The 144179-nt window shown below is 41.5% G+C and overlaps 1 protein-coding gene across 1 annotated transcript; it reads left to right on the top strand.

Annotated features, from left to right (window-relative positions):
- Positions 1–77594: 77594 nt before the first annotated feature.
- Positions 77595–127087, top strand: gpm6ab (glycoprotein M6Ab; the record flags this gene model as incomplete). Its single annotated transcript, XM_079999276.1, has 7 exons — positions 77595–77631; positions 92632–92824; positions 94519–94675; positions 94900–95053; positions 95174–95250; positions 95859–95924; positions 126935–127087. The coding sequence occupies 7 exons, from the start codon at positions 77595–77597 to the stop codon at positions 127085–127087; spliced, it is 837 nt and encodes a 278-aa protein (XP_079855402.1).
- Between the last annotated feature and the right edge of the window lie 17092 nt (positions 127088–144179).

Raw genomic sequence — 144179 nt, 5'->3', positions numbered from 1 at the left:
TGTGATATCGGCAGCTGATAAACCCAGTAGAGTCACCTTCTCAAGAGAGGAAATAAGTCAAATCAGCAACCGGACATCAGTCAAGTGAAAAATTGACAAACCCCATTCATTTCCTCGATGAGGAATCAAACCTCTCTTGTAAAGCCAAAATCTTTATATCTGCCACATGCCCAGCCAATATATTAAGAAGAGATGTGATGACCAAATTAAAAATCGACATGATGCCTAGAGCTCCCAACACCCCAGACCCCAATACTCTACTTCACGATATCGATCCAGGACACAAGTATTTTACCGTAATCGACTAATAAAATGCTTTCTTTACTATACCAATTGAGAAAGCATCACAGTTCTGGTTTGTATTTACCCATCAGGGAAAAAGGTGGATTTGGACCAGATTGGCACAAGGATATACTGAAATTCCAACCACATTTTTCATGGCGATGAGTGCAAATCTAGAAAGGTTTGATACTGTAAAATGTAGCAAAATTTTACTTTATGTCGATGACATTTTGCTTTGCTCAAAAACTAAATCACACTGTGAAACAGATACTGTAGCTCTGTTGTAATTCCTACATGAACAAGGGCATAAGGCCAGTAAAAATAAATTACAATTATGCAGAAAGGAGGTGCAATACTTGGGCTATAATATCAGTTAGGAGGGCAGACAGCTCGATGACGGTAGATAAAAGTCAAGTCACACCTTACAGTATTTATAAAGCGCATTTCATTGTTTTTTTCCACAAATCCTTTGCCATTGTCCAAACTTATTATTGATGGGATACCAAATCTTGGTATAACTTCTCTGCACAGGAATTTTGCCACTGTGACCATATTTTTGTGTTTGGCTGGTGCTGAAAAGGTGGCGGCTTTTGGTTCTGTGACAACTCTGCTGCTGGGAGATTGTTGATAAAACAAACTTTGGGAATGGTGCTAGTGAGCAGATAACCGTTGGCTCTGCACTCTTAGTTGGAAGGAGAAATATAGATTAGACAATACAGAATACAGAATTATTTAGAGCTAAATTAAAAAATGGACAAAAAACTATGGCAGAAACAGGATTAATTTGGGTCTATTGCCTTCCATTAAAATTAATAAAGATGAGAATGACACCCATTGTCAGAGGGCTATCACCATATTAAGTCTTATTTGGACAGCCATACCAAAATCACCCATTAAAAGATTTTTCCGGAGAAACCAGACCTGAAGAAGCCACTCTGGCTGACTATATGAGAAAACTGATCACGAACAAAAGTGTTCTTCGCTGAAGAACAGCCACACAATGAGCAAAAGGGACAACCTGGCGAGTGGGTCTTCATCAAAGTGATCCAGAGGAAAAGATGGCATCAACATAGTTGGAAAGGACCGTTCCAAGGTCTAACAACGGCAACAGTGGTGCAAATCAAGGAGAGGCAAACCTGGATCAACTGACGCACTGCAAAAGAGCTAACACAGCACACCCAGATCCAGATTAGACGCACTGTAAACTATTTAAAGAGATAAACTGTACAAAGGGGGAATTCTGGGCTACAAATGGAGCTGTCCTTATATTGAACAGCTGTCTCAAACCTGGTGAAGAAACCAACAGATCCCTGAGTACCTAGTTATCTCTGAAGATGTTTACACTCATACTTTTAACAACTATCTTAACCTGGGCATGTGGGCAAGGGATAAAAGAGGTGCATTTGGTGGAAGGAGAAGATGCCACATTCCAACTAGACCTTTGCAAAGTTGCGAGCTGTACTCAGCTCCTAGAACATCAGTTATTGACGGATCAAAAGTACCTGTGTGTAGGGGGTCCTCATTGTCTGTCATGAGGACAGGTGTGGTGGCACACAGATTCTTATGAGTGGACTTATCATCCCACAAGCAAAAACACGCTGACAGATTAAAAACACGGATTAAGTATGGTCTGCAGCCATGTGGACCTGCCGCTTGTAACCCGGTGTGCATAACTATTAAAAAAGCACAACCTGACGATGGGGGGGCTCTATCACTTGGCATCAGATAGCACGGGAAGAGACACAGGGGGACCATTTAAAATCATATTGATACGAATGCCACCCACCAACACTACAGCAACACCTACCGCAACACCTGTACCACAAAAGGACCTTATTAAGACCATAAAAGTCAAAGACCTACAGGATACTATGGAATTAGAGACCGGATACTCTGATGAAAACGTATGGTTAGATTGGATAAGGTTCACCACCAGGTCGTTAGCCAAGGACGACTGCTATGCATGATGTACTGCCAAGCCTTAGTTGGGGACCATACACTTTCCAATAAATTTAGAAAATTCGACCACGGACTCCACTGCATGGTTAAGTTATATGAAAAAGCAACCATGCCTACCAACCCAAACTGTACTGATTTACATTACCTATTTCCACCAGTGACACAAACACTCAGACCACCACCATTTGAAGTGAGTGAAGGCAATTATATCTGTTTTACTAGGTTCGTCACCCCGGAACATCGAATGGAACAACTATCAGGATGTAGCCAAGTGATCAATGTAACTACTAACTCCACTATGGGTAACCTTAATTCTGTGTTGCCAGCCTCCACCTTTACAAGGCTGTGCCAAGACAGGGCTGATGTCTGGTGGCTGTGTGGGGGAAGACGGCTCAGGTCTAACTAACCAAGTAACAGATGGGGACATGTGCCTTAGTCCAGCTGGTAATGCCTTTCACCTTGATCCAGCCCCACACGGTACATGACGCTGCGCAACACCACTCTGTTAACGGACGACAAAAAAGAGAGGTAGCGTGATGTTCTGGTCGATGTGTTGTACATTCCCAACACCGCTCCAGATGGCTCGGTGACCAAGGCATTGGATGGGCTCACAACATTAGCTGAGGAACTGGCAGCGAATTCCGGCATTGACACCTCCCTCACTGGCCTCTTTGAATCATGGTTAGGCCAGTGGAAGGGGGTGATGATGTCCATAATAACCTCTGTAGCTGTCATTGCAGGTGTGCTAGTGGTCTTCGGATGCTGCATCATCCCAAGTGTCAGAGGCCTTTTCCAAAAGCTGATTGAAACTGCAGTAATCGAGAAAGAACTAATGGTGATTGAATCAACAACTCCTCTTCCTCGACAGGGACAAAGCATACAAGCTACAAGCGACCTTCATGGCCTAAGTATGCCTATTATCGTTAGCATTATGACTAGCACATTGAAAATCGTGAGAAGTGATGTGTTACGATGTTACACGCTTAAGGGAAATAGTGAATTAATGAAACATTGATACAGTGGGGCAAAAAGATGAGAGAGGCCTGTAATTTTCATCATAGGTACTCTTCGACTATGAGAGACAGAATGGGGGGAAAGAATCACATTGTAGGATTTTTAATGAATTAATTGGTAAATTCCTCTTTAAAATAAGTATTTGGTCACCTGCAAACAAGCAAGACTTCTGGCTTTCACAGACCTGTAACTTTTTCTTTAAGAGGCTCCTCTGTCCTCCACTCGTTACCTGTATTAATGGCACCTGTTTGAACTCGTTATCAGTATAAAAGACACCTGTCCACAACCTCAAACAGTCACACTCCAAACTCCACTATGGCCAAGACCAAAGAGCTGTCAAAGGACACCAGAAACTAAATTGTAGACCTGCACCAGGCTGGGAAGACTGAATCTGCAATAGGTAAGCAGCTTGTTGTGAAGAAATCAACTGTGGGAGCAATTATTAGAAAATGGAAGACATACAAGACCACTGATAATCTCCCTCGATCTGGGGCTCCACGCAAGATCTCACCGCGTGGGGTCAAAATGATCACAAAAACGGTGAGCAAACATCCCAGAACCACATGGGGGGACCTAGTGAATGACCTGCAGAGAGCTGGGACCAAAGTAACAAAGGCGACCATCAGTAACACACTACGCCGCCAGGGACTCAAATCCTGCAGTGCCAGACGTGTCCCCCTGCTTTAGCCAGTACATGTCCAGGCCCGTCTGAAGTTTGCTAGAGAGCATTTGGATGATCCGGAAGAGGACTGGGAGAATGTCATATGGTCAGATGAAACCAAAATAGAACTTTTTGGTAAAAACTCAACTTGTCGTGTTTGGAGGAGAAAGAAAGCTGAGTTGTATCCAAAGAAAACCATACCTACTGTGAAGCATGGGAGTGGAAACATCGTGCTTTGGGGCTGTTTTTCTGCAAAGGGACCAGGACGACTGATCCGTGTAAAGGAAAGAATGAATGGGGCCATGTATCGTGAGATTTTGAGTGAAAACCTCCTTCCATCAGCAAGGGCATTGAAGATGAAATGTTGCTGGGTCTTTCAGCATGATAATGATCCCAAACACACCGCCCGGGCAACGAAGGAGTGGCTTCGTAAGAAGCATTTCAAGGTCCTGGAGTGGCCTAGCCAGTCTCCAGATCTCAACCCCATAGAAAATCTTTGGAGGGAGTTGAAAGTCCGTGTTGCCCAGCGACAGCCCCAAAACATCACTGCTCTAGAGGAGATCTGCATGGAGGAATGGGCCAAAATACCAGCAACAGTGTGTGAAAACCTTGTGAAGACTTACAGAAAACGTTTTACCTCTGTCATTGCACTCAAAGGGTATATAACAAAGTATTGAGATTAACTTTTGTTGTTGACCAAATACTTATTTTCCACCATAATTTGCAAATAAATTCTTTAAAAATCAGACAATGTGATTTTCTGGATTTTTTTTTCTCATTTTGTCTCTCATAGTTGAGGTTTACCTATGATGAAAATAACAGGCCTCTCTCATCTTTTTAAGTGGGAGAACTTGCACAATTGGTGGCTGACTAAATACTTTTTTGCCCCACTGTATATTGTACATACATTCATCCAGTTAAAATTTTCATTTATATGCGTTATGTTTTGTGTGCTGCTCATGGCTTAATAAAATATTTTAGTTTTATTTTAGTATAAACGGGGGAAATTATGGGTATTTTATTAATTACTTTGCTATGTTGTGTAACCATGACCATATAAACTTGTGTGTAACAATATATCTAAATCTATGTAATTACAAAGACATTTATGCACACAAGGAAACTACATTTTAATTTGAGTATTGGTGTATTTACATTAAATCATTTTCAAAGTTCTAGGAGATGATTTGAATAATTAGTAAATTAAAACATCAAGTAGTAACAAAATTAAGCACAGATTATAGACAAAAATGATTGCTTCAATGATTGTTTTTATCATGTTAATATTAGCCCTTCAAAGGAATTAAAGTCTCAATTTGAATGCTGGTCATGTTTTCATATATATATGTATATATATATATATATATATATATATATATATATATATATATAATTTATGTTAATATTTAAACGTTATGTAACACAAAGTCACCATGAGACAATAGATAGTTGAACAAATGTTATTGATCAACACCAGTCAGGCATTTTAAAAACATTTTAAAATGTTTTTGTGTGTGAATCGCATTATTTTTCCTTACCGTCTCTAGTTGCCAAACTTATTGTTGAAGTTAGGTGGAGCCTCTGGTAATGTTTTTTCTGCTACATTACTGATGGGAATTTTATTAATTACTTTGCTATGTTGTGTAACCATGACCATATAAACTTGTGTTTAACAATATATATATAAATCTATATATTCACAGAAACATTTTTGCACACACATAATGAAGAACACAACCTCATATATCCTTGTAAATCTATGTAATCTCATATCAGCACACAGTGTTAATTCCCACAGACAGTCCAGACGCAGCTATCAGTGTTGGGGCCTCACCACGACGCAGCTGCAGAGGGCGAGAACAACATCCATTCTTTACGAATCTGTGACGCCAAACTGACTATACTGTAAATTGCTTCTGACTTTCCAAAATAAACGGTTGATTCCAGAGAGCTGCCTTAAGTACATCTCTGATCCAACCCTTGTACAACCGGCCCTTGTACAAGACAATAAATTCACTTTGAGACCAAAACCTTTTTCCTCCTCATTGTTTATGAGAAAACAGGGAATTCAGAAAAATAATAAAATAATTTTTCTCACAATTACAGAAAACAATTACAGCAAATCCATTTTCATTGATTTGCTTGTATCACGGATATACAGGACTTCCTAAAATACTTAGAACAAGATGGTCACAGTTTCTTTGTCCCTTATAACTCCAGCCAGCACAAAATAACGTTCATTATTGGAGTCAGGACATTTATTTTATTATTTTCTCCCCAAGGACGCATCCTGCCATGGCCTTTCTGGACTGATGTGATTATTGTTGTTTTCGGATTGTGGAATGAGGCAGCATTTGCCCAGCCAATGTTGCTTTCAAACAAGCTTGTGCACCTGCTCCATGTTCGGTTTGCTAGATTGCAAAACTGTGGATGAGGGAGATGGTTCTATGTTAGCTGTGTTGTCGCCATCTTATGGAGGTTAATTATGTTTTGTTCCATACTATAACATGCTGTAGCCTTTATCTTGCTATGAATCAAATCGCCGCATTCTCTCCAACAACACCTCTCCATCATCAACATGTGCAACTTTGACAACTTTGATTGATGTCATTTTGAAGAGGTGCATCCATCCTACTCCAACTTCTCTTCTTCCCATTTATGACGATTCACATGACTGCTTGGCAACGATAGCCATTGTGGCTTCGCCCTGCCTGGATCTTACTACTGAAGGTCTTGAAAAGTTCAACTACAATGATTTAGATTCATGAGTACAACTATTGGGAGGATTTTCATTACGTTTGTGTGTCCGTCATCTGTTTTTGTGTAAAACAGTCTTTTGTCTATTGTATGTAATCTGTTATGTTGGTCCAGGTTGTTTTTGTGTTTGTCTATTCTGTGTTTGTGTTTGTATCTGTTGTAAACTGTCTTTGGTTTTATTTTGATTCAATTAATGTGTAGGGGCCAATGTGATACAGAATGGTGTAACTGATTGTGATATACAGAATATCTGTTTAATGTTCTGACATCATAACCCTTCCATTCTGATCTTCTCATTTGCGTTATTTACGTTAATGAACTTGACCCCATCTCTATAGGAAATGTTGGAACCAACACAGCTGACAAGCCTCCATTCCTGATATTGCACTTGTCTAATGATGATTGTTTCCGCCCCAGATGAGGACACAGGTTTCCTCACTAATCTTGTTTTTTTTCTCTACTCACAGGCATTCCACTGTGTAATATTGTTGTGGCAAACCAAAGTTTGTAGTGGCAAAGCCACATGGTCCCATGTGATCCCCAAGGAGTGCAGTATCTCCCCCGCTGGTTTCTCTATTGCTTTGCTTTTTTGACACGTGATGATGGGAAAGCAGGGACGATCACATGGCGTATTCGATTTCAGCAGGCAACCACTTGTAGAGCAGGCCCACCCAAATGACAGAGAGCATATTTCTTTCACAATTTAAATTAACATTTTAATACAAAATAAAACATAATATGACTGAATTTTTGACAGTAAAAGATGATATTCATAAAACTAGTGTCATGTGTGACATCTGGACCATTGACAATAACCCATTTTATGCTGGTCCATGACATTGCTGTACCATCAAATCACTTAAAGAAACTTAATTATAAGCGTACAATAAATTTACACAGCATCTTAGCGAATACATAGTAGGCTATTAAGCTAGTAAGCCCCCATTGCATAAGAGAGTAAGTAGCTGCAGCCTTTTGCTGATGATAAAATTAAGTAACATTATCTTGTGAAATACCTGTTTTGGAGGTGCCTCTCACATGTTAGCTGTCCCATTTGTCTTTGGCACAGAAGGTCCAGTTACAGTAATCAATCATTAGTATATATATGAACAAATACAGTTTGCTCTGTTTCCGCTTTTATAGAAAAAGCTAAATTATCTTGTAAAATACCTGTTTCAGAGGCACCAGAAACAGACTTGATAGGTTTGCATTGTCTTGTTGGCAAAATAATGGTTATAATGGTTAAAATAATGAAATTCTGAGTGAATCAATGAATATATTGACTAATTAACTGACATTGTATCAAAAATTAATTTTTATGTAGCAGGTGTCTATATATTAAGATCTCTAGTATGGACAATGATGGTGTAGCATCCTTGGGAATAGCAGTCATAGACACCAAATACACATTAAAGTAAGATGTTTTTGAGACAAAGCTAGATTAATAGAAAAAAAAACAACTCCTCAACATAATTTAACTATACTGTCCTGCTCTGAATTACCCATTTGGGTATCACTCTGGTGGCTGGTTATCATGTTAATACAATGAAATTGAAGGCTGCATAGCAATCCTTTCATTAACACACACACATATAATAATGTAATTATGTTTTCATAGGAAGAATGCATTTTGAGGAAATTAAATGGATCTAGGGTTGTAGTAAACCAAAGAAGATCTTAATAATCTTTATTCTTTATATATTCTTTAATAAAATATCTCCTACTCTTCAACCAATCAGCAGCTAAAGGGTTTAGGGTTAGCAAAATCTGCATGACAACTCTAGATTTGTAGCTGACTCTCTCACACATGAACTGCAACTCAGTATGCAGAAACAAATAAACTTCTGCAAAGGCACCACATCACAATTAAGCTAAATGGTATTCAGATTTTCACAAGGTGAGAATGTGCAAGACATATTATATGCTCCATTACCTAAGTGAAAGACAATGCTGGACAGTGCCTCAACCTGATTTTCATGAGTCGTAGTCTCCAGTGTTCAACTGATAAAAAGGCTTCTCCCACAAACAAGTCGGCCATGAGCCTGATCTATGTATGTATGCTGTCAATTATGATTTAAAAATATTCAAGAAAAGAAATCAGCCAAAATCGGTATCAGCCGGTCAGACTTTGTAAAATCATTGAGCACTGAGATTGTCTGACAAAATGTTTTGACAAGAGAATGTCAACCAAGATTCAAGAGGTTTATTCGTCACATACATATACATACTTTCATACATATATGCACTGAAATATCAATGCAACGCACCCGGTGATTACACCCAATATGTCCTAGACTGAACACAGTAGCTACCAAAGAATTTGTACTTGACCAACTAATTTATTCCTACAACGTAATGCAGTAAGTCAAATGCTATAGAATAAAATAAAAATGTATAGAATAAAATAAAATTAAAAAAAACTCAAGGGTAATGCATGGTGGGGTTACAGAATAGATAAAGGGAATAGGCTTATATATATGGGATAGACTTATGTATATGGGAACCCACCAACCAACTTATAAACCAACTTATCAATGAAATTCAAGCCAAATTTATACATTTGTCAGTTACTTATATCCAAAATAGAGCGCGATAGATTAATCTCATGTTAATGAGAAATTTTAACAGGAATTAGACAAGAGTAAGCCAATGTTTTAACCACTACAGTTGTGTTCACTAAATTGAGGGAAATAAAGTGTCTTTCTCAGATAATAAAGGTGATACCTGTGACTATGTCTGTAGCATTGAAATAAAAGCAGCAGGTTTTGATTTTTGAATTAACAAGGTTGTCACCATCATTCTTTCTGAGGCAACTTTTGGAAAAAAAAAAGTAATAAGTTGGACATGGCAGATCTAAATTGTCATTCAACCTCCATAATAGGCAAGCATACTCTGCTGGTGGCTACAACAGCTGTTTTTTTCATCTTACCCGATGAAGAAGAGTTGAGAGAGGAGTCCCACTGCCCCTCAGTCTCTGAAAGATCACTGGCCAGAATGTCTGGCACTTCCTCTGAAAAGCAATAGTGTTGTTTGGTGCTGCATCTCTGGAAGAGCCTGCACCTGGACATGTGCCTCCACAATGTCTTTCTCTTGAGCATTGCTTCACATTTGATGCAGTGCATATAGTCACTTGGATTGACAGATGTCCCTGCTTGCTGACTGGGGATGAGTGTTCCACTACCGGTCTTTAACACTCTATTATTGTTTGCATGGTTACCTTTATTCAGAATCAGATCTAAATGTAATTTCCGTTCCTTTGATTTCAAAAGAAATGCTATAGCTTTTACTACTGCTGTTAATGACTGTGTTTCTGAATTAAATGCTTTGAGTTTGACAGTACACACAGTTGTGCTTTTTATTATAAAATCTTCTTCCATCTTTCCTCCTCTTCAGCTTCATAATGGACATCTCACTCTGAGAGGTGTCTGATCTTTCATTGCCATCATTTTTAGGAGAAGCAGTGGGCAGTGCCATTTTCCAAAAGTCCTCTGACACTTTTTTGTTTCTTTTGTTTCCACTGTGGCACCATGCCTAGTAGTGAGTGAAGTAGTAGCTGTACTAGTGAGAGTAGTAAAGCAGCACACTTACCAGGATACTATCTGCTCTCGTCAGTGATGGTAGATCCAGATCGTCTACACTTTTTGGAGCGAGAATCTCTGTGTTGTCATGTCTGTGTAGATTCTCATTGGGGAGGATGTTGTCATCCTCCTCATCAACATGCCTCAATTTCTGTGAAGGAAAAATGATGTTAGACACAGAGTAGCTGCTGTGAAACATTGGAGAATTACTAACAACATGACTTTTGTATCCTACAATGATTGCAGAACAGCCTGGAATCAAAAATATGTGTATAATGAAATAAAGGTAGATATTGACAACATGTTTGGTTAGTTGGTTGCCAGGGTGGTTAGGCTATTCGGCTGTGTGTTGGAACATTGTCATCTTAAATTTCTCTGACTGAGCTTGTATTTGATAAAATCCAACAGCTCTGCAGACAAGCAGATAGTGACGTTCAGTTGAGAAATAGATACTGATCAACCACTGACAGGTTCCTCTAAAAGGAGAACCAATAAATACAGTCATAGAATCTGGATTGGAGCCACTGTTTGGACACTGATTTGAACCATAGACAATGTTTTTATCATCATTTTGAAAAAGTCCATTGGTTCAAAAAATTAGATCATCATACCTCATATTCCAATTTAATTCAACATTTTTGTATTTAATAGCGATCAAAATCTGACACATCTTAAATGCTGTTTTTCCTTCAGACAATGGGCAAAGCATCCTTGCTTAAATGATCTGAAAAATTAAATTTTACAAAGTATGAAAGAGTGAGAAAATGCTTCTCATTAAAATAAAGTTGATCAAAATCTGATTTTCTGAATATTACATTCAATATTACATTTATTAATTATTTTGGCAATACAATTATTGCACTGATAATTTCACATACAACAAGAACTCATTTTTCTATCATCACTATACTGTATGTAAACTTACTATTAATTTTATGGAAAAGCATTTGAGCTGAATTGCAAAATTTTCATTGAATTTAAAGTAAACGATACATCTCTGTCATGTCGTGCAGAAAAAGAAAAAAAGTAACTCTTTCATAGCTTGTATTGCTGAAAACAAATTTCTTGATTCTACATCTAGGCAGAAATGTATATACAGCACGACTCACCTGTCATAGCACCTACACCTCCTTGAGCCGCACTCATTATGTCTAGTACCATACTATTCTTGAGAACCATTAAACGGATCGAAGTAAATTCTTGTTTCTAGTTTCTTTTCCAGGATAGTTGATAAATTAACAGGAACAACTTATAATGTATGATATTCAGCCACTTAAAAGCTGAAGAGGTACCTACGGGGGCTGATATAGACGTAAAAAAAAATGTTCCGCTCCACCTACAATCCTATACTCAGCTGGAACCGATGTCACGGACATATATGTTCCTGATCGTCCTACACGCACATCTTGATGGGTCTTGGTCAGATTATACATGTAAATTGGCATATCTAACATAACTGTTGTGCAAATGCCAGTCCAATTCTTTGGCAGACTTGCATACGCCATGTGTCCACATGACCAATAGATATCAGGAATTGTTTCTTATCCCATTGTATAAACTATTTGTGTTTGTTTAAATGCAGTTGTTATCCCCACTGGAATTCCAGGGTAGCAGTTAACAAATGGACTGAAAAAATAAGTGGTGAATAACCCCGGCACGTGAATGGACTCTAGTTGAGGGGGCTAGAGCAACAGTTACAGGGAGTCACCAATCTTCTCCATACATTAGTGCAATTCAATTGTCCTACAGAAAGATTATGGTGGAATACATTTATCAGTTCACCGTTTTGCTTCATCTCAACAGAACGTGTTGTACCTCCATCAATATGATTATATATTAGTTCAGTTATATTAATGTAAGTTGGAACATTTTTAGTCCTTGCTAAACATCTAGATTCTTACCATGACATTGAAATAGATGAGAGCATGAATGGTGCTTGCACTGAGTGAGGCATTTTACTACATACATAACAGGAATGATCTGCACCATACTCTTCTTTAACTGAATGATTCAAAAATCTCCACCACATATCTTGTTGAAATGAATGTCCAGTGGACTCAACATGTAACCATGGGTGGACTGTGTTCGTGACAAAACGTTCATTTCTCACTTGGGGCTCTTCTTCTGGATCTGATGTGAGAGAGTGAGGCGGAGGAGCGACTATTATTTAAGTCTTGCTGCGGATCTGTGTTCCAGGGTTGGATGATTAACAGGACGATGGCATTCATGATGAGAAAGATGAACACACAGGCGTGTCTAATCTTTTCCTGTTGATGGGGCGTCATCCTTTTCAAGTGGAAATACTGTAGTCGCATATCCTCTTCGCGGGACTGAGGTTACGAGCACATATCCCGCAAGGATCGTGATCTCAGTTCACATCCGAGGATTCTCCATTGCTGACGTTTATCTGGTCCTCTGGAAGGTTGCAGACTTTCTTGCAATGTGATGCGTGTACCCACATTGGTCGTTCTGCCACCTTAACTGCCACTGCAGTGGTGAGGAGGATCTGGAACGTTCGCAGGAATCCTGCAGAGTTCCAGCTTTTCCTCCGGAAGTCGCCACCCAGTTACCTGGTCGAAGGTGGTGTAGTGGTCCTTCGAGTGGGATGGGTAGGGTGCTTTGACATGGGCACATAGACCTAAACACTTGGGTGAGAGAAACACATTTTCATAACATTGTTTGGTCTCGGTTCATGAATGTAAAATAGGGTACGTGGAATGATTCTGTAATTTCCCAAACAGTTATGTTGAACAACCAACGACAGACTCAGCACAAAAATGTATGTATGCACCCTAGTGTAACAATAATAATATTATCACAATGTCTAATATGTCGGAGGCAATGTCCATAGAATCGCGATTAGGCTACAAAACAACCCACAGTGTGTAAATTCTGCAACCCTTTTCAGATTTTCCTGGAATGCATTTCTCGAATGTTGCCTGAACATAATCCCACAATCCAACAACATAAATCTAACAATGATAATTACTAAACTGGACAATCTGATCACTACTGGTTTACGTGATATAATTCATATGTGCCTTTTGTCGACTGAAGACAGACTTAACCGCATTGGTCTCCTGGTCAGCAATTCATGCTGGAACAGTCCTGTCGCACCATGTGATCGTCCTCATATTCTCATCATCACTAATGACAGCAATGAAAACTCAGTAGAGCTTACCTTTACTGGGATTCCATTTTGAAAAGAATGTCAATCATCACCACACAATATTTTAATCATGACAAAGCTTGAGAAGTCCATCATGAGGTTCCTGCATTGTTCTATATCCCTCCTTTTTGACAAATAGTACCTACCATATGTCAAACAAGTAAAACAATGAAAAAACTTGTGGGAAAGATACAGCTCAGAACATACTGTACCAAGCGGCTCTGTCACTCCAATAATTTCGTGCAGGATACCTTTGAGTAGAGGAAAAATCACAGTTGGTGAGCCTGCGTCCTCATCTGTGGAGGAGACAATCATCATTAGATCAGAGCAAAAATTGGGTACACCGGCTTTGTTGGCTGCATTGGCTCCAAAATTTCCTATAGAGATGGGGTCAAGTACATTCCGGGAAACAACACAAATAGGAAAATCAAAATGGGGGGCTTATGACATCACAACATTAAACAGATGTTCTGTATGTCTCATCAAACAGCTACACCACACAGTATCACACTTGCCTGTACATATTCATGCAATCAAAATAAAAACAAAAAACTGTTTACCACAGATAAAAACACAAACACAACCGGTTGTACAAAGATAGACACACACTGTTTTATACAAAAACAGATGACAAACAAACCAAACAAAAACTCTCCTTTTGTTGTACTCATGAGTAATTGAACTTTTCAAGAACTTCAGTAGCCAGATCTGGGCGAGGAAAAGCCACAAGGGCTATTGCTGTCAAGCAATCATGTGAATCTTTATAAGATTGAAGAAAAGAAGTTGGAGTAAGCAAAGTGAAAGTTGCACATATTGATGATGGAGAGGTGATGTCTAGAGAAACAAACTGGTTTGCTTCGTAGCAAGATAAAGGTTACAACAATAACAACAATAACAACAATAACCACAACAGCCAAGAGAGGCCATACCAGGGTGCGACCCTGAGCAGACAAAAAAAATTAATATATATAAATATCATGACTCAAATAATGAACGTTCTTTTGTGCCGGCTGGAGTTACAAGGGAAAAAAAACAAAACTGTAATCTTGTTCTAAGTATTTTAGGAATTCCTTTGTATCTACACAAGCAGATCAATAAACTACAATATTCTAATTAGTGTGCTGCCATTGATCAATTCAAAATTATATTACATTTCTGTAATGTGGCAGAAGAAAACATACCCGGAGGCTCCTGTCCTCAGGCTCAGCTACAACTTGAATGTTCTCCAGATTAACACTTTCATTTGCCACTTTGACAGAAAAAGCTTCTACAACCTAATTTGTAGCACGAGGACACTCAAAAGCACCACCTGTTCTCCTGGCAGAACTGACATCACATGTTCCCCTGATAGAACTGACATCACTTGTTCCCATGACAGAACTGCTACCCTCAAAATCCGCTGCAACATCAGAAAACACTGTAGCACTGTCCATATCAGGATGATAAGGAGCAGCAACACTCTGACTCACTTTGACGAATGTTTGAGAGCGCTGCTTCTCCTTCACAAGAACTGCCACAGCACTGGCAGGTGATGGCTTTGAAGACACCTCCACAACAGTTGGTGCTGCCTTCCCCTAACAAAAAGCAATAGAATGAAATGCATGGACAAAATAAAACTAAAATGAAGTACTACTATCAAAAATGTCATTGCTGCCCGTCTACTCAAACTGTCCAAAAAAATTTCCAAATAAGTGTAATATTGCACAAAAAAAAAAAAGGAAAAAACCAAACAAAGCAATTCGGCTCCTTTCCCAGTGTCCTCCTGGAGGCAGTAACTTTCTTCTGGTGTCCCACTGTGGCTTTCTCATGTGAGCAAAGCAAAATTAACTTGTTGATATAAACACAATATAAAAATCTCCACACTGGACATGGCTAGAAAGATGCAATGGAACAAGTTGATCAGTCGCATCCAAAATGAGATAGCAGGATGGACCATTCCAGTGACGTTACTGGTGTTGTGTCCACCTCTGAAATCATAGAGCAAAATGACGATTTAAGACTTTGTCTTGACAAAAGGCAAACGACACACAAAATAAACATATCAAAATTGTTTAAAAAAAATAGGTACCCTTTGAGTGAATGTCAGGGAATATCACAGTTTCCAGAGGGTCTTAACCCAACAAATTCAATATGCAACCCATTATCTTTCTACCCCTTTCAACCAGTCTCCACTCAAAAGGGTGAGGTGAAGGATGAGGCACGATGAGCTCCCGCTTCACAACCACTTTTGGAGAGACTGTTGGAAGTGACCTGCTGGGAGAAACCTTTGACTTTGGTTCTGTTGGCGGTGCCGTTGTCTCAGGTTGGCGATAAGCAGCATTTCACAGCAATGTAACAAGGATCTTCATCCCCTCAGTGTTGAAATCATTGTATTTGAACTTTTCAAGAACTTCAGTAGCAAGATCTGGGCGAGGCAAAGCCACAAGGGCTATCACTGTCAAGCAATCATGTGAATCTCCATAAAAGTAAAGATGAGAAGTTGGAGTAAGCAAAGTCAAAGTTGCACATGTTGATGATGGAGAGGCGATGTCTGAAAGAAACAAACAGGTTTGCTTCGTAGCAAGATAAAGGTTACAGCATGTAATCAACCCCATAACCCCAGCACTGAGTTTCCGAGCATAGTATGCAACAAGACGTAATTCATTCCCATAAAATTGCAACAACACAGCTAACATTAAACCATCTTATTCATCCACAGTTAAAGTAAGCCAGCAAACCCGACATGGAGCTGGTGCAAAAAACTTGTTTGAAACGCAACAAAAGGTTCTACTGTGTAATGGCCTGGCAAGCATTGCCTCGTTCCATGATCCAAAAACAACAATAACCACAACAGCCAAGAAAGGCCATGCCAGGGTACGACCCTAACGAGACAGAATTATAATAATATAAAAGTCATGACTCAAATAATGAACGTTCTTTTGTGCCGGTGGAGTTTTAAGGGAAAAAAAGAAACTGTAAACATCTTGTTCTAAGTATTTTAGGAATTCCTGTGTATATACGACACAAGCAGATCAATAAACTACAATATTCTAATAAATGTGCTGCCATTGATAAATTCAAAGACAGTCAAAATAAATTTCCGTAATGTGGCAGAAGAAAACATTGCCGGAGGCTCCACATAACTTAAACAATGAGTTAAGCAACTAGAAAGGGTAAGGAAATATGTGATTCACATACTAAAACATTTTAATATTTAGCGCTCAATACTATATTCCTATTTTAATGTATTATTTATTTATTTGTATAATTCTTACTTATACCCTTAAAGGTACAATTATTAACTGCAAACAATAAGCCTGAGATGTCAGCAGTCACCAATCTAATAGAACCCAATTGTTATCAATCTAATAGGAGCCCAACTGGCGTTGATGAATAACATTTGATCAACTATCGATTATATTATGGTCAATTTATGTTACTCAACTCCTAAAAATTACATACAATATGTGCTAAGCTATGAACTGCTAGTCTTACCTTTTGGACAGGGAGTATTCAACTATAAGTCCCATCATTCTGCAGTCTGATTAGAGAAAAGTGGAGGGGTTATTTGGCATTCCAATCAAGTTAACACCTTTTTAAAACAAATATATATGTATACTGACAATAACATAGCCAGCATTCAAATTGAGACCATATAAAACCGAGAAGGGCTATTAATAACATATTTGTAACTTAATGGAACAATCACTTTCATCTATAATCTGTGTACTATCAGTAGAGACAGATTGATAAAACAATGGCTGAGAAAACACAGAAGCAGTCCTTATGGTAATCACACAGATATCATTTCCAGCAGGACTTCAGGTGGTCAGTCATTCCACAGCTCTCAATTGGAGAAGAAATTCCAATTGCAGTCATTCAGTTTCATGTTTTCTGATGCAGTGACATCATCGAATCCAGTTCCAAAGGAGCACAGTTGATTAGGCTCCTCAACTGTGGACAACATCTTTTTTGATTGTGCATTTGCTGTACTGGGAGGGCAAACATTTGATGTTCATGGTGGAGGGAAGGATCAGCAGGAGTCAATGCTTGCATTTGATTCTCCATAACAGAAGCTTTTCCGTTGTTCAGAAAATGTCCCAAGTTATTCAGCCTGATCTTGGCTAAACTGGATCTCGTATACAAGGTTTTTACAAACCTTCACGGAAATGCAGGAGTAGGCAAGTCTCTCAGCAGGATATCAGGCTTTTGGGCTTGTGTGAAAAAACCCTAAGGTGCTTAATGTATTGTTCTCATACATTATCATAAGATGAAAGGAAAGGTATACCACTGTAAGAAGCAGTGTCATAGAGATAATCACTCCAGGGTGCTCTGACAACAGTCTCCCTGAGTGTTAACACTAGACACAGTAACACAGTAATCCTTAACTCAGCTTCTGAAGATCGTTTCAACAACGAGACTAGACAACTAGAATGTCATATTAAAATAAGAATTAATCAAGAATTATTCTGGTTCTACAATGCAATCGATAATATCTAATGCTTTTATACATTTTAACGTTGGAGCTCATTATGGAATATAGAGATGAATTCAATCAAGGTCTCTCCATTTATATACTTGCATGCATATCATCTCAAAATAATTCCAATTGAGCCTATTAAATAATCAAATTTTCAAATCAGTTAAATACAATAGTAATAATTACAATAATGTACAAGGAACTTTGAATGCTGGACATGTTATGGCCTTACTCATTTGTAGAGCAATTCTCTTTGATCTGATCTCTTTGTCAGTCCTCCAAGTCTTCCCAATGGGTCGCAGTCACATCTACACTGGTCAAAACTGCAGTCAGTGGATTCCTGCTTAAAACTGCAGAAATAAAACACTGAATACATGGGTTGGTTAATTCATCAATATATAATTACAACATTAATCGAATCACAAGATATTTTCAAGTTTAAACTTAAAATTTTTGAATGTCCGAATTTAAAAAAACATCTAAATGGCCAACGTTTTTCACATTTATGTAAGTTTTGCAATTTTTAGTAAGTGGACGTACACAATTACCTCTCTTGTATACAAAACAATTAATACTCTTTGTTAAAGTAGTTGTTAAATTTTATACTGTATATCAACATCTACCTTATTCAATGTCAAATCGAGATTACTTCTAGAGTAAGACAAAAATAAAAATTAATGATATTAAAAGTGTTGTTTGATTATACTTAAACAATCACCAGCCTTACTGAGAAAAACAAAAAGTAATCGGTAAGGATTCAAAACGTACATCACAGTTGTATATCACCAAAACACCACCAAACCAACACCACACCATCACACCAAAACCAACAATTCACTCATGCAATATCATGATTTAATGTGTAGTGTTTAATCTATACTATTTAGTTATTTATCATATCCTTTGATTTAGAATTACCAATTTATCAATGCTTTTTGCCATTGTGCCAATTTCTTACTGCTGTAACACTGCAGACTATCCCTCTGTGGGAAAGATAAAGGATTATCTTATCTCAACCAGCAGATTACTTTGACACAAGACCATAAAAGGGTAAAATAAAGTTAATTTGAAAAGAGTAACTCTTTCTAAACCAAAAACAAATTAATTTCTGCTGCTACTATGCATCATATTTGCTCTCCGCTATGTCTTGAAACATTGAAGCATTTTTTTTTTGATTTATATTGATCAATTTAGTTTCATCATTTTGGAATGCTTTTCCATAAATTCTATTAACAAAGCACAAACTATAGTTCTTAAAAAAAACAAAATACTCACCATACTCCTAACCCTACCAAAGTCACATTATTGAACCAAAGACACTTTCCAGCAACTTAAAACCTGCTTCAACTCACCACAACACTATTATCAACATCACAATTATCTCTCGAAACACATGCCAACAGTTCAAACCATGCAATATCTATCCATACTACCACAGCATAGATCTCTGTCGTACATCATTTGACTGTTAGTTAAATTATTCAGTTCTGCAGCTTCCTCTGCTGAACCAATATCCTACTAAAATGACTTTTACATGCACTCTTCTCCAAGTTTCATCCTAAACAAAGAATCCCAAATGCATCAGGGGCAGATTTTCCCACTTTCATTGTCATTGTCTTTCACATCTCAACTTCCCTAATTCTTTCAGTCTATCAATACCTTCACAGCTCTCTCGCCTTGTTATATATAAAAAAATATCCATGTATTTTTTTTCCCCCCAAATGAATCTAAAACCTTACAGTATCCTTTCTAGCAATTCTACCAGATATTTTAGATGATAATACTACTTTTACACCAAGGACTCATGTGTGAAACTAGTTTAGCATGTTATGTACAGCACACATACCACCCTTATCTTGCGTTTATACATTCGCATTTCTTTGAGATTTTTATCAGCCAGAAGGCTAAACAACGCCCAAGAAACTGATAGAATCTCTCTGAACTCATCTCATCCGTACGTGTTCCAGAGTGATCAATCGGCCAGACACCAATTTGATCACACAGGATTCATGTGAAAGTGTATTATACTGCAAATAGTCACATGTGGGCCCTTGAACTGAAACTAGTTCGAAAGTAAGTCTCATAGGTGTATTAGCAATACTTCCAAAATGAAATCTAAACAAAATAGTAAAAACAATAAACAAACAATAATTACAATTGTAATAATAACAATTATTATTATTGTATTTGATTTGATTTTATATTCACTTTTTTTTATCATCAATTTTACTCTAGTTATTAATTTTATTGTATTCTACAACACCAGAAGTTTCTCACCTTCTCTCAATGCTTCTGATCCGAAGAAACAAGAGAGAGAAACTTTCTGACTTTATCTATGAATTAATCTAATGTAATCTTGACAATAACATAAGTTTCTTGCCTATTCCCAACACTTTGCTAGGAGGGATCAACAATACTCTATAATATTATGTATTCATTCATTTGAGTTATTATTGAATTAAAAAAATATATATAGAAATATAGATAAACAAACAAAAACACACGATCCTCTTGGCCACTTCCACGGGACTCCAGACTGATTATCCACGACCCCTTCCAAGTTGCGCCGCACGCAAACAGGCCATACGTCTATGTGAGGGGGGGCTTTCTGAGTTAACAAAGAAGTTTTATTCAGAGCTATTTCTTACACAATAGCTTTTCCTTCGATCTTCTCTGACAATATCTCAGTTAGTCCTCACCTTAATTTTTTCAAGATCTCGTGTTGTCTCTACTGGATCTGCCAGTCATGTCCAGACGACTCCTTCTCGGATGTCTTCACGGTCAGTTCCTGCCTGCCATTGTGCACACAACCTGGTCGTGAAGAGGTTCAACAGAGCCAAGCAGATATCCTGCCGACTGTGGAAGAAATTCTTCTGCAATGATCGTAAGGTTAATCTTCCCGCTACAAGAAAACAAAAACTGAGAATATTCAAGATTATTTATTGTGCAGAATAAAGAGAAAGGTTCAGTACTGCTCCAAGGCAATGTTCTGACCAGTCTAATCTTATTTCTGATCAAGAAGGCTTTATACAAAAACAGAGGGTGTGGCTTGGGTCAGAAGTAATTTACAAGTTCGTGTCCCTCAACTGTCTCCCTGGATGCCAACCTCAAACAGTAAATTCACAGGAACTTGTAAATGACCAGGCAGACGTGGATTCTACATCTCCTTACAAGGTAAACAGGGCCAAATGTGATCTGGTTCTTCTATGTTAGAATTGACATTGTAGAGAGAAAGAACATTTCTCTTTACATAAAGTTGGGGGGTTCCTGGGAAAACAGAGACAATGTTTTAAAAAACTCCTCCTCTGGAGGGAGAGGCCTTTGTCCTCATTCAAAATAAATGATTGTAAGCATTTTTCTCTCACAAAACCCCACCTGACTTCTTGATTACACAGGGGACCCACCATGTAATGGTCTATTGACATGCAAACTTTGACACAGAACTTTTTTTTTTTAATCAATAGGTCAGATTCTGATTGAAAAAATATCAACCTTACAAAAGTATAATTATGAATTTGAAAAGATATATAACCCCTTTAAGAAATCAGGCTTTCAACTCCACTTAAACATATCAAAATTGGAAAGTAAAGATTATTTTTCTACCCAAGCACATTGGAAGTAAATGCAATGCAAAATACAAATACTTTTCGACTTAAATACTGGTTTATCAATTGATTTCCAGCTAAGTATGACAAATACCACACCTACTTCAAAAGAGTACACAAAATCAATTGTTATTGAATTTGATAGTTTTGACAGTCTAAAATTTTCAGTCAAACTTAAACAAACGGGAAATAAACCTACACCCACTGTACAAAAGGTAGATAAAAAATTACATTTTTAAGAAAATATTTATTATAAATTAAAAGCAGCTGTTGGCACAAGCATATCTTCTGATATGCTTTGTAACAAAGAAAAAGTGCAATGTTTTCATGCGGGGGAAGAGTAGTGTGGTGGTAAACACAGACCTTTGGCCTTTGCCTGCACCTAACTATCCATTTTCAATTAATCTGCTGATAAAAACCTACCCTATGGCGGTTGGCGGGAAAACTCACTGCAAATAGACAAAACACAAGCAAATAAGAAAGCATCATCATCAATTTGACAACACAGGCGCGCCGCAAGAGATCCAACACAATGGAAACATTCGCGCAGGAACAAACTTAAAAGCAATTCACCACAGACGTGCTTTTTTAATACTTCATTTGGGGAATATAACAGATATGATACACAAACATTTTGCATGAAATCTGCATGACAACTCTAGATTTGTAGCTGACTCTCTCCCACATGAACTGCAACTCAGTATGCAGAAAAAGATAAACTTGGCAAAGGCACCACATCACAATTAAGCTAAATGGTATTCAAATTTTCACAAGGTGAGAATGTGCAAGACATATTATATGCTCCATTATCTAAGTGAAAGACAATGCTGGACAGTGCCTCAACCTGATTCTCATTAGTCCTAGTCTCCAGTGTTCAACTGATAAAAAGGCTTCTCCCACAAACAAGTCGGCCATGGGCCTGATGTATGTATGTATGCTGTCAATTATGATTTAAAAATATTCAAGAAAATAAATCAGCCAAATTCGGGATCAGCGGGTCAAACTTTGTAAAATCATTGTTCGGAACTGGCCAAGAAAATTGCAATCGATGCACATCTTAATTTAAGCACCTTTAAGCACTTTTTTTTTTCCTTTTTAACACCTGAGATTGTCTGACAAAATGTATTGATGAGAGAATATTAACCAACCAACTTATCAATGAAATTCAACCCAAATTTATACATTTGTCAGTTACTTTTATCCAAGATTGAGCGCGATAGATTCCCATGTTAATGAGGAATTTTAACAGGAATTACACTCTCTAAAGGTAAACCAATGTTTTAACCACTACAGTTGTGTTCACTTAATTGAGGAAAATAAAGTGTCTTTCTCAGATAATAAAGGTGATACCTGTGAGTATGTCCGTAGCATTGAAATAAAAGCAGCAGGTTTTGATTTTGTGATGAACTTTTAGAAAGAGAGCACAAAAGCAGGAAGTAAACTAAAATAGCAAGAAGTTCATTGAGCATGTCAAATACCTGATTGTGTTTCATTGCTGTCTGAATCCGTGACCTCTCTTCTCTTAGCTATTGAGAATTCTGATGAAATGACAACACAATGCATCATTGAACAGTAAATCAACTTGCTATAAGGGTAAATTAAGACAGGTAACTAACAATTAACAAGCATGTTTTTGTGAAAAATACCTATTTCAAGGTCTTCACTCTCAGATTCAGTTTCTTTTCTTCTCTTAGGTGTTGAAGATTCTGCTAATAAAATATAAATGATCAACTCCTTGAAAAAATATTCGATACACCAGGAAAGACTGGGTAAGGTAACATACGCTTAATTTGTGGCATTCCAATTGGTGCAGTGACATCACTAAACTTATCGCTTGTCACCATCATTCTTTTTGAGGAACCTTTAGAAAAAAAAAAAAAAATTGGATTTGGCAGATCTAAATTGTCATTCAACCTTCATGATAGGCAAACATTCTCTGCCGGAGGCTAAAAACAGCTGTTTTATTCAACTTGCCTGATGAAGAAGAGTGGAGAGAGGAGTCCCTGTGTCCCTCAGTCTCTTAAAGATCACTGGCCACAATGTCTGGCACTTCCTCTGAAAAGCAATGGTGTTGTTTGGTGCTGCATCTCTTGAATAGCCTGCACCTGGACATGTGCCTCCACAATGTCTTTCTGTTGAGCAATGCTTCACAGTGTCCCTGCTTGCTGACCTGGATGAGTGTTCCACTACCGGTCTTTAACACTCTATTATTGTTTGCATGGAAACCTTTATTCCGAAACAGATCTAAATGTAATTTTCGTTCAATTGACTTGGCTTTTGCTATTGGTGTTTCCTGGCTGTGTTTCTGAATTAAATGCCTTGCCATTTTATGGCACTGAGTTTGACAGTACACACAGTTGTGCTTTTTATTATAAAATCTTCTTCCATCTTTCCTCCTCTTCAGCTTCATAATGGACATCTCACTTTGAGAGGTGTCTGAGCTTCCATTGCCATCATTTTTAGGAGAAGCAGTGGGCAGTGCCATTTTTCCAAAAGTCCTCTGACACTTTTTTTGTTTCTTTTGTTCCACTGTGGCACCATGCCCCTTGGATCATCATATTATAATATTGAAATAAAGGTAGATATTGAAAACATGTTTGGTTAGTTGGTTGGCTGGGTGGTTAGGCAATTTGGCTGTGTGTTGGAACATTGTCAGCTATCTAAATCTGACACATCTTGAATGCTGTTTTTCCTTCAGACCATGGGCAAAAGCATCCTTACTTAAATTATCCGAAAAAATACATGTGTGTGTGAAAATGCTTCTCATTAAAAGAAAGTTAATCAAAATCTGACAATTTGTTGTCTGCACCTATAGATTGTAAAAATATTACATATAATTTTCTTGATTAATCCAATATTTCATTAATATCCATGTTTCTGCTAAGAATGCAGGTATTTATTTATTATTTTGGCAATGTAATTATTGCACTGATAATTTCACATATAACAGGCATTCATTTCTTCATCAACACTATACTGTATGTAAACCTACTATTAATTTGATGCATTTTATGCAAAGCATTTGAGCTAAATTTGCAACATTTTGATTGAATTTAAAGTGAGGAATTCTTCAATAAAAGTTTCTCAAGTCAAAGAAGACGATCCATAGAAGTCAGGATAAAGTTAAATAATAGGGGGGTCTGTCATGCAGAAAAATAAGTCATCAATTCACTCAACACCCACCCCAGTCTTATCGGCTACAAGCGGCTCTGTCATAGGTTCTGGTGGTGGACAGGTATCCCTGCCTTGATGTGGTCCTCCTGAGGCCTCAACACCAGAGATATACATCTAATATAAACACATTTAATAATTAATTTCTCCGAAACATTGGGTTAACAAAACCTGATCATCCAGAAACAGCCAATTTCCACAAGTACTCTCTTTACAATAAAAGTAGATCATAATGTGTCACAGACCCCATGAGAAAGACAGCCATGTCTTTGTTAACAGAAAATCCTACTCATCATCATTCCCTGTGTTTGATTTTTTTAGTGAATGCTGTGTGCTTTGTTAAGCAATTTTATCCCCAATGAATCTTGTAGACACTCGCCAACTTTGAAGCCCGAAAAATCCCCTAGGAGAAGCTCGCAAAAGTACAAAGCATAAAAAGTGGCGAAAATATTACGAAAACACAGCTTTTTGGGGAAAATGAAATTCAACGCTTTGCCACGGCCACATCGTGTGACAAATTTTTTTTATAACTTTTAATGGTGAAGGTGTATTGTAGACACTCGCCAAGCTTGAAGCTGGTCAGATAAATGGCCTCAGAGGAGTTTGCGAAAGTACAAAGCATGAAAATGACCGGAAAGCGACTGAAATTACACATGTAATCCAAGATGTTACGCAAGTGTCCCGAATTTTGTGAATTTCATGGTAAAAAGTGAATAGGTTTGATGTTTTGAAAGGGCGTGTCCGGCCATTTTGTCACGTCCATGCACGGAACCCATAGAATAGCAATTGCAAAAAGACAACGCAGATCTAAAAACCTCCGAAGCATCTCACAGAGGAGATTGAAGTTGTAAAAAAATTAAATAAAATAATCAAAGAGACTATCCTGGATATTCAATCCAGAAGTATGTGGGACAACCTCATATTTTCTAGGATCCCAGAGAACAACACCGAGTCCCCAGAAAATATGGTGAAAGACTTTCTCCGCACTGCCCTGAAACTCCCGACGGACATCATGAAGCAGATCACCTTTCACCGAGTTCATCGACTGGGACACCGCGTGGGGAACCGTCCCCGCTCCATCATTGCTATGTTTAAACACTTCAAGCAGAAGGAGCTAGTTAAAAGCAAAGGACGGGAGCTGAAAGGAACAGCGCTGGGCATGAACGATCAATTCCCCCGGGAGATCAACAACTGACGGAAGGTGCTGTATCCTGTCCTGAAGGACAACTGGCAGAAGGGTAAATGCTAGCGATGGTTATTATACGGTCTGTTATACCGAGACTCCTCCACCACACCCTGGTTATTCATAACATATTTATTCTTGTAATTGTTAATTGGTTATTAAATACTCAAGATGTAGGAATAGGCATGCTATCTATGTCAGGATTTAAAATATCGCTCACTCTCATCTCACCTTCCTAATTCCCCCTCCATACTTCTCTCATCATCTCACCTCCCTAATCCCTCTCTCCTTACTTCTCCTATCACTCTGTAATGTCTTTCACTTTATGTATGTCTAATTCGGCAATGTTCTGTGTTTATCTTTGTCTACTTGTCATTTGTTTGTGTAGTTATGTATCCTGACAAACTTCCTACAATATTATGGCAGTGAAAAGGAATGTAAAGGAGGAAATCCCAGACTTATCTTTGGGAGAGCATGGAAACAGTAGTATAGCTATTGCCTTGGATGCACTGTGCCATCAACCCCTAACTAGCTTCAATGACACCCGTTAAGTTTATTGGTTGGAATGTGAGAGGCTTGGGCTCACCTGCTTAACGTAGCAAAATCACCTCACTCACCTCACCAAGATGAACCCCAGATTCTGTCTACTGCAAGAAACCCACCTCACTGCATCTGAGCACCTCAAACTCAAAGCTAAATGGGTTAATCAGATGTTTTCTGCATCATACAACTCAAAAAAAAGAGGTGTATCTATATTAATCAATAAAAGTATCCCATATCAAAATAAAACCACAATATCAGACCCAGGCGTTACATAATGATTAATGGGATTTTAGCTAACATCAAATTAAGCATAGCTAATATTTATGGCCCCAATGAGGAAGGGCCAAATTTCTTTCACAATATATTTTCAAAACTCTTAGAATTCTCTGAATCAATTATCATGTTTAGAGGTGACTTCAACACAGTACTGGATCTAAATTTAGACTGTTCTCAAGCCAAAAATATTCCCAAATACTGGCGTTCATCGGACACTATAAAACAATATGAGTGATCTTGCTGTTGGGGATTGTTGGCGGTCAAATAACCCACATTCTTGAGAATACACATATTATACATGTTGTTCACCTCCCGAAATCCCCCCTATTGTAATTTTCGATCACGGGCCCATTCGTTCTGATAAATGAAACAAAGCGGAACCCTCCCAGCAGGTGACGGTTTAACACCTCACTTTCGACAGATAAAGAATTTAACCATTTCTTTTCAAGAGCATGGACTTCCTTCATTGAACTGAATGACTCCCCAGAAATATCACCATCCTTACTTTGGGAAACAGCTAAGGCAGTTCTAAGAGGTAGTATTATTTCATTCTCCACTCGGGGCCAAAAAAGGAGCGTCCACGTCGCGGCCCTGGGAGTATTGACGAGATCGACGAGATCGTCAAGATCGACTAGATCTACAAGATACTGCTAATCCTATCACCACTACAAGCAACAGTTACAAGCCACAAGCTACGCTGAAAGCTGCAAGCTACAAGCCACAAAGCTACAGAACACAAGAGAAAACATCATGCCTGGAGATAGGCATCTCACAAAGGTCGATGTCGGAAACGAGGAACCTCCTCAAGACCAGCATTGACAGTCATATCTGTGAACATTGAAGGGTTCTCCTCTTCAAAACAAACCATCTTAGCCGACCTTTGCAGCAAACAACACTGTGATGTTCTCTGCTTGCAAGAGACTCACAGAGGGAGTGAAAATAACCGCCCCACCATACCAGGAATGGTCCTGACCACTGAGCGACCTCACCGGCAGTACGGCAGTGCTATATGTGTAAAAACAGGGTTAGCTATAGAAGATACAGATAAGTCAGACGACCATGGCATCGAAGTCTTATCTGTTGAGCTAAGCAGTGCTGTAGTAACATCTGTCTATAAGCCACCAACTGTAGACTTTATATTTTCCCAGCCAATCCCCAAAGTACACAGCAAACCACAGATCATCATTGGGGACTTCAACAGCCACAGCACCCAGTGGGGCTACCCTGAAATGAACAAAGATGGAGAAGCAGAAGAGGACTGGATGGATACTAACCAACTAAGTCTTATCCATGACCCCAAGCTACCACACTCGTTTATCAGTGCTCGCTGGAAACGTGGCTACAATCCAGACCTCATCATGGTCACAAGTAACATTGCTGGACTGTGTAAAAAGATTGTGCTGGACCCTTTTCCATCAAGCCAACACCGTCCCATTGGGATCCAAATTAATGCAGCTGTAGTCCCAACCATTGTGCCCTTTAAAAGGCGTTTCAACTACACGAAAGCATACTGGAAAGGCTTCACCAACGGGCTGGAAGAGAAAATCAAAAATATAATACCAGTGAGGTGTCTGGAAGGTTTGAGGTGAATAGGTCACTGAGCTCCCAAAGCTGAGATATAGTGCGGTCATAATATTAACTATGTTAGTATTAGATTTATTGCCTCGATGTCATACGAAGAACGAAAACAACAATGGGTCTATTGAGAGGTCCTATGGGAGAGGAATTTTGTTTATTCCTCCAGCTCGACCAGAGGAGGAAAAGTTTAGATTTATGACAGGACATAGGCTGAGCAGGCACCTATGGGTTGGAACCAGAGATGGTATGTTATCTCTGTACAGCTTTAAAAGCGAGTGCAGAGCGTCACTTGGCAGAGATTCCATCCGGCTCGGGTCTCTCCCAGGACATCCATGGCAAGTCTGGTTTGATGCTGATTTGTGTAATAAAATTATTATTTTATTCAAGTCAGTGTCAGCGGTCACTCCTTCATTCTTCAGCACATCACACCCATCAAGAAACTAAACTACAAAGTGGCTTCACGAATCAGGATCTGTTGGGCCTCATCTGCCGATGCTGCCTGCTCCAGCGAACTGCCGCTCTCAGGGTGAGTGACCTCTCACAAAATTGAGCTGTTATGTGGGCTGGAGCAGTATGTTTTTGGCAGAGAGACTACACTGAGATTATGCGGCGATGGAGATGATGTGTTGATGTGTGAAGTGAGTTTCCGTCTAAATTGGGGTTAATTAAGATGTAAAAGACGTAAATAAGGGGAATAAGAGAATAATAAGTGACGAAAAAGAGAATTAAGTTGAAATAGAGAATAGAGACAAGAGAAATAAAAGTTAGAAGTTGAAATAGAGAATAGAGACGAGAGAAATAAAAGCTAAAAGTTAAAAGTTGAAATAGAGAATAGGGATGAGAGAAATGAAAAATGAAGTTAAAAGTAAAAGTTAAAGGCTTAAAAGATGATGAGAAAGTAGAAATAAAAAGTAATTGTAGAATGGCAGAACTAGTAGCCAAAAGTTATTTAAATAACCATGCAAGATAAACGAAGACAGGGCCCGTATCTCGTTAAACAGTAAGACATGTGTACATTAAATGCTGTGTGAAAGTTGGCCGAATGAAGATATAATATAGTCAAATCTAGAAAAAAAACAAGAGGAAATAACCCTGGCCAGGGGAATTGACTCAAAATAAAATTATATGAATAAAGATGAAAAAGAAGAAAGTAAAGTGAAAAAAGAGATAAAAGTTAAAAGCCTAAAGTAAGATGAAAAGTGAAAAAGAGATAAAAGTTAAAAGCCTAAAGTAAGATGAAAAAGATAAAGTCAAATAAAAAGAGTTACAAGTTAAAGGCTAAAGATGAAAAATAAAGTTTGAGCTAAAGTAAGATGAAAAGGATAAAGTGAAATAAAAACAGTTACAAGTTAAAGGCTCAAAAGATGAAAAAATAAAGTTTGTAAAGAAAAGTGAGGAAAAACAGGGCAGAACCTGCTCTGGAGAACTAGTGAACATGCATGATGAGAGAATCTGATTAAAAAGAATTTGTTAAAAGTGTGGCCAAAGTAAAATTTTAAAAGTCTGGCCAAAGTGAAAATTTTGATGAAATTAGAAAAGTATAAATGAGTCGACGTAAAACATAAAGCTAAGCGCTGTTGAAGTCTCTGGGGATAAGATGTTCTGCTGGTCAGACATATCTTTTTCTTTTTTTCTTTTTGTGTGTGTGAGTGTGAAGGTGCCACATGTGTGAAGAGCTTTGTGTAATGTTTTGTGTATGTGTAAGTGATATATATAATATATGTGTTATTAATAGGTATACATATGTGGTGAGCAGTTGAATAATACATAAAGAGAAACATTTCTTGCCCCTTTAGTGATAAACATATATGAGCCTGTTTACGGACTTTGTAAAGTTGATAAAAATATATGAGCCTTTCTTTAAGGACTTTTGATAAATATATATGAGCCTTTTTCTTTAAGGACGTTTGATAAATATATATGAGCCTTTTTTCCAAGGACGTTTGTGCATTTGATAAAGGATATGAACCTTTACAGGACTTTATATATTTGATAACAAACTGAGCCTTCTGAAGGACTAGAGCCACAGTCTGCCTACACATACATGAACACATCCAGAAAAGAAAAGAAAATCTCCTGCTCTGAATTGGAAGTGGGATTTGTGATTTGTTTGATTGGCGTGTGGGTTTTTTCTTTTTCTTTTTGTGCTTGGGGTGTGTGTGGCGGTGATTTCTGTGAATCCTGTCTGGTTAAAAGAGCAGATGGTCTTGTTGGGGTGAAGGGAGACTCTGGTTCTTGATGCAAGAAAAGAGGTTTTGTGTTTCGACTGCTGAGAGAAAACAGTTTTGATTTACGAGTGCGCGTAACTGCATTGAGCTGGGCTGTCCCTACGGGAGCCAAAACAGGATGTTCACTCGCTGACGACCAGTCCATACTGGAAGCCTTTGCTAAACTTAAGAGGTGGAGCAAGGGGTGGTGCTTCACACAAGAGTGGAATTTAGTTAACTCCTCCTGACAAGAGGGGCTGGTGAGCCCCCCTCTCTACTCTGTACTCTCAGTAGTTAGAAGAAAGAATAAAAAGGATAAAATACAATTAAATAGATAAATAGAATAAAAATAACTAATTAAAAGTGATATCAGATTGACTAATATACTCTTTGGACTTTAAATGCATTGCATGATTAAAAGTAACCATTGCTTTATTTCAAGTGTGCGCAAAATAAAAAAGCTGATAATGTATGTCACAATGAATTGTATCACAGTGTGTATAAGAATTTAGAGTGAGCCTAAGGCATTGAACTCTTCTGTTGTTCTTTTTCTTTTTTCTTTCTTCCTCTCTTTTACTATGCTGAGTGAAAGCTGGGGAAAGACAGAAAAGATGGAATGAGTCTGAACTGAATCATCCATAGGGCAGATGACAAGACATCTGGCAGATCTTCACAGACACTGAGGCTTGCGGATGACAACGTTCTGGAATCCTGAATCCATCCAAACCAATTAAAGGCCAGTACGGTTTTATCCACAAACTCTTTCAACAGACCTCACCTGCATTTACCTATATACCTATAAATTTAGTTATAATAAATGTGTTTAGCTTGTCTTCACATATGCGTTTGTAGTAGTTCTTTTTCATACACTGCATTTGCAATTATTTAGTGAGAGACTTGGCAACGGACTGACCAATTAAGGCATTTGCCTAATTAATAGGGTATTATTGACTGATTGATTGATTGATCATGTGGAAAAGCTGCTTTGATTTAAATACTGTTCTGTGAATATTGGTTTCATTATCTGGGTATGATTTATCTATGCTGTTTTGAGAATGAACACTGATATCATTTTGATAATTGAACATAAATGAGTGTGAATGATAGTGAACAAGTGAATTGGCTTTCACAAGTGGGAAGAGATTGGTCTCCTTTGGGGTTGGCAAATTCAGCTGTTGTTGGTTGAGTGTGATTACACGGTGCTTTATAAAGACATTTTTTAAATAATTCAATTTGATTTACAATAAAAGAAAATAAGAGAGTCATTAGGATGTCAAAAATGGATACTAAAATTACAAAAGTAATCACTCCTATTGATGTAGTGCAAAAGAACAATCCCCTTATTAAAGATATTGCAAAAATATCAGGAAAATGGAGCAAGCGTTGGCCGGACATTGAACAACCATGGCCAGTTGAAGGAACTCTTAACCCGGATGTGATTAAAACAATGCAGGTGCTTGTGTCCACATATAAAGTAAATCAAAAGAAAGGCAAGAAAGGAAAGAGACGCACGGAGAAAAGACAAACAGAACTTGGCATTCTGCAACTGTTTGCAAAGGAGGGACGGACATGGTTCGAAGCTGCAAAGGAAAAAAGAGAACAAAGTAGACAAGAAATAAAGAAAAATGAAAAGGAAACAGAAAAATTGATGGAGAAGATTACCACGCCCTTCTCACATACAGCATCTTTACAGAAGCCCCCGCCTTATGAGAAGGAGGTGAAGTTCACTGATGCTCATCCCCAGCTCCCAGTGATTACACAGGAGGGCAACTATCTCTTCAAAGGTGAGGATGAACAAATAATAGAGATGGGCAAGGCTAAAACAACCATGAAGATGTACCCGAGCTCCAACAGTACAAAGAAGAAGGAACAGGATCAGGAGACTCTCAGAAAAGTCAACCAAATACAGTTGGTGGATAATAATAAGAAGAAAAAGAAACAAGCTGTGGTTATGCAGAGCCAGTCACAACTAAATCAATTACCACCACAACCACAGCAAGGACAGATTCAGGTTCTACCACCTGTGGTCTTCACTGTCTCCTTTCCACAGCCAGTTTTTGACCAACCACAAACATGGAGAGGAAGAGGCCAAGGAAATTTAGGAAGAGGAAGAGGAGGAAATTTCCAACAGTCTCAAGGAGCGTGTCATAATTGTGGACAACAAGGTCATTTTGTACGTGACTGCTACAGGTTCAGAGGAGGCTTCAGAGGAGGCTTCAGAGGAGGCTTCAGAGGAGGCTTCAGAGGAGGCTTCAGAGGACAACCACAGCCACCCAGGGGACCAGCGAACCCATACAGGGGTCCGGAACCTGGTTTCTAGGGGTGCCCAGAAGACTCGAAAGGGAGGTGTCAGCTGGTAGTATCAGGGCCGGAGCAAGATCCAAAAATAGAGGTGAAAATAAATGATAAGTCATTGGAAGTAATGGCAGATTGCGGAGCAGCTTTCACCTGTGTTCGGCCTGAAGATGCTATACATCTCCCCATGTCTGACCAATTGGTACGGACAATCGGGTTTGAGGGTGTGAAACAGCTGATTCCTCTCACAAAACCAATTGAGCTCTGCTGTAGAAATCGGAAAATCACACTACCTATTTTGGTGTCAGAACATACGCCCATTGCACTCTTGGGAAGAGATGCTATGTGCAAACTAAATTGCACAATACGGTGTACACCGGACGGCTGTCTGGTGGATGTGCCACCTGATGTCTACCACCAATTATTTAGCGCACCAGAGACCGAGACTTCTTCAGTATATTGGATTGGAAATCTTAGTCCAGAGCTATTAGAGCCAGCCAAGATGTGGGAGAAGTTCATTGTGGCAAATATGCCTGATGCTAAGCCCCCTGAGTAGCCACATCATTGCACGTTGAAATATTTCAAGAAAGCTGACCAATAGGATCCAGAAGAATGGTTGAGTAGTCAACCGAAGCATGTTCAGCTGATCTCATGCTGCATAATTGTGGGACCACAAGGAGCAGCTATGAAGATAAACATCAATGAATATCTTGAGAAAGAGTATGACATTGTGAAAAGTGTGCCACATGTGACTTTAATGGTGGCTGAAGGATTTGAGCAGAAGCAAATAGGAGAAATGATGGCAGAAGCTGAAGAAGCCATTTTTTCACCCATAAAGGAGAATCTTGCTATCTGGATAAGTGAAGAACAGAAGTTCATGAAAATCATGATTTCAGCTCAAGGACAAGGACAACCACAAGTGATACAGATGACACATGAGTCAAGTTCAGCGCTAAATTGGACTCAGACAGCATGAGAGAGGAGATGCTGCAACAAATTCCAGAATGTTTGTGGTCACGACATAGTACCGACATCGGACTTGTGAAGTCAGCCCAACCGGTGAGAGTTGAGACCAGGAACCAAACCTCCTTGGAAGAACCAATATCCACTAAAGGAGGAGGCAATCAAAGGGATTGAACCACAAATTGAAGGACTGTTAAAAGCAGGTGTAGTGGAAATATGTTTGGATCCTCAGAGCAATACACCTATATTGCCTTTAAAGAAACCAGATGAGTCCTATCGCTTGGTACATGATTTAAGAGCGATAAATGAAGTGGTGCAGGATTTTCCAGCAGATGTACCAGATCCACATACCTTGTTAGCCCAAATCCCTCCAGAGGCTACACACTTCACAGTGTTGGATTTGTGTGGAGCATTTTTCAGTGTTCCACTGAGCGAAGAAAGTCAAGGATTGTTTGGATTCACGTACAAAGGACAAACCTTCAAGTACAAGAGGCTCCCTCAAGGATTCAAACATAGCCCTCACATTTTCAATAAAGTATTGCAAGATGACTTGGCTGGGATTGATCAGATCTTGAAAAGTACTGTCATTCAGTATGTGGACGACATCGTCATCTGTTCACCGGATAAGGAAACATGCCATGAGGGTTCAATCAAACTGTTACAGCTATTGGCAGACAAAGGACACAAGGCCTCTCAGAAGAAGCTACAGTATTGTCAAGAAAAAGTTGTTTATTTGGGTCAAACAATAACCCATGGACACAGAAGCATCTCTGAGAGTCATTTGGAAGCCATTCGAATGGCACCAAAGCCTAGAACAGTCAGAGAGATGATGACATTTCTTGGCATTGCGGGATATTCTTCAGCCTGGGTAGAAGATTATGCCTGCCTAACAGGGCCTTTGAGAGCCATGATAAAAGAGACTGGGAATGCTCAACTCCATTGTAACCTCACCTGGACCCAGGAAGGTCTTATGGCATTTGAAACGATCAAACAGAGGCTGCAAGAAGCTCCAGCGCTAGCGCTGCCAGACTACTCTAAGAACTTTTTGCTGTATGTGGCTACGTCCACTGGAGGCAAATATGCATGTGCAGTTCTTTGTCAGCCAACAGGTACAGGGACAAGTCCTCAACCTGTGTCGTATTATTCTACTGCCTATTCAGAAGTAGAATCGGGGCTACCACTGTGCTACAGAGCAATGGTGGGAGTTTATCTAATGTATGAGAAAGCATCATCAATAACTATGGGTTACCCAGTGACAATTCTTACCCATCATAGTCTCAGAAATCTTTTGAACTTCGGTAAATGTACATTGACTATGTCTAGGCTAAATGACTATCATAGGCTCTTAGAGCAGGAAGATGTCACCTTAGTAAGGTGCGTCACGGTAAATCCAGCTGATAATTTACCAACACCAGGGGATGGAGAGCCACATGATTGTATTCAGGAAGTAAAGAGATATGCAAAGCTCTGATCAGACTTGCAAGCTTTCCCACTGCATGTGTCAGATGTGGAGTATTGGACTGATGGGTCCTGCTATCGAATAGGAGACACATTGAGTGCTGGTTATGCAGTAGTCAAAGCCCAGGGAACTGAATTTGTTGTTGAGAAAGCAGAAGTAATACCACAACCTGCTTCTGCACAGCTTGCTGAGCTTGTGGGCCTGACTGAAGCTTGTCTATTGGCCGAAGGCAAGCGAGTGACAATATATACAGATTCGGCATATGCACATAATGTGTGTCATTTATTTGGATCAGTATGGAAAAATCGAGGATTTAAGAAAACAGATGGTTCTCCGATACAGCATCATGCCCAAATAATGAAATTGTTGCATGCAATGATGAAACCAAAGGAAATAGCTGTAGCTAAGTGTGCAGCACACAAAATGGACACGTCAAGGGTCACACAAGGTAACAAAGCGGCTGATGAGGCTGCTAAAGCAGTTACAGGAGCAAACAAAGCAGGCAAGGTTCTTCTGGTCACTCATGAAGTGGACTTGGAAGATAAAATCACGCTCAGAGATGTGATCGCGATGCAAGAAGCGGCGTCAGCCATCGATAAACAATTATGGTTGGACCGAGGGGCCACACAAGATTCTGCTGGTCTGTGGAGAAATCATGAAGGACTGATGGTAGCACCCCCTGACCTACTAGGTCTGATGATTCAGGAAGCACATGGGTTAGCCCATGTTGCAAGGGGGGAGGTAAGGAGAAAGATCACGAAAGAGTATGGTTTTTGGGCACCGTACTTGCTTGAGCAAATTGATTATGTCATAGGCAGATGCACAATCTGTCTTAAAAATAATGTTCGGAGGGGTGTGTTGAGTCCACCCGGTCACATTCCAACTCCGACAGGTCCTATGCGTGAGTTGGTTGTGGATTTTGTTGACATGATAAGACCAATAGGAGGTAAAAGATACATGCTAGTCGTTGTGGATAGATTTTCACGGTGGCCTGAGGCATGTCCAACCAAGCGTAAAGATGCTCAGTCGGTTGCCAAGTTCTTGTGTCGGGAGGTCATAAGCAGGGGGGGACTTCCAGATCGGATATCTTTAGATAATGGGAAAGAGTTCGTGGATAGAACAGTAAAATTAATTCTGCAAAAATTGGGAATTAAACAACGTTTAGGAGCTGTTTATCATCCACAAAGCCAAGGAGTTTGTGAAAAAATGAATGGTGTGCTGAAAAATCGCATTGTTAAAATCTCTCAGCATACAGGTCTGAATTGGGTAGAGGTGTGTAGTTAGGAGCTAACACTAGTAGAGAATATCCCATTTTGAATATCTGATTCCATCATTTACTCAACACTATTGTTAACAAGGGAAATACGTGGACAAAGGGGGGAAAAGGAAAAAGTTAATCATATATTGGAATAATAAAGTATAATGCAAAAGTGAAATTATTATACTGTATTTGATGTTTGTGCAAGATACTGGCTGGTGATTCTTTCTTTCAGGACCAGTCAGAGGATGGCTGTGTCCAGAGATCCTAACAGCCTAATGGACTTGAACATTCAAACATGGACACTCGAAAATGGAGGAGGAAAATGGACGGCGGACCCTGAATGAAGACATCATGATCAGGAGTGTCGAGTGAAATATCATTAAAAGTTGATGGTGTTAAAAAACCAACAGTTCAATACATACATATGTGTCCTGAATGTTTTTATAATATTGGAGTTTGTTTACTACAATGTAACCTGTATTATTGATGAATATCCTGTACTCTACGCTAGATATTTTTAGCAAGACATATTACTTTGATTTTCTATTGTTTTCTTTGAGTTGTCTGTAGTAGGATGAAGTGAATACATTGGGACCTCAGGTATTTTCTTTTTTTGCGGTTTTTGAGGGACATTGGTGCTAGGCAGGGAAAGGTCCACTGGAAGGTCCGATGGGTCGACCAGCCTGACTTTGGACTCATTTTTGATTTATTTCTGAGGCTCTAAATGTATGCATTTATATGTAACATCCTATACAGTAGTCTAAACCCTTCGTCTTTTTCTGTTAATTGATTTGGAGTACCTTAGGTGGTTGCCTGGGGCAGAGGGACCGTGAGAGAATTTTCCTGTCTTGATTGATTGATGGATGTTCTAAAAAATGAAGCTGCCAGATGGGTTTTTCGCTCTCACACTCCACAAATTTGCTGTATTGCTATGACTAAGCATGGTCAGAAGGGTATATTATAACCAATTGTGTTTGTTATTAAGGGATTTCTATTAAGCCAATTAACATCGTATGTTCAATTACTCTTCTCTCTGTCGAGACTTTGTGTAGTCTCGAAGGGGGGAATATGAGGTGTCTGGAAGGTTTGAGGTGAATAGGTCACTGAGCTCCCAAAGCTGAGATATAGTGCGGTCATAATATTAACTATGTTAGTATCAGATTTATTGCCTCGATGTCATACGAAGAACGAAAACAACAATGGGTCTATTTAATGGGTCAACACTAACCAACAGAATTTAAAATGTAATTACATTTGTAATTCATACAAACCAAACAGGCTTTGTCAAAGGCAGACACTCGTCCAGCAATATGCATAATTTATTCAGTCTGATGAGTATTTCTAAAAGGACAAATTTAATACTATCATTGTCTCTTTGGATGCTGAAAAAGCATTTGATAGAGTTAATTGGACATATCTCTTTTCAATCCTCAACAAATTTGGCTTTGGAGAGTCCTTCATTCAATGCATCAGAATCCTCTACAACTCTTCATCTTCTTCCGTCATCACCAATGGTTACACTTTACAGCGTTTCACTCTACAACGTGGCACAAGACATGGATGTCCGCTCTCCCCTTTACTATTCGCCATCTTTATTGAACCCCTCGCGGCGGCTATCCGTCAAAACAGTTATATTGTCAACAGGAAACTCTGTTTACAAAATCAGTTTGTATGCAGACGATATCCTGTTGTACATACGGAACCCAATATCATCCCTACCGGAGGTGTTCAATCTTATATCTAAATTCTCAGTTATCTCAGAATATTTAAAAAATTGGACTAAAAATAAACTATATATTTTCAATGACCCCAGTACAACCAACAGTACATTGGTTTAATACTCTAGACTCAATGGTCAACAAATTTTATGGGGAAATACAAGAAACTGAGAATTAAACGAACAACACTACAGAAAAACAAATACTGTGGAGGCCTAGCAGCCCCAAACTTTAGATAGTACTATCGAGCAAACCATCTTCGATTTATAATTAAATGGTTACAACCAGAGCAACAATTGGCCCATGGATGGCGAGACATTGAACAATCTGAATGTCAGGAGTTATCCGGAGTTATATTATCCGATCTCCCATTCCTTCCTGAATCTATAAGGAAACTGTTTGATTTAAATTGATTTAAAAACCCATTTATCGCAACAACTCTGTCAGCCTGGTGGAAATTCTTTAAACTCAGTTGTCACACTCTATCTCCAAACAAATTCATGCCAATTTAGCACAACCCAGATTTCTTGGTTGAAAACAGACCAATAATCTTTAGTTCTTGAAAATGACAAGGAATTACTCATATGGAACACATTTTTGAAAACAATTTGCTTATATCCTTCCCAACCTTAACCCAAAGGTATAATACTGGTGGCCACAGAGTTCTTCAATTCTTTCAATTACAGCAGTCTCTAAAAGTTAAAATCAAATCGACAAACAACATTCTACAACCACCTGAAATGATTGAACATCTCACTCGTATGGGTCACTTGAAAAATCCCTTTTCCAGAATATACAACATTTTATTAAAAACAGGCGACACCTTATCTTTACCTACAATGAAATGGGAAAGAGACCTTCCTGTTTTTTTGCAACAACACCTTTTCTATGACCCGCAACTCATCCAATGTAAAATTTTGCACAGAGCCCATATCACGGAACACAAAATGTTCCAAATGGGTTTTGTGGATGAAGACATTTGCTCTCACTGTTCCCTTGATACCAGAGATGACTACTTTCATGCCTTCTCGCTCTGCCCAGCTATCCCAGCATTCTTGACCAACATCACCAAGAAGCTATCAACCCTTCTGGGTCGCAGCATTCCAGTCTCCCCGTCTATATGTCTTCTTGGTGACCTCTCCTCAGTTGGCCCACCACTGAAACACCACCAACCCATTTTGATCGCCTTAACAATAGCCAAGAAAACAATATTACTCATTTGAAAAAAGAGAGATAATCTCACCACATCCCAATGGTTGCAGTTATTAATAGATTACGTCTCAATAGAACAACTATTGGCAGTATCCCAAAACAATGTTGATTCATTTAATGAAATATGGGCTACTTTTATCACTGACATAACTCCATCATTTAATACTTGAGTCTTCCTCAGTCGGTGCAATGTCGTTGTGCTTTGGGGCATGTGGGGGTCCTCCTGGTCTGCCGGGGCTCCGCAGTTGGGTGGATGCCTGGGCGGCTCTGGGGACACCCGTGGGGCGTGGGCTTGTGTTCTTGGGGGATCCCGGGGCCCCACGGGGGAGATGGGTAGTCTGAGTGGTGGCGCCTTTACCTGAGTTGAGCTGACCTGTCTCCAGGGGTGGGGGGGTGGAGACGTGCTCCAGGGGAGTACATGCAGCTGGCGTCCGTGTGTTGGTTCCGGGCGTGGTTGTGGGTTCTGGGGCTTGGGTTGGGGGCGGGGGGTATGGGTCGCTGGGTCGGGTCTCGGGCCCTGTGGTCAGCGCGCCGCTGGGGTCGCTTGCGGGCGAACTTGACTGGCCGTGCTTGGCAGGGGGTCCCCATGTGGCCTCCTTCTTGGGGGGCGGTCTCCTGTCATCACACCGGGCTGCCAAAGTACCTGCCCTCTGACGCTCTCGGTGCACGGGCACTCATCGCTGGGGAGTCGGGCTGTGGGTGGGGGTGTAGTCCGCATGCTCGGCAGCTGGGGGCTGACCAGGGGCCTGTGGGCATAGGGGTCCTGCTGGCTCGCCTGTGGGGCGGGCGGCTTGGGTGTCGGTCTGTCACCGTGGGGCCAGGATCCGGGCCCGCGGTCTATGCCTTGTGCCGATGGCCCGCGTTCTATTTGGTTTAATGTGTGCGCCTGGCGTGCGGGGTCTCCTCATGCTCCCTGGGACCGGGTCATGCTTATTGGGGCTAGGCCTCTGGATTCTCTTGGGACCCAGGGGTCTTCTGTGGCCGCAGGGCAGGGTACCTGGGGATTTCCTGCGGCCATAGGGTGTCCACAGGGCTGCGGAGTTCAACGGGGCTTCGGAGCCCCTTCCGCTGCTTGGAGGCGCCACGACATATTACTGACCTTCTACACCAGTACCAATGAGGATAAGGCATGTACACTCACCGGCAGACATCACACACACACACACACACACACACACACACACACACACACAGATCAGCTCTGGCCGGGGTGAGTCAACCACAATCCTCTTCCTGTCCCTTTCTTCCTCTGCCAGTGAACAAACCATTACATTTACCAGATCAATCAAACAAAACGGAATTCCTCATTCATCATTGAAGCAGCTGGAGGCTCTCTTGGATGGAATACCATGTAGCCTTCAGTGTTTTATTACTTGGGATTTTTCTAATGAGACTACTGTCATACTTTAGTTCAGACTGTTTTCATTTTTCTTTTTTACAGAAATCCAACATTTGTAACTCATTTAAATATGTCCATGACAATGACAAATTGCCATAAACCAAATGCCTCTATCCTTATCCAAAATCTCTGGGCATCATCTTTCACCCGTTATGGCCTTTTCTGGAATCAAAGTCGTAAAGTGTGGCAGAGGAACATCAAACGCCGCTGCCCCGCTTTGACAGTAATGATCTAGTGATAAATAATTTCACTTTTGAAAAACAAAGAATTTCCACTTAAAATTCAGCGACGGGAGCCTCGAACATATGCCTGTGAATTTCAACGCAGACTCAATCGATTATTGACACTGTGTCTGAGAAGAATAATTAACTTTGCTTTATTAGATGCCATTAATCAACCGCAGGTAAACGATTGCCATTGGCTTCATCTTCAGTGGCTCTCTAAATGAAAGTCTGGGTGAAAATAGATCTTAACAGTGTGCAACCAGTCTCACTCACCGGTGGACATCTTACACATCTTACACACACACACACACACACACCACACCTGCTTCAAGTACACCCCAGCACCCTCCTAGCTGCATTCGTCTCCTTTCCTCCCTCATTTGCTGCCATAATAATGACAGGAAGAGGCCACATGACCAGTTGTAGTTCCAGTTTTCCTGGACCTAATTCAGTTTTTCAATACATGTTGTCGTCCAATGTTCATGTTTTTGTGTAAATGTTGTTTGTTTCTATGTTTATTTGTCTCCGTGGTGTCTCTCCCCCTCTTGGAGTAGTGATCAGTTGTTTATAGACCCAAACATGATAAATAGTTCCTCAAAGAGGGGGATTGGTGGTGGCTGTCCATAACCAAAACTGTGCTCTTGTCATTCTACAGGACATCCACAGGACAGAGTTATTGCAGCAGTTCTTGATGATTTCAGAATTAAGAAAGAGTTGCATTGCAAGTTGAGAACTTGAACTCCACTTGCAGACTAACTCTGTCCTGAATGCAATGGCATACAAATACTCTGTGTTGTATGCCCAGCATGCTGACAGGACAGGTTAAAAAAAAGTAATAATAAAAAAAAAAAATACATACACAGTGTATGGAACGTTTACGTCATCTTCTACGCAATTACGCACTGAAATACTGCTTAAATCCTGTGGTATACCCGACGCCCCCCTCCCCCACCGATCATTTTGCTTGCCGCAGAAAAGACACCTGTCCCCTCGAGAGCCGGATATTTAAAGTAATATTTCAAACGATTCGTGTTTGAAAAAGAGAGTATTGACAACCTATTTTGCACACAGGCTGAGTTTTTTTATGATGTCTCGTCATTTATGTATTCAAAGCTAAATATTTTACAAGACACAAGGACGCGTTAGCATGGGGTTGTTCATTGTTAATTTTATTGTTATTTCTCTACATTCTGCTGGTATTTCTAGATTTAACTGACTAACCAGTATGATAGTCTATAGACCAATCAATAGAAAAAGTTGTTTAACCTTAACAGCCAGCAGTAAGGTTTTTCGATGCTTTAAATTGCAGTACACTTGTTCTAGAAAATGATCAGTTTCTTAGTTATGGAACCATTTCAAAATGTTATTGTCAAATTACTGTCTTGTGCTGTTCTTATTTATCTATTGTGCCTCAACACTTTTAGAAGCCTTGTGGGAAGGCAATATAAATAGTATTTATATTGGGTTTTTGTCTGTTAATAAACAGGCTGCGGTACAGGTGATCACCAGAAAGTGCACCTGTAGCCAATTTCCATCTTGACCGGACGAAGCCACAAGCTGGTCATTCCAGCAGAGTCTCCAGATAAGAAGGTATTTTTGTTTGATTATTTATGAACAATACTTGTTGAATAAGAATATTGATGAATAAGTTGTGATTTTCAGAAAAAAAAATGACTTTCTATGTTTCTAGTTTATACTTCTTGTTGGTGACTCCCATCTACAGAGCATTGTGGATGGATTTGTGAAGATGCCAGGGGACCGAGATACTGAATGCTTTTTTGTCTCGGAGACCTGATTCAATTTGTGACTTGACGGCCAGCAGGACCATCGACGAGGCAGCAGTAGACTTTCCCAGCCTCCTGGTCAGTGTCTGCAGTCGCTGGCCAAAGGTACTCTTGATGTTTATTACATTTTTGGTAGTATTGGTACGATTAATACTTTTGCTTTGTGAGCTCTGGAGAACATATTTTACAGTTTGAAAACAAATATACTGAAATAAACACCTTTTTTTTTTTGTTTGTATAGTTGTTTGTCCTGGACTGCGTCTGACTACGGAGGTGGTGCTGCAGGATTTGCTCCGTGAGGAATACCATCATGTGGCGGCATGCATGGGTGTGTTGGAAGCATATTTTTGTTTAAGTACAGTTAAATGTATAACGGAGTCTATATTTTTAGACAAACCAATTCAATAAATATTTTTCTAATGAACAAAGTTGACATATATGTATGCATATTTCTATTTGTTATAATCGTTGTTTTTAGGTATCAAGTACTTTTCTGCAGCCAACCACTTCCCATTGAACCACCCAGAGCTGTGAAGCAGAGATGGTGTAAGTACAATTGTGCAATTTGTTGTCATGTCACGTGATGGGAATTTTATTAATAACTTTGCTATGTCGTGTAACTATGGCCATATAAACTTGTGTGTGTAACAATATATCTAAATCTATGTTATCACAAAAACATTTATGCACACACATAATGAAGAACACAACCTCATATATCCTTGTAAATCTATGTAATCACATATCAGCACACAGTGTTAATTCCCACAGACAGTCCAGACGCAGCTATCAGTGTTTAGGCCTCACCGCGACACAGCTGCAGAGGGCTAGAACAACATCCATTCTTTAAGAATCTGTGACGCCAAACTGACTATATATTGTTTCTGACTTCCCAAAATAAACTGTTGATCCCAGAGAGCTGCCTTAAGCACATCTGTGATCCAACCCTTGTATGACCGGCCGTTGTACAAGACAATAAATTCACTTTGAGACCAAAACATTTTTACACTTCACTGTTTAATAGAAAACAGGGCATTCAGCAAAATTATTTTTCTAACACATGGCAAATGGAAAAGTTTCATGTACCCTTCTTTGTAGTTGATACAGCAAGTTCTGTCCCTGTCCATGTCCATGTCCAAGTCCATGTCCAATGGCGATAATGGCGCCTGCACCGTACCACTGGAACTACCCTCCCCCCCTGCAGGTCTTATAAACCAGGAGGTGTAGTAGCAGAGCCCGCAGGATCATGAAGAATCCTCACCACCCCAACAACTGAGCCACCCTGCCCGCGAGGCGGGCGAACCCAGCGGCGCGCCGACCATGGGGCCTGAGACCCGAACCAACGACCCACACCACCCGCCCACAACACAAGCCCCAGAACCCACAACAATGCCCGGAACCAACAAATGGACGCCAGCTGCATGTACTCCCCAGGAGGACGCCTCCACCCCCCCCACACCCGGAGACAGGCCAGCTCAACTCAGGTAAAGGAGTGGGCGCCACCACTCAGACTACCCAACTCCCCCGTGGGGCCCCGGGATCCCCAAGAACACAGGCACACGCACCACAGATGTCCCCAGAGCCGCCCAGGCATCCACCCAACTGCGGAGCCCCGGCAGACCAGGAGGACCCCCACATGCCCCAAAGCACAACGACATTGCACCGACTGAGGAAGACTCAAGTATTAAATGATGGAGTTATGTCAGTGATAAAAGTAGCCCATATTTCATTAAATGAATCAACATTGTTTTGGGATACTGCCAATAGTTGTTCCATTGAGACGTAATCTATTAATAACTGCAACCATTGGGATGTGGTGAGATTATCTCTCTTTTTTCAAATGAGTAATATTGTTTTCTTGGCCATTGTTAAGGCGATCAAAATGGGTTAGTGGTGTTTCAGTGGTGGGTCGATTGAGGAGAGGTCACCGAGAAGACATATAGACGGGGAGACTGGTATGCTGCGACCCAGAAGGGTTGATAGCTTCTTGGTGATGTTGGTCAAGAATGCTGGGAAAGGTGGGCAAAGCCAGAAGGCATGAAAGTAGTCATCTCTGGTACCAAGGGAAAAGCGAGAGCAAATGTCTTCATCCACAAAACCCATTTGGAAAATTTTGTGTTCCGTGATATGGGCTCTGTGCAAAATCTTACATTGGATGAGTTGCATTTTGGAGTTGCGGGTCATAGAAAATGTGTTGTTGCCAATAAGCTTCCATACGTTGATATCGGTGGGAACAGAAAGGTCTCTTTCCTATTTCATTGTAGGTAAAGATAAGGTTTCGCCTGTTTTTAATAAAATGTATATTCTGGAAAAGGGATTTTTCAAGTGACCGATATGAGTGAGATGTTCAATCATTTCAGGTGGTTGTAGGATGTGAAATTTGGTTTTAACTTTTAGAGACTGCTGTAGTTGACGGAATTGAAGGAAGCCGTGGCCACCGTTATTATACCTTTGGGTTAAGGTTGGGAAGGATATAAGCAAATTGTTTTCAAAAATGTGTTCCAGATGAGTAATTCCTTGTCTTTTCCAAGACCTGAAGATTATTGGTCTGTTTTTCACCAAGAAATCTGGGTTGTGCTAAATTGGCATGAATTTGTTTGTGAGTTTGACCACTGAGTTTAAAGAATTCCCACCAGGCTGACAGAGTTGTTGCGATAAATGGGTTTTTAAAGCAATTATGTTTCCTTATAGATTCAGTAAGGAATGAGATCGGATAATGATAACTCCTGACATTCAGATTGTTCAATGTCTCGCCATCCATGGGCCAATTGTTGCTCTGGTTATAACCATTTAATTATAAATTGAACATGGTTTGCTGGAAAGTAGTATCTAAAGTTTGGGGCTGCTAGGCCTGCACAGTATTTGTTTTTCTGTAGTGTTGCTAGTTTAATTCTCAGTTTCTTGTATATCCAATAAAATTTGTTGACTATTGAGTCTAGAGTATTAAACCAATGTACTGTTGGTTGCACTGGGGTCATTGAAAATATATAGTTTATTTTTGGAAATATATTCATTTTCACTGCTGCTATCCTACCAATTAGTGAGATGGGTAGGTTGTTCCATCAAATGAGGGTAAACAAATCCGATAGATTGGGGGAGATATCAATACCAAGGTATCTAATATTGTGATGTTGTGATGGTAAAGTGAAGTTTCTGGGTTCAAGATTCAAGATTTTTATTTGTCACATACATATACATACTTCCATACATATATGCAGTGAAATGTAATGCAACGGTGATAGCACACAATATGTCCTAGGAAAAAATAAAAAATAAAATAAAAAGTAGAAAATTCCTTTCTAATAGACCGACTAACTGACTCCTAAAACGTATTACAGTAAGTGGAATACTTATAGAATAAGAATATATAGATTCTATATATTTTAATAAAAATATATAGAATAAAATACAATAAAAATAATTGAAATAAAATGAATTAGGTAGAAGGAATATGCCGATGTATATACAGATGTGTGCATTTGTAGTGGCATGTGAATTAAAGTGGCATGTGAATGAGAATAGTGTGAGGTAGTGTTTGCGATAATACAGCACAGTATACAACAGTACGGCGCAGCAATACGGCATCACTAACAACCCTGAACAGTGACACAGTATGCGGTACAGCATGCTACATACAGTATAGTAGGTAGTGGAGCCTAGTGCATGGCTCAGTTAGGACCCCTGGTGAGGTCAGCGTTGACAGTTCTGATGGCGTGCGGGAAAAAACTCCGTCTCAGTCTCTGTTCTCGCTGCGTGACTGCGGAGGCGCTTGCCTGACCACAGCAGCTGAAACAGTCCGTTGTTGGGGTGATGAGGATCCTTCATGATCCTACGGGCTCTGCTACTACACCTCCTGGTGTATAACTCCTGCAAGGGGGGGAGGGTAGTTCCAGTGGTACGTTCAGCTGAACGCACCACCCTCTGCAGGGCCCGCCTGTCCTGGGCAGTACAGTTCCCAAACCAGGCAGTGATGTTGCCTGACAGGATGCTCTCCACTGCTCCAGAGTAGAAGGACTTGAGGATCCTCACCGAGACCCGGAATTTCCTCAGCTGCCTGAGGTGGTAAAGACGCTGCCTCGCCTTTCTCACCAGAGTGTCTGTGTGAACAGTCCATGTTAAGTCCTCTGTGATGTGGACTCCCAGATATCTGAAGCTGCTCACCCTATCGCCAGAGGTCCCATTAATCCACAACGGCGCGTGCGTCCTCGATTGTGATCCACGCCTAAAGTCCACAATCAGCTCCTTGGTTTTGCTGACGTTCAGGTGGAGGCTGTTGTCCTGGCACCAGAGTGACAGGTCAGCCACCTCCTCGCGGTAGGCCTTCTCATCGCAGTCGGTGATCAGGCCCACGACCACGGTGTCGTCAGCAAACTTGATGATGGTGTTGGAGCTGGACCTGGCCACACAGTCATGTGTGTACAGGGAGTACAGTAGGGGGCTGAGGACGCAGCCCTGGGGGGATCCTGTATTCAGGGTGAGGGAGCTGGACATGTACTTCCCCACCTTGACCACCTGGGGGCGGCCTTAGAGGAAGTCCAGGATCCAGGTGCACAGCGGACCATTCAATCCTAGCTCCATCAACTTGACAGCCAGTCTGGTGGGAACTATGGTGTTGAAAGCTGAACTATAATCAATGAACAGCATTCTCACATAGGCCCCCTTCTGGCCATCCAGGTGCGTGAGCGTGGTGTGCAGTACCTGGGAGACCGCGTCATCCGTGGATCTGTTCTGCCGGTATGCGAACTGCAACGGGTCCAAGGTGCGGGGGAGGGAGGCGCAGATGTAATCCTTAATCAGCCTCTCGAAACACTTCATGACCACCGAGGTGAGGGCCACCGGACGGTAGTCATTCAGGCAGGTTGGAGAGGCGATCTTCGGGACAGGAAAGACGGTGGACCTCTTGAAGCAGGATGGGACCACTGATTCAGCCAGGGAGATGTTGAATATTGTGGTGAACACCGGAGCTAGCTGGTTAGCACAGGTCTTCAGTACTCGCCCAGATATGCCATCTGGGCCCGCAGCTTTCCTGGTGTTCACCCGCATCAAAGCCCTCCTGACCTCGTGCACGGACACTGAGAGTGCGCGCTCATCCCCAGCGGTGTAACTCCAATTAGCCGGCGAGCTAGCGGTGCTGCTGCCAGACTCGAACCGCGCATAAAAGGAGTTTAGTTGGTTGGCCAGGGAGGCGTCCACACTCGTGGCTGGGGAGGAGCTGCTCTTGTAGTTTGTTATTGTTCGCAGCCCCTCCCACAAGCGTCTTGTGTCCCCCCGCTCCATCTGCAGCTCCACGGTGTCTCTGTACGTCCGTTTGGCGTCCTTCACTGCCCTCCGCAGATTGTACGACGCCGCTTTGCAATTGTCCATGTTACCAGATACAAGTCCGTCGTTGTAAGCGGCCGTGCGAGCATTCAGAGCGCAGCGGATGGATTTATCAACCCATGGTTTCTGGTTTGGAAATATCCGAACTTTCACCGTGGGAACGATTTCATCCGCGAGCGTAGCCACGAAACTTACTACAACCTCGCTTACGTCACTTGAACTTGCTTGGAACATGTCCCAGTCTACGTCAGTCAGAGCGTCCTGAAGCGCAGCCTCTGATTGGTCCTTCCACCGCTTCACATCCCTCGTCATCACCAGATCCCGCGCGATCAGAGGCCTGTAAACAGGAAGCAGCATTACATTAACTAGGTCCTTGTGCTTGAAGTGTTCAAACTTAGCAATGATGGAGCGGGGATGGTTCCCCACGCGGTGTCCCAGTCGATGAACTCGGTGAAAGGTGATCTGCTTCATGGTGTCCGTCAGAGTTTCAGAGCGGTGCGGAGAAAGTCTTTCACCATATTTTCTGGGGACTCTGTGTTTTTCTCTGGGATCCTAGAAAATATGAGGTTGTCCTGCATACTTCTGGATTGAATATCCAGGATAGTCTCTTTGATTATTTAATTTAATTTTTTTACAATTTCCATCTCCGCTGTGAGATACTTCGAGGAGGTTTTTAGATCTGCGTTGTCTTTTTGCAATTGATATTTTATGGGTTCCGTGCATGGACGTGACAAAATGGCTGGACACGCCCTGATGAAAATATCAAAACATCAAACCTATTCACTTTTTACCATGAAATTCACAAAATTCGGGACACTTGCGTAACATCTTGGATTACATGTGTAATTTCAGTCGCTTTCCGGTCATATTCATGCTTTGTACTTTCGCAAACTCCTCTGAGGCCATTTATCTGACCAGCTTCAAGCTTGGCGAGTGTCTACAATACACCTTCAGCATTAAAAGTTATAAAAAAAAATTTTTTTTGTCACACGATGTGGCCGTGGCAAAGCGTTGAATTTCATTTTCCCCAAAAAGCTGTGTTTTCATAATATTTTCGCCACTTTTTATGCTTTGTACTTTTGCGAGCTTCTCCTAGGGGATTTTTCGGGCTTCAAAGTTGGCGAGTGTCTACAAGATTCATTGGGGATAAAATTGCTTAACAAAGCACACAGCATTCACTAAAAAAACCAAACACAGGGAATGATGATGAGTAGGATTTTCTGTTAACAAAGACATGGCTGTCTTTCTCATGGGGTCTGTGACACATTATGATCTACTTTTATTGTAAAGAGAGTACTTGTGGAAATTGGCTGTTTCTGGGTGATCAGGTTTTGTTAACCCAATGTTTCGGAGAAATTAATTATTAAATGTGTTTATATTAGATGTATATCTCTGGTGTTGAGGCCTCAGGAGGACCACATCAAGGCAGGGATACCTGTCCACTACCAGAACCTATGACAGAGCCGCTTGTAGCCGATAAGACTGGGGTGGGTGTTGAGTGAATTGATGACTTATTTTCCTGCATGACAGACCCCCCTATTATTTTACTTTATCCTGACTTCTATGGATCATCTTCTTTGACTTGAGAAACTTTTATTGAAGAATTCCTCACTTTAAATTCAATCAAAATGTTGCAAATTCAGCTCAAATGCTTTGCATAAAATGCATGAAATTAATAGTAGGTTTACATACTATTACATACAATATAGTGATGATGAAGAAATGAATGCCTGTTGTATGTGAAATTATCAGTGCAATAATTACATTGCCAAAAAAATAAATAAATACCTGCATTCTTAGCAGAAACATGGATATTAATGAAAGACAACAAATTGTCAGATTTTGATTAACTTTCTTTTAATGAGAAGCATTTTCACACTCTTACATAATTTGTAAAATTTATTTTTTCGGATAATTTAAGTAAGGATGCTTTTGCCCATGGTCTGAAGGAAAAACAGCATTCAAGATGTGTCAGATTTAGATAGCTGACAATGTTCCAATACACCGCCGAATAGCCTAACCACCCAGCCAACCAACTAACCAAACATGTTTTCAATATCTACCTTTATTTCAATATACACATATTTTTGATTCCAGGCTGCTCTGCAATCATTGTAGGATACAAAAGTCATGTTGTGAGTAATTATCCAATGTTTCACAGCAACTACTCTGTGTCTATCATAATTTTTCCTTCACAGAAATTAAGGCGTGCTGATGAGGAGGATCACAACTTCCTCATCAATCACCTGTCATTTAGATCTGATCCCCATTGAGAATCTACACAGAAATGACAACACAGAGATTCTCGCTCCAAAAAGTGTAGACGATCTGGATCTACCATCACTGACGAGAGCAGATAGTATCCTTGTAAGTGTGCTGCTATACTACTCTCACTACTACAGCTACTACTACATGACTATACTACTCACACTACTACACTACTGCAACTACACTACTGCAGCTACAACTACACTACTACTATACTACTGTCAATATTACAGCTACCACCTCAAAAGTACTATACTACTGCACTACTATTCTATTCTCACTACTACTGCTACTACACTACTATACTACCACTACGCTTTTATAGTACTCTCACTACTTCAGCTTCTACTTCTACAGTACTATACTACTACCACTACTACTATGTCTACGAGTAAATATTCTGCTACAAAAGTACTACTGTCCTACAACAGCTACTGGTATTACTACATAGCTACTACACTACAATACATTTTACTATTATTGATTTACAGCTCACTGCAGAATATTTGGAATCACCCTCCAAAGTCTCTGAGACCTCTACTAGCTGTACAGCAAGCACCAATAAGGATTATAGCCCATCTAAAGAATCGATGCAAGAAACTTCTGAGGATGATGATCCAAGGGGCATGGTGCCACAGTGGAAACAAAAGAAACAAAAAAGTGTCAGAGGACTTTTGGAAAAATGACGCTGCCCACTGCTTCTCCTAAAAATGATGGCAATGAAAGCTCAGACACCTCTCAAAGTGAGATGTCCATTATGAAGCTGAAGAGGAGGAAAGATGGAAGAAGACTGTATAATAAAAAGCACAACTGTGTGTACTGTCAAACTTAGTGCCATAAAATGGCAAGGCATTTAATTCAGAAATACAGTCAGGAAACAGCAGTAGCAAAAGCTATAGCATTTCCTTTGAAGTCAAAGGAACGAAAATTACATTTAGATCTGATTCAGAATAAAGGTTTCCATGCAAAAAATAATAGAGTGTTAAAGGCCGGTAGTAGAACACTCATCCCCAGTCAGCAAGCAGGGACACTGTGAAGCATTGCTCAAGAGAAAGACATTGTGGAGGCACATTTCCAGGTGCAGGCTATTCCAGAGATGCAGCACCAAACAACACTATTGCTTTTCAGAGGAAGTGCCAGACATTGTGGCCAGTGATCTTTAAGAGATTGAGGGACACAGGGACTCCTCTCTCCACTCTTCTTCATCAGGCAAGTTGAATAAAACAGCTGTTTTTAGCCTCCAGCAGAGTATGCTTGCCTATCATGAAGGTTGAATGACAATTTAGATCTGCCAAATCCAATTTTTATTTTTTTTTCCTAATGGTTCCTCAAAAAGAATGATGGTGACAAGCGATACGTTTAGTGATGTCACTGCACCAATTGGAATGCTACAAACTAAGCCCATGTTACCTTATCCAGTCTTTCCTGGTGTATTGAATATTTTTTCAAGGAGTTGATCATTTATGTTTTATGAGCAGAATCTTCAACACCTAAGAGAAAAAAAGAAACTGAATCTGACAGTGAAGACCTTGAAATAGGTATTTTTCACAAAAACATGCTTGTTAATTGTTAGTTACCTGTCTTAGTTTACCCTTATAGCAAATTGATTTCCTGAATTTCATCAGAATTCTCAATAGCTAAGAGAAGAGAGATCACGGATTCAGACAGCGATGAAACACAATCAGGTATTTGACATGCGAAATGAACTCCTTGCTATTTTAGTTTACTTTACTGCTTTTGTGCTCTCTTTCTAAAAGTTCATCACAAAATCAAAACCTGCTGCTTTTATTTCAATGCTACGGACATACTCACAGGTATCACCTTTATTATCTGAGAAAGACACTTTATTTCCCTCAGTTAAGTGAACACAACTGTAGTGGTTAAAACATTGGCTTACCTTTAGAGAGTGTAATTCCTGTTACAATTCCTAATTAACATGAGATGAATCTATCGCGCTCTATTTTAGATAAAAGTTACTGACAAATGTATACATTTGGGTTGAATTTCACTGATAAGTTGGTTGGTTGATATTCTCTTATCAATACATTTTGTCAGACAATCTCAGGTGTTAAAAAGGAGAAAAGTGCTTAAATTAGGATTTGCATCGATTGAAATTTTCTTGGCCAGTTCCGAATAATGATTTTACAAAGTTTGACCCGCTGATACCGATTTTGGCAGATTTATTTTCTTGAATATTTTTAAATCATAATTGACAACATACATACATACATCAGGCTCATGGCCGACTTGTTTGTGGGAGAAGCCTTTTTATCAGTTGAACACTGGAGACTAAGACTCATGAGAATCAGATTGAGGCACTGTCCAGCATTGTCTTTCACTTAGGTAATGGAGCATATAATATGTCTTGCACATTCTCACCTTGTGAAAATCTGAATACCATTTAGCTTAATTGTGATGTGGTGCCTTTGCCAAGTTTATTTTTTTTCTGCATACTGAGTTGCAGTTCATGTGTGAGAGAGTCAGCTACAAATCTAGAGTTGTCATGCAGATTTTGCTGACCCTAACCCCTTTAGCTGCCGATTGGTTGAAGAGGAGGAGATATTTTATTAAAGAATCTATAAAGAATAAAGATTATTAAGATCTTCTTTGGTTTACTACAACCCTAGATCCATTTAATTTCCTCAAAATGCATTCTTCCTATGTAAACACAATTACATTATTATATGTGTACGTGTGATTGCTATGCAGCCTTCAATTTCATTGTCTTAACATGATAACCAGTCACCAGAGTGACACCCAAATCGGTAATTCATAGCAGGACATTATTGTTAAATTTTTTTTTTTTTTCTTTCTATTAATTTAGCTTTGTTTCGAAAACAGTTTACTTTAATGTGTATTTGGTGTCTATGACTGCTATTCTCAAGGATGCTACACCATCACTCTCCATACTAGAGATCTTAATATATAGACACCTGCTACATAAAAATGAATTTGTGATACACTGTCAGTTAATTAGTCAATATATTCATTGATTCACTCAGAATTTATTTTTTTAACAGGATTTCATTTGCCAACGATAAAACACAAACCTATCAAGTCTGTCACTGGAGCCTCTGAAACAGGGATTTTACAAGATAATGTAGCTTTTTCTAAAAAAGCGGAAAAAGAGCCACCTTTAATTGTTCATTGATACACTCATGATTGATTAATTTAACAGGACCTTCTGTGTGCCAAAGACAAATCGGAAACCTAACATGTTATGGCAACAAGTGAGGGGTGCCTCCACAACAGGTATTTCACAAGATAATGTTACTTAATTTTATCAACAGCAAAAGGCTGCAGCTACTTACTTTCTTATGCAATGGGGGCTTACCAGCTTAATAGCCTACTATGTATTCACTAAGATGCTGTGTAAATATATTGTACGCTTATAATTACAGAGTCTGTGTATCTTTAAGTAATGTGATGGTACAACAACGTCATGGACCAGCGTAAAATGAGTTATTGGTCCAGATGTCACACATGACACTAGTTTTATGAATATTATCTTTCACTGTCAAAAATTCAAACAGTCATATTATGTTTAATTTTGTATTAAATTGTTAATTTAAATTATGAACAAAATATGTGCTCTCTGTCATTTGGGAGGGCCTGCTGTACAAGTGGTTGCCTGCTGAAATATAATTTTTTCTGCAATCATGTCTGTTATCCTCGGGCAGTACCTGACTTTAAAGATAAACAGTAAAAGATAACATTTATAAAGTCATGATCATGTGGGATATCTGGAACAATCACAACATCCCATTTTGCTGGTTCATACACATTGCTGTATGGAGGTGATTTAGCAGCATGACAAATGTACCACTGAATTTTGGAGTCCTAAATGGTTGTAACTGGTTCTAATGTTGTGGCTGATTGGTGTGTATGTTGCTGTATGATGTTGAAATAAGAAAATGAAAGTCAAACCTGATTTTAAATTTCACTCATTCTTTGGTCATGCAACGGAAAAATACATTTTCAATTTTGATATTTGTATGTTAAATCGTTAAATTTGATAACCACTCATTCTCCATTTTTTCAATATCTGATTCTGAACTGAAAATAAAGTAACCAAAAGACACAGAGATTGAAAGACTTGGTCTACACTCCTAATTGTATTTGTCCTTTTACATTTCTATCTTAGAAATCTCTGAGAGGAGGAGGTGGTTACCTGAGGAGGTGCATGGAAAAGACCTTGATGGCTTTCATTGAAAGTGGTAAAGTGGCGGGAAGGACAGATGTGTGATGCCTGTATTAGAGATTCACCTGAAGCTCTAAACCAGCGAAGCTGGACTGCAGTAAAGTACTATGTAAAAAAGTCGGAACATGTTGGTTCACGTTGTCAAAAATGTTGGTTCATTTGATACAACTTCAATTTGGTGATGTTTGGTGATGCAGTGAAGTACTATGTCAAAAATCGGATCACTGCCGTCCAATGCGAAAGTGCGAGAAGAATTTATTAATAGAGTTGTTAAAGCATTTGCTCAAACATGTTGGTTCACGTTGCTCAAAAATGTTGGTTCATTTGATGCACCTTCATTTTTGGTGATGTTTGTGTTGTTCGTTGGCATCCTGAGTACCTAGGTATACACTAGAGTTCAACTAGTAGTTGATTTTAACAGGCGAAAACACTGATAATTTGTAGTTAGGTGCAGGCAAAGGCCATAAGTCAATTCATTTGCTTCTAAAAACTAACCCTACGGTGGCCAAGGGGAAAATACACTGCAACTAAAGAAAACACATGTTAATAGACAAAACACAAGCAAATTACGAAAATGTCATCATCAATTTGACAACACAAGCAACAACACAATGGAAAAGTTCACGAAGGAACAAACTTAAAATAAAAACATCACAAAATGTTTGTGTATCATATCTGTTATATTCCCCAAATGAAGTATTAAAAAAGCGCATCCGTGGTGAATTGCTTTTAAGTTTGTTTCTGCGTGAATGTTTCCATTGTGTTGGATCTCTTGCGGTGCGTCTGTGTTGTCAAAATGATGACGATGTTTTCTAATTTACTTGTGTTTTGTCTATTTCCAGTGAGTTTTCCTGCCGACCGCCATAGGGTAGGTTTTCATCAGCAGATTAACTTGAAATTGGATAGTTTGGTATAGTTTGGCCTTTGCCTTTGCCTTTGCAGGCAAAGGCCAAAGGTCTGTGTTTACCACCATACTACTCTTCCCACGCACGAAAACATTGCACTTTCTCTTTGTGACAAAGCATATCAGAAGACTAACTGAGCCCTGTGTGGAAATTTTTTGATTTTCTTGTGCCAACAGCTCCTTTTAATTTATAATAAATATTTTCTTAAAAATGTAATTTTTTGTCTACCTTTTGTACAGTGGGTGTAGGTTTATTTCCCGTTTGTTTAAGTTTGGATGAAAATATTATACTGTCAAAACCATTAAATTCAATAAGAATTGATTTTGTGTACTCTGTTGAAGTAGGTGTGGTATTTGTCATACTTAGCTGGAAATCAATTGATAAACCAGTATTTAAGTCGAAAAGTATTTGTATTTTGCATTGCATTTACTTCCAGTGTGCTTGGGTAGAAAAATAATCTTTACTTTCCAATTTTGATATGTTTAAGTGGAGTTGAAAGCCTGATTTCTTAAAGGGGTTATATATCCTTTCAAATTCATATTTATACTTTTGGAAGGTTTGTATTTTTACAATCAGGATCTGACCTATTGATTAAAAAAAATTATGTGTCATTCATAACAATTCAAATTCTGTGTCATTCTGTGTCTGTGTTCTGTGTCAAAGTTTGCATGTCAATAGACCATAACATGGTGGGTCCCCTGTGTAATCAAAAAGTCAGGTGGGGTTTTGTGAGAAAAAAATGCTTAAGATAATTTATTTTGAATGAGGACAAAAGCCTCTACCTCCAGAGGAAGAGTTTTTAAAACACTGTCTCCGTTTTCCCAGGAACCCACCATGAGAAATGTTCTTTCTCTCTACAATGTCAATTCTAACATAGAAGAACCAGATCAAATTTGGCCCTGTTTACCTTGTAAGGAGATGAAGAATCCAAGTTTGCCTGGTCATTTACAAGTTCCTGTGAATTTACTGTTTGAGGTTGGCATCCAGGGAGACAGTTGAGGGACACAAACTTGTAAATTACTTCTGACCGAAGCCACACCCTCTGTTTTTGTATAAAGCCTTCTTGATCAGAAATAAGATTAGACTGGTCAGAACATTGCTTTGGAGCAGTACTGAACCTTTCTCTTTATTCTGCACAATAAATAATCTTGAATATTCTCAGTTTTTGTTTTCTTGTAGCGGGCAGATTAACCTCACCGATCATTGCAGAAGAATTTCTTCCACAGTTTTGGCGTAGTCGGCAGGATATCTGCTTGGCTCTGTTGGACCTCTTCACGACCAGGTTGTGTGCACAATGGCAGGCAGGAACTGACCATAAAGACATCCGAGAAGGAGTCGTCTGGACATGACTGGCAGATCCAGTAGACACAACACGAGATCTTGAAAAAATTAAGGTGAGGACTAACTGAGATATTGTCAGAGAAGATCGAAGGAAAAGCTATTGTGTAAGAAATAGCTCTGAATAAAACTTCTTTTTTAACTCAGAAAGCCCCCCCTCACATAGACATATGGCCTGTTTGCGTGCGGCGCAACTTGGAAGGTATCGTGGATAATCGGTCTGGAGTCCCGTGGAAGTGGCCAAGAGGATCGTGTGTTTTTGTTTGTTTATCTATATTTTTATATATATATTTTTTGTTCAATAATAACTCAAATAAATGAATACATAATATTATAGAGTATTGTTGATCCCTCCTAGCAAAGTGTTGGGAATAGGCAAGAAATTTATGTTATTGTCAAGATTACATTAGATTAATTCATAAATAAAGTCAGAAAGTTTCTCTCTCTTGTTTCCTCCTAGCAGAAGCATTGAGAGAAGGTGAGAAACTTAATACTAAACTAAAATTAATAACTAGAGTAAAATTGATGATAAAAAAAGTGAATATAAAATCAAATCAAATACAACAAAAATAATTGTTATTATTATAATTGTAATTATTGTTTGTTTATTGTTTTAACTATTTTGCTTGGATTTCATTTTGGAGGTATTGATAATCCACCTATGCGACTTACTTTCAAACTAGTTTCAGTAAGTTTTAATTAGTTAGGAGAACGGAGTTCAAGGGCCCACTGTCTGACTCCATTTGCAGTATAATACACTTTCACATGAATCCTGTGTGATCAAATTGGTGTCTGGCCGATTGATCACTCTGGAACACGTATGGATGAGATGAGTTCAGAGAGATTCTATCAGTTTCTTGGGCTTTGTTTAGCCTCCTGGCTGTAAAAGTCATTTTAGTAGGATATTGGTTCAGCAGAGGAAGCTGCAGAACTGAATAATTTAACTAAAAGTCAATTGATGTACAACAGAGATCTATGCTGTGGTAGTATGAATAGATATTGCAAGGTTTGAACTGTTGGATTGTGTTTCGAGAGATAATTGTGATGTTGATAATAGTGTTGTGGTGAGTTGAAGCAGGTTTTAGGTTGCAGGATAGTGTCTTTGGTTCATTAAATGTGACTTTGGTAAGGTTAGGAGTATGGTGAGTTTTTTTTTTGTTTTTTTTAAGAACTATAGTTTGTGCTTTGTTAATAGATTTTATGGAAAAGCATTCCAAAATGATGAAACTAAATTGATCAATATAAATTTAAAAAAAATGCTTCAATGTTTCAAGACATGGCGGAGAGTAGATATGATGCATAGTAGCAGCAGAAATTAATTTGTTTTTGGTTTAGAAAGAGTTACTCTTTTCAAATGTACTTAATTTTTCCCTTTTGTGGTCTTGTGTCAAAGTAATCTGCTGGTTGAGATAAGATAATCCTTTATTTTTCCCACAGAGGGATAGTCTGCAGTGTTACAGCAGTAAGAAATTGGCACAATGGCAAAAAGCATTGATAATTTGGTAATTCTAAATCAAAGGAAATGATAAATAACTAAATAGTATAGATTAAACACTACACATTAAATCATGATATTGCATGAGTATATTGTTGGTTTTGGTTTGATATACAACTGTGTTTGTACGTTTTGAATCCTTACCGATTACTTTTTGTTTTTCTCAGTAAGGCTGGTGATTGTTTAAGTATAATCAAACAACATTATTAATGTCATTAATTTTTATTTTTGTCTTACTCTAGAAGTAATCTCGATTTGACATTGAATAAGGTAGATGTTGATATACAGTATAACATTTAACAACTAGTTTAACAAAGAATAATAATTGTTTTGTTTTGTATACGAGAGGCAATGGATTGTGTACGTCCACTTACTAAAAATTGCAAAACTTACATAAATGTGAAAAACGTTGGCCATTTAGATGTTTTTTTAAATTTGGACATTCAAAAATTTTAAGTTTAAACTTGAAAATATCTTGTGATTCGATTAATGTTGTAATTATATATTCATGAATTAACCAACCCATGTATTCGGTGATTTATTTCTGCAGTTTTAAGCAGGAATCCACTAACTGCATTTTTTACCAGTGTAGATGTGACTGCGACTGATTGGGAAGACTTGGAGGACTGACAAAGAGATCAGATCAAAGAGAATTGCTCTACAAATGAGTAAGGCCATAACATGTCCAGCATTCAAAGTTCCTTGTACATTATTGTAAGTATTACTATTTGTATTTAACTGATTTGCAAATTTGATTATTTGCAAATCTTGATTGAATTCATATCTATATTCCATAATGAGCTCCAACGTTAAAATGTATAAAAGCATTAGATATTATCGATTGCATTGTAGAACCAGAATAATTCTTGATTAGTTCTTATTTTAATATGACATTCTAGTTGTCTAGTCTCGTTGTTGAAACGATCTTCAGAAGCTGAGTTAAGGATTACTGTGTTACTGTGTCTAGTGTTAACACTCAGAGAGACTGTTGTCAGAGCACCCTGGTGTGATTATCTCTATGACACTGCTTCTTACAGTGGTATACCTTTCCTTTCATCTTATGATAATGTATGAGAACAATACAGTAAGCACCTTAGGGTTTTTTCACACAAGCCCAAAAGCCTGATATCCTGCTGAGAGACTTGCCTACTCCTGCATTTCCGAGAAGGTTTGTGAAAAACTTGTATACAAGATCCAGTTTAGCCAAGATCAGGCTGAATAACTTGGGACATTTTCTGAACAACGGAAAAGCTTCTGTTATGGAAAATCAAATGCAAGCATTGACTCCTGCTAATCCTTCCCTCCACCATGAACATCAAATGTTTGGCCTCCCAGTACAGCAAATGCACAATTTAAAAAGATGTTGTCCACAGTTGAGGAGCCTAATCAACTGTGCTCCTTTGGAACTGGATTCGATGATGTCACTGCATCAGAAAACATGAAACTGAATGACTGCAATTGGAATTTCTTCTCCAATTGAGAGCTGTGGAATGACTGACCACCTGAAGTCCTGCTGGAAATGATATCTGTGTGATTACCATAAGGACTGCTTCTGTGTTTTCTCAGCCATTGTTTTATCAATCTGTCTCTACTGATAGTACACAGATTATAGATGAAAGTGATTGTTCCATTAAGTTACAAATATGTTATTAATAGCCCTTCTCGGTTTTATATGGTCTCAATTTGAATGCTGGCTATGTTATTGTCAGTATACGTATATATTTGTTTTAAAAAGGTGTTAACTTGATTGGAATGCCAAATAACCCCTCCACTTTTCTCTAATCAGACTGCAGAATGATGGGACTTATAGTTGAATACTCCCTGTCCAAAAGGTAAGACTAGCAGTTCAAAGTTTAGCACATAATGTATGCAATTTTTAGGAGTTGAGTAACATAAATTGACCATGAGATAATCGATAGTTGATCAAATGTTATTTATCAACGCCGGTAAGGCTCCTATTAGATTGATAACGTTTGGGTTCTATTAGACTGGTGACTGCTGACATCTCAGGCTTATTGTTTGCAGTTATTAATTGTACCTTTCAGGGTATAAACAAGAATAATACAAATAAAAAAATTATAAATTAAAATAGGAATATAGTATTGAACGCTAAATATTAAAATGTTTTAGTATGTGAATCACATTTTTCCTTACCCTCTCTAGTGGCTTAACTCATCGTTAAAGTTATGTTGAGCCTCCGGAAATTTTTCTTCTGCCACATTACGGAAATTAATTTTGACTGATTTTGAAATTATCAATGGAAGCACACTTATTAGAATATTGTAGTTTATTGATCTGCTTGTGTCGTAGATACACAGGAATTCTTAAAATACTTAGAACAAGATGTTTACAGTTTCTTTTTTTTCCCTTATAACTCCAGCTGGCACAAAAGAACGTTCATTATTTGAGTCATGACATTTATTTTATTTTAATTTGTCGCGGTAGGGTCGCTGTTGTGGTTATTGTTGTTTTTGGATCATGGAACGAGGCAATGCTTGCCAGGCCATTACACAGTAGAACCTTTTGTTGCGTTTCAAACAAGTTTTTTGCACCAGCTCCATGTCGGGTTTGCTGGATTACTTTAACTGTAGATGAATAAGATGGTTTAATGTCAGCTGTGTTGTTGCAATCTTATGGAAATGAATTACGTCTTGTTGCATACTCTGCTCGGAAACTCGGTCCCGGGGTTATTGGGTTGATTACATGCTGTAGCCTTTATCTTGCGACGAATTGTTTGTTTGTCATCTGTTTTTGTATAAAACAGTGTGTCTATCTTTGTACAACCGGTTGTGCTTGTGTTTTTATCTGTGGTAAACTGTTTTTTTTTTTTTTTTTTTTTGATTGCATGAATATGGACAGGCAAGTGATGATATTGTGTGGTGTAGCTGTTTGATGAGACATACAGAACATTTGTTTAATGTTGTAATATCATAACCCCCCCATTTTGATCTTCCTATTTGTGTTGTTTACATTAATGTACTTGACCCCATCGCTATAGGAAAGGTTAGAGCCAATGCAGCCAACAAAGCCGCAGTGCCCAATTTTTGCTCCGTCTAATGATGGTTGTCTCCTCCACAGATGAGGACACAGGCTTATTTCCTCGACTCAAAGGTATCCTGCAGGAAATTATTTGAGTGGCAGAGCCGCTTGGTACAGTATGTACTGAGCTGTATCTTTCCCACAAGTTTTTTCATTGTTTTACTTGTTTGACATATGGTAGATACCACATGATGGACTTATCAAGCTGATGCTTCGTCATGATTAAAATATTGTTTGGTGATAACTGACATGTTTTTCAGAATAGAATCCGAGTAAAGGTAAGCTCTACTGAGTTTTCATTGCTGTCATTAGTGATGATGGGAATGCGAGGACGATCACATGGTAGGACAGGACTGTTCCAGCATGAATTGCTGACCGGGAGACCAATGTGGTTAAGTCTGTCTTCTGTCGAAAGAAGCCACAAATGGATTACACCACATAAACCAGTAGTGATCAGATTATCCAGATTAGTATTTATCATTGTTAGATTTACTTTATTAATGGATTGTGTCGATGGGATTATGTTCAGGCAACATTCGAGAAATGCGCTCAAGGAAAATCTGAAAAGCGTTGCACAATTTACACTGTCGGCTGTTTTGAAGCCTAATTGAGATTCTATGGACATTGCCTCCTACATATTAGACATTGTGATAATATTATTGTTGTTACACTAGGGTGCATACATACAATTTTGGGCTGAGTCTGTGGTCGGTTGTTCAACATAACTGTTTTGGAAATTACAGAATTATTCCACGTACCCTATTTTACATTCAACCTCGACCAAACAATGTTGTCAATGTGTGCCTCTCACCCAAGTGTATAAGTCTATGTGCCCAGGTCAAAGCAGCCCTACCCGTCCCACTTGAAGGACCTCTACACGGCCTCTGACCAGGTGAATGGGTGGTGATTTGCGACTTACAGAGGAATTGCTGGAACTCGGCCAGATTCCTGGGACCTCTGCAGCAGGGTAAGGGTCCGCACCACTGCAGCAGCAGTTAAGGTGGCAGAACGATGGGTACACGCATCTCATCGCAAGAAAGTTTCTACTCCCCTCTAGGTACTCGTTGAGGAGACAACGTGAGTGTACGCCGAACGCTGTTCACCCTGCAACTGCGATGGAACCACTTCAACCACACCTACATAGGCTACTTGGGTTACTGCCATTCCACTTACCATAGGCGAAGAAATGTGTGTTTTGGAAGCAGTTATCGAAGGGGCTTTCTACACCAACATTGGCGCCCTACAGTCAGCTCCACCGCTGGACTTCTGCTGCACATTTGATTACACCTGGCCACTCCCCACCTTGTTATTTGGTCATCATTTTCCTTCGCCCCTCCATCAAAAGGACTACGATAAAACAATATCTCTGTAATATAATTGTATTGTACTCAATTTATACGTCATTTTCTGATCCCTTTGCCCTAATTATATGATATTTAAGCATTATTGCATTTTCCTTTTGTATTGTTCCACTGGGAACAACAGGAGGGAGTGTGAGAGAAAAATGATGATCAATGTTAATGAATGATATAATTCTACCACCAAGTGATGTCTAAATGCTGAGGCATATGTTTGTTTGGTGACCCCCGACTCTTTTACAGGAGATCTTACATTCCTGTATACCACTGTCACAAATGTTTTAGTCGTTATCTCTGTTTTTCTAGATTGTAAAAGGACCATTTGTGTAAACACTCAACGTATGCTTCCCCGGCACCAAAAGTGTTCACTTTTTCTTTGTTAAAACATGTTCACAACTGTTACTGAAGACAACAGCGAATCACATGGCAAGTCTCAGAATGGGACCCAACCTCATGACTATAAAAGCCTTGTCAAGTAAAGTAGAGGTAGACTGATCAGAACACTGCTTTGAGGCATGAATCTTTCTCTTTATTCTGCAGAATAAATAACTTTAATACTCTCAGTTTTGTTTTCCTGTAGCGGGCAGATTAACCTCACCAACCACGCAGGAGAATTTCTCCAACAAACCCTAATAAAAAGAGCAATTACAATAGGATCATCATCCTACGTTCTGTAGATGAGGACCCTAAATATACAACAACACTTCGGCCACATACATCTGGCATTCCAGCAGCATTGCGCAAATGAGAGTCAACCACTGCATACCGTCAATAATGACAAACGATTGCACGTGTATTACTATTTAACGTCAGCAAACATGTATCATATTTTGACAACATATTTTCTAATCCGTGTTGTAAAGTGATGTACCTGAAATCCTTGAAAGAGTCTCCATCAACCACATTGATATCACCATTTATATAGTCATCACCATACCGAAACTGTAACGGGTGTGGTTAGGACCCAATTGCAGCACAAAGACAGGCAGGGATATTTGGTAATATCTTTTATTTGTAGAGTCGACGGAAGACAGGCAGGGAGTAGGCAGGATACATCGTCGGGGACAGGCAGGTTCGATAACGAGGAGTGCAGACAGAAGACAGGCGGAGTGGCAGGCAGGATACGCGGTCGGAGCGAGTCGGTAGCGGGGAATCAGTCCGGAGAACGCTGGAGAGTCTGGTGCAAGCATCAAAGACAAACTGGCACCGGGTTACTGGCGAGAGAGGCATATATAGAGGTTAGATTACAGATCGGGAACAGCTGTGTGCGCAGGTGAATGGAGTTGGACTAATGGGACAGGTAAGGAGAGGGAGGGGAAGTAGAAGAAGGCGGAGATCATGACAGAAACTCAAAGTCCTCTCCATAAAATGTGTGTTGTTTAGGTAATTCAGGGACACACCACAAAACTTGCCCCCTCCTGATCTTGCCAGTACCGTGTCCAGATCTTCCATAAAACACTTTGAAGCATTTGTTTTGCGAGGCTTGCCAAACCTATTGCCATGCACTGCTTTTGGTGTCGTGCATGACTTTGGCGCCCTTTGGAAACACAGACGGTTTTATAAATCAGACGGCAAGCCCATCCTGCACCACCATGAAGTGGCGACCCTTTTGGAGGCTATCCTCCTCCCTCTCTCCATCGCTGTTTGTAAATGCGCCGCACATACAACACAGACCCCGTCTCTCTCAGCAATGCCCATGCCGACGCAGCTGCCAAGGCCATGGCACGCCGCCCCCTCCCTCATTCCTCCTCCCTCTACTCATCCCCCCCTTCCCCAACACCCTCCTCCCTCACTGACCTCCTCTCCCTCTCTTCCCCAGACGAACGCAGGCTTTGGTCCAGCTGTGAAGCCACCCTCCGCGACGGCGTTATGATGGGCCCCGACGGCAAACCCTGCCTGCCTAGGCGCCTGTTCCCCTGTTTCGCTAAGTTGTCACATGGTTTGGACCACGTGTCAAAAGGAGGGATGTGCATGGCAGTTTAAAACACATTGGTTCACAAAAGGCTTTTCCACATTTGCAGCCACATATTGCAATAAGTGTGTAATTTGCACCCAACACAACCCTGGCATGCCAAAGGGCCTCACAACCCCGCCACACACCCAACCCCAACGCGCCCCTTCCAACATGTAATGATGGAGTTCTTCGATCTTACACCATGCAGAAACAAAAAATACTGTCTCGTCATGGTTGACATGTTTTCCAAATAGGTGGAAGCCTTCCCCGCCAAACATGCCACGGCGTAAACAGTGGCGAAAGCCTTAGTGACAGATATAATTCCCAGATGGGGAATCCCGGAAAAACTGTCATCCGACAATTACAGCCATTTTGTAAAGAACATCCTCACACAGTTGTCGACGCATTTCCAATTTGATTTAAAAACACACTGCAGCTACCACCAACAATCCAGAGGTGCTGCAGAACGCGAAAACGGGTCGCTGAAAAACAAACTTGCTAAACGCTGCAGCGAAACGAATCTCAACTGGGTAGACACGCTGCCCATCGGGCTGATGTACATGAGAATGCGAGTGCGCCTGCGAAATAACCTTTCCCCTTTTGAGGTCCTTTTTGCAGCCCCTCCCAATGTGGGACTGGGACCTCCAGGCCCACCGATGGACACCAACCTCTGCGACGACACGCTTGTAAGATATTGCATTTCCTTAACCAAATCTTTTTTCTGAAATCAGACAACAGGTAGGCTCTGCCTTACCCCAAGGCACCACCGGGCCCCTGCACAACATTCAACCGGGCGACTTTGTGCTGATAAAGAATCACCACCGGAAGTCCTGAAAACACCACCTCTGGCTCGGCCCATACCAGGTCCTCCTGACCACCCACACGGCGATAAAAGTCCAGGAAAGGGCAACGTGGGTGCATGCCAGTCACTGCAAGACCATCAGCCTCCAACCACAGCCTGTTAACACCCAGCAAGGAGGGTCACACACAACCCCTCCCATCCCCAAAAAAACACTGTTACGAACATTGTTAGTTGCAAGGTTACGCGTGCTGGCAACCGTCCACCTTAGGTCATAGACGAACGTACCCATAGGTCATAGACAAACGACGCTGACCACCGCACACCACACTACGTTAAGTCAGCAGAAGCAGACGACACCATGGAACTCCCTGGCCTCTGCGGCGTGCGCGGCATGCTAACCATTCTGTTTATAATCACTGTAATGATAGTTGCACCTCAGATCTGGTATGACATGCACTCTCGCGCTACGCCGACCAACCAACCCTGACACTGACGTCACCCCCTCATTCCGCCCAATTCGCGTTAAGCGCGCCATTTATTTCGTAAACGGACAAACTATGTATGCCACGGGTGTCACAAAGCCTGGCATGCGGAATGTTACTTTCTCTGCATCAAACGACACTACCCTCGCTGTGCATGAAAAGTGCATGATTGTATTCATGAATTCATCAATTTACAGTAAAGTAGCAGAAATGTACATTATGCTTAACTGGCATACTGTGCACATGCTGTGTAACAGGTATCAGTAGTTCCTCCTTGGATTTTCCTAAAAACCCTGGTCTTAATCTGAAGTGGGGCTTAGGCCTTTGTTTCGCTTGACCACACACTCGCATTTATTAGAGGCCCGGTTTTTATTTGAGTAACTGTTTATATTTGAGGAAGTATGGTAACTCAAATATATGAATTACCTTATCTTCTAAGCCTAACACTGCTATTTTGTACATTAACTGAACCTTGCAATTTGTTGTTTCTGTCATTCATTGTCTCAAGGTCATTCAATCGTCACAGAGAACATGGAGGAATGTGTTTTTTTTTTATCTTTGTTTTTATTTTATTCAAGCACAGTATGGAACCACGTGAGAATGGCACACTACTTTATATATATATATATATATATATATATATATATATATATATATCTATATATATATATATATATATACTCATTGTATATCATTCTGTTTTAGTCGGCGTGGATTATGCAACCCCGAGGTGGTGCTATTCAAGATTCAAGATGTTTATTTATCACATACTTTATATACTACATACTACATATATATACGGGCATACATGTATGTAGTGAAATTGGAACGCATCCGGAGATTATGCACAATAAGTACAGAGACACAATAGCTAAGTAATTAAGTAATTAACAAACTAACTAAGCTCACTCAACTAATAAGTACAAGGACACATAGCTAAGTAAATTAAGTAAATAACTCACTAACTAAATTGACTGATTCCTAAAATGTAATTCAGTTAATGAATATATAAGAATAAAATAGGATAAAAATGTCATATACTGAATAGGGATGCGAAATAGAAACAGGAGGAATAGACTACTATGTATATACAGATATGTACAGCAAAGTGACGTGAATAAAGTGAATAAAGTGAGGTAGTGTGTGTTGAGATACCACATACCACAGTATGACACAGCAATACAGTATCAGTACAGTATGCAGTACAATATGCAACAGACATTACAGTAATGCAGCGGGGGCTTAAGTATGTGTCTCAGTGAGGGCCCCTGGCGAGTTCAGCATCGACAGTCCTTATGGCCTGCAGGAAGAAACTCTATCTCAGTCTTCAAGATCCTGCGTGCTCTGCTACTACACCTCCTGGTGTATAAGTCCTGCCTGGAGGGAAGGGTAGTTCCAGTGGTACGTTGGGCGTAACGCACCTCCATTTGCAGAGTCTGCCTGTCCTGAGCAGTACAGTTTCCAAACCAGGCAGTGATGTTTCCTGTCAAGATGCTCTCCACTGCTCCGGAGTAGAAGGACTTGAGGATCCTCACGAGACCCTGAATTTCTTCAGCTGCCTGAGGTAGTAAAGACTCTGCCTCGCCTTTCTCACCAGTGTCTGTGTGTAAATTCCATGTTAAGTCCTCTGTGATGTGGACTCCGAGGTACTTGAAGCTGCTCACCCTGTCAACAGAAGTCCCATTACTCACCAGTGGCGCATCCATCAGTTGTAATCCTCTCCTGAAGTCCACAATCAGCTCCTTACTTTTGCTGACGTTCAAGAGGAGGCTGTCCTGGCGCCAGAGTGACAGATCAGCCACCTCCTCACAGTAGGCCTTCTCGTCGTTGTTGGTGATCAGGCCCACCTCAGTGGTGTTGTCAGCAAACTTGATGATGGTGTTGGAGCTGGACCTGGCCACACGGTCATGTGTGTACAGGGGGTAAAGTAGGGGGCTGAGGACACAGCCTTGGGGGGATCCTGTGTTAAGGGTGAGGGATCTTGACGTGTGCCTCCCAACCCTAATCACCTGGCTGTGAGGAAGTCCAGGATCCAGGAACACAGTGGAGTGTTCAGTCCCAGTTTCCTCAGCTTGACAGCCAGTCTGGTGGGGACTATGGTATTCAAAGCTGAACTGTAGTCAATGAACAGCAATCTCACATAGCCCCCCTTCCAGCCATCAAGGTGCATGAGCATGGTATAAAGTACGTGGGAGACCGCTTCTTCCGTGGATCTGTTCGGCCGGTAACCGAACTGCAGTGGGTCAGTGGTGCAGGGGAGGGAGGCACTGATTTAATCCTTAATCCTTAAGCCTCTCAAAACACTTCATGAGCACCAAGGTGAGAGCCACCGGACATGAGTCATTCAAGCAGGCTGGAGAGCCAGTCTTCGGCACAGGGATGATGGTGGACTTTTTGAAGCAGGACAGCATCACTGACTCGGCCAGCGAGGCGTTGAATATCTGAGTGAGCAAAGGGGCTAGCTGGTTAGCACAGGTCTTCAGTAATCTCCCAGATATGCAATCTAGTCCCGTAGCTTTCCTGGTGTTCAGACGCATCAGAACCGTCAGGCATTCAGAGCACCACAGATGGATTTATCCACCCGCGGTTTCTGGTTTGGAAATACCCGAACTTTCACCGAGGGTACGACGCTGTCCTCTAACCTGGCTGACGTCACTGGAACTTGATTGGAACATGTCCCAGTCTACGTCACTCAGAGCGACCTGAAGCACGGCCTCTGATTGGTCCAGCCACCGCTTTACGTCCCTCATTACTACCTTTCCACGCACAATGCAAGGCTTATATACAGGAAGCAACGAGATGGCGACATGATCGGATTTCCAAAAAGCAGGGAGCAAGACGGTCTTGCATCCGTTCTTGTAGGGTGTGTAGCAGTGGTCCAAAGTTATTTCTCTTTAATTACTAACTTTTTCAAGGTTCACCCTGTTAAAATACCCAGCCACAGCCGCATTGGGTTGTTTGTTCTGAAGTCTGCACAACACATCATGCAGGTCCGATAGTACTGTGCTGGTGTCCGCACGTGGTGGAATATAAACGGCTGTGATGATGATTGTGCTGAATTCCAGGGGGAGGTAGAATGGAAGGCATTAGATGGTCAGCTGTCCAGGTTCAGCGAGCAGGAGTGGATGAGAATCTTGATGTTGTTGGGGTTACACCAGCTGTTGTTTATCATGAAGCAGACGCCTCCACAATTGGATTTCCCCGACTCCTCCCACCTGTCGGCGCAGAACACAAAGAAGGCCTCGGCAGGACGTATAGTGTGGTCTGGCACCAGCGGGTTCAGCCATGTCTCTGTCAGGCTTAGGACACAACAGTTTCTTGTATCCCATTGGAATGTAATCCTCACTCTGGGTAGATGCACTACCACTAGCACTAATGAGGTACTGCATGCAAGCTTACCTTGTAACACACCTAACCCCGCATGAAATGCTTACAGGTTGACCCATGCCTGTGCTTCGTGGACCATATAAAGGTCCATCATTGGAATAATTGGAAATGAAAATAAAAGAGTATATGAGACAATTAACTGCTTTACATCAAGTGATATACCAACAGGAAAAAAACAGAATTCCGATGAGTTCAAAGTTCAAAGTGTACTTTATTGTCAATCCTACCATGCAACACGTAATTACACAGAGGATCAAAATTGCGTTTCCCCATACTCCAAATGTGCAGTAATATTTGTAACACACAACATGAAAGTGCAAAAAGACAACAACAATAGACACAACAATACAAGAAGACTAAGGATAGTCTTAATATACTCAAGATGTTAAATGAGGTATGTTATTTAGGTAAAAAGGTGCAGTACAAAGCTAGCAGCAAGAGGATATATATGTATAACAAGGGGATACATATGTATTGTAAAAATGTAAATATTGTGCAGTCAGTTGGTCTTTGTGGGTGTCGTGTTCATGTCGTGTTTGGTGAGTTTAGTAGTCTGATGGCCTTTGAAAAAAAGCTGTTCCTAAATCTTGTGGTATTGCACCGCATGCTGCGGTATCGCTTGCTTGAAGGTAGGAGGGTGAACAGTTTGTGTTCTGGGTGGGTGTGGTCCTTGATGATACCGTGCTCCGGCGGGTTATCTCCCAAATAGGAGCCTTTCTGTGTGGAGTTTGCATGTTCTCCCCGTGCTCACATGGGGTTTCCTCCACCTCACGTCAGTAAGGGCCCCCCTAAAAAACATGCACACATCATCGTCTGACCAGCGATGGACACTTATCACCTGGTGCCCGGGCGCGTCCACGTATGCTGCCCAGTGCTCCTGGCTGTGGCCCCGGAGGAAGGACAGGCCAGGATGGGTTAAATGCAGAGGAACCATTTCACCGGCCACCATCCAAAGCATGTGCATGTGTGTGTGTGTGCAAGCATGTGTTGTAGTGTGGTGTGTTGTGTGACAAATAAAGACTGTTTCTTCTTCTTCTTTTCTTCTCTGCTGTCCTCACCACTCTTTGTAGGGCTTTCTGGTCAGCAGTAGAGCAGCTGCCATACCAGACTGAGAGGCTGCTGGTAAGAATGCTCTCAATAGCACCCCTGTAGAAGGTGGTGAGGGCAGAAGGGGGGAGGTCAGCTCTCCTCATCCGGCGAAGGAAGTAGAGGCGTTGCTATGCCTTCTTTACTAGGGAGGTGGTGTTGATTGACCATGTCAGGTCGTTTGTGATGTGCACCCCCAGGAACTTGGTGCTCTTCACAGACTCCACTGCACTGCCATTGATGGTGAGTGGGATGTGTGGTGTGTGTTTCTTTCTGAAGTCCACAGTTATTTATTTTGTCTTGTTTGCATTGAGATGTAGATTATTGTTGTCACACCAGTTGATGAGTTGATGTACCTCCTCTCTGTAGGCGGAGTCGTTCGGTCGTCACCGATGTGGCCGACAACTGTTGTGTCATCTGCAAACTTAATGAAGTGGTTCGAGTTGTATCTGGCACAACAGTCTTGCGTCGCCTGTGTGAACAGCAGAGGGGACAACACACATCCTTGGGGGACTCCAGTGTTCACAGTGATGGTCTCTGGGGAGTTTTTGCCAACTCTTACTGTCTGTGGTCTATCAGTAAGGAAGTCCAGTAGCCAGTTGCAGTGTGGGGTGCTGATGCCTATTTCGCTAGAAAGAAGGAGAGGAGCCCCCGGTGGAGCCAGATCCAGAGGCCAGAGATCCAGTGGGAGAGGCAGTCCAGAAGGAACAAAACGATTCGGCGATAGTGGTGCCGCCCCTAGCGGTCGCCTGCGCCGGCGCTCCGGTTACTTTCTTACTTTTTAGTATTTTTTTCCTTTTTTTATCATAATGTTTGTGAAAAAAACATCAACAATTAACTCATACGAGCGCGATGCACTCATGGCTATAAAAATTTCCCTAAACGAACAACTTTGGGACTTTTTATCCGTGGGAGCAGAGTGGCCGGCGGAAATCCTACGCGGGAACACTCGCAACAAAACTACAACAAAAATGGAGCCGCTGTTCCACGAGCCGGCCCATGGAGGAAGCACCGAGGTAAACGAGGCGGCATTCGGGTCAGAATGAGGATGCAACCTTACCGTCTACCTCTGCCAAGCATCCTTCTTGCTAACGTCCAGTCCCTGGAGAACAAGATGGATGAACATCGAGCGAGGATTCAATTCCAGCGAGACACAAGGAACTGTTGTGTCCTCTGCCTGACGGAAACATGGCTGAACCCACTGGTGCCGGATGAAGCCATACATCCAACCGAGGCCTTCTCCGTGTTCCGCGGCGACAGAACGGGAGAGTCGGGGAAATCCAAAGGTGGAGGCGTCTGCCTAATGGTAAACAACCGCTGGTGTAACGCCAACAACACCAAATTCCTCTCCCACTCCTGCTCGCCGAACCTGGAACAGCTGACCATACTATGCCGTCCATTTTATCTCCCCCGGGAATTCAGCACGGTCATCATTACAGCCGTTTATATCCCACCGCGAGCGGACACCGACGCAGCTCTGTTGGTTCTGTACGATGTGTTGTGCGGATTTCAGAACAGACATCCCGACGCGGCTGTGGTGGTGACTGGGGACTTTAACAGGGCCAACCTTAAAAAAGTTCTGCCGAATTTCCACCAACACATCACGTGTGCCACCAGGGGAGACAGAACTCTGGACCATTGTTACACTCCTTACAAGAACGGATACAAGCCCGTCTCGCTCCCTGCTTTCGGGAAATCAGATCACGCCGCGATCTCGCTGCTTCCTGTTTACAGGCCTCTGATCGCGCGGGATCTGGTGATGACGAGGGAAGTGAAGCAGTGGACGGACCAATCAGAGGCTGCGCTTCAGGACGCTCTGACTGACGTAGACTGGGACATGTTCCAAACAAGTTCAAGTGACGTCAGCGAGTTTACGGAGGTGTAGTAAGTTTTGTGGCTACGCTCGCGGATGAAATCGTTCCCACGGTGAAAGTTCGGATATTTCCAAACCAGAAACCATGGGTTGATAAATCCATCCGCTGCGCTCTGAATGCTCGCACGGCCGCTTACAACGACGGACTTGTATCTGGTAACATGGACAATTACAAAGCGGCGTCGTACAATCTGCGGAGGGCGGTGAGGGACGCCAAACGGACGTACAGAGAGACCGTGGAGCTGCAGATGGAGCGGGGGGACACAAGACGCTTGTGGGAGGGGCTGCGAGCAATAACAAACTACAAGAGCAGCTCCTCCCCAGCCACGAGTGTGGACGCCTCCCTGGCCAACCAACTGAACTCCTTTTATGCGCGGTTCGAGTCTGGCAGCAGCACCGCTAGCTCGCCGGCTAATTGGAGTTACACCGCAGGAAAGCTGCGGGCCCAGATGGCATATCTGGGCGAGTACTGAAGACCTGTGCTAACCAGCTAGCTCCGGTGTTCACCACAATATTCAACATCTCCCTGGCTGAATCAGTGGTCCCGTCCTGTTTCAAGAGGTCCACCGTCGTTCCTGTCCCGAAGATCGCCTCTCCAACCTGCCTGAATGACTACCGTCCGGTGGCCCTCGCCTCGGTGGTCATGAAGTGTTTCGAGAGGCTGATTAAGGACTACATCTGCGCCTCCCTTCCCCGCACCTTGGACCCATTGCAGTTCGCGTACCGGCAAAACAGATCCACGGATGACGCGGTCTCCCAGGTACTGCACACCACGCTCACGCACCTGGATGGCCAGAAGGGGGCCTATGTGAGAATGCTGTTCATCGATTATAGTTCAGCTTTCAACACCATAGTCCCCACCAGACTGGCTGTCAAACTGAAGGAGCTCGGATTGAATAGTCCGCTGTGCACCTGGATCCTGGACTTCCTCACAGGCCGCCCCCAGGTGGCCAAGGTGGGGAAGTACATGTCCAGCTCCCTTACCCTGAAAACAGGATCCCCCCAGAGCTGCGTCCTCAGCCCCCTACTGTACTCCCTGTACACACATGACTGTGTGGCCAGGTCCAGCTCCAACACCATCATCAAGTTTGCTGACGACACCGTGGTCGTGGGCCTGATCACCGACTGCGATGAGAAGGCCTACTGCGAGGAGGTGGCTGACCTGTCACTCTGGTGCCAGGACAACAGCCTACACCTGAACGTCAGCAAAACCAAGGAGCTGATTGTGGACTTTAGGCGTGGATCACAATCGAGGACGCACGCGCCATTGTGGATTAATGGGACCTCTGGCGATAGGGTGAGCAGCTTCAGATATCTGGGAGTCCACATCACAGAGGACTTAACATGGACTGTTCACACAGACACTCTGGTGAGAAAGGCGAGGCAGCGTCTCTACCACCTCAGGCAGCTGAGGAAATTCCGGGTCTCGGTGAGGATCCTCAAGTCCTTCTACTCTGGAGCAGTGGAGAGCATCCTGACAGGCAACATCACTGCCTGGTTTGGGAACTGTACTGCCCAGGACAGGCGGGCCCTGCAGAGGGTGGTGTGTTCAGCTGAACGTACCACTGGAACTACCCTCCCCCCCTTGCAGGAGTTATACACCAGGAGGTGTAGTAGCAGAGCCCGTAGGATCATGAAGGATCCTCATCACCCCAACAACGGACTGTTTCAGCTGCTGCGGTCAGGCAAGCGCCTCCGCAGTCACACAGCGAGAACAGAGAGACTGAGACGGAGTTTTTTCCACCATTTCCGCCATTAGAACTGTCAACGCTGACCTCACCAGGGGTCCTGACTGAGCCATACACTAGGCTCCACTACCTACTGTACTGTATGTAGCATACTGTACCGCATACTGTATCACTGTTCAGGGTTGTTCGTGATGCCGTATTGCTGCGCCGTACTGTTGTATACTGTGCTGTATTATCCCAAACACTACCTCACTCTATTCACATTCACATGCCACTTTAATTCACATTAATTCACATGCCACTTTAAATGCACATATCTGTATATTCATAGGCATATTCCTCCTATCTATTCCGTTTTATTTAAATTTATTTTTATTGTATTTTATTCTATATATTTTTATCTTATTCTATAAGTATTCCACTTACTGTATTACGTTTTAGGAGTCAGCTAGTCGGTCTATGAAAGGAATTTTCTACTTTTTATTTTATTTTTTATTTTTTCCTAGGACATATTGTGTGCTATCACCGGGTGCGTTGCATTACATTTCACTGCATATATGTATGTAAGTATGTATATGTATGTGACAAATAAAAAATCTTGAATCTTGAATCTTGAATCTTGAACCTCTTCCCGGAATATCCTTATACTTTTTGTGAATTCTGCCGGTGGAGGTCACCCCAGAGACTATATAACTTGCCGGCCCCCAGAGATCGGGGCTCTCTCCCGGAAAAGACCTCTTTCTTCCATACTTTCTTTCCTTCTCTCTCTCTTCTTTTTCTCTCTTCTTTTTCTCTCTTCTTTCCCTCTCTCTTAAAATGTCGTACCAGTGCTGAATAAATACCCATCTTCTAATCACTGTCTTTTGTCTCCTCAGTCCAGCCGTACAGTCCACATTAAAATTAACCATCTGTTTCCACACTGCCCCGAAAAGATGACAAATGTTTGTTTGTTTGATCCAATACCTCGCAGTTGAATCTTGTGTGTCAATGTCGCCGCCATATTGGTATGGGGCAGCCGCGTCTCCTAATGCATGTTTGTCTATGGAGGCAGGAGGTCTATCCACAATTAAAATCATTATAACTCACTGAATTTTTGCCCAATTTTCCATCTCTTTTGTTTGTTACAAATGGCAGATGTGTATTTATGATGCAGAATACCGTATCTACTATATTGCTAAATTAGAAATGTGGGTTTTTAAACCAAAATATATTTTGTAGATGGTAACAGTTATATTTCTATAATATAGTATTTAAGATAAACTTAAATACATTGTATACAGTATATAGTAAATTATAATATATTATTTTGTTATTATTCCAGGTAAAATGATTGCCAGAATGTAATTTTGTTAATAATTTTGTAAATAAATTAAGACTTCCTAAAGTCTTAAGTCTTCCTAAAGAATTCCTAAAAAAGACATAATTACAACAAACACAAACGTTAAAATACTAAGTAATTTTGTTGTAGGCTTCATAGCGTTCTCAACTTTTACACATTGACAGCAAAACATTAAAGATCTGTTTCTTCAGGAAAACAGAATCAAAGTCATCAGTTGCAATAGCTTATATGTGCTGTTTAAAGGGTTAGGTGATTTTGATTTGTTGATCAAGTTGATGAGAGGAAGGAGTGAACATGATGAGAAGTGAACACAGTTGAATTCCAAATAAAGTACACTAATAATAATATAACAGACATAATTTCAATATGGCCCTGGCTTTCCCATCAGTGTTGTTCTATGCCTTGTCCATGTCAACTGCTATCATATCAGAGCTCATATGAGGTGGGGGTGCCTATGGAGACAGGAAAAGCAGCACTGAGTTGCAGGATGGTTATATGTAATTTTTATTATTGGTTACCGTAATCCCTAAATATATGTACAAATGCAGGAAATGGGATTCAAACCAAAGTTAAAACCCACTTGTCAAACCAAAATTACGCCCTTGATTCCATGCCACTTAGACCTCGATCTCAATGTCAAGTCTTTTTTTGTGTTGATGGTATTCCCTGTCTTGAGTTTCTTTGTTTCTTTTAAGTTTCATTAAAGCTTCATTGAAGACTGTATGAGCCAAGAAAAAAAAAACGATACTAAAACTGGCTGACTCTGATTTGACAAAGGAGACATGCCCCCACCCCTCCAGCCTACTGAAACCCCTTGGCTTCAACATCAACCACGTTTTGGGGAATTGGAACCTCAAGACTTTTTTTTTTTTTTACCTGTGCTGTCAGCATGCTGGGCATTCAACACAGAGTATTTGTATGCCATTGCATCCAGGACAGGAACCTCAAGACTGATAGTTATCTTGAGTATCCTCATCATAAGACAATGGACTGTGATATTGCTAACCGCATTGGAGCATGTGCTGCTAATTCATAGCCTAATCTATCTTGTCTCACTCAACAGTAGATACATGCATTGTTTATCTGAACACTAAACATTTTCACAGATTTTCACAAAAGTCGCTAGAATTGCCATGAGTCACTTTTTATAATTGAAGTCGCTAATAGGGTCGGAAAAAGCACTACATTTAGTGAGAAAGACACCAAGTTGCCGGGAAATATGGTGACACAACACATGATATCAACAAAGCCAGCCTATCGAATTCTGTACTGCAAATCTGCACTCTACAGCGATGTGAAACTCATTCACACATAAAAGGCTTATGTATAGAATTGAGTTCTTCAATAGCCCTCACCCTTCAGATGATGGGTCATTAAGTAAAATCTTCCTTGGATGGCTTTGAAATTGTGGAATACCCTAATGATCCTATTAGAGACGTCTAGGATCTAGAGTATCTATTGTTTCCATTGGTTTTGGAGTCACCTTGGTGAATACTAGATAAAGTTATGATCCATGTTGCCCCAGACTGAACACGCAGAATTGGGATTTTGTATACCTCTTTGCTCTTCCTAAAACACCCCAGCAAATTCTCTGGTCTCATTCTGGCCATTATGGGACCTCTGAAAAAGATATTCTCCACAGATTTGAGTCATTTTACATAAAGTTACGCAGCTGGGAATTGTGAGAAAACTGTATCTCCTGTCCATAATTTATAGGATCTGCCCTTTAAATTTTCAGAATTGTCCATCAGAGGTAATAAATAATGACCTGCAAATCGGAGCCTCTATTTACCACAAAGAAGAAGGGAAGGGAGTGAGGTCAGAACGGTGACAGCCAACATACAGGCAGAGAACAAGCGAACACAGAGAAAATATACAACAAAAAGTGAGTGAGAAAAAGACTGATGACAGAGTATAGTGACGACTGAATGTGGAATCTCAAGAGAGAGAGACAGAGGGAAGCAAAGAGAGATAGAAAGAGAGAGAGCGAGACAGAGAGAAGAGAGAGAGAGAGAGAGAGAGAGAGAGAGAGAGAGAGAGAGAGAGAGAGAGGGCAGGGCAGTAGACGAGGGGCTTCCTTCCTTCAGCTACCGTCATTTACAGGGGGGGGGGAGAACAAAAAAAAACACACATACACACACACACACACACACAGCTTCGCACACACTCACCATCTCCACAATACGTGTGCACGCACACTCTAACACACGTACACACTTGTGCTTCAACGGGCGAGCGAGGGGGCTTTAAAACAGCTTTGCAAAAAAAATCATAGGGAGACAAAAGGATTCTAACCTGCAACGATGGAGGAAAACATGGATGAATCACAGAGCCAAAAAGGTAAGAGGGTTTGTGGGTGTTAAAGATTTGGACATTAAAAAAAAAAAGTATTACTGTTGGAAATCGGTGCTTTCATTCGCAGTGTTTTGATGCATACCTCCCCATTCCTCCGTGAGACACAGCATCCCTTTGTGTATGATGTACAGACAGACGTACAGACAAACATGTATGGAAGAGCGAAAGCCACCGGGCTGGGGGTCAGACATATATGTCCTTTTTCTGACTGATTTGAGATTATTTTTCATTGAGCGTTTGCCTCATTAGCTGCGACTGCCTCAGATGATGAAAATGGTGAATTTGACTGCGTTGTTTTTGTGTTGTTGTTGTTGTTGTTGTTGGGGTTTTTTGTGGAGGGTTTGATGATCAGAAGACGGGAGGGGGGTTAATGGATGGCAATATAATTAGATTGGCTGGGTAGGGGATGGAGGTGCACTGACATCAGATGGCCGAGTGCTTGTTTTCCCTTTTTCTTTGAGATGGGTGAGACAAGGAGGGAACAGAGATGAGGGAACACGGACGGGTGGAGGTGGGAGTGGCAGTGTGGAAGGGAAGATGGAGAGAGGGAGGGAGGGAGCAAGGGAGGGAGGGGTAGAGCACAGCCAAAAAAGATCCAACGTTGAAATAATTGATTTAAAATAAAAAAAGGGGTAGTTGGGGGCGGGGGGGTGCAGACAGAGGTGGAGGGAGGGAGCTAGCGGCGGAGCAGAAAGCAGAGTGATTGATGCCTCGGTTGGGCGACTCTTTGTTAGCCTCCATTGTTAGCGGTTCACGCCTGTCAGCACGCCTTTCCCTGCGCGCTTGCTCTCTCACTCTCTCTGTCCCTGTCTCTGCCCACATCTCCATTCCAGTTTTCTCACCCCCCCTTTCATGCACTCCTACTCTCATCCCTCCATCTCCCGCCTCTCGCTCTTCCTCCATCTTTATCGCTTGCCCGACCCTTACAAAAAAAGCTTGTCTCCGTTATCTCTGTTTGTGTTCATTTAGACGCAATCTCCGTTTAACTGTAACTTTCGTTGAACAGCAACGATTCCGCTTAGAATCGCATCTGTTCAGCTCTCGGCCACAAAGCTGTTTTTTTTATTCGTGACCATTCTGTATTGTGGTTGTTGTCAATGGCGGCAAAGATGGGTGTGCCTGTTTCCCGAAACCCATCCCATTCCACGGCCACCGTGAATCAAGTTGTTAGCCTCTACCAATCTGAGTTGCATACGAGAAAAATGAAAATAAATAAAGGCAATAAAAGCATATTTTTTCATTTTCATTAATACGGGATTAATAGAAGCATTTTATTGTTGTATCCATGGAAACAAGCTTTTCTGTCATTTGATAGGTGGATTCAGGGTTTTTTTTTCTGGAGGGAAAGCCCCTAAGCCAATCAGAGAGCTGAGTTCAGAGAACGGCAATCTCCAGTGAACAGATGCTTTGTCTCACACAAACACACCCTCCCTCCCCCTCCATCCATCCATCCATCCATCCATCCATCTATCCATCCATCTAATACTTAGCTTGACTGTTTCTCTGTCACTGTCTCCCTGCCTTGTGGAGACAGGTGTGCCCCCGGGGTGCCTGTTTTGACGTGACCACAACAGTCTGTCTGTCCATCTGTCTGTCTCTCTGTCTCTCATATATAGATCTGTCGATTTATATATGAGAGAGAGAGAGAGAGTGAGAGATAGATAATGCATATCTCCTAAGATAGAATTACTGGAACAAAATAATATACCTGTTTATGTGTAGGTGTGTAACTGGGGCTGCATAGTCATAATAATCCAGAGATTAAATTTTGGTTTTCTATAGGAGAGGTCCAAAAGATAGTGAAAAAAGAGGGAACCCAACTAGTGGGGGCAACAGCATGAGAGATAGACACAGACCTAGTTATACAGAACAAGACTTAAATTGGGACAGCGAAGTAACTGAAAAAGACAAAATATTACAATGGCAGAGAACTTTGGACAGATATAGGAACTCAGTTCGGAACAAAGTAATTGAATTGATCCAAAGAATTGATCCAAGGGCCGTGACTGGGAAAAAAATTCAAACAGTGATAGGGTGAGTCGGAAGCTACCAGTGACAGACAACAATGAAGAGTTGGAGAACCAGTGCACCGTTGCGGCGCTAATATTGCCAGAGAGAGAGAGAGAGAGAGAGAGAGAGAGAGCATCTCCTTTAACTACCGCTTCTCCTGACCCACTTTTGCGGATGGGGGATGGGGAGGTGGATGGAACTGATGTATGGAGAGACGAGGGGTAAAAAAAAAAAAAGTAGGAGGTTGGAAGTGTGCAAATTATTTATAGATGGTCTTATGAGTCCTGTGCCATTATGGACTAAAAATAGAACCCAATTGTCACAAGTGTTACAAAATGTTAATTGCCTTATCTGGTAACATTGAGGAATAGCCTGTCCATATACTGTGAGTTTATTATAAGTTACATTGTGATGTTTGTTGAATTTGTTATAATATTATACATATTTCACATCACACATTTGAACTCTGATGTCAATCGTTATGGTACTGATTTTACAGTTCCCACAATTTCACATCTGTTCACTAAAAATATCATGGCATACTGTTTTTAACAGAAACATATTTGATGGAATAAGACGCAATGGCCTATCTTGACCCTTGACGCTTGATCTTAGCACATCTCAAAAACAATAGTTAAAAATGTTTAGCAGCATATTAAGGGAATGAAGACAACATTATTTTGCACAATTCAACAATTTTATGTGGATTGTTATGTCAGACACAAATTTAAAGAGACACCTTGACTGTTGGCCATTATATTCCTATTTTCTCAAAAGCACACATATGAGCAGCATATATATATTGATTATTTCTGAAAATGATCATTTTCAGAAATAGTAGCTGTTAACACCCGTTAACCCCTGCTAACACCCATTTTCACTTTCACTTTATATTTCTGTGTTTGTGGGTGTGTGTGTGTGTGTGTGTGTGCCCGCGCGCGCATTGGCCCTATTGTATGTATTTAATTACTGTGACCACTAATAAAATGCATCAACGTGGTGAGTGGAATTGGTCCATACAAACTCGCTTACCAGGCCGGCAGAGTGAAAGAGGGGAGCACGCAGCGCAGAAAGCAGGGAGAAAGAGAAGAAGGAGGGGAATATGAAATTGAATATAGACAGGAAAAGAGAGGAGGCCATCAATATGGTGGGGGAGGTGACAGCTGCAGTGCAATAATTTCAAATGACTTCCAAATGAAATCGACTAAATACAACTGTAAAAAGTATAATATATTTTATTTTGTTGCATCTCAACTACATAACCTGATTGCTTTTTGATTCATTTACAAATACAAATTTTAATATATTAATATTTATATTTTTAAGGTATAAAATTCACCAATAGAATGAGTATGTAACTAAAGGGAAAAAGACAAAAGGCCAGGCTCACAGTAACCTGCTTTTTACAGCAAAACAGAAAACCTTTATTACAACTTTGCCTCCCACCAGAAAACAGGTGAACAAGCAATTGGCTCTGCTCCAATCAGCTTTTTTTATTTGGCAGTTTTGGTTGTAAATGAAAATTATGGTTCCAGTGAAAATCAGCCATAAAATCGTACGTGTCATCAATAGGTTTAAATGTAACCCCTAAATAATTGGAGGAATTTTCCGAGCAAATTTTTATGCCAACTGTTAAGGATTAGTTCTTGTGTGTTTTTGGAACACTGTTACTTGTATTTTATTACTTTCCAACCCTGGCTGGAAGATAGAGGCGGATAGGTTGGATTACTTTTTATATCTTTTGTGAAATTTTCTAAATAAAAAGGTCATCCAAAACTAAATTAATTTTGAAACTGAATAGAATCAACATTATTATTTTCATGTTCATGTCCAACAGCAGGTCATTCAATCCACTAGATAGCACTACAGTATAACCTGCTGGACCAACCTGGCGCACATTACCTTTTGTTCCATATGGTTGTTCAGCCTTGATTTAAGAATGTTACATTTTTATTTTTATTTTCTAAGGGAACTTAACAGACAAACTTTTCCGAACAGAATATGTTTCCATATACATTTGGATAGGTTGCCAATCTAGCTGTATTAACACACACACACAAAGACACACTACAGTTTTCAATGTAGTGTGCAGTGTATCATCGATTGTGTGTCTGTAGAGAACTGCAGCATTGTCAACCACTTAATTAATGCTATTAGCCATACACCCTCTGGAGCTTATAGTCCCTAATGATTAGCATCGCTGACCACATTAATTGATTATGCCCTGTTGATAATAAGGATCATCGTCAAATCCAGTGTCGTGAAAAGGTGGCCTACGCCAAGTCCATCCAGGGGTTCATTGACCTCAAACTTGGTTAGGCCTCAAACTTGGACACATTATTCGCCCTGCAATAGTCCATGCGGAAACATAAATACTCATAAGTCTTCAGTACCAGGGCTGAGGTTAACCACCATGGGGCCCAGGGCCAATCCTCTTTGTAGGCCCTATGCATTGCCAAATTTTGCATCTGCACAGCCAATTGAAAACCAATGGAGGACCATTCTCTCAAACACAATGTCAGGCAGAACAGTCGCACAAACACACCAAACCCAGTCAACTAAGCCTTAAGCAATAGATAGGCCTACATAAACCTGAAGACAGCCATGGCAAGGCAACAATCTAAGAGACACGTCATGAGTTAGAATTTTTGCTGCCAGCAGTAGTCAATGAAGCCCAGCCATAATTATAATGGGAACACAACATTATTTGTAGCACTCAATGGGTCTTACACCTTAACCATGCATATTTATTTGATGTTCCGTCCTGGCCTCTCTCATATTTTCACGTAGCCTTGTGTGACATCTTCACTCCTTTAGATTAACCGGAAAAATAGGATGTAAAGAAAACTGTCATGGGGCTCTTGGCTATCGTAAGGTCATCCCCAACAAAGATTCAATACAATAAAAAAAAAAAAAACAATCTCAATTACATTATCACGCTCCCTTGTGGCCTACAGTCCATGCATCCCATTGGGATGATTGTGGCCAAGTTCAGTACCAACACTATCGGGCAAGAAGCACACCACCGATGTACATCCCCAAAATGTAAAGACTCCCTTCAGCCATCGATTCTCCCTGGCCTCAGTTTGGCATTGGGGATATTGTATGTGGTGTGGGGGTGGTGTGGTTTAAGCAGCCACACCTGTCTTGGGTCTATGTAATTGGGCCCGGAATCAGGGTAGCTGTACGCTTGTTGCTCGTTAGAGCAATCAACAAGCAACAGGTAAAATCCCCACACAAAGAGAAGAGCCTCTGTCATGACAATGTTCCATCTGCTCCTGGCTTGTTCCATCTTGCCAACTTTCTACAATATGCTGGTGTGTTTGCAACATCTCTGCCTGTATCCCTGTCTTGGAGGGCCCTGAATACACCATTCGGGTGGCGTGTGGGTGGCGGATCGGGTGGTGGATCTGCCACACTGACTTAGTATCACGACTCTATATAGTCGGCCCTGCTGCGTGCTGTGTCACAAATCCTGTATACAGTGGATATGCTCATGCCCACACCTCATCTGATCTTGAAAAATCTATACATGGAACTGTAAGAAACAAACCTCTGACAATACTTACCTCAATACACAATTGACAGCTTTCATAGCCATTGACGAGTAAATTTACTGGTACAAAGGGAGGCTTGAATAAACAAGGTTTCACTGGGTATTGATGACATAAATGTCATAACACAACTGGGTATGATGACAGAGTTTATCGTTCATTTTGTCACAGCCTCCAGACTAAGACATGCAAGACTTAGACAAGTTCATGCAATTATGTGTAAATCCTGCTCTAATGTTATGAGTAGATTGTGAGGAATGGACTGTAGTGGGAGGAGGGAAAGAGGGAGACAATAAATGGCGGTTTATAGGTAAACGTAAACGTCTCGAAGGGGGTTGCAATTAAACGTAAGGTCGCAGTAGCTTGGAGAGGAGCCGACGTGCACTGCTCCTTAATTTCAACAAGGTATTGAGCGGTCCTGTGCCTCAAAAAAGCTGATTATTCGAATTGCCTGACTTACTGTCAGGAGGCGGTTTTGAAACGGGAAAGAGAATGTAGCAGATAGAAGCCCGACTTGCAGATGAGGTTCGAACGTGGATTTTTATTTGCATATCTATATTTTTGGGGTCTAAAAAAACCTGATTTCTTCTATGTATTCTGTACATTGTGGTTCACTAAAAGTGACACTGCCACCTAATGGACACGTATTGTTATACAGAAAATCATACAAGTATAAAAGAAAATAGCTACACGTAAGACACCCACACACATTCAGAGATGAGTAATCCAGCCTTAAGTAAGAGATGAATTAGATCTCACTGTGTCTCCCCTGACTTAAAAAAAAGAAAAATCTAAATCCAAACACAGTCATAAACAACTCTGTTTTTGCGTTATACTATTTAAAAAAATTATCGTTTATCGTATCAGCTCTTTAGATGTGATGTCATTCTTGGGGGTTGAACAGGATGACTGAAGGTGAATCTGTGTGTGTGTGTGTGTGTGTGTGTGTGTGTGTGTGTGTGTGTGTGTGTGTGTGTGTGCATGTGTGTGTTTGTGTGTGTGTGTGTGTGTGTGTGTGTTTGTGTCTGTGTGTGTGTTGGGGGGTTGAAGCGCAATACTTACAGTCACACAGTTCAACGCCTGAAATAAATGAAACAATTCTATTGCTAGAGAAAGAGAGGAGAGGATGTGCAGATATTTGACTGACAGCACTCGGAACTGTTAAGGAATGCTGGCAACCAGCAGTGGCTATAAATGTATATGTGTGAAAATATCATGACCTATTAATTTGCATTAAGAGGTCAATGTTTTTAAAACATCATATGATGACCAGATCTGTGTTTTTGTTTGTTTGTTTTTTTTTTTGGCAAAGTGGTGATTTACACATGTGCATGTTGAATATTGCACTTAATTTAATAGGACAAGATTCTGAAACTATGTATGAGCCTATGTGACCATGTGTGTGTGTGTGTGTGTGTGTGTGTGTGTGTTTGTGTGTGTCTGTGTCTGTGTCTGTATCTGTGTGTTTGTGCAGTTCTGTAACTGTGTTACCCTGTGACCTGGACCCGCCCGCTCCAGAAAAACACAATCAGGCAACGGAGATTAACACACATATACACACCAAACACATTCTCCCAGTGGCTGTGTTATTTTCAGTACAATCAGCCTAGACTGTCCGACATTTAAATCACCGGCTAATGAGACACCATTGTCCCTAAAGACTGGAGTTGTGTGTGTGTGTGTGTGTGTGTGTGTGTGTGTGTGTGTGTGTGTGTGTGTGTGTACAAATCGATTGTGAAACAGGACAGTTAGTATCTGCACATAATCACTAGCTATTGATATACTCATTTATTTATGAAATAGAATACCAATGAGCGATCACTATTTAACGGGCCGATGAAGCTTGCGGGTACTGTGGGTATTTTAGAGCATTTTCAGATGCCGAAATGAAAGAAGCACAATGTGATGTGGGCATGGTGTGGTTTGAGCAGCCACACCTGACCTGGATCTAGGTAATTGGGGGCCCAGGATCAGAGTGGCTGCATACCTGTTGCTTGTTCATTGGTGTTACGAGCAACAGGTAAAAGCCCCATCCCCACACACACTCTGGAGAGGAGCCCTTGTCATGACTCATGTCTATCGGCTTATTCCATCTAGCCCACTCTCTACATTAAACTGGTGTGTCTACCACCCCGTCGTCTGAGTCTCTGTCGGAGGTCGCTGAAAACATTACTTGGGTGGCGTGTGGTAGTCGAAACTGCCACGCACAATTTCTTGAAAACCACTTTCTATTGTTGATGCTATCTAGTAGTGTTGATGAGAATCTGCTTCTTTTGCTATGGTGAGTACACAGTACACACACACACACACACACACACACACACACGCACGCACGCACAAAAACACACAGACACACCTCAGATACCCATTTTCATGTTAAAATTTTTTTTACACACTAACCACTAACTAACCACTAACTTCCGTTCCTTCAGACAAGCTGATGTGGTCATACCTCAAGATGATCGGAATATATGATATTGTGAGATGCTATTTAAATTGATGAGGATAATTTAATAAACTAAAATTCCTTATAATATGAGTGTGACATGTGAGATGATATTTGATATTGTTTGACATGGGATTTTTCCATTTGCGTGTTTAGATATTGTGTGATGTATATCGTGGAGAAAATCCATATAAATCCATATAAACAGTGTATCCTATAGCAAATGTGTGAGTCTGTGTGAGAGTGCAACTGTAAGCCTGACGTTGCCCCTTCGTCACCATGACAACCCTACAGGCAAAGTGGGTCAGCGAGCTCCCACCACACCCGTGGTTGGCATGACAACAGGGCTGCTCAATTAAATGTGTGTGTGTGGGGTGTGTGTGTGTGTGTGTGTGTGTGTGTGTGTGTGTGTGTGTGTGTGTGTGTGTGCCCGTGCTTAAATGTTTATCTACTCACTACTTTGTGTTTCTCTCTGTATGAGTGTTTATATATGAGTGCTTCCTATGTGTGTCTGTGTGCGTGTACCGAATGCTAAACGCAATGGTAGTCGTGCATTAAAGTCAATTTTATAACTGAGGTTGTTTTTTGTCAATTTTTTGAATGGCAAATTGTCTGGACATCGTGAACTTACACAACATCTTTCTCATTACAGTAATCTAGGCTCTCTGATTCGCTCATCTCCCATTACATGGGATACATTTTTTAATTTAAAGAATGCACATCTGGATATATGTGGACGGTGGCATGGTAATTGAAAATGTACAGACGTTTTCAACCTTTGAATATGTTGCAAGCTCATTCGTGTGTGTGTGCACACACACGAATTGCAAATTTATTCCGTTGCTTTTCACGGATATCATGACATAGACAGTTTGGATGTTTCCCTCTGGAGATATGAAACCGTTTTCCAACCGTCACCTTTTCTGCAATAAACTCCTCTCTGCGGTACAGATGGAAGTTTTGGAAGTTTGAATGGAAATGGAAGTTTTCACTTAAGCCAAGAACTCCCAGATAAAACATACCTCCTGAAAACACCAGAATGTTTCTCACACTCACTCCCTCTAAACTCCCCCATAAAGACGGTACAGTACAGTACACAGGCCGGTGCCTTGGTGAACTTGATTGGCCGATATATTTCATAATGCATTTGGATGTTGCATATCAACGTTATGATGGAGTGAAACGCAGCAGTTTTTTTCTTTTCGATGCCGTATACCCTTCAACGGTATGCTCATCCCCTACTGGCGATTTAGACTACACGCCCTGAACGTTTGATAGCGTTGGTGTAATGTGAATCTATCTATCTATCTATCTATCTATCTATCTATCTATCTATCTAATACTTAGCTTGACTGTTTGACTCCAGTGAACAGATGCTTTGTCTCACACAAACACATCCCTGCCTCCCCCTCCATCTATCTATCTATCTATCTATCTATCTATCTATCTATCCATCTATTTATCTATCTATCTATCTATCTATCTATCTATCTATCTATTTATCTATCTATCTATCTATCTATCTATCTATCTATCTATCTATCTATCTATCTATCTATCTATCTATCTATCTATCCATCTATCCATCCATCTATCCATCTATCTATCTATCTATCTATCTATCTATCTATCTGTCTATCTATCTATCTATCTATTCTATCTATCTATCTATCTATCTGTCTATCTATCTATCTATCTATCTATCTATCTATCTATCTATCCATCTATCTATCTATCTATCTATCTATCTATCTATCTATCTATCTATCTAATACTTAGCTTGACTATTTCTCTGTTTGTCCGTCACTGTCTTCCTGCCTTGTGGAGAGAGGTGTGCCCCCGGGGTGCCTGTTTTGACGTGGCCACAACAGATGGAGAGATTAGAACGAGGGAGGGTGAGGTGGGGGAACAGAGGAAAGAGAGAGAGAAAGAGGTGCATGTTTGGGCAAGCTTTCGTTTGAAAATGGGATGAGCAGAGGGAGAAAGCAGAAGGTTAGTTTAAGCCAGTGAACTGAGAGAGATTGTCCGGGTGGGATTAGAGCTGGATAGGGAAGGAGGAACGGCAGGGTCTTGCCGTGGTTGATAGTGTGATGTTATAGTCAACAAGTTCAAGTCAGCCTTCTTGTCATCCAACGATAGTGCTTTGTATCTTGTGTCTTGAATTTAGCCTTTACTATTGAATATGTGGAGTAAGGCCAGGTAACTGCAACATCGCCATTCCTGTTGAAAGTGTGTCACATTGAAGGGGGGGAAAAAAGTAAAACCTTGTCTTGTCTTTTTGGGGCCGGAACTCCTCACAGCCCTTGGGACCAGATCTAAGAAAAAATGGCTGTCAACCATAACGGTCTTTTAAGAAACCTTTAAATTACCAGCTGTTAATTACAAAGTAATTTCTGGGAAATATACCAACACACGTGTATGAAAATACAAGATGTTGTGTAGAAATGAACTTGAAAGGAATGTTTGAATCATCAGTTTCCCAAAGAGCCAATCATAGACTGCCATGGTAATATTTCTTCTCATAACCTAGTAATAAGTCACAGCTGCTACCATTGTAAAACATCGCACTCATTCACTCATCCCAGCATTCCAATACTTCCAAAGTTAAAATTACCTGCCTTTACTCGTATATTACCAATGTCTTTGGCACTGCGATTAAAATAATATGTGGCACCAGTCTCTGGATGGATTTAAAACTGGCCTAAATACTCTCGTCTACCGGAAAGCCGTCGTTTTTTAATTCCTGTTTTCATTTTTTATTTTGTTTTTATTTCATTTTTCTTTCATCTTGTTCTTTTATCTTTTTTTCCTGTAGCACATTGAGATGGTCCCCAATGAAAGGCGCATTATAAATCAAATTATTTTTCATTATTTTCCTTCTCCTTGGCACTTTTTGGGCTAAAAGTATCTGGAAAAGGGCAACCGCTGCAGCTACGGACGTGGTTGAGGTGTCCTGAGAACAGGGACACTCGGTTGCGTGGTGAAGCGAGATGAGTTTGTGGAGTAAGACGCTTTCTGACATTATCATCCAATTCTTTATAAATGTGCAGGTTGTGGCTATGAATGTCCATTCACAAACTGCGCGTAGGTATGTGTTTGTGTGCAGGCGTGTGTGTTTATCGTCTTACATGCTTGACATCAGCGGGGCGTTTCGTTTGATATTTTATTATTTCACCCTTTTTGTAAATATTAACACATTCTGTTGCACCTAACCCGGTGCCGAGTAGCTCCTGTGACATTCGAGCCAGTCCTAACACACAAATTGCAGGAGTCGAAAGCAGTCAAAAACATGTTCTGTGTTTGTGTCCTCACACATGGAGTTAGCTTGCAGCTCCAGAGCAACGGGTCCGAATCGTGTCCATTTTATTTTGGTCCCAAAACTTTTAAAAAGTTGAGGAAATGTCTCAGAGGGACATGTAGTGTTTACTTCATTTGAATAAAACTTCCACACGGCGTGATTTCTTTCCACAGAGACACTTTGAAGCAGGTTTCTCTGGACTACAGGTAGTAGACAGCCAGCGTCTAATTTTTGGGATAAAGTCATAACCCGCAACAAGTGTATCCTTGTAGTAGTAATTCTGGTGTCACTAGGACTCTGAAAACTCACGTCACCTCGTCATTACGTGAGAAATGAGAAAATTCAACTTGTTTTAGACGTAATGCTGATTCTAAGGGAACTCAAAAATGAGTAATTGGTGTCGAAAATGGACACTGTGTATTTCTGCCTGCAGCTATATCTATTATTATTATTATTATTATTATTATCATCAGTATTGTTATTATTATTATTATTATTATTATTATCAGTATTGTTATTATTATTATTATTATTATTATTATGCAATAATAATAATGACATTTATTTTAGAAAACACTTGATATGAAAGTGCTACAGAATATGGTGAAATTTCTTTTTCTGGAAGTAAATCTCCAAGTCAGCCATTCTCCCGGTTGAATCATCAGCAGTAATAAGTAATTGCGTTGAATGAATCCTGGTTCATTGAAGAAACTGAAGGTGCAGGGCTCTATATAACACTGATTTGGGTTTGTAAGCTGAGATGTGTTTTTTAGTGTGACAGTGTTTTGAGAGGTTTTTAAGATCATAAAACGTCATAAGAGTTTATAACTGCCCGTCCATCTCCAATACATCTTACTCTTAAATTTGAAAGAACACAAGACAACAGACGTATTTATTGAGGGATGGTTTGAAAAATATTTCAACTCATTTCCACTTTGGCCATTAGTGGGAGCCAGTTATGCAACATCTTCCACACAACAGTCTGTTTATATATACGAATGAACAGGCTTCAGTAAGCCATTTTTCTGGGGTCCTGATGGTTCTCGAACAAAGTTATAACACTGACCAGAGTTAGCTGAAATATTGACACTAACATTGAATTTCAAACAGACAAATATTGCTGTAATGAACACCCTACGATCGATTTGTTAAGGTCTGCTTCATGTATGTTTTACAACCACCTCCGATGACTCAATGGCTCAATAATTCCTCTGGCCCCCTTGCTCTTCTCATTACTCCTCCACTTTGGCTCTCCAGGGAATAAGGATGCACTGCTAATTAAAATGCATTAGAGGGCTGCATCAGGAGAAGGACAGTGGGAGTAGTGAGAGAAGGAGGGGCATCAAGTATTGTTTTTAACCATTGCGTGGATGAGAGCTTCTCTCACTCTCTGTCTCGTTTTCTTGGTAACCGCACTGACAAAGACAAAGATGGAGGGAGCTGAAAAGCAATTAGACCAATAGACACAGAGACCGATTGCCGAGCTCTTGCAGTTTGAAGTTTAATGAGTTACCAAAACAGGTCAAAGGCTGCTTTACACAGATTGTAGATCCATGCGCAGTTCGCTGGAGATACGTGCAACAATTTATTTTACCTGCTACATTAAAATGATATGTCAGGTATCTCGATATAAGTCTGTATACCTTATACATGGAGCTATTGAATAAAATCTACTACTATTCTGCCAAAATATGTTCAATCTGTATCCCATCTTTCTGTTTTGTCATTGGTTACTTCTGAACCACGCATTGTTTTATACTATCTGCATCTTACCATCCTGTGTGAGGAGGTGTGCTGAGTGAACCCAGGTGCAGAGAACAAGGCAGAGGCGAGGTGGCAAAAATAGAGGTTTACTCAAAACAAGTGCAAAAACTGGGCAAAAACAAATAAGAAGTCTCGGGAGCTTGGAACAAGAGCGTTGTCATGAGGTTAGACAAACTCAAGACTGAGCGCCCGAGGACACAAACGACAGGGTCTAAATAGGGACGACCAAACGAGACACAGGTCAAACATATCACCTTATGAGGCAGGGTAACCAGGAACAGAAATAGGTGAAGCAGAGCAACCCTGAAAAGGCAGTACTGGCGGCATCTAGTGGCTGATGCTGGTAGGACCCGGGCGAACCCTGACAATCCTTTATCAGAACACCCCTCAACACTGCATTCCGTTTGTACATTTAATCATAAAGTCAGCCTTATTTGGTAAGTTAAATTCAGAGCAGCGACGGCAGATCAATACTGTATCCTGACTCATTACAGTATCTGTTCTGATCCTCTCAAATGGCACTAAAACACTCAAATATATGAGAAACGACTTGGCAGCGTTTGATGTCCTACCACCATGAAGCACCATGAAGAAAACTTGGTATTGGTGACTTGGACTGGTGACCTGGACTTAGAATTCAGACTTGAGACTTGAATTCTGGGCTAAGGACTTTGGACTAAAGACTTGGTTACAGAATGAACTGTGAGTAATGGCATTTAGATGCTCTTGACTTCAGTAATACCTAAACCAGGGGTCTCAAACTCAACTTACCTGGGGACTGCTGGAAGTAGAGTCTGGGTGAGGCTGGGCGGCATCAATTATTTCACAAAAAAAGGGTTTCAAGTATTCCAAAAAAAAGTACGATTGATCTTCTGCGCTTCCTCTTACACAGCTGAGCCACATTTGGCCTGAGGGAGGAAGCAGTTGAGACCCTCAGTATGGCTTGAAGATGCTCATCAGTATGTTTGGACCTGTACTTTGACTTATTAAAGTTCATGGTGGAGAAGAGTTTTTCAGACAGATATGTCCATGTTACTCCACCTGTCTTAATTCTTAACATCAAGTGCATTGTCTCATGTTTTTCTTGCTCTTTTTGATTAAATTGTTCTTGGTAAATTTGTTTTCTTTTGCAATTGCACATATCTGTCCTTTTTCCTTCTCTTTATTTCTCTTGTAATAATAATGGATAACATCTTCTTTATAATATTCAGGTTCTAACCACCATTTGGCTTTTGTTCATGCCACCCATCTCATGCTATTTGCTATCAATGGAATTCTTTTCCCTTTCCTATTGCAACACTCTGCTGTCTTTATTAGGTCACTGATTACTCTTATGGAGTCCGACAACTTCCTAAGTCCTCTGTACCTTGCACTGGGTGACAGGATATATTTTCCTTCCACTTCACTGTGTTGCTCATTCCAGAATCACATTTCAACCAAGTGACTAATGTTGCTAATTCGCATTGGCTAACTTGTCAACAAACACCACCGGAAGCTGTCATGAGCCTGAGCTATGGTAGCCCATAAGTGATAAAAAAAAATAAAACGGCCAGGGCAATGACTCGCGCAATGACTCGGCAAAAAGGTGCGTGTGAAAAAAACGCGCGGGCCACACTAACACTAAACTTTGATGTCAAGTAGGGGGCCACAAAATATTGGCCTGCAGGCCTCAATTGGCCCGCGGGCTGCGTGTTTGAGACCCTTGACCTAAACCCAACCTAATGCCTAACCATAACCATTTTTGACCTTATACCTAAACGTTACCATATTTAATCTGTATACCAACCATAATTATCAACATTAGTTAATAGAGGATTGTAAAGCGTAACCCTAATGGCTATTAAAATTGGAAAAAAGTCACCACTTGTACATGTACTTAAATCCGGACATGCCTGTTTGTGCCTGTTCTGTAGGCTGCAAGGAATGCTGTGAGCGCTGTGTAGGTAGCCTGCCCTGGGCCTCCCTCATCGCCACAATTCTCCTCTACATGGGTGTGGCCTTGTTCTGCGGCTGTGGTCACGAGGCTTTATCTGGAAGCGTCACCATCCTCCAGAACTACTTCGAACTCATCCGAGCCCCAGGAGAAATGCTGGACGTTTTTACCATGTGAGTGATTTTTTACCTAAACAGCACATCATTGGTTCCTAAACTTGTTAGGGTCCAGGATTTCAAATGACATGGAGACCCAAGGTTCCCCAATCCCTGTTTTATTGATAATGGTATTGAATATCAGGTCCCATACAGATCTCATGTATTTGTACTCATTTGTATAAAATGCCCTGATACCTATACAAGATGCTTATGTGACGTAGTTCAACTGAGTGCGGTTCGGTGTTTTTTGGTACTCGCTGACAGTTTCATGTTGTATCTGATTTAGAGAATAGCTCAATTGTGGAAAATACATGCATGGTCTTCAAAATCAGTGTTAACATAAAATAATATTTACACAGTATCAGCATGTCCATCATACCCATAACCTTGCAAATGAGGAAAAACAACACTATTCATAATTTGAAATAAATATTGCATACCCTAATATAAATTATTGTTATTTTGTTTTCCAATTGGCAGTGCACCGGCTTCAATCAAAATCAATGAAACTGGCAATGAGTGATGTAATAAAATAAACAAAAAATAAAACACATCCAAACAACACATAAGAAACCTCTCCCAGCCAGCCCAGTTGGATCCATCAGCACCATTGGGGCTGATCAGTCCAACTCGGTACAGCTGCACCGGTGCAGGAAGAAGCCACCTCCCGCAGCCACCTCCCGCTTAACCACACCCGCCTGTCTGCCACATTTTTTTTTTTATTAATAATTTGAAAAAATAAATAATGAAATCTAAAATAATATTTAAACTGTTTTATTTTTTCAGGGGGTAGCCTGCTCATATGTGAAAAAGGGAAACTGTATTTTTTTTTAATATTTTGAAAGCTTAATGGAAAGGTCTTATTATAATGTTGATTTCCCGTCATTTATAATTGTTCATGGCACAACCTCGCTGAACGCATTACTACTGATAAATGTACTGCTCTGCTGCAGATTCTCACTGTGCTTAAATACAGTCTTAAAAATTATGTCAGTGATATCACATTTTATTTAGAACAAACTTTTGCAATTGCCACAGTGCTTTCACAATATATGTACTCACTCCACCCTTTTACATTAGCACAGATGCAGCCAAAATAGCTGATTTATGGACGTGCTAAAGAGTGAATAAAAGCTGACAAAGGGCACGATTTATGGCCATCTTTTTTCAGTTTAACATAGAAAGACTGGCTGCCTATTTAGTGAGTTTCCTCTTTTCCAAAGAGGAGATTAAACTTATTATAAGGGTTAAATTTTTTTTTATATGACTCAAACATGTAGAAGATTATAATAATGGTTCTCGGCAGTCTTTGCACTTGCATCTGCGCTCGTTTGTGTGAATGCTTGGTATTCCGCCATGATAAGGGGTTTAACGCTCCGAGAATCTCTCTGGGTAGTCTAGGACACACCTGCTCACCAGAACTCGATCTTGGAGAAGGCCAGAGTAGGAGAGAGGGAAAAGGAAAGAGAGAGAGACAGAGAAAAAAAAAAGACAGAGAGAAAGAGGGAGAGAGGCTGCAAAAAAATATTATTACACCAAATGTTTACACCAAATCTTAAAAAGTATAAAATGGTGATTCTAAAGGTGCTGGATGCTGTGTGTGTGTGTGTGTGTGTGTGTGTGTGTGTGTGTGTGTGTGTGTGTGTGTGTGTGTGTGTGTGTGTGTGTGTGTGTGTGTGTGTGTGTGTGTTTCTATGATCTCTTTGCAGTATTGACATCCTGAAGTACATTATCTACGGCCTGGCAGGAGGATTCTTTGTGTTTGGTGTTCTGTTGTTGGTGGAAGGGTTCTTCACCACTGGAGCTATACGGGATCTCTATGGCGAGTTCAAGATCACCGCCTGTGGACGCTGTCTCACTGCATTCGTAAGAGTGCCTTTTGTTCTCACCATACAACCAAGAAATAATATGTGCAAATACGTAAGATAACATAGATTCAACTACACAGTATAGTCGCTCAATCTACATAGTATCTCAATCAGGAGAGACTTGCGCTTGAGAGCTTGAAATGTGGAAGTGATACAGTAAGTGTTCGACCACCACCAACTAACCACCCTCCCAACCCTTTCCTATATGTTTCCCCTTTCTAGATGATGTTCCTGGCCTACTTGTTCTTCCTGATGTGGCTTGGTGTGACAGCCTTCACTGGCTTGCCTGTCTTTATGTACTTCAATGTGTGGTCCATGTGCCAAAACACCAGCCTGGTGGAAGGCGCCAACCTCTGCCTGGACCTGCGCCAGTTCGGTAAGATGGAGTGGGTGTTATGAAGCTGTGTGTTGCTACATCCCGCTCTGATAGTGGATGGCTGACAGGGGGAGAAACATCGACTTGTGAGACGCTGCTACTGTTGTTCTTGTATCCCAGGTGTGGTGACCATCTCCGAGGAGAGGAAGGTGTGCACAGGATCCGAGAAGTTCTTCAAAATGTGTGAATCCAACGAGGTGAGGGAAAATATAGGAGCGAGATGGAGATATCAATTTTTAACTGTGGCTAATTGGGGTTTTGTCCTGCTAAGAAACAAAATTTCAAGTAATTGACACCAGTCAAATGCGGAATAACAATTTATTCTAAAAATATTTGTACCTCACCAAAAAGGCCCATATAGAGGGGCGACATTTCTGTGAATGTCAATTATTTTGCTCTAATAATTGACCACTTTTTGGTTGGAGATCTCATCTTCGACTCTGCCTGTTACCAACTTTCCATGTGGCTGTCTTGGCTAGTTTTGTTGAGTTGAAAACGTTGTTCATACCTCCATTAAAAGCACACAATATCGTGAGTGTAGAAACTTTGATTTCTGTCAGGCTGCTGGGTCTCTGAGTACAGGTTGGCTGATTTGGACATTTACATCAAACTACTCGACCCCTGACATAAGTTTAACTTTTCTTTTCTACTAAACCACAGCCCCTTGCTTTCGCCAAATGCTGGCTTTAAGAAAGGCCAGCCATGAGCACTGCAAGTTTTTAGTACAAGTGTTGTCATTGTTTCTGTCACTTCGAAATCGCTTCACTATTTTGTTGACTGTGAAGTTTTGTTCTACCTGTTGCAGCTGGACTTGACATTCCATCTGTTCGTATGTGCGCTGGCTGGGGCGGGAGCCGCTGTCATCGCCATGGTAAGAAACGCTGCACTTCTTACACAATAGGCTGAGGGATTAGGGGTGCTGAGTGCTGATTAGCCCAGCCTTTTCTATTGTTTAACTAAAATATGATAATTGTTGTAGACTGTAGACTACCTGAGAAATTAAATCCATCTCCTGGTGGAACACTGTGTTTGCATTGTATTCTATCCGTAAGGGTGCCTTCCTTAACACTTGCCTTCTTCAAGGAGTTACACATGACAAAACCGTGGCATATACTTTATAGGAAAATCAGTAAAAATATTATTTTTCTTATCTCGTCTAATGCATACTTCCAAGAAGCTATTTGCGCAAAGCAGGTGACTCCTGGCTGTAGTGTCAGACTGACATGGGTCACACAAGTTGAACATTTTTAACCAACTGACTAATTACACACACACACACACACACACACACACACACACACACACACACACACACACACACACACACACACACACACACACAACTCGTCAGGCATGTGCAGAGGGGGTGGCAGGGGGTGCCCAAGCACCTACCCCTTTGCCCCTTGATGTCCATGGTGCCCTTTTTCTCAGGCATGTTTTTTTGTAAATGGGCATCGAGATTTAATTGGAAACAACTGCATTATATATCAACTAAAAGAGCGATCCCCAACCCAATGGACCCCTGTTTTATCTGGACAGTTAGAAGGGGGATGCTGCTGATAGGGGGGTTCTCAGAGAGAAAGATGTGCAAAGGCATGGAGTGGACCATTTTTATTTTTGGGGGTTTATTTTATTTTTTTTAAGAAAATCAATTGTCAAGTTTTCATAAAATTTAATAATATAAGTCCAAATATTATCCATATTTAAGCGACACCACTGTCTTAGTGGGGAAAAAAGAAGATAATAACTCCTTTCCCTATTCTTTTTTGTAATCATGGCAGGAATAGCATAGCATAGAATAACATAGCAACAATAGTGTTTTAATGAGTTGCATATTCGAGAATACTGACTTTATTTAGCCGGTAGAAAAAAGGAGAAGAGAAGGGCCAGACGACTAGCAGGAAGTCGATTTATTTTCTGGGCAAGATATGAATATTTATGAGATACGCGCTCTGAATGCGTCCTCATTGGTCCAATGGAAAATCCCATGGCTTTAGCTTGTTTGGAAGCACAAGTACATTGGTTGTGTGTGATGGTTCAACGGAGTAAAACGATCAAATTAAGAAATTGGAGGGAGAGCGAGCTTTCATGACATGAGACCTGACGAGAGAGTAAGGGAGTTAAAGTGGTAAAGGCAAAGAGAACAAGAACAGGAGCAAAGAAGAACTGCAGAATAATTGCAAAAAGGTGAGGCACCTCATCATTTCGTTTCACAGGGCGCTGTTTCCATAGAAACAGAGGAGAGGTGAGCCTGGTGTCTGTGTGTGTGTGTGTGTGTGTGTGCAAGTATTTGTGTGTGTTGTGGAAGAAATTCTTCTGCAATGATCGGTGAGGTTAATCTGCTCGCTACAAGAAAACAAAAAATGAGAATATTCAAGATTATTTATTTTGCAGAATAAAGAGAAGGGTTCAGTACTGCTCCAAAGCAGTGTTCTGACCAGTCTAATCTTATTTCTGATCCAGAGGACTTTATACAACAACAGAGGGTGTGGCTTGGGTTAGAAGTCATTTACAAGTCTGTGTCCCTCAACTGTCTCCCTGGATGCCAACCTCAAACAGTAAATTCACAGGAACTTGTAAATGACCTGGCAGACGTGAATTACAATCCCTTACAATGCACCGCCAGGCTCCCTGTGGTTATTCCTCATCTTCATACAAGGTAAACAGGACCAAATGTGATCTGGTTCTTCCATGTTAGAGTTGACATTGTAGAGAGAAAGAACATTTCTCTCTACATAAAGTTTGGGGGTTCCTTTGAAAACAGAGACAATGTTTTAAAAAACTCCCCCTCTGGAAGTAGAGGCCTTTGTCCTCATTCAAAATAAATTACTGTAAGCATTTTTCTCTCACAGTGTGTGTGTGTGTGTGTGTGTGTGTGTGTGTGTGTGTGTGTGTGTGTGTGTGAGTGTGTGAAAAAGAGCTGAAAATATTTAAAATGAGCAGAGAGCAGATCAGGAGGAAAATACTATTGAATCTAAGTTTGATTTCAAACCAGTTTTGGTTCTAAAAGCTTTTAGTTTTTTTCGCCCTTTCATACCATCAGATTGAACTAAAATTGAGCATCAAATGTGTTCACAATGCAATAATTATTGGCAATGGTTGTCATTATATTAGATGTCGTCACAGGATTATATCACTCCTCTCTCCTATCAGTCTCCCCAGATACACACACATATATGCAATGTGCAATGCTTTTTTCACCTCAACAGTAATTCAGCAGTACTTTTGCAGAACTGTATGTTTATATTTAGAAGCTCTGAGAAACTTTGAATGCTACATGAATAATGACAGAATAGGTTTTATATCTATATATCTATATATCTATATATATATATATATATATATATATATATATTTTATAATACTTTCTTTCAGATCATGGCTGGTATTGCACATTCCATTCCTGACTAACTGGGTCAAAGGGAAAGAGACAGAGAAACACAGGAAGGATGTGACAGACAAAGTGACAATACAGGAAAATCGAAGCAGGAGGTTAAGAGTGTGAGACATTGTTCACTTGGCAGCCATCATGGTGCATGTGTTCGGACTACAGATGGCCTAATATACTATATGTCGGTTTAGAGCTGATGGTGTTCCCCTATATGTTTGCATTGCTTCAGATAGTATTCAACCGAGGTCTCCATTTAAGTGGTACGATATAGTTATTTAATCAACTGAAAAAAATCAGTGATTTTCAAAGACTGAACGACAGCTAAGAAATCTGTCTTTATAACGTAGGCTGAACATTCAACAGTAATGTGCACGTACATATAGTAATATACATGCATACTTCCAATACTGCTGCCACAGCTTAGCAGAAGCAGAAGCCACTTGCGCAAAGCAAGCAACATTTTTAACCAATTAACTAATTACACACATACACACAGCTCATCAGGCAGGTGCAGAGGGGGTGGCAGGGGGTGCCCAAGTACCTACCCCTTTGCCCCTTGATGTCTATGGTGCCCCTTTTATGAGGCGTTTTTTTTTAAAGTGTGAATGGGCATCGCGATTTCATTGGAAACAGCTGTATTATGTATCAACTAAAATAGCGGTCCCCAACCTGACAGACCCCTGTTTTATTCCAATAGTTGGAAGAGGGCTGCTGATGGGGGGGCTGTTTTTCAGAGTGAAAGATGTGCAAAGGCGTGGAGTGGAGTGTTTTTTTTTTTTTTATGTTTTTGTTTTTTTTATCTGAATATCAATTGTCAAGTTTTGATAAAATAGAATAATATAAGCTCAAATAATTGCCATATTTAAGCGACAGGACTGTGTGGTAAAAAAATTATACAATAACACCTTTCCCGACATTCTTTTTTGTGATCATGGCGGGAATAGCGTGGCATAGACTAACGTAGCAACACTAGTGTTTTAATGAGTTGCATATTCCAGAATAAATGACTTTATTTAGCCGGTAGGAAAAAGGAGAGGAGAAAGGCCAGACAACTCGCAGGAAGTCAATTTATTTTCTGGGCAAGATTTGAATATCCATGAGGTACACGCTCTGTATTCGTCCTCATTGTTCCAAATTTGTCTTTATTGGTGGAATTGTGTTGTAAGCTCACGTCACCAGTCAAATTGTGTATGTGTAAATCTTTGTAAAACCTTAAAACCCAAAAGGGGGAATGAGAGACTCTAAAGCTCCTTTCACACATGATCTTAGGTACAGACACTGTCCAGAGTTGCCTTTTCACACATGTAGCACGCAACCGGAGATTGTACGTGTCAGACATGTTTATACCTATTGTATAAACAATAGGCCCACAGGTAGTGTTTTATGGAGCGAGACGGAGTCTTTCTTGCCATGGTGCGCCAACATGGCAAGAGTTTTTATTACACAGAGGAACAAAAAGAAAAATATAAATAATAAATAATAATAATGATGATGATAATTTTGGGCACAGAACAGAGGGTGAAAGCATGCCCTAGGAGGTAATAGCCGAGGGAACCCACGGCCACCTTTCTCGCCAAACACTCCTTCTCCACTGTGCTGTCCCTCGACTCCCGCTCCAAGAGTTAACAGTTGAGGTACAGCACTGGCTGCTCGGTCCCGTCCACCTCCTGGGACAAGACGTGTCTGCAGGTCTGCAGACAGAAAGGGAGAGAGAAGTTAGGGTTAATTAGTTAGGCTTTCCACAGAGACCTGACTTGACCTTCACAAAGGCCTGCTGGCATTTCTCTGACCACTGGACTGGATCTGAAGCACCCTTTCAAGTGAAGTCAGACAAGGGGCTGGTTAGCGCCGAAAAAGTCGGGTACAAACCTCCTATAGTAGCCAGCCAGCCCCAACAACTACTTCTCCTCCTTCTTGGTCTTGGGTCTCAGTGTGATTGCGACCCCAGCGGTTTTATCAAGCTGGGGTTGGACGAGGACTTCACCCAAGTTGTACACCAGATCCTGTACCTCCCTCTGTCTCACGGCACACTTCTTTGGGTTGGAAGCCCAGCCCCCCTCAGGGACTCAAGCACTACACCCACATGCTGCATATGCTGCCAGGTGTCACTGTGAATGATTACGTCGTTTAGGTAGGCCGCGGTGTATGCCACATGCAGATGCAGGATGCGGTCCATGAGTTTCTGAAAGGTGGCTAGGGCACCGAACAACCTGAGCGGAAGTATGGGAAAGTGATACAATCCAAACGGAGTGGAGAAAGACGATTTTCCTTTGACATCTGAGACAAGGGAATATGCCAGTAGCCCTTGGTTTAATCCAGTGTCATGAAAAAAATGAGCCGTACCTAATCGGTTGAGAAGTTCATTGACCCAGGGCATTGGGTAGACTTTGACACCACGTTCATCCCTCAGTAGTCTGCGTGGAGCCGGACCGACCCATTGGGCTTAGCCACCAGCACGATGGGACTAGACCAGTTACTTGTGGACTCCTCTGTCAAGCCCAGGCCCAGCATGGCCTCCAATTCCGCCACGATCTTGCGTTTATGTTCAGGCAGGTGATATGGCCGAGAGCGCAACTTCACCCCTGGGTCATCTCCACATGGTGGTGTATAAGGGACATGAGGCCTGGCAGGGAGGAGAAAACATCAGAGAAGCAGCACTGAAGTGCAGCCACGTCTCCCCTCTGGGATTGAGAGAGATAGTCACTTAACAGGGCCGTGGTGTGATTGGCCACTTTTTGAACCTCCAACCTCAGCTTACCTCTCTCAATGACTGGCATGACCAGAGCCACTGATGCCCCCTCCCTCCACTCTTTCAAAAGGTTCAGGTGATAAATCAGTGTTGCCCCCCTGCCTGTCAGACCGTTCGACCTCATAATCAACCTTGCCAACCCGCCGTGTGACCATAAAAGGCCCTTGCCACTTTGCAAGCAATTTAGAGCTGGACGTGGGAAGCAACACAAACATATTGTCTCCCGGTGCAAATTGTCTGAGCTGAGCCCCCCTGTTGTATAAGAGGTGCTGACGTTCCTGAGCCCGGAGCTGGGCCGCTCGCAGTGCCCGCACCCCTGCTAAGATGTCTCCCTGATTTCCCACGGCGGCACCATCCTGGGAGATCGGGGACAGAAGGGGACAGCACAGTGTTTTTTACAGCACACCCAAGATGTCAGATGAGGCTACCGACTTGTCAGTAATTGTGGCTTTTTTTGCGTTGATACTGACGTTTCCGCAATATGAACGTATATTATCTTATTTTTCTTCTTCTTTGTCCTCGTATGTTATGGCAGTAAATTACCCTTCTTCAACCCCGGCAAATGGGCATGTTGATGACGTCTCTATCATGTGACTGGCTCATGATAGAGATTTGATGTTATTTATTAGGCATATCAAATATATGAATATATATACTGTATATATAACAGGTCATAAACTGCGACAAATAGATAATCATTGAAAATGTCGAGGATAACACAATAAAGTTAAAGGATTACTTATATTATTGTGGTCCTCTTTCCAGGAAGACAAAGATACAGCAGTGGGACAAGCCACAGATGACTAAGATACCCTGTACATCACATAGGCTACATTAAAAACAATACATCCTTACATGCTAAACCTCACCTGCTAAACGTAGCAAAATCCTAACTCACCTCACTTGGATGAACCCCAGCTTCTGTCTACTGCAGGAAACCCACCTCACTGCATCTGAGCACCTCAAACCCAAAGCTAAATGGGTTAATCAGATAATTTCTGCATCATACAACTCAAAAAAAAAAAAGAGGTGTATCTATATTGATCAATAAAAGCATCCCATATCAAAATAAAACCACAATATCAGACCCAGAAGGGCGTTACATAATGATTAATGGGATTTTAGGTAACATGAAATTAACCATAGCTAATATTTATGGCCCCAATGAGGATGACCCAAATTTCTTTCACAATATATTTTCAAAACTCTTAGAATTCTCTGAATCAATTATCATATTGGGAGGAGACTTCAACACAGTACTAGATCCAAATTTAGACCGTTCTCAAGCCAAAAATATTCCAAAATCCTGGCGTTCGTCGGACACTATAGAACAATATATGAGTAATCTTGCTCTTGCCGATTGTTGGCAATCAAATAACCCACATTCTAGAGAATACACATTATTCACCACCCCACCAAAGTTTCTCTGGAATCGACCTTTTCTTGACAAATAACTCTGCACTGTCCAAAATCAGTAATCCAGAAATCCACCCTATTGTTATTTCCGATCGCGGGCCGATTAGTTTCAACCGTATAAATGAAACAAACCGGAATCCTTCCGGCAGGTGGCGGTTTAACACATCACTTTTGACAGATAAAGAATTTAACTATTTCTTTTCAAGAGAATGGACTTCCTTGATTGAACTGAATGACTCCCCAGAAATATCACCATACTTACTTTGGGAAACAGCAAAGGCAGTTCTAAGAGGTAGTATTATTTCATTCTCCACTTACAAGAAAAAGAAAGGACAAGAATGCCAAAATTAACTCGAACAGCGACTAAAGGAGTTGCACTCCCAACAAGGCCACTCATCTTCTGAGCAAATCTGAAATGAGATCAGGACAATATCATCTCAACTTGATACTATCATCCATCAAAAGACACTATTCCTGATGCAACGAACAAGAGCAAATTGTTTTGAATTCAATGACAAATCAGGTACATTTCTTGCCAATCAATTGAAACGTGATAGAGAAAAATCACTTATTACAGCCATCAAAGATTCACAAGGTAGAATAACATACTCTCCGCAAGACATTAATAACATATTTAGAGATTTTTATAATAACCTATATCACTCTGATAATGAATCAAATATATCAAACATTTACTCATTCCTTGATGATATTGACCTTCCTAAACTTTTGACGGAGCAGGTAACCACCTTACATCAACCACTTACTATTGAACAACCCAGGAAAAGCTCTCTACTCTATGCCCAACAATAGATCACCTGGATCAGATGGCTACCCAGTGGAATTTTATAAACACTTCTGGTCACTTATCTCCCCATTATTCATCAGAATGGCTACAGAGCTCAAGTCAACATCCACCATGCCTCTGCACATGAATACTGCTCTCATTTTGGTTTTCAAACCCAATAAGGACCCAACCCTCACCCCCAGTTACAGATTCATAAGCCTTATTAATTGCGACCTTAAGATTATAAGTAAAACACTAACCAACAGAATTGGAAAAAGTCATTCCATTTGTAATTCACCCAGACCAAACAGGCTTTGTGAAAGGCAGACACTCATCCAGCAATATGCGTTGTTTATTCAGTCTGATCAGCATATCTCAAAGGAACAACTTTAATACTATTATTGCCTTTTTGGATGCCGAAAAAGCATTAGATAAAGTAAATTGGACATATCTCTTTTCAATCCTCAACAAATTTGGCTTTGGAGAGTCCTCAGTCTATAAGGGCTGTGGTTAGGACCCAATTGCAGCACAAAGACAGGCAAGAATATTTGGTAATGTCTTTTATTTGTAGAGTGGACGGAAGACAGGTAGGGGGCAAGCAGGATACGTCGTCGGGGACAGGCAAGTTTGATAACGGGGAGTGCAGGCAGAAGACAGGCTGGATGGCAGGCAGGATATGTGGTCGGGGCGAGGCAGAGTCGGTAGCGGGGACTCGATCCGGAGAAGAGTCTGGTGCAAGCATCGAAGACAATCTGGCAATGGGTGACTGGTGAGAGAGGCATATATTGTGGTTAGATTGCAGATCGGGAACAGCTGTGCGCACAGGTGAATGGAGTTGGGCTAATGGGACAGGTAAGGAGAGGGAGGGGAAGGTAGAAGAAGGCGGAGATCATGACACATTCAATGGATCAGAATCCTCTACAACTCTCCATCTGCTTCTACCAATGGTTACACAGGGTTTCACTCTACGCGGCACAAGACAAGGATGTCCGCCCCCCCCCTTACTATTCGCAATTTTTATTGAACCCCTCACAGCGGCTATCCATCAAAACAGTAATATTGTAGGCCTACAAACAGGAAACTCTGTTCACAAAATCAGTTTGTATGCAGACGATATCCTGTTATACATACGAAACCCAATATCATCCGTACGGGAGGTGTTCAATCTTATATCTACGTAAATTCTCAGCTTTCTCAGACTATTTAATAAATTGGACTAAAACCACAGTCTTACAACTCAGTGGGGGGGACTGTAACGCTGCAACCCAGAAACTTCACTTAACCATCACAACGGGCAATATTAGATACCTTGGTATTGATATCTGCTTCAATCTATCAGATGCGTTTACCCTGAACTTCACTCCATTGCTCAAATCCATTTAAGAAGACCTTATTTGATGGAGCAACCTACCCATCTCACTAATTGGTAGGATAGCAGCAGTGAAATTGAATATACTTCCAAAAATAAAACTATATACTCTCAAGGACCCCAGTGCAACTAACAGTACATTGGTTTAATATTCTAGAATCAATAGTCGTCAAATTTTATTGGAAATACAAGAAATCGAAAATTAAACTAGCAACACTACAGAAAAACAAAGACTGTGGATGCCTAGCAGCCCCAATCTTTAGATACTACTCTCTTGCAAACCATCTTCAATTTATGAATTTATGAATTTTTATTATTTATAATTAAATGGTTACAACCAGAGCAACAATTGGCCCATGGATGGCGAGACATTGAACAATCTGAATGTCAGGAGTTATCATTATCCGATCTCCCATTCCTGAATCTATAAGGAAACATAATTGCCTTAAAAACCCATTTATTGCAACAACTCTGTCAGCCTGGTGGAAATTCCTCAAATTCAGTGGTCACACCCTATCTCCAAACAAATTCCCGCCAATCTGGCACAACCCAGATTTCAATAATCTTTAGGTCTTGGAAAAGACTAGGAATTACTCATCTGGAACACATTTTTGAAAACAATTTGCTTATATCCTTCCCAACCTTAACCCAAGGGTATAATTTAGTGGCTACGGCTTCCTTCAATTCCTTTAATTACAGCAGTCTCTAAAAATGTTAAAATAAAATTGTCGGTGTCGCCACCTGAAATGATTGAACAACTCACTCATATCGGTCACTTGAAAAATCCCTTTTCCAGAATATACAAACTTTTATTCAAAACAGACGACACCTTATCTTTACCTACAATGAAATGGGAAGAGACCTTGCTGTTCCCAACGATATCAGAAGATTATTTGGAAGATTATTTGCAACAACCAAATTGTTCAAAATGGGTTTTGTGGATGAAGACATTTGCTCTCACTGTTCCCTTGATACCAGAGATGACTACTTTCATACTTCTGACTCTGCCCACCTATCCTAGCATTCTGGACCAACATCACCAAGAAGCTATCAACCCTTCTGGGTCGCAGCATTCCAGTCTCCCTGTCTATATGTCTTCTCGGTGACCTCTCCTCAGTCGACCCACCACTGAAACACCACCAACCCATTTTGATCTCCTTAACAATTGCCAAGAAAATAATACTACTCAATTGGAAAAAGAGAGATAATCTTACCACATCCCAATGGTTGCAGTTATTAATAGATCACATCTCAATGGAAAAACTATTGGCAATATCCAAAAACAATGTTGTTTCATATAATGAAATATGGGCTACTTTTATCACTGACATAACTCCATCATTTAATACTTGAGTCTAAGTTGGTGCAATGTCGTTGTGCTTTGGAGCATGTGGGGGTCCTCCTGGTCTGCCGGGGCTCTGCGGTTGGGTGGATGCCTGGGCGGCTCTGGGGACATCCGTGGTGCGTGGGCCTGTGTTCTTGGGGGATCCTGGGGCAGGTTGGCTTCTACCAGGTATGGGAGGTGGGCACACTAGGGCACGGTTGGGTCCGGGGGGAGGGGGTCTGCGTGGTTGCTCCCCAGCCTGCTGCGCCCCTGGATCGATCCGGTCGCGACTCGCCTATCTCTCCCAGTACCAAAACTCATACTCCACATAATAGACCGAGGGCTTGTGGGATGGGCGGGGTGTAGGCTATGTGGGTGGGGATGCGGCGGGCAGCTGCCATCTTGCTTGTCACGTGCCCAAGCGCACTTGTCCATCCCAAAATTTGAATCCCACACACATTAGCTTAGAACACATACACTCGCACGCCAATCCTACTCCGAACAACACTCCATCGGACCAGGGTCTGCGGGACAGGAGGGGTGCGAGTGATTCGGGTTACCAACAGCACACATTGAGCACTGGGGTTTATTCCGGGGTGGTCGGTCGCTGGCGGGTCGGTGTGGGGTGCGGTTGGCCGGGGGGCGGTCGGGTGGCCTTCCCCCTCCCGGCCTGGCTAGAGTCCTGACGGCTTGCGCCTGGTGGCTTGGGATGTGCTGCGACCTGGCGGGGCTGCGGAGATTGCCGCCAGGTGCCTTCCGGGGCCCCTGGAGGGACTGCTTGCCTTCGTGGGGGGTGGCTGTTGGCCTTTTGCTTCTGCGGCGCGGCTTCTCTGCGGCGGGCGCCCCAGGTGCTGGGGGTGGTGGAGGGCCTGTATACGTGGTGGCCTGCTGGAATCACTGGGGGGGGGGATGTAACATCGAGGTGCCCCGCACTGGGCACACGCTGCCTAGTGTATGGGCACTTGGCACTCACACCAGGCGGGGTGTCTCTTCGGCTGCAGTGGGGCGGGCCTCCCCCTTGTGCGGGGCGTGGGTGGGCATGTGGGTCCTGCCGGCTCGCCCATGGGGCGGGCGGCTCGGTCTGTCGGGGGTTGGTTATATGTGCGCGTCAACCTTACCGTCCACCTCTGCCAAGCATCCTTCTTGCTAACGTCCAGTCCCTGGAGAACAAGATGGATGAACTTCGAGCGAAGATTAAATTCCAGTGAGACACGAGGAACTGTTGCGTCCTCTGTCTGACGGAAACATGGCTGAACCCACTGGTGCTGGATGAAGCCATACATCCAGCCGAGGCCTTCTCCGTGTTCCGCGGCGACAGAACTGGAGAGTCGGGGAAATCCAAAGGTGGAGGCGTCTGCCTAATGGTAAACAACCGCTGGTGTAACGCCAACAACACCAAATTCCTCTCCCACTCCTGCTCGCCGAACCTGGAACAGCTGACCATACTATGCCGTCCATTTTATCTCCCCCGGGAATTCAGCACGGTCATCATTACAGCCGTTTATATCCCACTGCAAGCGGACACCGACGCAGCTCTGTCGGTTCTGTACGATGTGTTGTGCGGATTTCAGAACAGACATCCCGACGTGGCCAGGGACTTTAACAGGGCCAACCTTAAAAAAGTTCTGCCTAATTTCCACCAACACATCACGTGTGCCACCAGGGGAGATTGAACTTTGGACAATTGTTACACTCCTTACAAGAACGGATACAAGACCGTCTCGCTCCCTGCTTTCGGAAAATCAGATCATGCCACGATCTCGCTGGTTCCTGTTTACAGGCCTCTGATCGCTCGGGATCTGGTGATGACGAGGGAAGTAAAGCGGGGGACGGACCAATCGGAGGCTGTGCTTCAGGACGCTCTGACTGACGTAGACTGGGACATGTTCCAATCAAATTCAAGTGACGTCAGCGAGTTTACGGAGGTTGTAGTAAGTTTTGTAACTACGCTAGCAGACAACATTGTTCCCACGGTGAAAGTTCGGATATTTCCAAACCAGAATCCGTGGGTTGATAAATCCATCCGCTGCGCTCTGAATGCTCGCACGGCCGCTTACAACGATTGTCTTGTATCTGGTAATATGGACAATTACAAAGCGGCGTCGTACAATCTGCGGAGGGCGGTGAGGGACGCCAAACGGACGTACAGAGAGACCGTGGAGCTGCAGATGGAGCGAGGGGACGCAAGACGCTTGTGGCAGGGGCTGCGGACTATTACTAATTACAAGAGCAGCTCCCGCCCAGCCACGAGTGTGGACGCCTCCCTAGCCAACCAACTGAACTAATTTTATGCGCGGTTTGAGTCTGGCAGCAAAACCGCTAGCTCGCCGGCTAATTGGAGTTACACCGCTGGGGATGAGCGCGCACTCTCAGTGTCCGTGCACGAGGTCAGGAGGGCTTTGATGCGGGTGAACACCAAGAAAGCTGCGGGCCCAGATGGCAGATCGCGGTCTCCCAGGTACTGCACACCACGCTCACGCATCTGGATGGCCAGAAGGGGGCCTATGTGAGAATGCTGTTCATCGATTATAGTTCAGCTTTCAACACCATAGTCCCCATCAGACTGGCTGTCAAGCTGATGGAGCTCGGACTGAATGCTCCGCTGTGCGCCTGGATCCTGGACTTTCTCACAGCCCGCCCCCAGGTGGTAAGGGTGGGGAAGTACATGTCAAGCTCCCTCACCCTGAATACAGGATCCCCCCAGGGCTGCGTCCTCAGCCCCCTACTGTACTCCCTGTACACACATGACTGTGTGGCCAGGTCCAGCTCCAACACCATCATCAAGTTTGCTGACGACACCGTGGTCGTGGGCCTGATCACCGACTGCGATGAGAAGGCCTACCGCGAGGAGGTGGCTGACCTGTCACTCTGGTGCCAGGACAACAGCCTCCACCTGAACGTCAGCAAAACCAAGGAGCTGATTGTGGACTTTAGGCGTGGATCACAATCGAGGACGCACACACCGTTGTTTATAAATGGGACTTCTGTCCACAGGGTGAGCAGCTTCAGATATCTGGGAGTCCACATCACAGAGGACTTAACATGGACTGTACACACAGACACTCTGGTGAGAAAGGCGAGGCAGCGTCTTTACCACCTCAGGCAGCTGAGGAAATTCCGGGTCTCGGTGAGGATCCTCAAGTCCTTCTACCCTGGAGCAGTGGAGAGCATCCTGACAGGCAACATCACTGCCTGGTTTGGGAACTGTACTGCCCAGGACAGGCGGGCCCTGCAGAGGGTGGTGCGTTCAGCTGAACGTACCACTGGAACTACCCTCCCGCCCTTGCAGGAGTTATACACCAGGAGGTGTAGTAGCAGAGCCCGCAGGATCATGAAGGATCCTCATCACCCCAACAACGGACTGTTCCAGCTGCTGCGGTCAGGCAAACGCCTCCGCAGTCACACAGCGAGAACAGAGAGACTGAGACAGAGTTCTTTCCCGCAAGCCATTAGAACTGTCAACGCTGACCTCACCAGGGGTCCTAACTGAGCCATACACATAGGCTCCACTACCTACTGTACTATATGTAGCATACTGTACCGCATACTGTGTCACTGTTCAGGGTTGTTCGTGATGCCGTATTGCTGCGCCGTACTGTTGTATACTGTGCTGTATTATCCCAAACACTACCCCACACTATTCACATTCACATGCCACTTTAAGTCACATGCCACTTTAAATGCACATATCTGTATATACATAGGCATATTCCCTCTATCTATTCCATTTTATTTCTTTTTATTTTTATTGTATCTTTTTCTATATATTTTTATTTTATTCTATAAGTATTCAACTTACTGTATTACGTTTTAGGAGTCAGTTAGTCGGCCTATTAGAAAGATTTTTTTTTATTTTTATATTTTCCTAGGACATATTGTTTGCTGAAAGTATCACCGGGTGCGTTGCATTACATTTCACTGCATATATGTATGAAAGTATGTATATGTATGTGACAAATAAAAATCTTGAATCTTGAATCTTGTCCAAAATTCAGGCTTGTGCCAGAAATTGTATGTTCTGGTTCATCTTGGTAATAACGTTTTGTCCCATAATCTCTCCACTCAGGGATCTGTACAACTCACAGCCCAAGCATTTAACACATGTTTTGGCAGCAATCAGTGTCTCCCACTGTAATACTGAACTCCAAGGACCTACTCAACCTTTTTGAAACCAATAATAGAGATTCAGTCTTCCCAAGATACAAAGACAGTTAATTTTCAGACAGCCACTTGCTGATGTTTTTCAATTAATCACTTAACTGGCTATCAACAATGTTCTTGTCGTTGTGGTAAACCAATAATGCAGAGTCGTCTGCATATAGAAAAAGGAGTACAGTTTCAAACAGATTTCCTGTTATTAATGTATAACAGAAAGAGCAAAGGACCTAGGACACTTCCCTGTGGCACACCACATTTGGTTTCTCTGGTCTCAGAAAAAGTGCTGTTAATGTCAACTCTTTGATACCTATCAGTCAAATATGACCCAATCCACTCAGAAGCCATGCTATTGAAACCCAAAGCTTTTATTACCCAAAGCTACTATTTAGCAAACCATCTTCAATTTATAATAAAATGTTCAGGACCAGAGCAACAATTAGGCCATGGATGGCAAGACATTGAACAAACAGAATGTCAGGATTTTTCAATATCTCATCTACTATTCTTTACTGAATCAATATAGAAACATAATTGCATTAAAAACCCATTCATTGCAACATCTCTGTCATCTTGGTGGAGATTCAACAAACTCAGTGGTCACACTCATTAACAAATTCACTCCAATCTGGCACAACCTGAATTTTCCGGTTAAAAACAGACCAATAATCTCCAGGCCTTGGAAAAGATGGTATTGCATTGGTCACAGTTTATTGCAATTCCTTCCACTACAGCAGTCTCTAAAAGATTAAATCAAATTAGCAAACAACAACCTCTGATGATTGAACACCTTACTCATATAGGTAATTTAAAAAAATCCCTTTTCCAGAATATACAAACTTTTATTAACAACAGATGACACTATCTTTACCCATAATGGAGAGGAAAAGAGACCTTGCTGTTTCCACCAATATCAACCTGTGGAAGCCTATTTGATAAGATAAGATCAAATTATAATCATAATCATGGATAAGGTGTTGACCTTATCTATGACCTGCAATTCTAAAATGCAACTCATCCAATATAAGATTCTGCACAGAGAAAATATCACCAAAAAAAAAAAAGGGTTTTGTGGATAAAGACGTTTGTTTGTCACTGTTCCCTTAATACCAGAAATGACCACTTACATGCCATCTGGCCCTGCCCACCTATCCAGACATTCTGGACCAACATCACCAAGAAGCCATCAACCCTTCTGGGTAACAGCATTCCAGTCTCCCCATCTGTATGTCTCCTCGTTTACCTCTCCTCAGAGGACCCACCACTCAAACACCACCAACCAATTTTGATCGCCTTCCGTGTATTAGGTTGAGGCGTGGTTGCGGGTTTGGGGCTTTGGTCGGGGCGGGGGGTGCCAGTTGCGGGTTAGAGTCTTGGCCCCATGGTCGGCACGCCACTGAGATGCCCCTCCCCGTGGGCGGGTGGTGGATCTTGGTTCTGGTCCTGTGACCAGGTGGTAGCTGAACCTGGCCTGGTGTGCTCGGCACGGGCTCCACATTTGGTCTCCTTTGGTGGGGGGCGGACTATCCACGCACCGGGCTGCCTGGGTACCTGTTCTCTGGTGTTCTCGGTGCGCGGGGCACTCGTCGCTGGAAGGCCGTGCTGGGGAGGGCATCTGCTGCCCTCTGCTCTGTGGTCCGCATGCGCGACGGCCAGGGGCTGGTCATGGGCCTGACTGTTGCTGGTCGGGTTGGGTGCCTCCGTGCTGGGGCACGGTCAAGTCCAGGGGGCCTACTGCCTGGCCTACTGCACTCACCTGTGGACACTTCTTCTATTTTCCAGGTTTTTGTCTAATTTTGCGTGTGATTCTATGTCTATAGTCTTACGCACACACACACACACACACACACACACACACACACACACACACACACAAACAGACACACACATACAGGCAGTCTTACATTTACATTTACATTTAGTCATTTAGCAGACGCTTTTATCCAAAGCGACTTACAAGGGAGAATAACATTCAAGCTAGTCAAGCTAGTCTTATCACAGGTACACCCAAACCACCAGCGACTGCTTTGAACACACCCCCAACACTCTCCTGGTTACATAACGGCCACATGCCGAATTGATGTTCCAGTTTTTCTGGACTTAATTAACTCAATACATATTGTTGTCCGGTGTGTCTATGTTTATGTTTTTCCATGTACATGTTGTTTGGTTCTATGTTTATTTGTCTCTCTCTGTGTAACAAAAAACTGTGCTCTTGGCATCCCACAGATCATCCACACGGCAGAGTTATTACAGTAGTTCTTGATGATTCAAGAATAAATAAAGAGTTGCATTGCAGGTTGAGAAGTTGAACTCCACTTGCAGATTAACTCCGTCCTAGATGTTATGGCATACAAATACTCTGTGTTGTATGCCCAGCATGCTGACAGCACGGGTTAAAACAAAATAGTGAGATATGGTGCAATATTGGGATGGTAGCTCAGGCGGTAGGGCTGGTGGTCTAGTGATCTAAAGGTTGCAGGTTCGATCCCAGGCTCTTCCTGCTAGCATGCTGTAGTGTCCTTGAGCAAGACACTTAACCCCTAATTGCTCCTGATGGCTGCGTCCGTCGCTGTTTGAACAATTGTAAGTCGCTTTGGATAAAAGCGTCTGCTAAATGTAAGTGTGAGTGTGAGTGTGAATATGTTCAGGAGCATCCTTTACAAATCTGGCAGGCATATCATCTAGCCCAGTTGCTTTAGAAAACTTAAGATCTTCCAATAGCTTAAACACCTTGTCCTGTGGAACCATGCAAAGGCCGAAAGAGCCCGCCACCGCTCCTCCCTATTGAGAATTAAAGTTCCTCCCCTGCAGCCAGGCCTGAATTAGGACTACAGAGTGTCCCCATGTAGCAATGCCGAAGGACCCATTATCCTACAGCAAATCTGTTATCCACAAGGTTCCCATTCGACATAAAGATAATAAAGCTAAGGACACAAGGATGTACAGTCAATACTCATTTATCTGAACCCAGCGGATAATACTTTTGAGAGACCAGAGCATAAATCAATATACATACAAAAGGTTCATAAACCAACTGAAGTGGGTTCATTAACCCCTACGGAGACAAACATATGAATAGCCCAACCGGTCAACAGTTCCACTTTTGACTGCAGCCTTTGTGCATCAACTTTGTCTTTGCTAAAATAGTTCTGTTAGGCGCATGTTGAACAGAACCATTTAACTTTGTCACACACACACACACACACACACACACACACACACACACACACACACACACACACACATATTCAGTAGGAGCTACTACAAGAGGGCTGTCCCAGCCTGTTGACAGCCAAATTGCAACCAGCTTCCAGCCAGTTTCCATCCAACTACCAGATGGCTCCCAACTGGCTGCCAACCGGCTGGAATTCGCCCTCCTTCTCATGTGTTCTGACAGGGCATGTTTAATTTCAACTGCAAACACGCCCATTCATTCAATTGCAGTGTCACCATGAGTTGGCTCTAACTTCACAAAAACACAATCACAATTCAGAGAGAGATTTCAGATTTTCACCCCTAACGCTAACCCTAACCTGATATATTGTCCTTTGAACCCTGACTAGAGATCATCTTTCAAAGTCAAATGATTTTTTTGTCATATGAATGAGAACAGGTCTTAATGCCTTATTTTAATCCACATGTTTATTGTCAATAAAATGTTAAAAATAAATCAATAAAAGTCAATCAAATAAAATCAACTCCAGCGATATTATATTTATTTGTACAAATGTTAAAGAGACTAAACATTATTATGGATCCTTCTTAACACTCAAGATTGTTTTACTGCTGATATAGTGTAAAGTCTTCACGGATTGGTTGCCAACTTTCAATAAATTGGCAATTATTTACTAAGAATTATTAAAAATTATTAAGAATTATTAAGAAGTCCTGTATGATAGTAAGCTGAATATTTGATTCCCCCTCTACAGAGAGGGGAATAAAGAGAGGGGGCCATTGGTTGGGTGGGAATGTTCACCGCTCAGTGTAAAAGGGGTTTATTACTCCATTGGAATGTGGATCATCAATGGGTCAGCGTTTGCATATGTATAGGTTATTATAGATTATTATAAAAAAACAACAGAGAGGAGGAAGCAATAGACACAACAGTGAAAACATGTGATAAACAATAAAGGGTGATGCAGCAATACAGATATAAATGATTTCATACAATAGTCATTATGCACAGATGGTCAATTTTACTTGTGTGTGCGTGTGCATTAGTTGTCATTCTGAAAAGTAACGGGGATCGATAGATACTAATAATATACTTCAAATTTGTATTTCCAAAGAGTAGTAGTAATAAGTGATAATAACTTATAAGGTGCACACACGACACATTGTAGGACAAAAAAAACTCCAGCTCCAATTGTCAGAGTTAGGTTTACCTCTCACACAATGAGTTGAAGACAACAAAGTGCATGATTGTATTCATGAATGTATCAATTGACAGAAAAGCAGCGCAAATGTACATAATGCTTAATGTACACATGTTGTATGACAGGCATCAGTAGTTCATCCTTGGATTTTCGCCTAACCCTGGTCTTGATCTGAGGTAGGGCTTAGGCCTTTATTTGTTTTGTGTTTACAACACCCCCGGTATTTGTTAGAGGCCCAGTTGTTATTGTGAGGAACTGTTTATATTTGAGGAAATATGGCAACTCAAATATATGAATTTCCTTATCTAAATATATATATATATATATTCCCACTCCTATTTGTCTCAAATAGGGATGGGAATCATCTGGGACCTCATAATACAATGCTGTGTTTTCGCACCCAAGAGTTGTGGGGACTCCCTGAGGGGAAGTAAGACCTTGGGGAGGTCCCTGAGAACCAGACACTGGCACTGGTGATGCTGATGTGATGTCATCCAATGGGGTTTTAGCACAAGTTCCATGTTGTATTTACTCCTTAACGTTAACTGATTTCACCCTATCAGTCCACTAAAATTTGTGTGAGTTGTAAGAACAACGATCGTTCCAACAGTAGTTCCTGCGGACACAATAAAAGGGATGGTTCCTAAAAAAAAGTCCTTGGAACTATGAAAAAGTTCCCACACAAAGCGCACAATAGGGCAAGTTTTGCGATAAATTAAGTATTGCTATTAAATTTGTTGCGATATTTCACAATTGTTTTATGTAAATTAATAATAATAAGGATAAAAATTACTGGGACTTATATAGCACCTTTCAGGAACGCAAGGACCCTTTTCAGTGGAAAACAAAAAACAAAAAACAAACACATCGAAGAAAAAAAAAGATAAATAACAGTAGGCCTTGTTGAAGAGGTAGGTTTTTAGCAGGCTGAAGGTGGCCAGGGATGGAGCATTCCGAATGTCAGTGGGGAGAGAGTTCTAGAGAGTCGGGGCTGCCACACTGGGGGCTCTGTCCTCGAAGGTTCAAAGCCTCATGCGGGGGATGGAGAGCAGACCCGTGTCAGAGGACCGGAGCTTCCGAGACGCAGCATAGGGGTGGGGGAGGTGAGCTAGGTACTGCGGGGCGAGGGCATGGAGGGATTTGTAGGTTAAAAGTAGGGTTTTATAGGAGATACTGGATTTGACAGGGAGCCAGTGGAGATTGATGAGGGTGGGGGTGATGTGCTGCCAGGGCTTGGTGTGGGTGAGAACTCTGGCAGCAGATTTTAAATTAAAACACCTGCTACACACGGTTACGCACAGTGTTTTTATTAGTTTCATTCAATTAAATAGATCTACAATAATAAACAACACGGATTCATTCTTTCAAACCATTTGTTCTTTAAAACCAGAGATAGTATATATTGAGTATAGTATATATAGTATATATTGATTATATATATATAGTATATTAGATGTACAGAACATATGTTCAATTCCAAAACATGTATATTTTTCATTTAACAAACGCAATATTTTCCAGTATACGCAACTTGCTTTACGTTTTGAACCACTGCTCCCCTCCGGTGGACAGATAGAGCATTGCAACTGCTTTTCCACAAATGCAGCTGAGGGGTGCTGCATTTGTGGAAAAGCAGTTGCAATGCTTTTGCGCCGGCGAAAAATTACGTCATCAAGGGGGATATCATTAGTGGCAAGATCCGAGCAAGGACAGCAAGGTCAGCTACGCCCCAATCCCGAATCTGCCTGGCTCCTGTCATGTTTCAGCTGCCCTCTCGAAGTGGCTGCTACTGTGAATATATACGTATATATATATATATATATATATGTGTAAATATATATACATACACGTTACTACCGTTATGTTACTGTCCTTCACGTGGAGCAGATGGGTTTTGCCTTGTTCTGTACTCTGTACTATGTTCTCAACTTTGCTTCTATTTTCACCAATCTCAGCTATACCGCTTAAAGAAGAAACAGTGGCTCCATCTAATAACTGGACACTCATTTTACAACTGTTTGTAAAGGATTTTGACTTATTATTTAAAAAGCACAAGCTACAGTGTGGTGTGTGGACAACATATGGCTCCCCTCGCTTCAACATCATCAGGATCCACAGACTGCTTTCGACTGTTACAGAAGATTGCTGTACTCGAAACCAGCATCAAATCTTTGGAAAATTTTGGATAACTTCATGACACACTGCTAAAGCCTCCAATTAGTGGCCTGACAAAACTTTGCACAGCAAGGCAAGCTCAAAATGAAGAACCGTGTATAAATTACACTATAACCTTTCCAAAGCTTGGTAAAACTGAACCAGTACAAGTACAGCCCTCTACAATTAGAGAGAATAACTAACTACTGGTTCAAGTTGGGAGCAAAACCCAAGGACAAAAGCACAGCTATAGTCAAGTATGGAACAACGCTCAGGTTAGCTCATACCACACTAGGCACGAACAGACCAACCATACGACTGCAGAATAGGTTTGAACCATTAGCAAAAACTGGAAACACAGAGTACTGTTGACCACCATGTATAAGAGAGAACAGAGGACAGATGATGGTGACCCAAAGGGAGAAATCCCAAAAAGAGCTCATCGAGTCAATGGACTAAACCACGGAACCCCATCGGATCAAGCAAGCTAGCCATCCACTCTGATTGTGGGAGACTCTGCTGATAGAGACATTGGTGGTATTAAAAATATATAATTTCCCAGGTGCAATGGTGAGCGCCTTCAATGATAAAACCCCCCAGAAATTGTCTGTCACACAAGGATTGATAAAATCATTGTTCATGTGGGGACTAATGGTACCCAAAGCAAGCAGTTAGAACTGTTAAACAGGACTTTGTGGACCGTCTTGCTTGACAGTCTTGCCCAACTGGAGATTCTGTCATTTATCAGTGGTCCCCTACCATCAGTGGACAAAGGAATAGAGAAATTCAGCAGACTCCTTGTGCTGAACTGATTGCTTTTGACAAACTTAATCTTGTGCTGAACTGATTGCATTTCACAACCTTAATTTCAAAAGGGCGGAGTATAATCGATAACTTCAATAGGTTCCTTTTCAGGCCTAATGGCCTTTGTCCAAATAGATCTGGGGTGAAACTACTCAGGGGGAATTTCCGCTCTTCCCTTCATCACCCATCTGGCCCTGCCCTAATGCACCGCAGTCTGCTCCATCCCAGTATCAGCGGCTCAAAGCCACCAACTCCGACTTGTCATCGGCCTCTCCGCAACAAAGAGACCAGTGACACTGTCAGACCCTGGTTATACCACGTGACCCTGGATAACAACTATCAGCCTCATTCTCTCCAGTCCTCCCCCCTTTCCTGCCTTTGCCCTCAACTTTCTCCCACTGGTGCTCATCTGGGGTTACCCAATGGCCTTTGTCCACAGATCGTAGTTCTCTTTCAACATTCGCCCAGTATCTCTCATTTTAGGACTACAACTAGTCCTGTGTAGTCCTAAAATATCATTATGCTAGTCAATGATTGGCTGGCAGTCTAAATTTAACACCACACCTGCAAAAGAGGAAAACACCACACCTGCAAAAGATGAAAACAGGCTCCCACCATGAGCATGTGCATGTGGATGCAAGATTTGAGCAGCGGATATTCACCAAGTATGCGTTGCTTGTCTCGGGCTGCAACATGCAATAGATTGCGATTGCGATGGCTCTTGCAAACACTGCAGTCGGTTCACTCTCAAGACCCACTTCTCTCCACGGCCACCGGCTCGAGAGAGAAGACTGACAGCACCTGGCGTCAGCTGGGGAGATCAGCTGGACTCTGTCAACCCGCTCATGAATGAAACTGGTGAGTGCCTCCCGCCGAAGAGCTAGGTTTCATGGTAGCTGGCACTGTTGAGTCCAATGAATCTTTGGCCGTGTCAGAAATTGTCCTCTCCAAGGAAGAATACTATAGTGATTTCTCAGTCACGCTCAGTCGAGACCTCGTGACCCCCCAGCTCCATGGCGGAAAGAGGACCCAGGGTGACTGACCTTTGCCTGCTTCTCACTGCGCTGTCCAGTCAGCAGGAAGAGCCATGGGCACCATAATTACCCAAGAAAAGGCCCGATGGCTGAATCTCTTGGGACAGACCATCACACGTTGAGAGAGAAGTCTCACTGCCCCAGGTTTTTCTCCCTGACTGACCTGGATGCGCTGATGGAGGTGGATGCACTAGGACACAAATGGCCACAAGTCATTCTGTACTCTTCATTTGCCACAAGCTTGACTATGGTCTCTTCCGTTACAGAGGGACCTACTTTCTTTCCAAGCTCGAGGGGAGATCTTTCATCCCCATCCTGAGCCCCTCACTCTCAAGTCTTGTAACCAGGAACATGAAAGAAACCGGAGCTCAAAAACAGTTCCCAGATGCAACAGCAGAACTGAAGTTCTCAGAGCTTGTAAGAGCCTGGACTATAAGTCCATCATAGCATTTATAATGAATCATTATTTGTATGTAGCAATGCTGTACAGTACATGCTGCAAGAAAATACCATTTTTCAAAGATTGTTACAAAGGGTGGGAATAATCCTAGAATACTGTTTTCCACCATTGACCAACTGCTTTAACCTGGCACAAAATGTGAGGAATTTGCTATGTTTTTGGAAGCAACATTTCAAGTATCATGGTCGAACTTGAACTTGAACTTAAACATGACCGTGGCACGGTCGCTCACTGGCTAGCATGTTGCCTCACTGCAAGAAGGTGCTGGGTTTGAATCCTGGCCATCCCAGGTCCTCTTCGTGAGGAGTTTGTATGTTTTGTACACCATCGAAAGATAGTGCTCTACCCCAGCATTAGCTACAACAATTAAAGGATAGGTTCAATATTTTTTAAGTCTGCCTTAAAACAACAGTCAGGTGTCCATATGAACAGTGAAAAATGTTGTCCTCACTGTAATCATTCCTCCTGTACTGGCCCAATACTTCATTGTGCAGTTTTGTACAGTTTTTTAATAAACATTTCAATTATTTGATGACTTTCAAAACGTATTCATGTAAAAGTAATTTGGCTGGGGAGGAGTGGTGGCATGTTGTACTACTGAATGCTACCATTCAGATGATGTGTATAGTTGATACTGAAACGTAGACAAAGAAAGGCATCAAATTAAGTACTCTATTGGTATTGGTATCACTTTCAGGGTACTGGTATAAACTGGTAATTCTTTTAACAATATCCAGCCCTAGTTAATACTCCTGTCGGGGCCCCTGATCAAGGCACTGGCAAAAGAGCTGGAGTTGGTCTGCGGGCACTGTACTTGCGGCTGCTCACTGCTCCTAGGTATAGGATGGGTCAAATGCAGAGGACAATTTATTGTATCCTACTTGTACAATGACAACGAGATATTCTGTTCTATCTTAGTACTATTTCTGTTGCAGATCACTGTGGTAATTAATTTTTACATGCAGGTAAAATCGCTAAAAATAGGCGATTGACTCCATTTCCAGTAAACAAGTCTTTTTTTTCCGGTGTGTCACATTCAACGTCACAAACACACCGGAGAAGGGACAGTCTGGGTGTCATGTTCCCAGTGTGATTGTGGGATTTTTTTTTCTAATATATATATTTTTTCTGTGGGCAGAGGGCTGAGTGGGGATGTGAGTGCTAGTATGACAGAATGACCTCGACTGGCGCACAGCTCTGCGCCTGCTTGTGTGGGAAAGACACAAAGATAATGTGGGTGTCTCTTCCCACATATAGGGATTTAGGGAGGGAGAGGGAGTCGTTCTGGCAGTGGAGCACTGACATGGTGAGGATTTTATTAATAATGATAACACAAAGGCTCACTGGCAAAACAGGAATATAAAATATAAGGTATGATCAGTCTGTTTCTCTGACATGGCCAGAGTTTTCATATATTATATGAAAACTCTCCCAGCTGGGTCTGACCAATCAACGCTAAAGAGGCTATAAGGGAAAATCCAGTACAGCTGCGCCGCCAAGGAGCCCTGTCCCTTTTTTAGCAGTGGTCATTCAGTGAAGAACCGATGGACAACATTGTGATTTTTATCTTCTTTTTAATTTTAAAGAAGGCCTGGAAACAGAGAACGACACATAAAATACCTGCATAGAATGTGGTGGTGTTGTACCTTACAGGCCCTCTGTCTCATGGCAACAACGCTCTAAAGAGGTACGGCAACACACAATGGACAAAACACAGCAGACCTGTAGCACACCACAACTCGAAAGAGGCTCCATTACAAATAATGCAAGCTTAGACTGCTTATTTCTGGGGAAACTCATACATAATCAAAACTACATTTTTAAATCTGTTACACCCACCTCCCCTGAATTTCGCTATATATACGCAGCAACTACACAGCACCAACTTAGGCACACAAGTACCCGACATCTCAAAACATAAAATAGGGTCACCTAATGACAAGCTAGTCAACCTCAAAAGTATCCCAAAGGATGAAGCATGTGAAGAAAAAAAACATATCTCTCCAACCAACTACTGGCCTTATACATGTCTTATACAACCCACAAGACCCATTCACACTGTGTACTAATAGCCTACAGAAAGAGATAAACATCTCTATAAAACACACTGTAGTGGGCCAAGGGGACGTGGTCAAGCAGACAGGCAGTGCAAGGCTTCCATTCCGGGGCTGCTCAGCTGCTGCAATTCAGCCGAATCAACGGAGGGACTCCGCTGATTCGTCTGATCCTAAACCAGAAACTAATATAGGGTTTGCTGTCCCCACGGTGAAGCACTGCGACATGCTTGCAGAACATGCTATTGACGGGGTGCGAGGAACGCGCTACCGAACGCGCCGGAAGCGCTGAACAAACTACTTAAGTATTTTGCCTGCGAGCATTTAAAATTGTCTTTTTGGCCAAGGGCCACCTTTTTATTTAAACCAGCAAGTAAATACACGCCAACAGGCGCTGTTTTGCGCCTGCCTCCTCTTCCTCATTCCCTGGCCCTGGGCAAGAACACACCTCCACACATACATATCCTGACCTATATCTTATCAGGTGCATATATAAAACAAACATTTGACCTCATGTCATGAATAACTTTCTGTCCTGACATTTCACAAATCAATCTGGTTTGACTGGAGAACCAAACCTAGACTTGAACTATGTGAGTGTACTAGGAGGTTCGGACTGTGTGGTCGAAGCAATAGTAACAGTACATTGTTTCACTCGTGTTGTCAGACTGTCACAAGAGCACTTGTCTGCCCTGTATTACTACTAACGTCAGTGTCTGTCACAGAACTAGAATCAGGCATGAATTAGAATTGGCATGTGAGTGTCAAATGAATGGTTGCTGTGTGATCCACTCCAGGGTCCTTCCCTCAGGATCCACGGACTCCGGTACAGTCAAGGAATCAGCTCTCTCTCTCTTTTATGAACCAACGTCCAATTTTTCATTTCTCCACTCACTTCAGACACATCAGGCTAGGAACCACGTTCCACTTCTGACACAGCGTCATGATTTGAGTTTAAGGTCTGAACAAAAGATGAGGATGAGGCTGGGTCAGAGATCCCACTTGCAATGTCCACAGGCAGGATTAGTTGATTTGTTTTCCATCAACAGATTATGATGGACAACTTTCTCCTGGCCAGTGACGGTATCACGAATCCTGTATGTATGAGTCTCAGAATTTCTTTCCATCACTGTGTAGACAGTAGACTACCAACGGTCTGCGACCTTCCTCTTTCCTCTTTCTTGTTCGCCAACAGCACACGGTCACCAACATAATTGACGGGCCCTTTCACCTTCCCCTGCTGTTGAGCTCAGTGTGACGGCACAGTTCCTTTGTGACATGTTCCTTGGCTATTACCATAGCTTCTCCCAGGTCTTTTGTGAGAGACAGCACATACTTGTCATAACTGACCACAGCTGGATCATTCAGAACAGTACGAAACAACATGTCAACTGGAAGACGAGGAACCTTGCCAAACATCTGGAAAAAAGGGTGCAAAGCCTGTTGTCTCGTGAGCTGTGCTATTGTACATGAATATCAATGTCTGTAACTGTCTTGGCCAGTTAGCTTTTGTGTCAGGTGCCAGCGCATTGATCATGTTGCCAAGGGTCCCGTTGAAATGTTCCACACTGCCATTACCCATTGGGTGATACGGGATTGTGTGTGACTTCCTCACACCGTTGACAGCTCCTAAGCTGTTCCCAAGCAGCTCCTAAGCAGCTCGCTGATAAGTTGACTCTCAAAACTAGCTCCTTGGTCACTGTGGATACATTCTGGGAAGCCATAGACGCAGAAGTACTTATCCCAGAGGACCTTTGCCACCTGCTTGGCCGACTGACTTTTGCAGGGGAACGATTGTACCATTCTCGTGACATGGTCGGTTCGTACCAATACATCGGCTGACTTGTTCCTTGAGTCCTCTGCTGACCAGAAGTCAATGCAAACCCGCTGGAGTGGCCTGGCAGATGTTATGCTCTCCAATGGTGCACTGCCGGCAGATTCAACAGTTCTTCTGACGATGCAACTACAGTTGCAGACATAGTCTCTCACGTCTCTGTCAAGATTGAGCCAGAAGAACCTCTGTCTAGCCAAACTCAGACTCCTGAACTGGCCCTGATGGTCATTACACGACTCCCAGGACTTCAGCTTTGAGCGACTCAGGTACCCCGTACTGGTGACGTTTTGACTTAGCGACATGATCCCTTGAGACTCTGTGGAGTATGCCATTGCTTACAACAGGTTCCTCCCAGTGTTTCAGGTATCTCACAACTGTGACTGATTCTCTTGCTCGCTCTCTCCTGGAGGGTCTGCGGCATCACTCCACATAACACAAAACACGAGAGAGAGTTCTGTCCTTGAGCTGTTCATCACAGAGTTATTTCTCTATGTAAGCAGGGAGTGAGTCCTGACCAGCTGGGATCAACTTTGGCAAATGGAGCAGAGCTGCAAAAGCATGTGTTCTTGTTCCAACCTTCCACCATGTGACTAAGACAGCAGACACCGCATCCATCTCCAGGGACTGAGTGTGGACATACACAGGTATGGACAGACTTTGAGTAGGACTCTCTGTTCCACATGGAGTCTCATCATGACCACTGGACCATTGGAAGGTATCTTGAATGGAGGTACTCAACACATCTTAGACTTCAGTAAGGAGACTCCTGTAAGGTTCTTGAAGCAGTCTGTGGCCAACTCTCTCCTTAACAAAAGGCACACGACTCAGGGCATCTGCGACTATGTTCTACTTGATGTGAAAGTTGTAGCTGGTTAACTTGGTCACCCAGTGTTGCTCACAGCAGTCCAGCTTGGCCTTTGTCATGATATGAGCCAACGGATTGTTGTCTGTCCAGACAGTGAACTCATGCCCCTTCAAATTAATGGCTGAACTTGTCAGAGATTGACCACTTTGAGGCCAAGAATTCCAACCGATGAGCCAGGTAGTTTCTCTGAGACAGAGAAAAGGACTTGCTTGTGAACGCGATGGGTCTTGTTGTATTTTCACCCTCTTGGATCTGCGATTAAACAGCACCAATACCATCAAGGGAAGCGTATGTTGACAACTTGAAAGGACAGGTGAAATCGGGGTGAGCCAAATTACTGTTTCAACCAGCGATGTTCTCAGCTTCTGAAAAGCCTGCTCCATAACAGGAGTCCAGTCAGCAGCACTCAACTTCCCGCCTTGTGGCCTTTGTTTAAGCTGAGGTTTCTGCTTTTTTTTCCGTTTCTGGCTTGTCAACAAAGACAAGAGAGGTTTGCCAATGGCAGAAAAGCTGGGCACAAAGTTCTGATAGTAATTGATCATCCCAAGGAAAGATCTGATCCATTTCTGTGAGGGAGTCATGCCACCTGCTTCCATCAGGTCAATACCCATCATCTTTGTGATGCCCTCAACCTTGCTGGGGTCGTTCAACACACCATTCTCATTGATAATGTTCCCAAGGAACTTCACAGATTTCTGAAGGAAGACGCTCTTCTTGGAGGCCAGCTTTAGGTTATGACCATAGAGTCTGCTAAACACCATCTCCAAGCACTTGAGAGCCATCATCTCATCAGGTGCAAAAACCAGCAAATCATCCACATAGCATAACAGGCTCAGGTAGTTCTGGTCTCAAAAAATGCTAGTCATCATGCGTATGAGACTCCCAGGACTATTGCAGAGGCCCTGCAGTAGGCGGTTATACTTGTACAAGCCCATGAGAGTAGTAAAGGCAGAGTATTTTCTGTCGTCTTCGTGCAGCCGCATGTTATTGAAGCCCGAGGTCAGGTCCATAGTACAAAACAAATAGTTTCCTCCGAGCACAGCCAGGCAGTCGGCCTGTTGGGGGAGAGAGTGAGCATCTTTTAGGGTCCTCTTGTTCAACCAGTGAAAGTCTGTACAGACACATCTCCGTTCAAGAATCAAGGCAGATGCATATTCACTTGTTGACTTCTCTTCCTTCTCTTCCATCTCTGTATGGTAGTCGGAAAGGCTTGGAATCAGAAAGGTGTATGCGATGTATGAAACCCTTCACCTCTCCACAATCCAGATGATGGTGTGAGAAGATGTCCTCGTAGCGCACAATCAAGTCAGCCATCTTGCTTTTACACTGAACCATCGCAAGAGTTCATGTCAAGCCCACTCAACCCAACTGAATCAAGCTTCTTGTAAGCAGAGTGCATGTCATCCTCAGTGAGAGGACTCTCAGTGGGCGCGGCTGCTTGAGGACAGCTGATCAGTGGGGCTTCAGCAGGGCTGGTCTCATCCATGTCCTCGAGTGCCATACAGGAGAAAATGTCAGCTAGCTGAAGACATGATGACACATCACTGAAGTACTGGAGAAGAACATACCAGTGTATTCGTCCTAGTGGATTATGCAACCCAGAAGCAATGCCCCTGTGCAGTATTACGGCCAAAAATTTGGCGCAGGCGCTGTTTCAGGTCATCTCCCGAGTCGGTATTCCGAAGGAAATCCCGACTGACCAGGGCACTACCTTTATGTCATGTTCACTTTGGGAACTTTACAAGTTACTGGGCGTCCGCTCAATGCGGACCAGCGTTAACCATCCCCAAACCAACTGGTGGAGCACTTTAATAAAACGCTGAAAAACATGATTCGAAAGTTCATTCACGACGATAGCCGTAATTGGGACAAGTGGTTGGACCCCCTGTTGTTCCCAGGAGGTTCCCTAGGCCTCCTTGGGATTTTCTCCCTTTGAACTCCTGTTTGGCAGGAGACCCCGGGGGTGCTAGACCTAATTAAAGAAAACTGGGAGGAAGGTTCTAGCACCAGTAAGAATGAAATACAGTATGTTATGGACCAACCATTCGGGTTGTTCAGTGCCCCAGCCACCTTTCAGAGACTCATGGACCACGTCCTGCATCCGCATGTAGCATACGGTGCGGCCTACCTAGATGACGTTATCATTCACAGGGAGCGGCATATGGAGCATGTGGGCGCTGTGCTTGAGTCCCTGAGGCAGTCTGGGCTCACCGCCAACCCAAAGAAGTGTGCCCTGGGACAGCTGGAGGTAGGGTATCTGGGGAACCACTTGGGCGATGGCCTGGTCCAACCCCAGCTTGATAAAACCTGTGGCCAGCGTACCTTATTGTTCAATAAAAATTCCCGCCATGTTGGCGCACCTTGGCCAGAAAGACTCCATCTCCCTCCCTAAACCCTCCCACATTCTGTTTGAATGTGTCCCGAACTGGTTCAGAACTAACATTACAGGTAGAATGTTTTTCATCTGTCTTGGAGATCATGTATCAGAGAAACATGATATAACTTCCGATGTGGCATATGGGAGCTGCCTTGGGGCCTTGCTTTTCTCACTTTACATGCTTCCATTAGGTGTTTAATTGTGCAAAATTAGAGAGAACATGTCAATTTTCATAGCTATGCCAATGATACACAGAGACCGCCCCCTCTGCCCCCGGAGCCAAATCTTGGTGATGCCGAAAGTGCATCAGCAAGATTGATAAGACGGAAATCCTTTTGGTTGGCTACAAAGCCAAAAGAGAGGAACTCTCCACGTCAGAGCCTGTTTGGAAATTACTAAGACATGTGCAATACTATTACTATGATTTTGTATTGTTGTATTGTAATTGTAATTGTACTCAAGATAACTTTGAGAGTATTTGAGAGTATACATTTCACAGCAAACTGATACAGATTAACTGGAAATTTAAGGTAAAAGTTAAGGTGCAATTGTATTTCTACTTTTATAAGCCTTTTCTTACCCTGTATTTAAATAACTTCATCATGTTTTATGATTCTATTCTTTGCTTTGTGCTTCTGTTCTGGTTTTATCCCATAATCCTTGTACCAACTCCTTAAAGTCCACCTCTCTCCATTTCCCTCTCCCTCCACCCCAACCCCCATCCCGCAGGTCCATTTCTTAATGGCGTTGGCCGCAAACTGGGGCTACCTGAAAGATGCCAGCCGGATGCAGAAGTACGAGGACATCAAGTCCAAAGAGGAGCAGGAGCTGCACGACATCCACTCCACACGCTCGAAAGAACGCCTCAATGCCTACACATAGACACCTGGCATGGCAGTGATCCGCCTGCATGCGTACGGTTTTAGCAGACACCACAGCCAAACAAGACCTAAAACACACGTGCATATGTACACAAACAAAAAAATCATGAATACAGGAGGCAACATAAGACAGACAAAAGCTGATTTACAGCTACTGAAACACACAAACAATGCTAAACACACACACACACACACACACACACACACACACACACACACACACACCTCTAACAAAAGCAGCAATGCCTACACACACGGTAGAAACACAGAATTCTGTCTCTCTCTCTCTCTCTCTTTCTCGCACTCCCGACACAGACATACTCGCTCACATGTTGGATGTTATTGAATCCTTACGGTATTTTTATGGCTCTTGGGGGCGGGATGGGGCAGTGTTATGTGCTAGTGCTGGTGTTGGTGGTGTCATGCTGTGCTGTGTTGTTTCACCACATTCTGACAAAACGGTGTTGCAGAGAAAAATGTTCCCCCGAGGAAATGTCTCCCCCCCTGCATCCATCCAACCAGCCTTTCACCCACCCACCTCACCCTTCTCCTTACAGCTCTCCTCTTCTTTTTGCCTGACCCCATCCTCTCTTTGTACGGACGTGATTGTTCCTCAGAAAATAGCACATCTCAGTAGCACAATGTCCTCTCTCTCTATCTGTCTCTCTGTCTCTCTCTCTCTCTCTCTCTCTCTCTCTCTGAACAGTGTTCAGAAAGAACACTGTTCGGCTTTTCAATACTTTACCTGTTTTATTAATATAATTTATGTGTAATATTAGCTTTTACGGGTGTGGGGGGTTTAGGGCTGGCGATTGGGGGTCGCATCTCTTCTATTTTCCACGTTTTTGTGTCATTTTGTGTATGATTCTATGTCTATAGTCTTACACACACACACACACACACACACACACACAAACGACTCAAAAAATACAAATAATATGCAATTTTAGATTCAATTTAAGTCTATTCAGAACTCCTGTTGACAGGACTTGATATGGCCCAACCCCTTTGGGGGGGCGGTTCTAATTCATACAGTGTACAATCTGTGATGCTCTGAGAGTTGACAATATGGGCAGGGGATTTTGTACATGGAGGTCAATCAATTTGGTAGGCGGACCCACACAGTGAAACATTCCAGTGCATCCATCGCCGTTCATTGTGACCCGTACTGTTCAGTCCACTTTAAATCAAATGTCTCCGGCCTGTCAATTACTGCGACCCAAACACAACGTCACAATGAAAAGCAATGCCCTTAAAATGTTCCAAAAAAAAACAAAACACCGGGCAAAGCATAGAATTAAGCAGGCAGCAGAATATGTTAGGTATACCCCTCTGTGTTAAATTCAAGAACAAAACTGGGTTTTACTTTGTTAAGTGAGTTCAGCCTCCAAATTTCATATCAAAATTGACAAATGGTGCTTGATTGGCGATTACAACTTTAATTTACGACAAATTTATAATCTGGAAGAACAAGGAAATATCATGTTCGCTCCCACTTTGCGGCTAGTTTACAAGACAGGACTGACTTCACAGTCACACCTGTAATAATCCTCACGGTTGGTTGTCTGAATCTTTGGTGAGGGCGTTTAGGTTGCGTACTGACTCGCAGTGAAGTCACCGGGCTCAACACAGGAGGAAATGATGACTGTTCTCTGATGAAGACAGAATTGCGGTTGTTTATGGTTGACAGCAAAGTGGAGCAGCTTAGTGGAGCGGTTATGTTACAACACAGGATGTTATGGAGTTTAATATGACAATACTGCACCATCAAATATACATTCGAACAAACAGATATACACACACAACACAACAGAGAAACACTCTTCTTCCAACACTATCAATCACCTGCGCCATAACTATTGTCTTTTGAAGCCAATACCATTTCACAGGTTTATTGGAAATACCTTTTAATCTTTGAAACTTTTTAAATGTGAAATATTCATTGAAAATAATATTTTAAAATGATAAAAAAAGAATAAGTATTCTCTTTTTGTGGGCAGAATTCAGCTCTGTACCTACTGTAACTGTATAAAGATATGACACATATATGTGAAACACTTGAGGCGAGCGGCCGAGAGAATGATTTCCCCCACGGGTTACAGATTCTGTAGGAAGTGGTTACTCTGTTCTGTCCTGTCCTGTTCTGTTCAGGAGTACGTTTCTAGAGGGGGCACCCGGGAAGCGATTTGAGGTCCATGTCATGGTCAGGAAAATGTTCAAAATTTGTGTCCTTTTTAATATTGGAGGAGACCCATGTGAGCATAGGCAAAGTCCACACAGAAAGGGAGATAACCCACCTGAGCACGGTGCCAACACTGCCCCAGGCGGGAATTGAACCCAGGACCGTCTTGCTGTGAGGCAGCGGTGCAAGCACCAAACCAGCGGAATCTGTGTAAGGTACTGGTTCTACATCTGGAGTTGGCCCCTGGGTGCTGCCACTGCTCCTAAATGCAGCTAGAATGGGTCAAATGCGGAGGACAAATTTCCTCATGGGGAGCACCTTTATACAACTAATATGGATAACGACCTGATGTGCTGTATGTTTATGTCATTGTAACAGACAGACAAGGGGCACGGTGGCGCAGTGCAGTGCATTGCACTGCTGCCTCACAGCAAGAAGGTCCTGGGTTTGATTCCTGTGCCTGGGGCGCTGTTGGCACCGTGCTCTGTTATCTCCCAAATAGGAGTCTTTCTGTGTGGTCCTCTGGGTTGGGTGTGGGGTTAACAAAAAAAAAAAAACACGTTATGGAAATTACGAGAAGGTGCCATACTGGTAAAATGGGGACTCGTTGCCCAATGTTCCGGGATGAACTGAACAGACAGATGTAGACCAATCAAAAAGATTTTGGGGGAAAGCAACAAACATGGGCCACCCCTCCTAAAAGGATCCTACAAGACTCTTACCTGCGTAAATGTTTAGGGTAAAGTTTCTGTATGGAGGCAATAAAACAAAACCGATGGCAAATGAAGAAAACCAAGAAAGAAAAATCAACGACTGAAATATTCAAACAGCCAGGCAACAATGGTCAGAACTTGTCATAGCAATCTTTATAACTGCCACGGAAATTAGATGTCTCCTTTGTTTAGATTTTTCTCTCTGTCACGTAAACACAGACAGACTTAATATTCAAAGAACAGCGGCGGCAGCAGTGGCAACTCTCCGCCAGATCTGTGACCTCTTCAGGTGTGTTTCGGCTTGCTCGCCCTCATCCCAGTAAGTATTTTTAAGGGTCTAGTTTTACAGTAACAGTATTTTATCGTTTCATTTCCTGACAATGGACGTCTTGACAGTGTTTTTTAACCTTGCATTCAAAAGATTTGTTTTATTTTTTTGTTCACTTATTAACCCATTGTGAGCTCTCTCTCTCTCTCTCTCTCTCTCTCTCTCGCTCTCACTCTCACTCTCACTCTCACTCTCTCTCTCTCTTGCTCGCTCTTATTCTTGGTGTGTAAGTGCATTGGGATCCCCAGAACGGGGCCTTGTAGTCTTGCAGCAGTGGTTATAATCTGAAGAAATACTAAAGATGAAAATTATTGAATTAAATTATATAATTAATACTATTATACTACTATTAATACAACTACTAATAATAATCTTCAAAAAAAAATCGACAGTGAATCTAGTTGTTCTTTGTGGCATGGTTCTGCATTCAATGGTCATAGTTTTTGATTAAAAGAAAATAAATGTATTTTTGTATTTTTTTCCAATTATTGTTTCTTTTCCACCGGTGCTGTTTTTGCTGTGTTCGTTTTTTATTTTAGTTTTTCATTGTGCAGTAGTGCTTACGATGTTGCTGACCTATCTACCCTGCAAAACTGTGTACCGCCGGTACAACACACGTAGCTCGAATAGACTTAAAGTAAGCGATACATTCACATAACAGGATTGAGAAATCTGAAATCCATCTTCATAAGGAAATATCGAAGGCACGTTCTGTGTGTTTCATTACCGTATGTGATCGGTTTGCAGTACTCAACATGAGTGATATCAATGTTTTGCTACTTTTTTGCCGCCTGCTCAATGACATCATGTATTCTCTTTCTCATATGGGGCACATTAGCATTTGTGGCGACACATTAGAATTGGGGCTAGAAACTATTTTATGATATTTGTCAGTTATCAACATATTATTGGACCTTTTGGCCATAACTCATATATGAAGCAAAAAACAAACACATTTTGTTCTGAAACCTCCGTGGCTGTAGATATGGGTCTTCCAGACACCCATGAGAGTAAACATTTCCAAAGGGAAAACATGAGCTGTTTAGCCGCCGTTGGCTTAGCTCTCCTCCAGTTTCACCATCTTCCTTCATTTTCAGTGAATCTAAATGCATTTTCTTGTAGTGAGATGGATACCTGCGTTAACCTATTGTCGATCTAACGTCTTAATTGTCTACCACTGAACACAGGAGTGACCAGGGATTAGCTGCAGCATCGTGCAATCCTCAATCTGTGTGTCTGTTGATGGAACTAGAAAAAATAATCTGATTCATTATATCGCGATACAGACTCGATAGTCTCAGCTGTTATTGTTACTCCATCGGGAAAAATGCAAAGGGAATTGACAAACAGCTCAGCACCACACAGAATGACAAATCCGACCCTTTGTGCCTGAATAAGTTCAGCTCACCTTCATACAGCTGACCCGCTGATTTAGAAACAAAAGACGATTTGCGCCTCTCAAGTTTTGAGGAAATGTTGGACATTTTAGATGATTGAACATAGCTTGTTTTTTTTTGTTTGTTTATTTCCTGCTTTCTATCCTTCTCTTTCATAATCTGTATTTCACTCTCGTTGCTTAGTAGCAAGCTTTAATCTTTTCACCACTGATTTTTTGTATATACTTGTGCCAACAGCTTGGGCAGATGGTGGCTTCTTTTCAATTGTATGGACAAAATCTTGCCTGCGAATATGAATTAAATCAAATAAAATACACTTGTGTACTTGTTAACAAGGGACCAAATTGGAGTCTGCGTCTTTTTTTCCCCCCTTACCTAAACACACACTGGTCTGCTTCAAAGAATTATGTTTAACCATGTTGAGTAGCTGATAGAGTCTTGACGATTACGTGGTGAGGCACAGTGATTTGTAGTTAATCACAAAGTGCAGTTTCAAGTGAGTTGGGGGTTGCCAGGCATGACAACGACACAAATGCCATGTGAGAACCTAACCGTCATCTAACTGAGCTGACTGAACAGGAAACCCTACAGCATCAACAAGTGGAGTTTCACAAGTGGTGGCCAAAGTAGACAATTGGTTCTTTTCTCATTGCAACTGAGCAAGCAACTGCCTAGTGTGGAAGAACTTCTCCTGCATTGTCGATGAGGTTAATCTGCCCACTAAAAGAAAACAAAAACTGAGAATATTAAAGATTATTATTATTAGAATAATGAGAAAAATTCAGTACTGCTCCAAAGCAGTGTTCTGACCATTCTGCCGCTATTTCTGACGAAGAGGGCTTTATACAAAACAGAGGTTGTAGCCATTGGTCAGAAGTCATTTACAAGACTGTGCCCCTCAATTGTCCTCCGGGTGGTACCCTCAAACAGTGAATTCACAGGCACTTGCAACCTTTTAGTGGCAGACGCAGATTACAATCCCTTACAATGCTCTTCCAAGCTCCCCTGGGGTTATTCTTCACCTCCATACAAGGTAAGCAGGACGACATGTGATCTGGTTCTTCAACATTAAAATTGACATTGTAAAGACAAACAACAGTTCTCTTCACATAAACTCTGGGGGGGTGCTCCTGGAAACACAGAGGCAATGTTTTAAAACCCCCCTCAACAGGAAGAGGCTATTGTCCTCATTCAATTCGTTGATCACATGCATTTTTCTCTTACATGTCCTCCTTTTGTTCCTACTGGAGCAACACTTCAAGGAAAAAGGCAATAACGCTTAAATTTCATATAATTTAGGCAGAGGGATCAGAATATTACATGTAAATTGGTACATACATACATACAATACAAATATACTGCAGATATATCCTTAAATTCTATCTTATTGGAATCTACGGTGAAAACACACATCTAATACTACATTTAACTATATAACCTCATAACCAAATATTCCAGATATAATTCAAGGATATCTCCACCTCAAATTGGCCAAACCTCTCTTCTCACATTTGGCCAGAGAAGAGTAAAAGACCAGCAAGGGTTATCTACGTGATACTACGACAACGCACATGACAAAAACCCCTAGTCGTGGAGAGGAAAATCCTGTGTGAAGCCATCTCACAATTAGAAACTAGAAAACAAAAATCACATTATGAAATAAACAAAATAAACATGGAGAGGTTCCACTAATACATAATGCTATGCAGATGAATCAATGGTTATCACTTAATAATGACAAAGTCAAAATTCATTGTGCACGTCATGACAAACACATCCTATAAGTAGGGATAAACATAATTAGACAAACATCTTCCCATTTCAACATCTCAGTGTCTCAACATCACCGTGATCATCATAAGGTGGTTTCCAATCATTTAGTGGTATAGAGACAAACTGTCCTGCCATCATAATAGTAATCATCTTACGAAGAATAGGTACTATACACGCTAGACAGCAACATAGCATTAAACACATTATCACTACAGGTATCAATATTTTTATGAACGTAGAAATCCATGGCCCCAGTGCATTTCTTAGCCAAGCAAATGTGTGTCAGCTTGATCTTTCATTAAATCATCACGTTACTCTTTCATAGCTTTTATGGCTAATTTCTTGATTCTACATCATTGGCAGAAATGTAAGTACAACATGACTCACCTATCATAGCACATACACCTCCTTGAGGCACACTCATTATGTCTACTACCATACGATTCTGGAGAACCATTAAATGGATCAAAGTTAATTCTTGTTTTACAGTTTCTTCTGCTGGGATAGTTGCATTAATGAACAGTAACAACCTATAATGTGTGATATTTAGCCACTAAAAAGCTGTAGAGGTACCTACGGGTGCTAATACAGACATGAAAAAATGTTCTGCTCCGCCTACAATCCTATACTCAGCTGGAAATGATGTCACGGAGATCTTGATCCTGATCATCTTACACGCACAGTTTGATTGATCTTGGTCAGATTATACATGTAAATTGGCATATCTAACATAATTGGTGTGCAAATGCCAATCCAGTTCTTGGGCAAACTTGGATACACCATGTGTCCACATAACCAATAGATGTCAGGAATTGTTGCTTATCCCATTGTAAAAATTATTTGAGTTTGGTGACATGAAGTGGTTATCCCCACTGGAACTCCAGGGTAACAGTTATCGGAACAAATGGATCGAAAATATAAGGGGTGAATAACTCCAGCACGTGAATGGACTATAGTTGAAGAGACTAGAGCAACAGTAACAACCAATCTTCTCCCTACATTAGTGCAATTCAATTGTCCTACAGAAAGATTATAGTGGAATGCTTTTATCAGTTCACCATGCTTCATCTCAACAGAATGTGTCATATCTCCATCAATATGATTATATATTAGTTTAGTCATATTAATATAAGTTGGAAAATTTGTAGCCCTTGCTAAATATCTAGATTTTTCCCATGATGCCGATATAGGTGAGAGGAGGAATGGTGCTTGCACTGAGTGAGGCATTTTACTACATACATAACATGAATGATCCACACCATACTCTCTAAGAAGGATGATCATACAGACGTGACATCTTTTCCTGTTGATGTGGCGTCATCCTTTTCAAGTACTGTAATGGCATATCCTCTTACGCTAAACATATCCTATTACGCTAAACACTTGGGTGAGAGACACACATTTTGACAAAATTGTTTGGTCTCGGTCCACGAATGTAAAATATGGCACGTGGAATAATTCTGTGATTTCCCAAACAACCGAATACAGACTCAGCAAATGTAAAAACAATGTATGCACCCTAGTGTAACCACAATAATATTATCACAATGTCTAATATTTAGGAGACAATGTCCATAGAATATCGATTAGGCTACAAAACAACCGACAGTGTGTAAATCATGGAACGCTTTATACATTTTCCTAGAACGCATTTCTCGAATGTTGCCTGAACATAATCATGTCTACACAATCCATTAATAGAGTAAAATCTAAAAATGATAAATACTAAACTGGACAACCTGATCACTACTGGTTCATGTGATGAAATTCATATATGGCTTTTGTCGACAGAAGACAGACCTAAACCACATTGGTTTCCCGGTCAGCACTTCATGCTGGGACAGTCCCGTCACACCATGTGATCGTCCTCGCATTCCCGTCATCACTAATGACAGGAATGAAACTCAATTAATTAAAAACATGTCAATTATTACCCAAACAATATTTTAATCATGACAAAGCATGAGCTTGGTAAGTCGAGGTTCCTGCATTGTTCGAAGCACAATGATTTTGTTTATTCTCTAACTATCCCTCCTTTTTGACAAATGGTAATTACCATATGTCAAACAAGTAAAACAATGAAAAGCGGGAGAGATACAGCTCAGTACATACATTATCAAGCAACTCTATCAGGCCACTACAATAATTCAGTGCAGGATGCCTTTGAGTAGAGGAAAAATAAAGTTAGTGAAGAATCCTGTGTCCTCATCTGTGGAGGAGACAACCATCATTATTAGACAAGAGCATTATTGGGTGTGGCGGCTTTTTTGGCTGCATTGTCTCCACCATTAGAGATGGGGTCAAGTACTGTACATTAAAGTAAACACAAATAGGAAGATCAAAAAAAGTGGGGGGTTATGACATCAAAACATTTAACAGATGTTCTGTATGTCTCATCAATCAGCTTCATCACACTGTATCACACTTGCCTGTACATTTCATGCAATCAAAATAAAACAATACACAGTTTACCACAGATAGGAACACAAACACAACCGGTTGTACAAAGATAGACAAACACTGTTTTAAACAAAAACAGATAACGGACTAACAAACCAAAAAAAAAACCCTCCTTTTGTTGTACTCATGAGTTTAAATCACTGTAGTTTAACTTTTCAAGAACTTCAGTAGCAAGATCTGGGTGGCGCAAAGCTACAACGCTTTCACTGTCAAGCAATCATGTGAATCTCCATAAGAGGGAAGAAGAGAAGTTGGAGTAGGCAAAGTGAAAGTTGTACATGTTGATGATGGAGGTGTTGTCTGAGAGAAACGAGCCGGTTTGCTTCCTAGCAAGATAAAGCCTACAGCATGTAATCAACCCAAAAAAAACGGCACCAAGTTTCCGAGCATAGTATACAACAAGACGTAATTCATCTCCATAAGATTGCAACAACACAGCTAACATAAAACCATCTCCCTCATCCACAGTTAAAGTAATCCAGCAAACCCAACATGGAGCTAGTGCAAAAAACGTGTTTGCAAAGCAACAAACCGTTCTCTCGTCGAATGGCTAGGCAAGCATTGCCTTGTTCCACAATCCGAAAAAAACAATAACCGACAAGAAAGGCCATGCCAGGGTGCGACCCTGAGGAGACAAAATTAAAATAAATGTTATGTCCTGACTCAATGAACGCTCTTTTGTGCCGGCTGGAGTTAAAACGGAAAAAAAAAAGAAACTGTGAACATACTGTTCTAAGTATAAGAGGAAGTTCTGTGTATCCAGGACACAAGCAGATCAATAAATCATCAATATTCTAATAAGTGTGCTGCCATTGATCAAATCAAAATCAGCCAAAATAAATTTCCGTAATGTGGCAGAAAAAACATTACTGGAGGCTTCACATAACTTCAACAATGAGTTAAGCAACTAGAGAGGGTAAGGAAAATGTGATTCACATACTAAAACAATTAAATATTTAGTGTTCAATACTATATTCCAATTCTTTATTTATTTTTATTCTTATAATTCTTACTTATACCCTTAAAAGTATAATTAATAACTATAAACAATAAGCCTTAGACCTCAGCAGTCATCAATCTAATTAAAGCCTAACTGGTGTTGATCAATAACATTTGATTAACCATCCATTATCTCACGGTCAATTTACGTTACTCAACTCCTAAAAATCACATACATTATGTGCTAAGCTTTGACCGCTAGTCTTACCTTTTGGTCAAGGAGTATTCAACTATAAGTCCCATCATTCAGCAGTCTGATTAGAGAAAAATTGAGAGGTTAGTGGCATTTCCAATCAAGTTAACACCTTTATATTAAAATAAATATACATGTATAATGACAATAACATAGCCAGCATTCAAATTGAGACCACCTAAAACCTAGAATGGCTATTATCAACATATTTGCAAATCAATCAAATCAAGTTATTCAACCTGGTGTTGGCCAAACTGGATCTCTGTATATAAGATCCAGTTTGACTTTCCCCGAATTCCCCGAGTAGGCATGTCTCTCAGCAGGATATCAGGAAAATAGGAATGTCCTTTTGGCCTGTGTGAAAAGCCCTGCAGTGCTTCATGAATTGTTCTCATACATTATAATAAGATGAAGGGAGAGGTCTACCACTGTAACAGGCAGTGTCATAAAGATAATCACTCACAGTAATACTTAACTCAGCTTCTGAACATTGCTTCAACAACTAGACTAGACATCTGCCCTTAATATATGAACTAATTAAAATAATTCTGGCTCTATAGGGCATTCTATAATATCTGATGCTTTAATGTATTAACGCATCAGATATTATAGAGTGCAGTTTTAACAATGGAGCTCAATATGGGGTATAGAGCAAAATTCAATCAAGGTCTCTCCATTAATAAACTTGCATGCATATCATCTAAAAATGATTCCAGGTGAGCCTATTCAATAATCAGTTAATTGTATAGCAATTATCTTTGATCAAACCTGTTGTCAATCCTGCAAGTCTTCCCAATCAGATGCAATCACGTCTACCCTGGTCAAAACTGCAGCCAGTGGATTCCTGCTTAAAACTGCGGAAATAAAACACTGAATAGACGGGTTGGTTAATTCATCATTACATAATTACAACATGTATTGATCCACAAGATATTTTCAAGTTTAAACTTAAAATTTTTGAATGTCCAAATTAAAAAACATTGAAATGGCCAACGTATTTCACATTTATTTAAGTGTTTCAATTTTTAGTAAGCGAAAGTGCACAATCCATTACCTCTCTTGTGTTCAAAACAAAACAATTATTCCTCTTTGTTAACCTACTTGTTAAGTTGTATACTGTATATCATCCACTTTATTCAATGTCAAATCGAGATTACTTCTAGATTAAGACAAAAATAAAAAAATAAAAATAATATTAATAATGTTGTTCGGTTATATTTCACCAGCCTTTAAATTTTGTCTGCTAAACACCAATAGGAAACCTTAATCACATAGTGCACCATTTGACTATAAGTTAAATCATTCATTCCTCTGCTGAACCAATATTTTACTAAAATTACTTTTACAACTCACTTTGCTCCAAGTTCCATCCTTGACAAAGAATCCCAAATGCAACATGCGCAAACTTTTCCACTTTCATTGTCTTCACATCAACTTCCCTAATCTCTAACTTTACAGCTCTCTCCTCTTTGTTTTTCTAATTAATTTCAAACCTTACAGTTTCCTTTCTAGCAATCCTACCAGATATCCTTTTAGATTATAATGCTACTTTTACACCAAGAACTCATGTGTGAAACTAGTTTGACATGTTATGTACAGCACACATACCACTCTCATCTCGCGTTTATACATTTGCTTGTTTCATCAAGATTTTGTTCCAGAGCGATCCATTGGCCAGACACCAGTTGGATCATACAGGATTCATGTGAAAGTGTGTTATACTGCAAATAGAGTCACACAATGGGCCCTTGAACTCCGTCCTCTCTCTAACTATTTAAAACTTACTGAAACTAATTAGAAAGTAAGTCGCATAGCTGGATTGTTGGTACTTCCAAAATAAAATAAAAAAAAAAATAATAATAAACCAAACAATAAATAAAAATTATAATAATAATAATTATTATTGTATTTATCTTTTATTTTAACCTTTATTTATCTTTTTATTTGTTTTTATTTCCAAACCTGTGTCCCTTACACCGCACAACCAGCAGGAATGGCTGCCAACCTGTGTCTCTAGCATAGGAATGGCTTTTTTTTTTTTAATGATCAAATTTACTTTCGTTTTAATTAATTTTATTGTATTTTTACAACACCAGAAGTTTCTTACCTACCCTCAACACTTTTGCTGGAAGGAAACAAGAGAGAGAACCATTCTGACATTATTTATTAATTAATCTAATGTAATCTTAACAATAACAGAAGTTCCTCTCCTAGTCAAGTTAAGTCAAGTCACACTTTATTTATAGAGCGCATTTCACACCAGGGCAACACAATGCGCTTTACAAAGAAATACAACAAAGAAAGAGAACGTAGTTGTCAGCCAGTCATTACAAAAGAATGCCCCTGAAACAACAGCAACAAAAAAAGCAACAACAAAGACAACAAAAACAACAATAAAAGCGACTCCAACCACAGTGGCAGCAACAGAAAACAACAACAGCAGCAACAACACCCACAGGAACAGCAACAACGGCAGCAGCAACATCGACACCAGCAGCAACAACAACAGCAGCAACGTACATGCACATACGTCACCGGAACCGGAAGTGGTGGCTCTCACCGGAACTGGAAAGTTCACTCAGGTTAGAGTTGGTTAAGTCAAGGTATAAGGTTTCGTTAAGTTGAGGTATAAGGTAAGCAAGAGTTAAGTTTAGGTATAAGGTTAGCAGCAGCAATGACAACACCGGTTAAGGTATAAGGTTAGCTGCACCAACAACAGCACCAGCAGCAGCAGCAACGACAACACCAGCAGTGTCAATACCAGCAGAAGACAACAGCAACAAAAACAGCAACAGCGCACAAGCGAAGACGTCACCGGGACCGGAAGTGGTAGCTCTCACCGGAACCAGAAATCTCCTCATCTGTATTGAGTCAACAGTGTGCACCATCTCATCTCAACGAAGTAAAGCACAGCAAAGATGTCACCGGAACCGGAAGCGGTAACCCCCACCGGAAACGGAAATTTCAACTGTGTGCACCATCTCATCTTAATCCAGTCACGGTCCTTTAATTAGCGACTCTAAGTTACGGGTCAAGTTTCCAAACAGACCTCGGGAGGAAGATGTTTTGACTCTCTCTCTCTCTGAAAACACACCCTTCTTATGATCCTCTCAGTGTAATATCACAACAGAAACAACCACAGTAACAGAAATAGCAGCAACATCAACACCAGCAGCAACAACAGCAAAACCAAGCAGAAGTAACAACAGCAACACACACGCAAAGGCCTCACCGGAACCGGAAGTGGTAGCTCTCACCGGAACCATAAATCTCATCTGTATTGAGTGAACAGTTCTCAGGGAAGCAACGCACAGCAAAGACGTCACCAGAACTGGAAGTGGCAGCCCTCACCAGACACTGAGATTTCAACTGTGTGCACCATCCCATCTAAATCCAGTCACGGTGGATGGTTAAGTTTAGGTATAAGGTTAGCAGCAGCAACGACAATACCAGCAGAAACAATAGCAGCAACAGAAACGGCAGCAGCAATAGTAGCAGCAACAACGCACAAGCAAAGATGTCACCGGAACCGGAAGTGGTAGCTCTCACTGGAACCAGAAATCTCCTCAACTGTCTTGAGTCAACAGGGTGTATCATCTCATCTCAACGAAGTAACTCAGAGCAAAGACGTCAACGGAACCGGAAGTGGTAGCCCTCACCGGAAACGGGAATTTCAACTCTGTGCACCGTCTCATCTTAATCCAGTCACAGTCCTTTAATTAGCGTCCCTAATTTGGATTAACTGTAGCCGCTGCACAGCTAATTTAGGGAGGCTGGTGAATAGGCCATTACAGTAGTCCAATCTACTCATTATGAATGCATGGATTCATTTTTCGGAGTCTGCTTTTGACAGGAAGCCTCTTAATTTTGAAATGTTTTTTAGATGGTAGAAGACTGATTTTGTGATTTGATTTATTTGGCTCTTAAAATTTAGATCACCGTCTATGATTACACCCAGATTTTTGGCTTCATTCTTGCTCTCCAGGTAAAGAGAACTAAGATGAGCTGCAATTTTTGCACCAAAGATGAGTATTTCTGTTTTGTCTTTGTTCAGTTGTAAAAAGTTTTTTGACATCCATGCATTAATATCATTAATACACTGAGTGAGGGAGTGTATGGGGAGTAGGTCATGAGGAGATAGGGATATAAACAGTTGTGAATCATCTGCATAATTATGGTAATTTATTTTGTGTTTCTTTACAATATGTGCCAGTGGAAGTATAGGTTAAACAATAGTAGAGGTTAAACAATAATGGTCCCAGAATGGAACCTTGGGGCACTCCACATACAATATCCACTTTGTTTGACACAAAATCTCCAATGGACACGAAGAACTGCCTGTCCTGTAGGTAGGTTTTGAACCAATTTAGAACTGGGCCAGATAGGCCAACCCATTTTTGTAATCTCGCTAATAAAATCTGACGGTCAACAGTATCGAAGACTGCACTGAGATCAAGGAGCAGAAGAACAGATAGTTTTCTTGAATCAGTGTTTATGTGTAGATCGTTCAGAACTTTAAAAAGTGCTGTTTCTGTGCTATGCTGAGGTCGAAAGCCAGATTGATAGGTGTCTAATAGGCTGTTTGAGGTTAGATAGTTTTTAAGCTGAAGGGAAACTGTTTTTTCAATTATTTTGCTAAGGAACAGCAGGTTGGAAATGAGCCTGTAGTTGGCAATAACTGTTGCACCGAGATTGCTCTTCTTCAGGAGTAGTTTAATGACAGCTGATTTAAAGGCTGAGGGGACTATACATGATTAAAGAGAGCTGTTTAAGATTTCTAATACCTCATGTGCTAGGCAGTTAAAAACTGTTTTAAAAAATGTGGTAGGGAGGGGGTCCAGGCAGCAGGTGGAGGACCTGAGCTGACCAACAATATCGTCCAGTCTTTTTATGTCTAAGGGGAGGAAATGACATGGCAGCAGTCATATTACTGGGGAACTGAAGGGTAGGTTCATTTCTGGATGTTGAGGCACTAATATTCAGTCTGATAGCTATAATTTTGTTACTGAAGAATGTAGCGAACTCCTCAAATTTTTCAGTGGAGAGTATCTCTGACAGGGTTGTAGATGGTGGATAAATAAGTCGATCAACAGTGAAGAAGAGCACTTTACTATTGTTGAGGTTTTCATTCATGATTTTCGAGAAGAAAGACTGTGTGGCCTGTTTAATTTATATATTGTATCGATTGAGTCTATCCTTGTAAATTTCATGATGAACCTAAAAATTTGTCTTTCTCCATTTTTGTTCTGCCTGGCAACACTCTCTCTTAAGCTGCCTAATAACTGTTCCATTTCTCCAGGGAGCTTTTTGTTTTTCTATGTTTTTAGTTTTAACAGGTGCAATCTTATCAATGATATTTTGTATTTTGGAGTTTAAGTTGTTCACAGGATCCTCAGTTGATGATGCCTGGAACAGTGGTAACTCATTTACAATTCTCTTAAAGGTTTTAATGGCATTATTGTTATTTATACGTTTTTTAATTGTTCGGGGTACCCCTCTGTTATACAGGAAGAGCAGACACGTCAAAGAAAATGAAACAGTGATCTGAAATAGCAACATCCATGACATAGGGTACAGTGATATTTAGTCCTTTTGATATGACCAAGTCCAGAGTATGCCCCTTATTGTCGGTGGGTCCAGAAACACGCTGAGTAAGGTCAAATGCCTCCAATAGGCTAATGAAGTGTTGAGCATCTGGGTCTGTTTGATTGTCAACATGAATATTAAAATCCCCTGAGATAATTACACAATCATAATCAGTGGAGACCTTGGACAGCAGCTAAGAGAATTCATCAAGAAAGCCACATTTAGATTTTGGTGGCTGATAGACAGCGATGATTAAAATCGGGGCACTGCAGTTTATAGATATAGCAAGGTGTTCAAAAGACGTGAATTCTCCGAGGAGGATTTCCTTGCAAGTATAGATATCAGAGAAGACAGGAGCTATTCCACCGCCTCTCTGGTCAGCTCTAGTGGTTTGGATGAACTTGAAATTAGGGGGTGCTGTCTCAATGAGTGGGACTGAACCATTTCTATCCAGCCAGGTCTCAGTTAATAGAACGAAATCCAGGTTATGAGTACTTACAAGCTCATTAACTAAAAATGACTTGTTAGTTAGTGACCTTACGTTTAATAGAGACATTTTTATTGTTCTGGGTGCATGGCTTTGCGGGGTACTGAGAGTTTGAGTTCGAACCGGTAGTAAATTGTTTCGATTCCTGTATGTTACAGGGAAGTTACGTAATTTCAGTCTATGGTTTATAAGTACAGGAATTTATAGAGCAGAGTGACTGTTATTAATGTCAGAGTGGATCGGACTCACCAAACATAAGCAGCGAACAGAAGATTTCAGCGTAAGTTCCATGTTTAAGGCGAGGAGGCGTGATCCGTGAAAGTTTGAATGAACTCCGTTCTGTCTGAAGACATTTGGACGGTTCAAGAAGGTGCCGAAGTTGTCCACAAACGGTACATTGAGGGAGCAGCAGTATCCCTTGAGCCATGTGTGTAGCTGAAGGACACCTGTGAATTTTACGTCTCCAAAGCTGGGACACGGCAGTCGCCCGGAGACGATGAACCGGCGGTCCGACTGTAGAAGACTGTCAATAAGCTTCGTAAAGTCTTGTTTAAGTGTCTCAGATTTTTTGTTCCTGAGATCGTTGGTTCCAACGTGGATAAGAACAGTGGAAGCAGACGGGTTTTGATCCAGCAGCTGTGGGATTCTGGAGTCTATATCCCGGAGGAGAGCACCTGGGTAACAGATGATTTTAGCCGCAGGCAGGGTGATGTGTCGAACCATGGAGAAGCCGACAATGAGCATGGATGGAGGTCTGGTAGCAGAGAAGTTCCGAGGAACAGCAGCAGCCAAGCCAGGAGAGCACCGTCCTCCCGGAGGCGGCGCAAGCAGGCGGTCCAAGTCAGTGGCTGCAGGGCGGCCCCGACGGGTGGAGGTCACGCTGCCGGAGCCGAGGCGGCACTCTGCGGTCATGAAAACAGCGGGGCACGCGGCGGCGGAGCAGCCACCAACTGGCTTGAAGCAGAGGCCCGGGCA

Source organism: Zeus faber, assembly GCF_960531495.2.
Source record: "Zeus faber genome assembly, chromosome: 4".
NCBI lineage: Eukaryota > Metazoa > Chordata > Actinopteri > Zeiformes > Zeidae > Zeus > Zeus faber.
The sequence above is the reverse complement of the archived record's forward strand: the minus strand, read 5'-3'. Positions and strand labels throughout refer to the sequence as shown.